Raw genomic sequence first — 141,981 nt, forward strand, 5'->3', positions numbered from 1 at the left:
AAGAAGCCTCTTTGAATGCCAAAGGTAAGCCACATTCCAGGGCCTCTACCCTTAAATTGAAACAAACCATGTTAACAAAAGAAATCTAAGCATGCTTTAAAACTTACTTATTCATCTATTGCATGTCTTGGATTTAACTGTGGGTTGATACAAACACCTCGATGCAGCTATTTGAGCTTGGTAGAAAACTAACTGATAGGATAAGATTAAAAATTAGCAAGCCATGACATGTGTGTCTACGTGTCTACAGTCTCACATGGTCTCAGTAGTAGCTATTTTAAAAGTCTGTTATTGTCCTGCAGCTACAAGAGAAAAATCTAAGTCATTGTTTACCTCAAAAAGGAGAAAAAAAACCTTGGAATAAACCTTAGACTCTGTATATTGTCAACAGTCCCCAGTAACAAAGCCTTACAATTCCAAACTACAGCTCTGCTGTTTTGTATTTCTTTCCTGTTTTGGGGGCAAAAAGCCAGAGAAATAAGGAAGGCAGATTCACAAACCACTGCTCTGTCTCCCAACTGGAGCACGTTAGTTGAGTATACACTAATATGCATGAGTCAGGAAAGAAGGCATGTGTCCACACTTCCAGGAGAGTTTGCAACTGAGTGACAACAGAAAACTCATTTGTCCTGTGTCCTAACTTCTCTCTGGATGAGGGCTCCTTTCAGTTTTCCATATGACCCTTGCAGAAGCTCTGTGAGAGCCTAGGAAACTGATCGCTTCTGCACCCACTAGAAGCAGCGTAGTCTTGTTTGCACAGTACTGGCAGGTAACCACAAAGGCCCAAATAAGCCACACACATCAAACCTTTATGATTTATCGGTGCTTCGGCAGATCCCTACCTGTTCATTGTACAAACTATCTTCTTCATGTATAGAGTTTAAGTAAGCTATTTATTTTTTACAATAGCGCCCTAACAAGGTCAGAATTCATTTGGGGCCATCTCGTGTGCTTACAGTCCTCCTCCTTTTAAGGGGCCTACTTCCCACTCCTTTTAAGAGCTTTTCTTTGCAGAAAAATCCCTTGCTATCTGAGATGCTAGTTACCAGATTGCCTGTTAGCTGCCTCCTGTACTATGCTCTTCAGGACCTTCTTTTTTGCAGGCTGAAGCTGCAAAACTTGGCAGAAAATTTCCCATTTGCCTCCAGGCCATCTAGGCAACCAAGACCCACACAGCAGCTGTTGTGAGGTGATGGGAGGAAGTCTCCTGGCCATCTGCCAGTTACTCATACCCAACCTTTGCTTACACATAGCAAAGGTTCCTTTCTTGCACTGGAAGATGTTTCCTATGGATGTCACCAAGGACAGAGAGCACCTTTTTACAGTCAGCAGAACTGAGCAAGTGTCAGATTGCCCACCCAGCACAGACTAGCCGCTTACTGCGTTCCCTAATGTTTGCTCCAAGAGGCAAAGACCTCACTGACTTCTACTTCATACTCCTATCTTAAAGAAGCTTGCCACACAGCAGCTCTTTTTCAACCCTCTGCTTTGCCAGCTTCCTCGGCCCCTCTCAAATGCAGCTGAACAACACTGATCTGATTTGAAACCACAGCCCGGAAACATCTGTTTGTATTCACATTTCTCACGCCTAATTTCCTTGCTTACCAACCCCATGCAGGTACAAGGTGGCAAGACTTCCTATCGTCAGAAGGAGAGGTATCTTGGTGGGCCTGTTTCTATTTAGATCTAATTTCATGGCCAATCTGATGATATAAACTGTAAAACAGACCCTTGACGTGTCCATTTAGAGGCAGGAGAGCCTGGCTTATGGACATACTGAGCACACTGGGTTACAGCCTTCAGTTTTTATTTATAACCTCCCTATCTGAAGTTCAACCAAATTAGAGGACCTTCCTCCTTGTCCTGGTTTCAGCTGAGATAGAGTTAATTTTCTTTATAGTGGCTGGTATGGGGCTATGTTTTGGATTTGTGCTGAAAACAGTGTTGATAATACAGAGATGTTTTAGTTGTTGCTGCACTAGTCAAGGACTTTTCAGCTTCCCATGCTCTGCCAGGTGCAGAAGAAGCTGGGAGGGGACACAGCCAGGATAGTTGATCCAAACTGACCAAAGGGCTATTCCATACCACATGATGTCATGCTCAGTATATAAAGCTGGGGAAGAAGAAGGAAGGGGGGGACATTTGGAGTGATGGCATTTGTCTTCCCAAGTAACCGTTACGCGTGATGGAGCCCTGCTTTCCTGGAGATGGCTGAACACCTGCCTGCCGATGGGAAGTGGTGAATGAATTCCTTGCTTTGCTTTGCTTGCGTGCGCAGCTTTTGCTTTGCCTATTAAACTGTTTTTATCTCAGCCCTCGAGTTTTCTCACTTTTGCTCTTCCGATTCTCTCCCCCATCCCACCAGGGGGGAGTGGGCGAGCGGCTGCGTGGTGCTTAGTTGCCGGCTGGGGCTAAACCACGACACTCCTGAAGGTCCTTCACTCCAGCCTAAATACCCCTGTCACCTTGAATCGTGTATATATGAGTATGCATTTTAGAATATTTTAGAATAAAATAGAAATAGTAATAGAAATAGTATAAGAGTTATTAGTAGTTAAGAAGGGATCACAGTTAGAATAGAAATTAGCATACTAGAGTGTGAGAATCATAGACAGAAACTAGCGTATGAGACTGCGAGAATTGTAGAACCTTCAAGGTAATAGATAATGCCTAAGTTAGATAAGAGGGTAGGACACTACATATTTTACTAACAAGCATATGTTTGTCCTAAAAGAATGCGAAGCTGTAACCCTTCAAAGACCAATAACGGGAACATCCTTTTACCGGGAGAGCCGTGAAGGGACACCGCAACAACCATGAAAACAACAGGAATAACAGTAACTAGGGGAAAGGTAAAGGCGGCGGGGGGAGATCACGACCACCAACCCAAACGAAAGGGGGACGAAAGGACTACCCCCACACACACTCCTTGTGAGCATGCGCAGTGAATTAAAATCATACTGTGACTTTAAATCGAAACAGAAAAAATACGGACCAATGGAAGAAGAGGATGATTAGTTAGTCTAATGATTATGTATTAGATAGGTGTGGTGTGTTAACTTTTATGTATAAATACTGAAAAAGAATTGCAATAGGTGTGCTCGATTTGTGGAAGTTTTCCACCTTGCACGCTGGGCAGAATAAAGCAATGTCTCCTCTCTAAACATACTCTGTGTGTTTCGGGAGTTATTTTACAGCGAGGCAACACCCAGAGGAAGATACTTGCCAGGAAGGCAGCTGGGAGATTGTAGGGCCCTCTTTGCTCCCTTGTCCTTTCCTGTCCATTGGCAGACAGGAAATGTGGATTGAAAGGTCTCTGCCTGCCTCTGCCACTCCTCCTAGCTAGACTGTGTCAGCCCCAAGGGCTCATCTGCAACTCCTGGTCTCTTTCAGACATGTAGGCCCTTTTTTCATCTTCCAGGCTCATATCTCCTGGGCATCATTTGTTGCTCAGTCTGTGTCTTGAGGGAAGAGCATCCTTTTCTAGCCCCAGCTCCAGAAGCACGCCCGCAGTGCAGGACCTATCACACCATTCAGGTGCTGGCGCTACAAGATGGTGACATGCAGCAGTCATTTACACAAGTGTTAGTCTACCCTATATCCATAATATATGCACATGATCTTCATCTGGTAGCTTTTTGAGGTTGCCTTAGCTAGCCACTTGATCCTCTTCTGCGAGATAGGTATCTAGAGGAAGCTGTAAGGACATCAATACCCATTTGCCATGTCATCAGGAAGATGAAACTGCCATAACCTCAGGAAGATCATGGACAGTTCACTACATGGTAACATCTATTAATGTCTTCTGTTTGCATTAAAATTATACAGCAGCTTTAGCTTTGCGTGTCCTGCATGCGCACAGAATCCATCACTGCCTCATATTGCTATTTCTTTTTATGAAAGGTAAATGAATCACTAAAAGGAGATTACAAATATTTGCTTCCAAAAAAGGAAGTACAGGCCATAAAAAACCAGCCCCACAAACACATCCAGATCTAACCTTTCTTTTGTATGGCTTGGCAGACTAGCTTTTAAAGCAGTAGGCATTGAAAGAAAATCCTGGAGCTCTTGATCTAATGGAACTGGCATCTGAAAGTGAGATCTGCAGGATCATGCCCTTTTTGAGTTTCTAAAATATTCCTGCTTGACATAAGAAACAGAAACAAACAAGAGGCCACACAACATGTAGTGAATTTGGAGGGGATGTTATTTTTCGGTCTCATGGCCTCCCTTCATAAGGCACTGTTATATAGTCCTTTTCTGTCGGGAAGAACTGGTAAAGTAGTTCTCCCTTAGCCTCCCCTTGCCTGTTCATACTCTTCAGTTGTGACAGAAAGATGATTCACAGGGCCATGTAGTGAACCAGATCAGGCTTAAAAATGCCTTTTTTGCCTGGAGTTTCGTTGCAGACAAATTGTTGTGTTAACTCAATTGAGAAGGTAGCCCAGAGATGTGACTCGGGGTGGAGAGGAAGACTTAAGTCACTACGATAACCAAAAGCAAAGTATGTAACCATGACCTAAGTAATGTTTCTCCCTTTTTCAGGCATTAAAATCTGTGCAGACTTCATCAACTGTCAAGTCACTGCCTTCTTTCCAGGTTCCACATACTTTATTTCACTTGATCCCAAACTACTGTTTATCAAGCCAGGTTTCACATAAAAACTTAGGGCATAGATCAAAGGAAATAGGGTGCGTCCAACACAGCAAGGAAGAGGAGAGCCAGATCAATAAAGTTCTCCTTACGGAAGCAGAAAACTCAGATTATTGGTTGCAGAGCCAGGGCATTCTAGTAGGAACCCTTCTTCAAGACATCTGTGGAAAGAAAGAGCAAGAAGCAGCAAAGTCCCTGATTAATTTTTAGGAAGCTGTCTAAGGACTATGAGATCTTAGGGGATGAGTTGCAACATCTTTTTGTCATTGACATAGGCATTTCCAGTTGCATTCAGATTTGGGATGCTGTGAGGACTGCACATCTGAGAAGTGTATGGAAATGGCATAAAAATAGATCCTTTTAACCTTCCATAGTATGCTCAAGCCTTGGTGCATGGAGATTATACCTGGACTAGAAACTGTGCCCACAACTAGTACAGTAGATCCCAATTCAACCTGCAGTCCAAGAAGGCTCTACAGCACATGATGGAATTAAATACAAAGCAGAGGTGGGCTGCTTTGCTTGCTTACCACCAGTCCTCTGCTCTGTTTCAGCTGTTCCCACATTGGAAGCCTGTTAACACTAACCTGAACTGCAAGGGAAAACATATTCTCTTGCTGTGTGGTCATCTGTAGAAACAAAAGAGAAAGGGTGGTGAGCTGCAGAACTGCATGGTAGTGTAATGTCAAGCTTCTTTCTCTTTAACACAACCATCCCACTACCTTAATTTTTTACTCTTCAGACTGTGAATGCAGGAACAGAAAAATGTCTACAGTGGATCAGACCAATGGTCTGTCTCCTCAACATGTCTCCCATACAGTTGTAAAAGACCCTCTTATGCATTGTGATACCTTCTAATGCAAGGACATTTTTGTAAATAGAGAACCTTTCAGTAGTGTGTTCTGATAGCCTTGCTTTTTTACTGATAATTAGTATTTTCATGTCAGATAACAATTTTTAAATTGTATGTACTAAGCACAAAAATTCTTGTACAGGATGGAATATCAAAGAGAGAGCATATTAGGGGACAATATTTAGCTCTGTAAAGGCTGGATTAAGAAGTTTCCTCCTCTTCTTGACATGGTGTGGGAACAAGAATGGAATTCAGTATACAACATGTAGGCCTGCGGTGCTGCTTTCTAAATCTCCAGTGGTAGGTATTCCATTTTGTTCTCAAATTATTTTAAAAAAATAATTCTTAATGTTCCATCTGCTGTTTTGGCTCATACTGAGCACGGAATAATCAGAGAGACTCAAAGTGACTCCAAGATCTCTCTTCTGTGTGCTGATAGTTCATTTAGAGCTTTAAAGGGTAAGAAATTATTTTCCTATTATCCTCTGAGACATGGCAGCACCCAATGGATAGTAGGATTATTACACTATACATGCAAAGCACAGAACTAAAGCCTGCCTTCTGGTGGATCAGGGTGGCAGTATGTAACACTGATTTTAAATAAATGCCTAAGTATTTTCAAGAGAGCTAAGGAGCTGGAGGAGACATGGTAAATTGACAGGGAAACTTTCTTTCCACACAGAGGTAGCTTGAAGCTAGAGGAAGTCAAAAAACACAAGTCATTTTGAACACACACACCCCACAACGTAATCGTAGTGCCAGGCAGTCTCCTCTCAAGAACAGAAAAGCAAGGGATTCTGCTACTTGAATGTGGAAGTTTTGTACAGAGGAAACCTAAGCTTGGAGTTGCAGAAGGAAGTGCACTGGAATAAGGGAGATAAGGGAACAAGGGGCATGGAGAGAACTGTGTCTGAGTGGGGGGTATAATAGTTACTCTTTGCCTATGTCAGTGAAATCTCACCTGGCTTATAGTAGTCGTAGACATGCACTGTTGCCGCTTTCAGGTTCTGCACTTCAACTTCTTGTTCCACTGAGATGTTAAGCTTCAGAGAAGTCCCACCCAGCTGGAGAGAAGAATAGAAGTGAGCAGAAATCCATTGGCCATCTCAAAGTCACCTACGTACCAACTTTATTCCCTCTGCATCAGATATTTCCTTCTCTATCTTTCTAGGTTCTTCCACCCTCTTCTTCTTTTGGCAAAATTTTAGCCTGCTTGACCAGCCTAGAGATTTGTATTTCTGACCTCTGCGAGTCCCAATGCGAAGTACTGCAGTTGCTACTATTTGAATGAGCAGCTCCCTGTGGTCTTCCTCTTACCTCTTCCAAGTAGATTGTGACTTTGTCTGGTTTTATCTCTGTCTTTTTCACCAGGGGTATCTCCTCCAGCTGTATAGGAAGACAAGAGATGAGCTTGGTTAGCATCAGCTCATTGGCCTTCCCTGTTGTCTCACACCAAGTTTGGTATTTGTCAGTGAACCACTGCTGACTAAAGCACTTAGCCTAGTCAGGAGAAGGCCTGCATTCCCCAGCTATAATGGCATTGAGATTGTTGGGAGTGCACAAAGCCTTAGAAAAGAATTTTTCAGATTTGGAACAAGTGTCCTTGAGCCACGTTCCTACTTTCAGCACTTGTAGCGAAGGGAAAGATGGTTAGTAGAAGGCTATGATGGATCTTCCTGGCTATCTCCTGGACCACTGGAGCATGTCATTGAACAACTATGGGATTCAACACTGCTTTATGGAGTATCCCTACAAATAGCACTGGCAACAGTGAAGGGTCTCAGTGCACCCCAGATGATTCTAACTAGGTGCTTTTCAGCTCCTCTCTAACCTCTTACTGCATATGTGATCCTCACTAGTGAACATGAAAAACTGCACAACCAGTTCTGCAAGTGGGAAGTTGCCTTGTGAAATAGCCCACTACATCTGCACTTGCTTAGTTTAGTTAATTTGTAGCAAGATGAGTAGCTACCATTCTCCAGCAGTGCTTAGATGTTTGGATATTTCTGGCTGAGCTACATCTGGAAAACAGATTTTCATATCTTCAGGGAAGGCCAGAGGAAAAAGTCTCACCGCTTTCACAGAGCTCTTCACAGGAATGAACCCTGACAGCACCTCCACCTCCACCAGAGCCATGTTACTGATCTCACGGTCCCCTATGTAACTGAAAAAAGTCAGGAGAGAAGCACATTAGATGTGGAAGGCATCACAGCATTTCTAGGAGATACTAATGAACACTTCCAAACTCTGGCCTGCTCTACAGTGATGTGAAAGCTCAGCAGCATGTCAAACTGATGGGAGAAAAAGACAAAAAATCGCCCCCATCTACATGATCAATATGGAGCAGATTGTGCAGCAAATGTGTTATGGTTAATCTTCATGCTGCCCTCTCCAACAGGTGGAAGTGATCTTTGATGTTACAGGTTGAGACCAGCAATGTTGGCATTGTTCTCTATCAGGACAGTAGGGCATGGAGAATATGGACCAAGACACTCATCCTAGCCAGATACAGGTGAGTGAAATATGGATAGGGACTGGAGTTTCTGCTGTCTGGTTCCTGCAGAGGTTCACGCTGGAGGAGAATGCACCTCAGGGCTGGTTCAGCCCAGGCTGCCAAGTGTCCCCCAAGGGGGAGCTCTGGCTTTTGGGAACGCTGCCATCTCAGCTGCTAGTGCTCTGCAGGCTGCTGAGCTGCTCCACACTGACTGAGATAGTTGCTGTGGCTCTGCAAGCCATTGCCAGTGCATTCCCATGCTTCTCCAGGCCTTAATTCTCAGTTCACAATCTCTTTGGGATCTATGAGAAGAAGAGAGTCTTCCCTTGTGTCTTTGTCTCCACAGACAGGAGGTTTTTATGGGGTTCTGGTCATACTAATGGGGCTCCCACTTCTTTCCACCGAAGAAAGAGCCTCAAGGGATCTCATACCTGACAGACACATGGATGTCAAGCTGTTTCCTAACCCCATCACATTCTCTTGGTACTGTTTGCACATCCAGGACAAAGACCTCTTCTGTTTTTGCTGGTGGGGTGTTATAGTACAAAGTGGTCTGGTGGGGGAGAAAACATCTCTGTGAAGTGCCCCAGAGCTTCCATGTATGAGCTAAAGGACTACCTGTGCCTCCAGCTTTTAACAAATTGGTAACCAGTGTCTAACACAGTTGGCCCCAGCTGTGCTTTCTGTTCAGATATGTGCTGTTTAGCACATAGCGTCAGATACATCTGCCAAATGTAGCCCTCAGCATGGAGGCTCAGCTATCTGTGATCCAAGGCCTCATTCAGTACAACATTGTCTCAGTCTTACTGAAAAAAAAAATATTGTTAAGGTGTGAGAAAGTACATTAGCTAAAATCCTGCCCACAAGGAGAAAGAAGTGTAACTGTTAACTGTTGACAAGGTAACAGTTAGTAGTTCTAGGTCTCAAGAGGAAAAATGCTGACAAAACAAGTATAAAACCCTTAAGAAAAAAGAAAGAGCAAAGAATCAGAAGAGGATAATTCAGCATGAGGGATGATCACGCTCCTCCAAAGAGCAGCATAGGCCAATCTTCCTGCACCTGCCTGGTGACCGACTGCCTGGCCAGCAGGTACTCATCAGATTTCTTATGCTTATTGACCATATTCAAGTGTAGCCAAGCAGTATGAGTCCTGGTTACCTCCTACATGCATTAACAATAAATAATTGTTGTGTTCTCTTGTCTATACACTGCTTGCAGATTCTCTGTGAGCATCATAAGAGATGGCTGAACAGAAGTGACCCAGTGAGGGAGGTTTTCACAAGGAGTGACTTGAGTTCTTTGCTGCATGAATGGCTCATAAGCAGACCACTATCAAAGCTGCCAGAAAAATAAGATGTATTGTCCTGATGGACCAGTTGTGTTGGTGTACTGGGATAAGAAGACCTTGGTCCTAAATCACTCCTCATCTCTGCATGTGATAACAACCCAAAGAATATTACGTCAACAGATACACAGTGCTCAGCTCCTGAAGCAGTGAGATCAGCAACATATGTTCGATCTAGAAGCAGGTACTGTTCTATATCTCATCACTCCTGACTTCAGATCTACTGATCTCTTAACAATGTCTGTAGCATGGGACAGCAAAGCTGAGACATTTCTGAGAAGAAGACACCATAGATGTTTGCAATAAAACCCTGTCAACAGAGTATACCTGAGCTCCTTTAAGCTTGACATGATTCTGCCTAGAAAGCCAAATCCTACTCAGAATTTGAGGCTATAGTTCCTGCTTAGAGCCAAACCTCACTTGAACAGTCAGTGGCAAAACCTGACAGCTCTGTTCCTTATATATATTCACCTGTACATAAATGCAGCCACTTCCAGTCACCTGCACTGTGTACATCCCTGGGACTGCAAGGAGAGATGCTGATGCAGGACCAACTTGTTGTTCCTGTGCACATGGAACTCCAATGGAGAAGCCTCCTTGCCTTTCACTATCACCTTTACACCTCTGATCTCCTGAGGAATCAGGGCTGCATACTGAGTGAGGGCCTGCAGGCTAACAACTGTGTCCTGAAGGTAGAGAAAGAGTCACTTTGCTGTGGAGCCATGTAGTATAAGATCCAGCACACTAGGTCAGGCACTGCAGGGAGAACCACACTCATGGCCCTGATTCACACTCTGACACAAGTGGGGTTTATGCCACTAAGTGCATAGGTAGGGTCTATGCCACAGGCAGCAGGATTACTTCTGTAACCTGGAAAGGGTGGCTTCTGAGCCCTGGGGTTAGCAGTCCCAGGCCCTGGGTAATCCCAATTACACCACACAGAAAAAGAGTTTCCCCATGGCATTCCCCTTCCCAAGCAGGGCTCATGTGTGCCTGTCTGCAAAGGATGGATCTAGAGTGACATGCACGAGAGATGTGCACATCACTCCAGGCACAGTAGCTCTCTCCTTCCTCCATGACTTTCCCTGGCTTGTTACCTGTGTAGAAGCAAATCCACCAGAGGCATTTCTTTGTCCACTGAGCCAGTGCACAAGCTTGCTTACTGAGGCTTCATTGAGTGCCAAGTCTGGTCTGGAGATCTGAGCCAGGAGGATGTAGGCTACTGTCTCAATCACAGAAGAAGAAGATCCTTCACTACTGGAATGTGATGTCAGGAGCTCTGCTGACAGGGGGAGAAACACGTGGAAGAGAAGAACAGTAGGTCTCTATGAACATCAGCTTCTCCTGCCCTGGTACCTTTTGAGGACTGGCATTTTCCTGCACACCATCAGAAATGCATATGCCTTTCTGGGGCACCTCAGAGTGCAGAAGCCAATCCCTCCTTGTTGTTTTTGTACTCTGAAGGGCCAGCCATCTGTGATAGGCTCCATTTCTTCCTTTGAAAGCACAGAGAGATCCAGGCCCCAAATCCTCAACCAGTTCCTCTAGGAAACAGTTCCCCTAGAAACTGATTGACTTTGAACAGAGGCTTTTTGTTTAAAATACAGTCCTAGTTTTAATCGTCTCTGTGTATATTCAAAGCTATGTCCTCAAGCTACAGCATTTTTGCTGTTTCTGCATTTACCTAGGATAGCCTAAGAGGGCTCCCTGTGCTGAAAAGTTCTAGGACTCATTTCCAGTCAGTTGTATCTATTGTACAGGAACTGGTCACTCTTTGAGGGAGAACTGCCCTGACCAACAGCTGAATAGACATGGTGAAGCAAGTTTCCTCTGTAAGATCTCTTGTACTATGTATGAATTGCTGAAGAATGATGGGAGCACCACAACTCAAGTGAGTACTTCGACCACACAAATTAAGTATGGATCACCTCTGATGCTTTTGATCAGAAATTGTTTCCTGGGTCTGAGAAAACTAGAGACTTTCACAGCTTCAATAAATTACCATTTTCTGTCACAAAAGCCAATCTGAGAATAGCTAAATTTCCCAAACCACTGCAATTAAATCCTACAGATATCAGGCCTTAAACACAGTCGTTATCTCTAGAACCCAAAATCTTCTGAACAGCAGCAACATACCAGTTTCCTTCTCTAGCGTATCCAGGAGCTGCTCTCTCATCTCCATGTCCTTGCTCAGTGTGAAGACATAAGCCATCAAGGCCTTGACATAAAGGCTTGTCTTATCAAGTGTTACATTCTTGAGGCAATGTAAGGCATTATTCAGCATGATGTCCTGAAAAAGGATACCAAACCCAGTGAATTTCCTCTGACCACTTTTTGTTGTGAAAATCTATCCCCAACCCTCAAGCATCGCAGCTACATCCTTGATGTATTTCAGTGCTAGCATCTCTCTCAGGGCTGTGGAATGTGAAGTAGAGTGGACAAAGCATCATTTACTGTGGCTTGAAAACAAAGATGTGACTGGACATATCACTGGGATGGGGGATTGTTAATACACTGGAGAATCCAGCTGTAGGAAGTGTCTGGTAATACACTGGCTCAGAACTGTCAGACCTGCATGCTGTGGGTCTCGGCTCCTGAGGGGGTATGATGTTGTTTTCAGAACTGTACCAGTAATGCTGGAATATCAGCCCATCGTGGCTAGAACAGTCTACACTTGGCTTGAAGATCACTGTTTTTATTTCAGGTCTGATGGCGGGGGGTTGCATGCCTGAAAGGTGGTCTTTTTTTTCTGCTTTAGCTATATTGGTCAGTTTAATGAAAACTGTTGCCTCTCCCTGCAAGCCCTGAGCCATTTTCAGATACAACTGTTTCCCCTGAGATCAGTTGGGAATGGCAGATGCTCTGCTTTGCTGCAAATCAGGCCATTTATATTAAGAACTCCTTACCAATTTAAAAGTTTCCTAGTGAGCTTATTGTGTACAAAGGTGGGACATGACAGAACCTTTCAGCAATTCAAGCTGGGTACTCCCTGAAACCACAGACCTGGGGAGGAATGAAGGGTGGAGCATGCTCCCAAGCCCTGCAAGAGTTCTGATATGACTTACATTCTTCTCCAGATGGAGCTCCACCACTGCAACAGTGATATAGGCTGTTAATGAGATTGTATCATCCACACCACCCTGCAAGTCACACAGACAAACATCAGAAAGGGACAAAACCAGCCATTTCTTGCCTGTCATTGTATAGCCTGTGGGTGGCATATCTGAGAGAGTACAGTAACACGCCTCTGGGCATTCTTGGACATGTGGGGACTGAAGGAAAGCACTCCAGGATTGCTTACTGAATATCATGAATGTCTGGTGTTGAGGGCAGCCTCAGAGCCATATTGTGCATACAGCCTAGGCATGCCTTCTCATAGAAGGGCATGAAGCAAACTGTTAAGGTATTTATTTTATTAAACATGTTACAACTGGACACTTGAACAAAGCTTTTATGATGCAGGATTTGCATATAAGAAGCAATGGAAGTTTACATAAAGTTCAGCTGACTGTGAGAAGCTACAGGTTAATATGGGTAAACAGGCTCACAGGAGCCTCTTTTCCCATCAGAGGACATTCATTCTTGGGGAAGTTCTGCTTGCATCCTCAGACATGAGACAAGACTGCATCTAAAATGAGGGGGGAAATTTGGGCTGAGATGCTGAGAAGCATCGTTCACACTGAATAGCAGAAAGTTTGAAGTGTAAGGCTGGGCGGGGGGGGAGGGCGGGGAGGGTGCAAAACCTATTCCAAAAAGTTCTGTTCAAATAGAAAGCCCAAGCTGAGAAATTAATGAAAGTCAGACAAGGATGAACAGTTTACATGTACACTCTGCTTTTATTTTGTACTGCATCCGAATTTTAAGAAAAAAAGTGTAACCCTTTGCTTTGCTAAAATAGCAGCCTGTTTTCTTTCATAAACCTGCCTTGTATTTAACATGTGTGACTTTGCAATCTGACCACATTGAATTATTCTTACCTTTACAAAGACAATGAACCCAAGTATTGCCATACTGCATGCACACTGTTCGGTACCTGAACACCAAAAGTTTAGTGCATTTCCAGCTACACTGCAGGGATCATTTTGGGAATGGCAGGCTCCAGGAGAAGTCTTACTTTTTGGGCAGTGGAGGGACAACTGTGTCTTCAGATAATCCCATATTAGAGCACATAGTCAGGCCTATCTGGAGAGTACCGTGCATCGTAAGGCATGAGAAGAGGGGAAATTCATCCAGGGTATTCTAGACAAGCACTAAAATATAAAAATATTTCTCCCTGTTCCCTTGAAGTGCCTTGGCACAATTAGCCATGGTGCCTTTTGGCTAGAGTAAAAATGAAGAAAGCCTAGCAGAGATTAAAACCTCACATAGAGGAAATGCCTGCTGTTTTAGGCCACACTTTTTCATTCTGCTCTGGGAAGCTGCCTTGGCTGTGCTAGGCCATGAGGACATTGCTTTGTGCTACTGGGCACAGTAGAAGAGCCTGGGGAAGCAACCCTGCGCCCTGCATGGTGTTACTCCTGCTCCCACTCCCATGTCTGCCAGCCATACCTTCAAGTCATTGTTGAAGAGCTTCCCCACACTCTGGAAGCAGCCACTGGGCAGCTGGTGCTTCTGCAGCCCGAGCAGAGCGTTGTGCACATGATCTTTATTGATGTAAATGTGAGAGCTGGCTTGTCCAAAGGAGCTGGCTGCAAAAGCTGTCAGCCTGTGGGCAGAGCACAAAGGAATCCCATGCCATAGCCAGGAGCTGAACCAGCAAGGACAATAGGTTTGGGATGATGGTACCAACTCTGGTCACTCACCATGTGTTGCCCTGGTTGTCAGCTTTCCCAAAGGCGCTGTAGGAGCCATCATCACATTTGTAGAGCAGCTGACGTTGGTAACCTATGAAGACAGGTGCCAGGACACAGCTCTCAGTGTGAGGGCCTGTAGCATCTCAAACTGTATCCTTGCTGTGGGAAGAAGGCTTCGCAGAAAGAGACTTCACCAGGTCCTACAGTCAGAGACATTGAGGCAAACCTACCACCCCACAATTCCCTGTGCCTCCCACAGCACGAGCATGACAAGAAGCAGTTGCACGGCATCATCATTGCGCCATGCGGCTGCTCTGCGTTACTAGAGCTGCTATGTGCAAGTGCTGTGGGTATCTGCCCTGCTGGTTTGCAGAATGGTGACATGCTCACCCACCTCATGTCTCCCCGTGCCCCAGGGAACCCTCCCAGGCACCTTGCTGTTAATAAAAAGAGCTGTAGGAGTGAGGAGAAAGACTTTTCCTAGAGGGGACCAATATGAAACCCTGGTTTTTGTTCAGCACTTCTGCTAGCCCTGTTGGGACTCAAGAAAGCACTTTTTATGGGACGTACAGAAAGCGGCAAGGCCATGCCTTTAAGCTCTGAGGGCAGAACGCTGTCTGCATCTCTTTGCTTTTCCTCCACACAGGCTCGCTGTTTACCCTTCACCTCGTGCCTCTGCTGCTGCCGTTCTCTTGGGTATGACCCCCTCTCCCAGATATCTGCCTTAACTCGCGGTACAGGAGAGAAAGGAGGAAGGAGAGGGAGTAAAATCCTATCCATGGGAGGCTGCTGAGCTTGCAGCGTAGCACGATAAGGAGACTGACAGGCTGGAATGTGAGGCACATTGCAAAATGAGACACAGATACTGGCACTATATTTAATTCAGATTATGTTGGACAGAGCTGACATGCCCCCACAATACGTGTCCTGAAACACGGAGAAACAGTAAGCTACCAAACTCCTATCTATCCCCAAAGACCACTCTTTATTCCAATTAATAGCAGCAGATGACCTATTTCCACAAGGGACTTAGGTCTGCCTTGGACTGATAAGGGAACAAACCACAGGCATCACGTAATGATGGAGATCATTAATTACCCACACACTTCTCAGAAAAGCAGGCTTAGTACCTCAATAGCAGGCAGAGACAGAAGTCCTGCTTCTTCGGAAACATGCTTTTCTTTCCATGAGGCATTTCCCTTATTCCCTGTGATATCTTCCTTTGCAATGGCTCTGGCAGTGCTCACACTCCTGCCCTGCACCTCCCCACCAGACCAGTGCCCCACACTCTTGATTTATAGCACCTTCATTTTTCAGCAGAAGAAAGAAGGACAATGTTTACCTGTTCTCAGGAATTTCAGTGCTTTATCTTCAATTTCTGCGTCCAGTTGTTTAGTCTTATTCAAGTACTGGAGTATGAAGATGTTTGGTGCAAACTGAACCATATTCTGTTCACCACAGCCAAAGGGCATCTCTAGCGGCCGATCTAAATTTTGAAGTGCTGAGCCCATGATGTCCCCTTAAGTTTGAGGAGGAGGGGCAGGAGAAAGGAAGAGCACAGGCATTCAGCAATATGAAATGAAGGGACTGCTGCCTTCTCTAAACTCTGCTGGGATCCTGGAAAAGAGCCAGCCCCTCACTAAACGGAGATGATTAAGATTTCTGCTGACCTCTCCTAGATTAGGCCAGCATAGAAAGGGAAGACGTCATGGTTCTGGGAGGAGGGAGGGAACGTGAAGATGAGGGGATCTGAAGAAAGTTGAAGAGAGCTGTCATTCCTGAGAGGGTATCAAGGAGGGAAAAGAATTATAGAGGCAAACTAGGTGGAAATCTGCAGGCATGGTTTTTGTTCACTTAGGTGGATGGCAGTGACAGACATGAGAGGAGATAACCCTCCAGTTGGGGATCATCCAGGATCATTCCTTATGAGAGGAATAAATATTGAAAAAGATTACTTGATCCACATTTCTGAGGTCAACACCACACCCCTTACAGTTTATCTCATGAGGAACTGGGTCGATGCATTGTTAAGGCCGAAGCATTGTGCAAACTCTTCCCACTGGGGACCCAAGAGCAGGGAAAGCCTTTCTCACCAATCACAGAGAAAGTGGCTTGGCCAGACTCCTCCAGCACTTCTGCCGGCAGCGTCAGGGAGAACTCTTCAGAGACGGTATTATCTGAGGAAGGCAGAACCCAGAAATTTATCCCGTGGAAGAAGTATCACACACAAGTGTAACATCCCAAGGAGACCCAGGTGAGGCTCAGTGTGACGTTGAGTCACAGCAGCCAAGACTTGCAAACAAATGCCTCAATACAGGAAACTTTGCCAGGTAGGAGACAGACATGGACAAACTATAGTGGTTGGTCTCCCAGGCAGGGATGGTGACTCCAGCGCTTGCTCTCTAACCAATTTCCCCCACCTCTGGGTATTTGCAGTAGCCCTGTCCCTTCCATCCTGCTCTCATGATCAAGAGCAGTCAGGGATTTTTTTGTCCCATACCTGCAGCACAGAGAAGGGCTTTTTGAGTATTCTCGTGTAGGACACCTCCCGGCTGCAGACGGAGAAAGAGAAGTTCAGACAGGGAAGGCAGGAAAGGAAGTCACCATGCCTCAGCAGGCCTGTCTGCTTCCAAGAAGCAGCTAAACTTCCTCTTAGCATCTTGCTAACTGCCTCAGGGGACAACCCACTGTTCCCAGGTGTTCTCCACCCTGAGGTCTGACTAACCTTCACAATCAGAGGTTTTATCACTGTGTCTCTCTCCCCTTGCAAAGGTGTCATAGCAATCCTGTTAGCACACAGATCGTGTGAATCTTCTGCCACACTGCTCACAGTGACATTCAATTTGCCTGCAAGGAGCACAGGGGCACATCACTGAGCACTTGCAGCAGACAGCTGTATGTATGAGCATCGGGACCAGACATGCAGAGGCAGGCAAATTCACCCCTCCTCCCACTAGCTGCCAGACATCCCTCTGCTCAACCTCACCCAGCTTGGTGGCTGTCACGTTCCACTCAAAGGTTTTTGCTTCGTTGGCACAGAGGCAGCTGGTGAACCAGCAGTCTGGACAGGCATCCACCTTTAGTTCTGGGGTCTCTGTGAGAGTGGCGCGCACCTGAGTGTGGTGGGGTGTACAAGCACACATTGGCATAGTGTTAGTACCAGGCACTGCGCAAAGGAGCGCCATGGGTCATGAAGTGCAAGGCTGTGCTTTGTGGCCCAGATGCTGGTATCTAGGGCTCCTGAGAAGCTCGTAGCTTGCCTTTGGGCTCAAGTTTTTGCTCCAACAGAGGTGTGTAATTGAGGCAATACTCACCTGGATACAGTCCTTGAGGTAGTTGAAGACAGTGGCTTTTAGGCTGAAAGTCTCTCCTTGGATCACAGAGTATGGCACTGACAGATCTATGAAGAAAGGCTGGAAGACCCTAAGAATGGTCAGAGGAAAGAACCCAAAGCCAGTATCGGCAACACAGAAGGTGTTGGCATTCCATTCTGTGATGGTGTCAGGTACAGCAGCTTGGACAGATGCTTGCCCATCATCCCTACAGCAGGAAGAGAGAGAGGAGAACTTGCTCAGAAACAATCAGAAGTCTCCAGGGATCTCTCTGGGGAAGGCAGGTAGAAGCTGTTACCAACCCGACAGAGACCAAATCCCAAATCCAGGTCTCTGGGAAAAGTGTCCGTGGTTTTGGCTTCCTCCTGTTATCAGAGCAAGGTGCAGAATCACTATGGCCAACATGATTTTCTGCAGAAAAGCAAGTGATACCTCAGAAAACAGCATATGTAGCTCCAGGTGAAATTAGTTCTTCATTCACAGGCAATCTAACACAAACTGTAAATGCTTTGTGACACAGCACAAGAGTGGACAGGGTTGGCTTTTCAGTGAGAATCTGACACAGTGTCTGTATCTTTGAGGAACACAGCTTTAGGGAGAAAGAGTTGGATGGAGTTTAGCCTGAGGCTCAGTCTGACAGATCCAGTAGGTTTGGTCTGGATCCAGGGGGAGACAGCATGCTCAAATGGAGTTGCACTCTTTTAAATAATCTGTGAAAGTGCTAGTGGAGAGCATACTATTCTGTGAAGAGCACAGAACACAGGGAGAGCCAATAAAGCACAGATATTTGAGCTTTTATCTGTGATTTGTAAATCAGGTCCATTGAACTGGACACAAGCTTCGTTCCTCTCATACACAAACGAGAAACACAGTAGGATGGAAGCCAGCCGTCTCAGCTGCAGGCTGGCCAGAACTGGGAGAAGAGAGCCCCTTCAGTCAAGGAGATGGACATGTCTGTTCCTTACCAACAGCATTGTCTTTTCCAGGATACATCTTTTTCTCAAAGCCTGGTTGCATACAGGAAACTGGTTTCTTGATTTTAGTATTGGTTAATATTTTCATGTGCAATTTCTGGGAAAACATTGGAGAGAGTAAATCAATGATAAATAAAAGGGAACAAGGGATGTTGAAAATATCTCTTGATAGCAGGTATCATAAGGGGGCTGGTGGTAGCTGAAACATTTTAAAATGCTGCTTGTATACATACATATGCATAGACTTACAGGCTCAGACTCTGGCCAATGCAGGAGGAACGGAAGCCAGCTTCTGAGGAATACTGGGGCCAATTATTACTTCTCATAAAAGTAAATTTCAACTTCATATGCCTAACCCTAACAATGAGCCAAAGTCAAACACCATATATGCCATGAAAAACTTAAGAGAAAAAAAATTCCAAGCTTTAAATCTCTGCACAATTTTAGAATGGAAAGATCTGACTGGCGGTTCACACAAAACCGTTCTTACCACAAGTTAGTAGCAGTCCTGGCTTAGAAAACTGATGGGGAACTCGGCCACAACTTAGTATGGATTCTGCTTTTGCTTGAATGAGGCTCAGACTCTCAGGGCCTGTGCTTCACAAGGTGGAAATATTGGATGGAATGCACCCTCATGTGCATGGACTGAGAAGGAGACATCATCACACCAAAAGAACGCATTTGATCCTGTGAGCAATTCTTGCTCTGATTTAAGGGTCTGTAAGTCACTGAGAACTCTTCTACTTTCCTGAAGTGCCAAAACCCTTCATGGAGAGTATGGGTCCTCACCCTTTCTGTGGAGGCTGTACATGCCTGTGGACTTAGTCATATGTTACAGGACAGTCATCTGTTACAGGGTCACTAACAATTGAGATATAGTGGGATCTCCTTTAGCATCCAACATAATCTAGGAGTAAGCATCTAGAAGACAGCGGCAGACCACGCCTTTGGGGGGAATCAGGGTCTGTATTTGTAAGGTAGAGTTCTGCCACCCTGAGAAGCCCATGCAACTCAGACTCCATTTGGGGGTGTTTTCAGTGTGTTGTTACACTCTTCTCCTATTTTGAGGTGCTTTTACTTGCACATATTTCTTTAAATAGCTTTCTGTCAGAAGCAGCACTGCTTGGGTTTCAGTTAGCAGATATGTTGTTAATATTTTTCTGGCTATTGTGCTTGTTACTGCATTAGTTTATTTTGTCTTGGCAGTTAGCTATAAAGACAAATTGTGAAGGACTTCTTTTTATTAAAACTGCTTTGAGGAGAAGTAACAAGAGACTCAGTGAAACACAGACTAAAGGAGTTTGCAAATAAAATAATAGCCAAACAGCAATTGGTCAAAATATGGTGAGGTGCTCAGTTCTTACTGGGATATGCTTGCCACTCCCCCTTTGTAGATATGGTAGCCTAAACTAAGTTTATTCATTTTTACACTGTCTTTCTCTGATCAAGTGGTTTGCACTATGCTTACTCATAAGTTTCATTTTTCCTCATAGTCCCCAAATGAGTGTGGCTATACAGACGAACGAGGCATGGATGACTTGTAGCAATGAAAATCAGGGCAGCTGAAGTTTGCTAAGAGTAAATTCTTGTAGGCATTCAGGATGGCATACTGGCAATCACTGGCTCAGGAAAAGTTTGGTACAAGTGTAGAGACTCACCTTAAACAGATTAAAGACATCAGCATCACTTTGGTACCATGGAGCTCCCATCCGAGTCTTTTTGTGGAGAGTGGACTGCTGGGGCAGACAAGGGTATGCCTCAAAGTCTTCCAAGTGATAAGGGAACCCTCAGCCTCCAATTGTAAAGCTGTCGTCAAAGACCTTATCATACAGCTGCAATGGAAAAACAGAGGTCTTCATAAGGAACTGGCCAACAAGCATAAGTATGGGTCAAATATTTGGATTGTAGCTCTCTATTATACTTCGCAAAGCTTTGCAGTTGAGGAAGCTGGCACTGGCCCAGCTTATACTAAAGGACATGAAGCCCAAGGAGTGGATGTAGGCAAGTAGCTTTTAGTCTGCAGACTTTCACCTCTGACAGTTCAAGCCTTTTAACTCTAGGGTGCAAGATTAGGATAAAATGCATGATTCAGAGCATTTGCCTTTGAGCATAAGGCATTGGCACATCTGACTTACATATTTAATGATTACTACTTTATGTACCTGTTAATAGATTATGCAAGTGCTCTGCCCTAGAACAGCATTCCTGTAAAATGAAACACCAGATCACACCGTGCGTCCTATCTACAGGTGCAGCAAGTCTCCCTGGATTTGGTGAAGCTTCTTTGTGATAGGTTGGCCTGCTATAACTTAACTTACAACTTTGCATGAGGCATATACATGTGTATTATCTCTGATATACATTGTGGAATTATGTTAGGATTTTCAATTCTTGCAGTATTTTTGTTCTAAGTCTTAAATTCATTCCTCTGAAACACACGACTGCTTCAAGGTAAGTTCCTTCAACCCTTCTAGATTCTCAGAATGCACCTGGGTGCCAACAAAATCCTGACGACTTTTCACCAGCCACTGTGTGCACTGGGTGCTGTCCCCTAGCTACTGTTTTCTAAAGAACTGCTCAGGTGCTCAGCCTGATCTGTCATATGGTTATAATTCAGGAATGTCTGGGGCAGAGGGATAGGAGGACCCTACTGGGGCAAAATTCTATTTCAAAGGTTTAGCCTCACTGCCTGGTGGAAGATGGAAGAGCAGAGAGACAGGTGGATGTGAGGAAAGCTGCTAAGCACTCTCCCTCCAAGCGGAAAGCACCAGCATCTCTTTGAAGCTGCTCTCCCTGCCTACCCCTGCAGTGCCATGCAGCATCCACCACTGTCCAGGCAGAGGCCCACAGTGCAGGGCTGATGCATGAGGAACACGATCACCACATAACTGCTCAGAAGAGGCCAAGGAGAGGGAATGCCAGGGCAGCCACCTAACACTGCAACCATGTCCTGGAACGGACTATAGGCTTCCTCCCACTAATGCATGGAGACAGAAGGCAGGTAGACACTAGGGGGTTGGTCACCGCAGGCTGCACTCACTGTGTTTGCTGTTAGGGTATTGTTCTCCTTCAGGAGGACGCTCTTGTCAACAGCTTGGACAGAGCACAAAGACCCTGGAGCAGCCTTGAGGTCCAGACTGACTTTTGATCCCGGGACTTCCTCCTTTTGTGAGAAGTCTAGTGCCACCTGCAGAAGAAGACAGGGTCGGGGGCTTAGCGTTGGAGAGTGGGACCCTGTGATGCTGAGACAGGCCCTCCTGGAAACCCATTGGGAAGGTTACAGGGGCTGCAGTGCGTACAGCCCAGCCAGAATTCCACTACCACCACATGTCCACCACCCTCTGATCCAGAGCTACCACAGGGAGCTAAATAGGCAGCCTTCTCTTCTGTGTTAGGGAGAACATGGGGGACTGTGTGTTCTCAAGTCAGTCGTGGGGAATGGGGGGACAAAGCAGAGTTCAAGGGTGCCTGGTTTACTCCTTGGGAAAGGCTTGCCAGTCGGTGTTGGGAAGGGCAGGACTAGGAATTCAGGGAAGAATGAGGCTACCTGTTTTGTTTCCCGGCCAAAAATACTGGGCACCTGGTTTGGCATGTATCCATCTTACAGCACTTTTCTGAGAATAAAACATGACCAGGAACCACAGCAGGCCAGAGCACATCAATGATGCTATCACACTCCTTGTGTTTCTACTCACCTTGTGTCTAAAGCACTTTTCTACTTGAAACTCTTCCACATCTGCCACCACCTCTCCATCCAAGAAGACTGCATACAGTAGAAGCTTGATGTCAGGCAGGAAGTCATTGCCAATAGTCTGAGTCAATGAGAAGGAGCCCTGCAGATCTGCACAAGATAGCAGCAAGGAAGAGAGGGAAAGCATTCAACTGAATCAGCTCATTGGGGTAGGACACACAATAAGAATCAAAAGAGGGAATTTAATAATTTCTACCTGCAGATAAGAACATCCCACACAGACACTGTCACAGATTAACAATAAACCCAGGATACTGGCCACTTCTTTGGCTCAAGTTTGGCAAAAATATTCCTCTTCCCTACTGCATCTTAGATAAACAGGCAAGGTACACAAATTTTATATCTTCTCCAAAGGTACAAGCTAGCAGCAAAGTCAGAAGGTTGGATATTAGATCAATTAGACAAGGCAGGAGAAGGACAGTTGCCTAGAAGGACACTGAACTGATATGAGAGGAGATTGTGTTGGTCTAATGAAGTGGACAACCACTAAGAACTCCATTCAATAGCTCCCACCTGTGGATAAGAATAACACCTGCACAGATTGTCCCTGGAGAGCGGTCACAGTCTTCTGGGGTGTGTTATGAGGCACTTCATGCGTTTCTACTCACTGTCATGCTGGATAATTGGCACCTGCTTCTCTCCACTGAAAAGGATCTTGCCTTTTGCTATCACCTGCAGAGCAAAGAGAAGAGACATTCAAGGGCCTGAATTCTGGCAGCATGAGGAGAGTGGGAAAAGAACAAGAGAAGAACGTCTGACACATGTTGTCACAGAAGCTCCTCTGGCAGGACATGACCTGAAGAGTTGTGCAGCAGAGATGGTGATAGCATAGCTGGGAAGGGACTTGAGAGGTGTTGGTTAGGCAATGAGAAGACATGGCCGCTTGCAAAGCCAGAGGTACGTCTGAAGCCAAGTGCAGCTGCTCTTAAGCCCCAGAGAACTCTGATCTTCACATTACTAGGGTACAATACTTTTCGACTGTATGAATGAGCCCAGTTCAGTAATCAAGATACTCATAACCTCTCAGCTAGGCTGTAGTCACACTCTTGCTTTGGACTCACTTTCTTGAAAGTGGACTTAATCAAAACATGGTTACATACCTCTGGAGTGCAATAAGGCCCTGTGCAATTTCAAGCCTTTTCCTGTAAATATATAGGCCAGGGGAGGTCAGCTGCCCCAGACATTGCCTCTTCGTTCACAGACAGATTGCCCCAGACACGGATGGAAGTCTGGGACATACCTGCTGGGCAGAAACCAGGCTAGCCCTCCACTGCCACCCATATGAACATAATAGAAACTAGGGTGAATGGCAGGCTTCTATCACCCAAGCTTAGATCAAGGCACTCCTACCAAAGCAAAGAAGCTGGGGGCTAGGAGCAGGTCCAGGAACTGGAAAACAGGAGGAGGTTTGGGCAGAACAGAACTCACAAACTGACTTATACTGGCCTGGGAGTAGCTTACCCTTTCCTGTGAGTACCTATGTGCTGTGTGAAAAGGGTAAAATGCCAGTAAGCATAATCTTGCCCTGAGATTCAGCTGTCTTCTGTGCACACCAAGTAGTAGAAATCAATGTGGTCTGCTTCAGAGCTGAGTTTATTCTGGTCAAGGATATAATCCACTTGCACTTCCTGCTCTTGATCACAGGGCATCGGATCATTCCTGGCCTTGATCTCAAGGAAGCTGTTGCTCTCAGAGTACAAAGGTTTCAGCCAGTGGAAGCTATCCTCGATTCCTGTATGACTTTCAGAAGAATCTTGCTCATCATCATTTCCAAGGTTGTAGGTACCCTTCAGAGCATAAAAACATGAGTTGGCAATCAGTATCAAGTGATACAAGGGAGCTTGTACACCTGCTGAAAACACTAAGTTATTACCTGAGCTGATGGCAGACCACACACCTGTATGCTTAAAATATTATTTTGTTTAGATGTCATTTTAAAGTCTCTTATGGGACTTTCTCTTATGACGTTTTAGCAAAAATCTAAGCCTAGTAGATTTGCCCACAATCGCATTTTTCCTCCTTTATCTTTCCATGGGGACACACCCCACACCAGACTTTAACCCCAGCACAGCACCCCTGTTTTCAGTTTGTGTTTCTGGTCAGATGCCCTGAAGCACAAGAGGCACCAAAACAGCTTTTGTATGGTGAAGCTCTACTTCTCTGCAGATAACTTCAGGCTCTGTGGATGACAGCTGTGGGCCTAGGAACAAGAACTAGAGCCTGTCCCCAGGCTCCCTTGAGGACAGAAACCTACCTTCTAGATTACAGAACCTCTGATCACCAATCCTGCCCAACCAAAATTAGGGAACCTCACCCTGGATAGATTGGGGTCTTGGGGAAAAACGTCTGGAACAATAGTTCCAATCTCTGAGAAATGGATGGCAATAGGAGATGGTACTGCTTGGGCATGAATCCCACATCAGCTGCAAGAAAGCAGGTAGTGGGAAGATGGGTGTCCTGCCAGGTTGGTAAAAACAAGCTCCAGGTGTAGGATCAGAAGTTGTGAGGAGAAGAAGCCAAGTGCTTCAAGGTCTGATATTGAAAGGGAGGTCAAGAGCAGCAGCTACCTGCCAAGCTGAGCCTGGACAAGCTATGTGCTGCTGCAGAGCAAGGGCAGCCACTAGAAGTGGAGTTCAACAGAGACAGGTGTCAACTGCCAGTTCTGCTGAGCCACCTCTAACATGTCCCAGAGTGGAGAAAGGGGAGATTTCCTCCAAGGAAGTATTCAGATTAACAGATTTTTTTAGTGGAGTCTAAGGAAGGTGGGGGGGGATACAAAAGATTAGGATCATGCTCCAGCTCAGGACAGCAGAGCACCTTTGGTGACCATTTGGCTGAACTGTTGCAGCACAGCCTCCAGTTTCCCTGAGGAGATGGCACTGGAGAGTAATTAAAGGTGCTTCTACAGATACAGTCAAATGAGATCAGGAGCCAGAGGACTGTGCTCCAAAACTTCAGATTTCTTCCACTTTCTATCCCTTTCCTCAGTCTACCTTCACTTTATCCCCCTTTATCTGTGGCTTATGCTCACCTTCAGAGAAACCAGCATGCTGTTCCAGCTGGTGGTATCCAGTGAGAAGTGGACTTCCCCATTCTGATCTGTGAGGAATGACAGGTGTGTCTCCTCATCATTGACGTCCACTGTTAGGTAGACTGTTTGATTTCTGAGGGGGGACTTGTAGCTGTGGCAGAACATCTGCAGAGAAGGGGAGGAAGTTAATACCCCGCTGCACCCCACTCTGAGGCACTGCCAGTGCTTAATATTAATTGTTTTATCATTTGGCTTCCTCAGCCCTTCTAGCTTTCAGACAGGTTGGAAGGATCCAAATAAAAGTGCAATAAATACACAAAACCAACAATGTGCAGCTGTTCAGGACTAGAAATAAATAGTAGTGCAACCAAATGAGACACCTATATTGGGGGAAAAGAGGTGATTTCCTCAAATCCTGAGCTTTTCCTTGGACAGTGCTGCAGGATCCTTGATGATCAGTAACAGCCTTGTCTCCAGCAACTTAACTCTTGCTGTTCCTTGCCCTCCTTCATGCTGGGGTTAGTACTGGCCCAAGTGAAAATGTTCCTAGCCCCAGTGGGACAGCAGTCCTAGCAGCACCCAGGGGACTTGAGTCAGAAATGACTGCCAGTCAATTGATATACAAGGCTTTAGTGATTTCTCCCAAGTTGACATTAGCATTTGGACCACTGTCCAAAGGGAATGTTATTTCCCCACCAATGCCACCCCCATCCCATATGCTTTTTATCACACAGAGTAGTTTCAGGAGCTACTCCTGGGGAAGCCTCCAGAGACTGCAGCTGGCTCCAAAATTCCTGTCCAGGGAATATACTAGGTTAGGATGGGGAGAAGAAATTGCTTCTATAGGAGGCTTCACTCATAGCTGCTGGGTACCAGCAGAGCAGCACTTACTTTCCTGGAGATTGTTGCTTTCTGCCTACAGAAGCATCATTAGACCTATGTTGTATTCTCAGCAGAGAAAGGATCCATGGGTGTTACCTTCCCTGTGTACGGTAGTCCACGTTTGTAGAATGCATGGAGGTTGATAAACTCTATAGACTTCATTCTCGTTGCAACAGGAATTCCAGCCATTTCCATACTCTCTGCTCCTGGGTAGAGAGATGAGAAATCTGTTAAACTCTAGCGGTGCTCTTAGAGAAGCAGAAGACAAGAAGATGCTTCAACATTATCTACAACCTCTAAGTTTAGGAGAGAAAATACATTCTTCTAGGGTATGATTCCCTCAATCTTTCTGGGAATCTGCTTCATGACATAATGCATCATATCATATAAGTACTTTCTCTTTATTGAAAATTAAGAGAAACTAGGTGACTGTTTAGTTGTAGACAACTACACTGTAGATGCCTAAAAGTGGCCTGAAGGACCCCACCCACAGTGTGACAGTTCAAACAACGGACACATCCAGTTGCCAGTGCGCGGTTCACATTAACACTGATACTGAAAACCTTATAATCCTTATAATCAATATTGTGTCAGACTACAAGGGAGCAGAATGGGATTCCTAATAGCAAGAGTGTCCATAAGCAGCCCTGCCTGAGACTTAGGAAAAGAGAGGACAAGAGACTGTGGGTAGGTACTACCTGTCAGGATGGTGCACTACAATTAGCAAGGACTGCGAGGGTTTGTTGCAGATTTTCCATGGCTAACCAGGGCTTTGCAACTGCCTGAGGAACACCTCGGTGTCCAGGCAATCACTAAAAAGTTATCTATGTGCTAGTGGAGATGAAGGGTGGAGAGGATTGGGTAATCTGGTAATAACAGATGGAATAGGTACTACAACAGAGAGCATCATAATGCCAGAAAACTTGGGAACCCTCAAGTTACCTTTTCAAAAGCAATTCAACAGCCACAGAAAGGCCAAAACCAAAAATTTCAAAGAAAGAAAGGATCAGAAGTTGGCTGCAAGGAAGGAAGCACTTCACATATCATCCACTACCTGTTCCATCTTCCACCATTTCTCCTATCACAATTAGGTAGCTGTCAGTTTCATTTAATTCCAGAGTCTCTGTCTTCACTGTAAAAGTAGTGCAGCCGTTCTTGTTTGTCTGGAGAAAGGGAGATATGAACAGAGAGAAAGAGCATGGTGTGGAGGAAAAGGAGCTGTTTCATAGATGCTGGGCAATCCTAAAGAAGTATTTCCAAATACTTGTGGAACAGATGGAAGCTCAAAAACCTATAACTGCAGAAATCCATCATGGTTACCTTAGCCAGGGAAGAAAATCAACATGCTTGGATTAAACAGTCGCCAAAAGAAGTGGCAGAAAAAAGTGCTTCAGGCAAATCACATAAGGGTTAATTATGTCACAGACAAACTCAGGAGACTGGATTAAGCCCAGATCCTGCAGCTGAAAGAGCATGGGTGTCTTTGCCTGAGCTAAAGATAACCTCCTCCTTGAAACTATATGGCCCTGAAGAATAAAGCGAGACACTGTGGCTTTCCAGTCACAACCATCTCTGTGGCGTGGCCATGTTAAACAAGGGCATCCAGCCAGTTACAGATTGCAAGAGCTTTGCCAAGCATTAAGGCAGAGTCTGCCAGAGAGGGGAAGTGGACAAAGTGTTTCTAGTCGTGCCTGTGAAGTTCTCCAGAGAACCTTGCAGAGCCTCTTACAGGCTATGTGAGAGGGAGCTGGCATTCAGCTGGTGTTTTGCACAGCTAAGACTGTACAGCTTTCCAGATGGAGATATTTTGCTACTGGGTGCATTTTAAAAGATGCAGACATCCAGCTGGATTTTTATATTCTGGCTTGTTGCTGGCTATTCTGACATTTAGAAATATTTTCTTGTGACTTTCAGGCTGAAAGAGCTGCATCTGAAAGCCATGGGAAAAACCAAGTGTGGAGCTTCTGATGCTCTGATAGCCTGTTTATTGGTGGGAGCGGTGACAGGGCTGAACAGACCAGTGGTCTGATTCCATATAATAGGATATAGACCCTTGGGAAAGGCCCCAGCCATCATTACTTACACAGAGCTTACACCTTCTCCTGAAACAGAGTCAGATATGGGCAGCTAGAGCAGTAATTCAAGCAATAGAGTCACAGGAAGAGGAATGAAGGGTCTGATCAGGTCTAGCAAGTGGGAAGACACTGGACTAAACTGGTTGGTGCACATCAGAGGTGCATTGAGGCAGGTTACGAGGACAGACACACATTTCCAGCAGGTTATACTTTGCATTCTCCCATTTTTTCACCTACCTAGCTGTTTTGCTTCCTCATCTCAGCAGAACTTGATAAATCGCCTTCGAAGAACTGAGATAATGTTCTGAAAGTAATATCTATTTTCCCTTGAACAGGCTTCCCATAGGTGTACCTGTGTCAAAGGGGAGAAACGTTCACCTGAAGACTGGCTGCTTCAGCAGAAATATTGATCCAGGCCACCCCCCACCCTCATCGGGAGGAAGTGGAGCCTGGGAGAGCTTTTTACCTTGTTTGCTCAGGAACTTCAGCTCATCCCTTAAAATCAGTTTGCATTCCTCTCACCCACTATATCCAGCATCCTCAGTGTCCTTCAGCCTCACAGTAAATGACCAGGTGCAAGAAGGAGCCTGTTCCAGAGAGTGATCTGGCTCCTCCAACCACAGAGTAATGCAAGAACATGATACTGGAACGCCACTTCTTGGCTATGGGCAATCTAGAGGTGATTGTGGAGCCGAAAGCCAGAGATCACAATGGTGTCATGTACTCACTTGCCATAGACCTTCAGCTGAAATTCCTCATCCACCGTAGTGATAAATGGAGGGTGCTCAATCTTTATTTCAAATTTTTTCAGCACTGCATGGAAGTGAGGAACATATGAATGGAGGTAAAAAAGCAATACTGAGTATGGGCACTGTGTAAGTTCTGTTACAGCTGCAATCCAGATGGGGGGAAAGACAGTAATGTCCCCAGTTATTCACCACTATGCTGCAATAGGTGTTACTCCCTTCAGCCACACCACCCTCTATTTGCTACTACAATTTCACATGGAACTGCTTTCTACTCCAGCTCAGTCAAGCATAAACATTTTAAACGGCTTTTTAAAGGGTTTTGTCTTTACCTACATCACTGCAACTGAATGGGTCTAAGGCATGATGCCACTTCCTATCATGGCAGCTGACTGGAGTGGACAGTAAACTTAGCTTAGAAGAGGGTGACAATGAGTAGCAGAAAGCGCTCATCACAGGGCCCAGCCGCAGCTAGAACAAGGTGTCGGACCACAGCCTCTCCCTTCTACCTATGCAGCTGCAGAACCTCCAGCCCAACATGAGATGTGCGCACAGACCCATCTGTCCCTGTCCCCAGTCTGCTGTTCTCCCAGGGCAAAAGGTCTGATGAACATGGCCACATCGTCCTGCTCTTTTCTCCAGCTACCCACACTGCTTTTCCGTCACCTCTGTTGTCCAAGTCTCACCATATTCATCAACACTGAAGGTTTTTTGAGCCATGCCTTGTTGCACTGAGATGGTATACTTCCCAAGGGGTGCTTCAGAGGCCAGGGGGAAGGACAAATCCACAATGCCATGTCTTGACTTTACATTCAGCCACTCAGCAATACGGTTATATTCAGGATCCTATTTGGGAAAGGACATGCAGAGCCACCAAGTCACACTGGGAGCATGGGTACCTGGCAGGTCCAGCCATACTCAGGCACAAGAAGACACTGTGAGGGCTTACCCTTGCCCCAGTAGAGAGGATGCCAGATCACCAGGAGAGATTCCTTCTTCTCCCTCCAGTATCCTTTTACTGAACTTTTGAATTGCAAAGGCTGCCAAGAACAGTAAAGCTACAGGGAAGTGGTAAGACCATAACACCATGGGAAGGAGAAGCAGCTGTGCTGCATCTACTGAGCACTTAGCCTTGTGCTTTGTGCTCTATGCAGACAAGGTGTTGGGCAAAGGTTCGTCACTGCCCTGCCTCTAGCTCAGCTATGTGCATCACAGAGGTGCTGGTTTGAATGAAGAACCCAGGCTGACCAGGTAGAAAAGACTTCAGCTGAACCTGAACCATAACCATAACCTTATGTGGTTACATTTGTGGCACAACTCTGTCCAGGAGTGAAAGGGCACAGTAGAAGAGACAAACATCTCCCTTTGGTCAGTTCTTTATCCCTTACCTGCAGCCATATCTGGGAATAATGTAAAAACAAGAGAAACACAAGCTCAGTTTTGTACAGAGCAAAACAGCATCCATGTGAACCAGTATTAATAACACCGCCTGACGTGGGCCTCTGACCAGAAAGTTCTGCCCCGTCCAGACCCCACACTAGGCCTCCTCCTCCCTCTGTGCTAGCCTACACTGCAGTCTTTCTCCAAGGGACCAGTGGATGAGTGGTTTCCCTTCAAAGATCATTTATTCTTACAGTTTAACAGGCATGAAGGGAGATGTCTCTTTCATGAGCCTCTCAATGTGTCTCATGCTGAGGCTCCTACTTCTAGAAAAGCACAAGGTGAAACTCACCTCATTTTTAATGACCTTAAGGTCCTAATTGAGGTTCACAATTCGAAATTTCACTGGAGATATAAAGAAAAGCATAATAAAGCATTCTGGCTGCAACATGTCCTTGCACAAATGTGCTTCTCTTCTGTGCTCCAGTATTCATCTCTCTCTGTTTACCTCAGAGGTAGTCAGGTCTTTCCCCAAACAGCCATCCCCAGCATCTCCCACCCCAGAGGACTTTGGGAGGTTTATATGCAGCTGTGGGCTGTAGAAACTCACTGCCTTTACCTGGAAAGATTACAATGATGTGTTAAACAGTGGGGTTGGTCTGTCTGCAGTCTGTTCATATTGTGAAGACTGTGGAGTAACTCTGTATTTCTACACTTGGAACTGTCACTCTAGGCTTTACTCAAATATAATCAACAGTCTTCAAAAAACAAGAGATTGTCCAGTGTCCTGGAGAGTTCTGTCTTTCCTTTTAGGTCTCACTAGAGATACTTCACCAAAACAACACCCAGGGGCAGCAGGCTGGGCATTTGGTGCAACACATCTTGGAGGGGAACATCCTGACTCATACTGTTCCTGGAAACATCTGATAATAGAGATCTGCTTTCTTCCATCTCCAACAAGTTTAGCTTGCTAAAATTGGTGAAATCTTCCCCCAAGATGTGGCTGCTACCTTGACCCTTCCCTCCCCATTTCCATATGCCACCTTCTTGCCTTACCTGTTTCTCCAAGTTTGTATAAGCCCTTGTCTGTCTCTACCAGAATTACATTCTTCTGGGGCTTGACCAGAACCTTCTTGCGACCCTCAAAGAGCACATTGTCCCCACTGTGGATCAGGACATGCAGAAAAACCACCTTCTCTGGCTGTCAGGTTGAAAAAAACGAACTGCCTGAGACTACAAGTAGGAGAAACAGAGGCACCTGTTCTACCAAAATCTCCAACTTCCCTCTCCTCCCTTCCCCTCCTTTGATTTAGCTCTCTCCTTTTCCCTAGCCAGTCTTCTCTGTGCTGCACAGCTTCCTCATTCTCTTTTCTCTGCCTTTCTCCTTGTCATGTTTGCCTCTTTCCACATTTCTTTCTCCCCTTTACTTTCCCACCCTGCATCTCCAACATTAATATGGCTCAGACACAGGAGAGGCTGAAGCCCTCTAGTTTGTAAGAGGAGAGACAGCCAAGAGAGGTGTCTTACATGTGACGTGGAATCATCTCTTTTCCTGGGAATGAACTCTGGCACCTAGGTTGATTGATACAAGGAAATGGAAAACAAATTCGTCAGAGACTTTGCATCTTATCCCAGATGTGAGACATCATCTCACTGTTAAAAAGTCCCCGAACTTCAGAGTCCAAATTCCACTGTAAGATTCTGTCTCTAACCCGCTTGTCATTACAGGGAGAAGAAGCAGTCACTGCCTTCTCTTGTTCATGAACCTAAAAGTGAACCAACTGACATGTCATTCTCCCACTTCACATAAATGTGAGATTTTTGTGAAACCAAGAAAAACATAGGGAAGTCAGATCTGGAGCTGACCAAGACAGTAACAGGAGATGAGATACTGATCAGGCAAAAACAGGACATCTCAGTATCAGAAAGACTGAGCTCACCAGGAGAAAGGTTCTTTTTGCTAATGGCAGACTTCCTTGGCTTTCCAGAGCCAGGACTCGCTCTCTCCTAAGGGCTGACACCAAACACTTAGTTAATCATTGTCTTGTCGATGCAAGAACCAGAAGTGACTACCGCCCCTCCCTGAGTTCTGCTGAATCTGCAGAACAATCAGGGCATATGCACAGTGACTTAGTACAGTGCTGAGGAAGACGGGCAGTTTGTAGAGCCTCAGCACCAGGCACATCTCCACAGCTCTCCAGAAACGTAACTGAAGGTCCTGCAGTCGTGCCTCAGCCTCAGTGTGTCTAGTTAGGCTAACGAGCAGCAAAGCTGCAATGACAGGAACTCAAACCACCCAAGAAATATCCAGACTGCCTAGGTGAAATTCAGTTCATTGTGGATTCAGCGCCACCACCACCGATCACAGCTAAATTAAAGCAAGCTCAGTGTCGATGCAGGCTGCAACTACACCTTGCAGTATAGATGCAGCTTTAGAGCAGAACAGTCCTCTTGGAGCTGGAGTGACAGGCTTCTGAGGAAGTGAGGATGAAAAGAATGTATTCCCTATGCATTGACTTGCACTGTGATATCCAAGCATTTTTAGGGACTAAACACTGAGTAAAATGAAAGTCAATGTTTTCCAACAGGCTTTAAGTAGGATGAAATGGGCTGATACAGATCAAAAGAACGGGTTTTTACCTACACAGGAAAGATTCCCTACTTTGCTAGGCTCCAGGACACTGCTGTATTTTGCCTGGCACTGGTAGGGAAATACAGTTAACCTGCTTGCAACTTATGGCAAGGCAAAGGACAGTGTGCCCAGAGAAGTGCTGGCCTCCTGTCTGAAGTGAAAGTGAGAGCATCCACTGCCAAACCAGCAGCCAGAGCTACACTCACCTGGAAGGTGACACACTGAAAAGTGCCTGGCTTCTCCACATCCTGTTCCACCAGTGTGTGATTCTGGGTTGTCACCTCCAAGGTGACAGCCAGGTGGACAGCCTCAGTCAGGGAGCAGAGGTGAATGCAGAGCTTCTCCTCTTGGGAATGGTGAATGACAGCAGGGAGCACCACCATATTGTGACTAGAAGAGAGCAGGAGATGTTCAAAGACAATTCAGAGGCTGAGGTGGACAGGCCAGAATCCATCTCTGCTGCTTTCATGAAGAGGTAGAGCAGGGGTCAGAAATGTCTGGAGGCCTGCAGTGAAGGAACTATAGTGCAGCTCCCTTTCTATACCAGAAAGAAGCAACATGTCCAGTGTGGAACCAGAGGGCTCCTGGTATCTGTCTGTCACCATCTTGCCACCAGTCAGGACACAGCTGCCCAGTGCACAATACTCCAATTGCAAGTACCCAGAGCAAGGCTGTGTGAGGAATGAAGCCCGAGACTCAGTGGCTGAGGCATAAGGCTTCAGTCCTCACACCAAATTTCACCCCCACCAGCACAGGATGAACAGAGGCAAAACCTGTGGCTTCTGTAGCTTTGTAGTGTGTGCAGTGCAGTGCAGTGCCTGCACAAGCAAACACTAGGGGCTTTACCTGCAGTGGTGCTCGACACCCAGCAGTCCAACAGGACTCAGTAGGAGCTGCTTCTGCTCAGCCTCCCTGAGAACAAGGGCCCCACCATTCAGGTCTGTGATGCTAAACAGTGCAGCACCTCAGCACCACCCTTCAATGACAGTCCCTTCCACCAAGCACCCCGAAATCAAAAGGAGATATTCTCACGGTTCCAGGCTTGCTGCAGCTGTGACTGGGAATAGGGTCAGGGCTAAGAGGAGCACTGGTGCTCCCATTGCTTGGGCTGGGACAGACAGCTGACAAGATCCACACAGGAGGAGAGAACTGCCTGTAGTGATGGGCTGGAGCAATCCTAAATACCCCCGTCAGACGCTCCTAAGTCCAAAGAGTTGGGGAGTTGATATATGGAGATAGCATCTCTTCCAGGCTAATGCATTAGCTAATATTTACTTGCTTCCACCAACCACACAGTAAAGTACACACAGCACAGTTCTCCCCCCACATCTACACTCAGATGGTATTCCAGGCCATGGGGTGCCAGAGCACTGGGGGGCAGATATGGGGTGGGTCCACAGGGGTGGGGTGGGTCCTCTAACCCAGGCTGATGGGGACTTAAGAGAAACACTCATCTCAGCTGTGGCTGGTCTGGAATGTGGCTGTAACACACGATGAGAGCCAAAGCTGCACACCAGCTACTGTCCTCAGCTTGTAAAAGGCATCCTTAGTATTCTCTCTGTGCATGATTAGTGGTCTTCCTCTCATCCAGTATTTAATCAGAGCTTGCAGTAAAAACCTTTCAATTCACCTCCACTCCCTGCATCACTACCTCTGTCCACCCATCCATCCCAGCTATGTCGATCCTCCTGGGTACAGAGTCTTCTCCAGGGCTGCTCCTGCCACCCACTGCCAACTCCCCTCATAGCTTCACTGTAAGGCCTTTCCAAATAAAGCAAGACATTTTAAGTACCCACATATTTTAGCAAATCTCTACTTTACATCCCCCCGAGCCAGATGTCCAGTTTTCTGCCAGCTTCCTCCAGCCATGAGGTAGTTCTACACTGACACCACCACCCATCTCCTCCAGACTCTTGTCAGGCACTGCAACCTTGTATTTCCCTTTCATGAGTGGCAGCAGTGAAGTGAACAGGGCTTTGACGTATTTGCCCTCTCATTATAACCTCATTTGAAGGTGGATGTCCTCATCCCGCCCTGGCCCCAGCTGTGTTTTTGCAGGGCATAACCAAGGGTACACAATACAGAGTGAATTTGCCATCCACCCACTCTTTGCTCCCAGCTGAAGCAATCCCCTGTATTTACTTTGGCACAGTCCCCTTATGTGTGCTTAGCATCCACTCTCTTAGTGCACAGTCCGATGTAACCAGAACACACTAGCCTTTAACCTAGCACTGACATTCAGATAATCTTCAGGTTTAAAGCACTGTATGTCACTGATCTGGGAGCATATTTGATTCTCTGAAATCAACAGGGTTTTGAGTTCGAGCCTAAACTAGCAGGACAAAAAACAATCAGAGTTCTGTCTGATTTCAGAAACACTCCCCATGGCTCTGCATCTCTGAATGGTCATCAAGTTGGCTGCCTCTGAAGTTAAATGGGAACAGATAGGCAACAAAATGATAATAACATGCTAAAGTTCTTCCCTCCTTCCAGGGAGGAGTGGGGGCACTGGCAGAGCTGTGTGTGGAGCCCTGGTCTGGTCTGGCTGGAGGCTGCAGGGCAGCAGTGAAATTTCAGTAGGAAGTAAATAATACATAAAAAAGAAGTTCTACAGAAGAAGAACCCTGAAACAAAATCCACTGACATCATGAAGAATGAATTTGCCCCAGGATGAAATCCCAGTAAAGACACCTTTATAAAAATTGGGTCCCTGTACCAAATATAGTAACTGAGCACTCCTGCTGCCATCAGGTGTACTGCATAAGAAGGCACAGCAAGACATCTCCCAGAGAAATATCAACAAGCCTTGCAAAGCCTCGAGGCAAGTGCCTTCGGTGTGTAGGTAATAAACACTGTCTCCACCCCTTCCACCCGCCCACATCCCAGCCCCAGCCATGCGCAGCATGATTTCCATCTTCTTGGTTTTGAAGCCAAGAGAGAGACGGGCACCCTGTCAGGGCAGGAGCTGCATAGTCCTTCAGCTCTGGATGAGGGGTAGAGGGAAGAAGGAAAGCAGCAGAAGCAGGGGTGAAGGGGGGACAGAGGAGAGGCTCACCTTTCCGTGGAGGGATACGACCCGCAATCAGCTATGTGGAGCATCGCTTTCCTGTGGGGCAGCATCCTTCTCCTGCCTAGCACGGCCGGAACACCTGCAATGCTGTAAGAACCTCAGCTGCTTCGCATACATGCTCTGGCTGATGGGGAATCTTGGGGGGGGTGGCGGTGTGACAGAAACAGGACAGAAGTCGTAAGACCAGGAGTGTTTTTCCAGAGAGGCATAGTTTCTCATATTCCCAAGGTTTCACTTGGTTCCCATGTGCCGTCCCCCTGACACTCCCCCTACTACTTGGCTCTCCCTTTAGTGCCTTTGATGTAGACCATGTATTTGTGCAAGGACTCAGGCAGAGTGTGCAGCTTTGCCACTCTGCATGTGTTTAATTCTGACCTGCCAATATCTCACGTCTCCTACTGTGCTCCAGAACATATTTCCTTTTGGGCTATGCTTTTCTCCCCAGAGTCATAGGTCACCATTTAAATCTTTAGCAGACAAAGCTGGGTGCTTTTACAAATCAGGCAAACATGAGCCCAAGGTATCTAATAGGGATGCTCTTTGTAAAGCAATGTGTTCATTCTGGATTAGCTGGCCATCTGCTCCCTCAGACTTTCTGAGAAACCTCTGGCAAGGACAATTCCCAGCACTGCTTCTCTTAATATACTTTATCAGGAACGCAACTCCTGTTCCAGCAGACACCACTATGATATACTGGCTTGTGAACTTGCTCTTGCCTTTTGAAGGCCTTTGCTTTTGCAGCCATGGCGTAAGTGTAACCAGAAACAGGGCTATGCTCCAACAGTAGATGTTACAGTGGGAAATATATCACTGGGTCGTACCTGGGTTCCCTCCTGCCGTGTGTGGTGTGGCATGCACAAGTCTAGTTTTAAAAATCTTTTCCAGCAGGAGTACAGCCTCTTCCTCTAGGACATATTCCATAGGCTGACACAGCTCGCCCTCAAATGATGCTTTACCACTACCTGTTTTCCACTGTTACCTTCAGCATGAAGCTTTGCTTTATGGAAATACTTCAATAGGCTGTCTGCTGTCCTGCCTATATGCCAGTGTGTTTTGTAGACTCATGAGAAAGTAATCCAGCTTGGCTCTTGGGATCCTTGAATGACAGCCTCAGAGATGCTGTCTCACACTTTTATAGCTCAGAAGGCAAGGGATGAATTGGCAAAGGTTTGTAAGAAAATTTTCCAGAGGAAAGGGTCATTAGGAGCAAGGGACATATGGGAGATTCAAGCAGTGAGTCTTTAGTGCTCATCCCATCCTTTAGCCCAGTGGCAGGGGGGAGGTGCCATGAGTCAGCTTAAGTAGGAAAATAAAAATGCCGTTGGCATCTTTTATCAGATCCCCTACTATTAGCAGCAGACAAGCTGCTCAAGGCAGCTTGACAGTGCTCAAGTGTGAAAGCACTCAAGGCTTCTGGTCAGCAGGACTTTGACTCCCTCTTGCCAGGGTGCTGAGCTCCAGCTAAGAACTGCCAGCAGGTCGTGTCCCTGCCTCCTGCTGTTCTGATCTTTCCAAGCCCTGCCCTCCTGCTGCTGCAAAACATGCAGCTGGCTGAACCTGTCCAGAGGCAGTAAGCAGGAGGCGTCAGTGATAAGAGTTTTCAAACCTGCTTGAATGTTGGCTTTTCTTTGGTCCTAGTTGCTGCAGTGCAGTGTAAGATGAAAAAAACCCAATATGAACAGCTTCTTGGTGTTATTCATGGGCACAGCTATGAGAGTAGCCACAGAGATGTGAGATCTGGCATAAGAGAGCAAGGAGGACAGGAGTGTCAGGAGCTGAAGAGAAGGTGCTCATAAGAATGTGTCTGGGACATGAAGTCAGGACACTGGGTCTCATGTGCTTGGCATTGGTTCTGAGCCCAAGAGTAGCTGATAGGACAGAAAGCAGGTAACCAGCCAAGCAAACTGATGGTGATACATAGTATGGTTCAGTGAAAACACTGAAGTCTCAGGAAACCTGCAATGTAGCCAAGCTCTGCTGATGATCCCTTGGGTGACGTGGGGAGGTCTCTTCACCTTATTTTTACTTTCATTTTTGGAAGCAGAGACTTTATCTTTTTACATGTGCATGCAGCATGTAGGGCAGACTCAGTGTTAACGGCTGCAGTACCAATAGATGAGAAGAATGGTGTGATCTTGTCCTACTGGCATCGTGGCAGTGGAATGAAGGGACCAGAAGTCTTATTAGGAAGTACCCAAATCCTATGGTCAAAACCTGTCCTCTTAGAAAATCAGTTTCACCTGACTTTTTTTTCCCTTTTTTAATAGAAATTATGCTGTGGCAATACCATCTCAGCTCTACTACCCCTTCTCAGAGACAGTGTGCCTCCAACTCAGCAGAAAGCAAGCAGTCCCAATCCATGTGACAGTAACCTTGCAAAGCAGAGCTGGGAATGAGACTCTGATCACTCAGTCCATCTCTCAGCTCACCTTCTTCCATTGCACAAGCTTCCAGGTGAGGAATATATTTTCCAGGGTTATCAGTAGGGTGGATAGTACATGAGTTCTGCTCTTGCTGTGCAGGAAGGCAAAGAATTGTGTCTTCCCAGGGGGACATCTTAATCAGGCACTGAATCTTCTGCTTCAGCCTGTATAGGTCTGCCAGTGTCCTTCCTGCTGTGTAGCCCCACTGATATTTTACTCTTCTAGAAAATATTCTGAAAAGTACTGTGAGGTCTTTCAGGGCAAGAAGAACTGGAGCAATATAAAAGCAGTATCATAATCGTTATTCCAAAAGCCTGGGGATCCATGAATGGGATCCACCCCGAGTGATGGTTACAACTATGCCTGCAGGTCCCTCCTCCTGTTGGAAATCCCGACGAAGTGGCTTTTATTGGGATAAGAGTCCTGGAAGCAAACTCAGAGTATCAGAAGAAACAGAAAGTCCTAATCAAGCATGCAGACAAGAAGACTTTTATTCAGACAGACAAACCTGTGTACAAACCTGGACAGATTGGTATGGAAAGAATGCCATGTCTTGCGAGAGAACGACCAGTCCTCAGGCCACAAACTATGGAGTAGCCTCTAGAGCTTGGAGAGGGGCCTGCTCTGCAAGGGAGATGGGTTACAGGCTTTATCTCCCTTCTAGGCTGTTCCTGCTTTTAGGGACTTGGGGATACCTCTCTCCTACGTCAGCAGAGCTTGTGTTTTCCCTAGTACTCGCCATAGTCAGACAGAATGCCAGTGTGAACAGGGCTTGTGTGTTTTGGCTGATGCGTGAGGAAAGGTTCAGGTGCCATGGTGTTACACTCGTGATTGCTCTGGTCAAAGCCACAGTAGCCTGTCTGTGCCCTGAATCCCTCTCTCTCCCACAGACTCCCTCAGATGAGGATCACGGTCCTGCAGGCCCCATCACTGCCCTAGCGCAGTTCAGATCACCACAGGGTACAGCTCTTTGCCCCATGCCTCTCCAGCCTTTCCACTGGCATGGCCTTCACTGCAGGCAAGACTGAGTGCCCCACTGCAGGGCCAATGCCCAGAAAAATGCTGTTTCTCACCAGCACAGCCAGCCTTCCCAGAAACCCCACACCACCTCTCCTATCACTTTTTTTCTAGCAGGCTGCCAGCTCGTAGCAGGGCTTTGAGCATAGGCCCAGGAGTGGATGGCTCTAGCTGCTGCCCACACCCTCCCAGTGAAGCACATGGGCACGTCTCTCTTAGCCATCTATTATTATTAACAGACTGGATTTCATTTCAGCCAGTCCTGTTTTTCTTTTGCTCTACAGTCAAGTTGCGAATTGTAACCTTGGATCAGAACTTCATTGCCAGTAATGAAACGGTAAGTCAAGAGGGGAGAAACCCTAATAAGTCTGAAAATGCTGTGGGCTGCCTCCATGACTTCTGGATCAGTGCTTGGCCCAGCTAGGTGATCCATCTATGGACAACTAGTCTCAGTGTTGCTTTTGGTGCTTACAAACAGCGTTGGGCACCATCTTCAATGCAGGAGCTGCTCATGATGTTGGGTCACAGGCAGTCCCTGGGCATTGCTTAGGGAAGATTCATGGATAGTTGGGGGATAAAAAATGCCAGGGAGGTGGATGGTAACTTACGTGAAAGCATCCCACCAGTAACTGTTATCTCCTCCCCACAGCACCGCCTGGTGGAACTGAAGGTAAAGGACCTACTTTATTGAAAGTGGTGATCTCTTCTCACCTTGGGGAAGACACAGGTTTGGAGATGATGGTGGGGAAATATGGATGCAGAAAGCCAGTTACCTCAGAATGAATGGGAACAGTCCTCGATTTCTTGCCCTTCCTTCCTTTAGTATTCACACAAGTTTGGCAGTGCAGTGTCATGATACCCATCACACAGGGGTCCCTGCAGTAAATGATGGGTGCCACTGAAAACCAGTCCAGCAAACTTTTCTAGAGTGATCGCAGGACTTTTGGTCCCTCTAGCCTGTGAACTGAAGATTTGTGAAAATCCTGAAGTTTCTTTAGAGACACTTTTATATTTAACATACAGAGAATAAAAGTTTGACCACCTAGTGTTGCGGCTACACAGCTAGAGAAACTTCCTAAAGCAGCTTTCAGGATATTGTTCTTAAAATCTGTTAGTTTAGTTTCAATATTATAGGTAAAATGTGGACAGCAATCACCTGAGCTGAGGAAAGATACCTGGAAGCAGTGGGGAGTTTGTAATAACCCATGCAGAGAGGTCACAGTTCCAACTAGCAATTGGCAGTAGCTAATGCACATTTGCATGCCATAATCACCAAGCAATCAATACATAAACACATGGTTTCTGAGACACCTGTGCAATGCTTTATGCCAGTTTATACAAATGCAGTTCTCTGATCCAGTTTCACCCTTTCAAACAACAGTTCCCACTTGTTCCATATGTTTATAAAGCACCCATCAACTCATCACTCATCAACTCATCAAGTCCTTCCTGGCTGGACAGTGTGACCATAGCCAGAGTTCTGCATCTTGCCCTCCCAAGAACCAGCAGTGGGAGAACATTGTTCGGCATGGACTGACTGTGACAGTCAACAAAGCCTCCAGATGCCCTTGCATCCCAGGTCTTTACATCCTCCTTTCTATACTGGGCCTCATGGTCCCCTGCACAAAGTCCTGGACTCATTTCCCCAGACTTTCCTGGGGATTCAGGACATCAGACTCCCCAGTAATCACTCCCAAGAAGCTCATGCCTTAGGCAGCATGTGTCGTCAGGATTGACCCTCTCCACAGTGATCTGGGGGCTATGCCAGCTCAGATCACCACAGGGGTGTCTAAGAGGCACCACCTCTATCTCTCAGTGAGACAGGCAGGCAGTAAATCACAGTTTTGCAGCAGTCAGTGAGATGGTAGTGCCACCAGAGAGCAATAATATCATAGATTGACTTTGTCAATGAGACAGGGAGAAAAGCCCTATCCTCTTCCAGCTCAGACTCACCTGAGCACTGTAGCTGTGTCATAGACCTGGGCTCTCAGGACAAGAGGATATGTGCTCAGACCATGCTGTGGTAGCTTGGACATCCTGCATAAGAGTCTCTTTTTGCACTGGGGAGTAACTACTCTTTACTACTGCCTATGCAGGACCCCAAAGGGAACCGAATTGCACAGTGGCTGAATGTTACACCTGTGGGAGGCATTGTGGATCTTTCCTTCCCTCTGGCTGCAGAAGCACTGGTTGGAGAGTACACCATCAAAGTGCCTGACCGCACACATACCTTCAGGGTAGAGGAGTATGGTAAGAGTCTCAAGGAGCTGACAGCAGCAGAGAAAGATATATTGCCTCCAGCTCCTCTCTCTCACACAGAGCTGAACGGGCCACGCAGCTGTGAACAGCTGTGCTAGCTGTGCTAGCACCTGACATGTCCAACTGCCTGCCAGTAGGTGTAATCACTGACTTTCACTTGGGCCCGCTGGCTTTCTCCTCCCCCATGTCCTGAGGATGCACTGTCCTCATGCACTGAGGATGCACTGAGGCACTGTCCCACAGCTGTGCTCTAGGGAGGAGACTAAGACTGTCTACCCCCACCACACTCTCCTGGCTCAGCTGCTGGTGCATTGCTACCAGGCCCTGTGCTGGCAGTCAGGGAATGAAAGGAGAGATTTATTTTCTGTGAATGACCATTTGGGGAGGACTGGAACAAATGAGCTCTCTCTATACTCACTGAATTATATTTCTCTTGCTTTCACACAGTGCTGCCCAAGTTCAGTGTCTCCATCCAGATGCCTCAGGTGGTCACCATCTTGGAGGAGAACTTCCGTCTCCACGTCTGTGGCATGTGAGCTGACTTATCATGGCAGAATGTGCATTCTTACTGGTTTAGAAACTGCGCAGTTATCAATAACTGAGCTCAAAATGGTCTCTGCCAACCCTACCCACCCCCAAAGTCTAGTACCCTGGCATCCTTTCTAAGGAATTCTCCTGGACTCTCACCTTTCTCCATATTCTCTCTCCCTACTTCTTTCTCTGTGAGTTTGAAGGTGTGGCAGTGGATCCCTTCAGTGGGGCATGTGCCCTACAATATAGTACCTCTGCTGCATTGACTAGTGCCAGTGTGGAAGGAATAATGACTCAACTTGTGGCCAGCACAATGTCCCCTAGCACTGCCTGGTGGGACTAGTGTTGACTTGGAGAGAACTCACCCACCACTGCCTTCTGTCTCAATTTGATGAAGTAATTTTAACTTCTTGGCCTCTACTGAGCTCACTAACCATGAAGATACTGCGGGCTGCTGGGTTGTATAGCTGCAAACCGCAGGCTAAAGCTGATATTATCCACCCTTGAGCCAGTGTTTCTGTATGAGTGTAAGTCCTCTCTTCTATGTTTGCCAGGTACACATATGGGAAACCAGTCCAAGGTAGTGTGAAGGCTGTGGTGTGCCGTAATCGGAAGTCTTCTAAAGCCAAGCGCAGTATTTGTAAGGATTACACTGGTGAGGTGAGCACATGGGACATCCACTCCTTTTGCAAAAGAGAGGAACAGGGGCAAAGAGAGGGAAGAATACTAAAGGAAGGAGTGAGACAGACATCAGCTATTGAAGCAGCATGCTCTTTGCTCAGGAATGAATGACTGATATGTCCTTAACTCCCCAGTGTAGCAATCTTAGCCCCTCTCAGTGATTTCTCTGACTGTACTTAGATGCACTCAAAGGAAGAAGCATCTGTAGGCAAGCTATTGCAGATTTGCCTACAAAACAGATACTGCAACAGGGCAATAAAAAATACAAACACTGTCCACATCGATTCACTTCCACTGGATGCTTTTTAGCACCACCTTTTAATCCGGTGTAAATACCTATGTGCTGTTTCCCAGAAACAGCTGTTTTGGAGACACAGACATTACCTCTTGCATCTAGGCAAGCAATTGCAGTTCAGCACAGACTTTACTCGTTCATCTCTAGGGTTGAATGAATGTATCTATATTTGTTTACATATTTTTAAGTAACCCAGCACATATCTTAAAGATAAAGCCTGCCCTAGCAGAAGAAATCATGTTGTCAGGGAGAAATGACAGCTCACGTTTGCTACTGGCACATGAGTGCCTGTGTAAAGATGAGACACGTGTGAAACAGCATCTCCTCTTAGTGACTGCTCCACAGAAAAGAAATAAGTTTCATGCCAGTATGGGAGTTGATCCTTTAACTCGAGTGTTAAAGAACTAAAGTAACTAAAGTGTTGGACTTCTGGGCCTTGGGTTTGATCTGCACTGCAGAAGGGATTAGTGCATTTCTAATCCCAGTGGTTTGATCTGCACTGCAGAAGGGATTAGTGCACCTCTCTTACATAATTGGTTAACAGATACAATTTCACATCCCCAGACAAACAAGGATGGCTGCTTTGCCACTGAGGTGAATATTAAGATCTACCACCAGAAGCGTGGTGACAAGTATGATTTCAACCTGGAAGCTGTGGCTTTTCTGAAAGAAAGTGGAACAGGTAGCAAAAACTGATTCTACACTTTGTGGGAAATCTTTTACTTTACACTCATACAACATGCTTGTCTTTGGGTTTTCACCTGTAAGACTCTTTATGGATCCTTGTGTCTTCCCATCAAACCACTGGAGCTTTCTGCACTGGCTCCCATGGGCTCAAGTGTTCAGAGGGTTGTGTCTTCCCTGGGAGCACCATGGCAGCATGGATGTTCTCATGTACCATACCACCCGGGTCTGACTCACAAAGGACGTGTGAGTTCTCCCAGTTGCAGGATGGGCTTTGCCAGTATGCTTGGTCCTTCACAAGCTGTTGTGACCAGTCCAGCTCTGACAGTCACCTTGGTTTGGCAGAGATGGGCAAGAGCTGCTTTTTCTCATCTTCTAGTCACAGTAGAAATGTGCACAGATGTGGGCCAGATCAGGCTCTTAAACCATACTTTAGGAAAAATCCATTGGAATGAGGGGATACTCAGAGCAACCAGCGTAACCAAGGCTCTGCCTGTGTATTGTTAATAGCTCCTTGTCAGATTTATCTCCACATCCCAGATAGGGAGATGAGGCTACTTGTCCAGAGCTACTGTTAAATATTCCATCTTGTAAGGTTTCCTCTCTTACAAAATTTTACAAACCCTTCCTTACAAGAAAATGTTTTGCAGCCCCTTGCTGAAAGCAGTGACACACGTTCACTCAGCAAACAACTGCAGTAGTTCAGATGGGCACCACATGACAAGACAGCAGACTGTAAACAAACGTGGTGAAGGCAAGGAAAAATGTTGCCTTCTAGTGACTCTGCTATGAGAATGGGAGGAGAATGGAAGTGGACAATTATGAGTAGGGCCATCTTAAACAAAGTCAGAAAGAGCATTTGAGAACTGTCTGGCGGAGACCTCCTGGTAGACTGCTGTCATTCTAATAGGTCAGAATGTAGGAGGCACTATTGCTGAGTCTGTGTGTTGAATGACTCCTGAAGTTACATGGAGAAACTACAATCCCCTATGAGTAACAGTCCATTCCTTACCTCAGTCCATCCAATCTTGCTGCCTTTGCTCAGATGCATGATACTCACCTGCATGCACCTCCTGTCTTTCCTAGGGGTGGAGTTCAACACCACTGAAAACTGCAAGGTCACTTTTGATATCACAACTCTCCAATTCTGGGGGACAAGCTACTACTATCAGCAAGGAGCTCCCTACTATGGAAATGTAAGTGAACAGGGCAGAAACATGGAAAGCCCAGCAGCTGGGCCTAAGGACATAGCAGGCACAGAAGTACCGAGGGGTCCCCTTGCTCTGAGCTGCCCAAAGCTGCTAGCACAGTCCTCTCTTCCAGCCCCTCCTTTGACATCTCTATCAAGAGGTAATCCAAAGGTGTGACCACAGGATAGGCACATGGCTTTGCCAGATGAGATGGCAGCTGCATAAATGGGGAGGGCTTGGAGGAGTTCACACTGAGAGTCCCTTTGCAGAGACGGGAACTGGGACTTCTACTGGGAGGTAGATTTCCAGTCCTGAGGCCTCCAATTCTCTGACTGCTCTCTGCATCATTACAGCTGGAACTCAAAAGTGCCAATGGGACACGCCTGAAGAACAAGGAGGTGATTCTTACAGTGTCCTACGGTAGCAGAAAGCAGACCAAGACCTACTTCACGGATGACACTGGGATGGCCTCTTTCACCTTAGAGACATCAGCATGGGACAACAGCAGTAAAGTTCTACTAGAGGTTAAGCCCAATAATTACACTGGATTTGGCTAGCACTAGGCAATGCATCCCTCAGACCTGTAGTCTATGTCATTGTCTCGGTATAGCCAGGGAGATGGAGGCATGGAGCAGTGAAATGACAGATCTACGGCAAGAGGAATAGCCCATAGCAGAGCCAGTGTTCTGGCCCCTGGTGCCACACACAGTCCCTGAGCAGTCAGGAGACATGATGAGAGACAGGGCAGTGGACAGAGGACCCATGAAGTTGTGACTGAGGTCTACCTACATAGCACCTCTGTCTGACGTGGAAAGGCCTTTGTGGGGCTGGGCAGGGACAGAGAGCAAAGGAAGAACTCCCACATAGTATGGAACAGGAAGATAGGAAAGGAGCTATGGAAGAAGCATCTGAAAATACATGTGGAGAAGAAAACGTCAGTGACCAGTTTGCGTTATATTTCCTCATAGCATAAGAGTTAGGAGAAACCTGGGATATAAGAGGCAGAAAACTTAGGAGAGAAAGAAGGAAGGCTAGTAAGGAACCACCTGCTGCAAGCCAATCTGGAGCAGAGCAGGTAACCAGGATGTAAGGAGCTAAATAGGGATGCCACCGACAGGCAATTGACAGAGAAAAGTTTGCATCTGCTTTCCCATGAACAAGGAAGGCTCTCTTGTCTGGTTGTAGGGGTAGGTTTCTAATACCTATCCTATCTAAACTTCAAGGTCAAGGCACCTTGAGGCAAGCCCTGTCTCTTTGTCAGTGTCAGATACAGTATCTTAGATGATGGATCTTGACCTTGCTGGAAGTCCACAAGATGTTAATATCATAGTCTCAGTGCAGATAGGTCATAGGTCAAAGATGAGCAAGGCTAGTGATCTTCAGTTATCCCCTGCCACCTCTACCCTACAGATCAGGGAAAGTGCTAAAAGAAATACAACGTGCGAGTGGAATAACACTGAACAGTGAAATACATTATCAGGGCAGATCCATGCTGCTACTTTCCCCACACGTACCAGACCGAAGCAAAGGGTTCAGTGGTTTGATCCAGGGACTAATAAGCCACTCTATACAGTCTAAAGATCTGGCTTGCTCCTGGGGTAGCAGCAGCATTGCAGAAGTTCATGCTCTAGCCCAAGCCCTAGCAATATGCAGCTTCCTGCCTCCTGTTTAGGCGCTAGTTATCCCAGAGTGTAGTGGAGCGGGCAATGCCAAGTTCCACAGAAACTTGGCATTGTTTCTGTGGCATTGAGCTTGGCTTAGGTGGAAATAGACACCTTACCCTGGGAGAGTTCAAAGCCCACTGTCCAGTCAGCCTTGGTTTTGGCGTGGGGAGAGCTGTAAGAAATCTTCAGACACCGAGCCACCTTTTCTGTGCCACAGGCAAAGACCCAGCCGGAGAACTTAAGTGGTCAAAATGTGAGGGTGTCTTATGGCACTGCATCCCTCACACTGAAGGCCTTCTACTCTTCCAGCCGCAGCTCTGTGAGGATCCAGCCAGTGCAGGCAATGCTGCCCTGCAGGGACGTGCAGCAGGTCACTGTGCACTATCGCATCCTAGCCACAGAGCTGGGGGACGGGGCTGCCAGAGCAGACTTCTACCACCTGGTGAGTGCAGGGCAGTGCCGGCAATGAGGTCAGCTTTGCAATGGGTCTGTGTCAGCACCGGGCCCTTTGCTGGCCTACAGACATGGAGCAGAGGCACTATCAACCCTTTGCTCTGTTCATTACCCTTTAGGTTTTGGCCAGAGGATCCCTTGTGCATCATGGCCAAACAACAGTACTTCTTGATCCACCATTAGGTAAGAGCATCTAAATACCAGGAACAGATTAAGGACCCAACAGGAAAGCCCTTCCAGCCTAAATGGGGAAGGAGAGAAAAGAGATCTGAGACCAACAGGAAACAACAGAGCTGGCACAAAAAATCAAGAGGAAACTGCAAATATGCTATCTCTCTTCTGTCTTTTAATTTTCCTGATTTTTTTTTTCTGATCTAATGATGAAAATGTCATAGTTTATCTGCCAAGCACAAATTATCAGAGACCTCCAAGAAAACTCACAGAATCTTTTTGCTGGACGCAAGTGGAAAGTCATTTGTCTTCCAAGTGCACACTGATGCCAAGATCCCTCATGATGTAAGGTCACTGCTACAAAAAGGCACAAACCTACATCCTGGTCTAGCTGTGGCCTCCCCAGAAGCAAGGCAGAATAGTTTTTATCCAAGTAACTGTACAGAAGTATTACAGAGGATGAGCATGTTGCTGCTGTAATCCTTGGAGACAGACTTCCTTGCCTCTTCCTATACTTTTTCTATTTCTCCTTCTTCCTTCAGGTCAGTATAGTGGGGCTTTCAATGTCACTCTGCCCATTGACCTCATTTCACCCATGGCTACCCTCTTCGTTTACACTGCCTTCCCTGAGGGACAAGTGGCAGCTGACACCTTCAGTCTGAAAGTCTCCAAGTGCTTCAGGAACCACGTAAGTAGTGCACAAAACATAAGGGGGCAGGTAGGCTGGAGGGTAGCTAATTAACCACAAATCAGCAATAGATGTCCAGCAGAATCCAGTAGCCACAGTCTCCCCTTTTTCCTTCCTCTGTCAATGTCTTCAGTCCCTCTTCTGCTGTTTCAGGTGAAGCTTGGCTTCTCAGACACAGTGGCTCTCCCAGGATCAGCTGTCCATCTTCATCTGCAGGCTGCACCAGGCTCCCTATGTAGCATCCGTGCTGTAGACCAGAGCGTCCTTCTCCTGAGGCCAGAGGCTGAGCTATCCAGGGATAGTGTGAGTCACTTTAGGGCTAAGTCTTGCTAATATTGGAGAGATGCCTTTTGAGTATCTGGTTGCAGGCACTGGTTTATAAGGCACAGTGGATATATCAACAAGTACTTGAATGGGGACAGGACATGGCTTAATGAGAAAAAATGAAGGCCAACATCAAACACCAGTCAAAATTTCCAGTCTCTACAGAGGGATCTAATAGAATAACCCACTGTCATCCTGAAGTACAGCCCAAAGTCACACCCTTGTTAAACTTAGAGTGCTTTGCCACAGTGGCAACCAGATGGCAAGAGATTTCCACCTCCTGAACCAATTCATGACAGTGCTCTGAAAAAAAGAGTTATGTTATAAAAAATGCCCAATGTGTGATAGGCTTCATGTCTTTGTTCCAGCTCACATGAACCAGACAGTCCTTCCATTCACAGACTGGACTGTAACTGGTGCCTTGGCAGTGGAAAGGTCCCATTTCTCCTCTAGGCCTGGGATGCATTTGGTCTAAGGACCCTTGAATTGCCTCTTGGCACTGTCTTGGTGGATCCAGGATGTGCCTTCAGTCAGACAAGAAGCTATCTAATGACTCTTACAGGGAAGGCGTCCTCACTGTATGCATTGAGCTCACACGTACAATCTATGAGCTAGAAGCAGCCACAGCTATGCAGCCATACCCCAGAGGGGTTCATGTTCATCTCTGGTGCTATGCATCTAAAACTTGTGGAGGCTCTCCACAAAGCTCAAAAACCTTTGGGGCTGGGCTTTTGTGGCACGCAGGATCTGAGCTCTGCCTCTGCAGTCACAGAAAACGTCTGGATAGAAATAAAAAACTACCTACCTCCCACACTTACCTGTACTGTTTTCATTCTTTGTCTACAGGTGTACAATATGTTCAGCTATTCTCAGGAGCACCCCAGCACCCTCACAGACTCTTATAGTGACTACTGTACTATCCACAAGAGCCCAGGAATTACTGGTTCCCCTCAGACCACCCTTACACCAGGAACAATGTCACCATTCATGTACGACAGATACTCCTATGCAGTGTCCCAACCAGATGTTTATGAACTTCTGAAGGTAAATCTAATTTCCAGAAAACTTGAAATATCAGAGCTGAGCCCTTTTGTATTCCAGATCAGCACTGGGTAGCTTCACAAATTGTCTTTTCTATAAATGCTGGCAACTTCAGATTCTGAATTTGCCAAGCTTCTGAACTAAGAGATCTCTGACACTCCATGCTCTCAGCTTGATAAATTCCCATCAATCAGGCAGATCCCTAGAACCCAGCTCCCTGTTTGTCCCAACCTTGAGACTCTCAGACTTCGTAGGGGTTGGAAGGAGAGGGAAGTGTCAGCATGAGTCAGAGAAAATTGAAGGTTGGAAAAGCAAAGCACCTGAGAGAAAAGGGGGACTGGGGAAAGGAGGGATATAATAGTAGAAATGAATAGCAGATGAAAGATGACAACAAGTCTGTATTAGGGTGGGCAGCAAACTGTGGTGCCAAAATAATGACTTTGTGTGTGGGCATGCACATGCGAGTGGTCACCCCCACAATCCTGAATGGAGAGAGCCTCCTTTGGCGTGAGGGGCCAGGACTGGGCTTTGGGAGCAGAGAAATCTCTGCATTCTCTCCCTATATAAATTCACAGGTCAGTCTGAGGTGCAACAACACAGGGTAGCTGATATGCTGGGAGATGGGGGCAGAGACAGACCCTCAGACACACCACCCCCTCCACTGAAATCTACCTTCTTTTCTTCCCCTTCTTTCCTCCAGAATTCAGGTCTAACATTTTTAACCAGCCTTAAAATCAAGTCTCCAATTGAGTGCCGCACCCCGACCACTTTCTACTACGACTACATGTGTACATCTCGATTTATCCTGTTTCTTTGGAAATCACGGGTAACATACAGGCTGCACAAGGGCAGCTGAACATGCAGTGTGCTGAGGAACTGGGGATGGCTTCCAGAGATGAGTGGGAGGTTGCAGAGGAGATGTGCACCACAGGAAGAGGGGAAGGGTCCTGATGTGTGTGTGTGTCCAGTGCACTGGAGGGGCAGAGGGGTGGCTGCATAGGAAGAACCTGCTTGTAAGCTTCTGCTGGCAGGAAGGAAGATAATATGGTCCAGGGGGGAAATGAGGCAGCTGTCTCAGGAAGGAACATCTGTTTGTAAGACTAGGAAAGGTCTTGCTGGAAACCAGAGAATGAGCCAAGGTTGGCACTGGACAGTATCTAGGCCTTTCTGCAGGGGCTGAGAGAAAAAGTGTGAGCAGGTAGAGTTCCTCATGGGGGAGCACACACATACTGGAATCCACATGATTTCCTAGGTTGTCTCATGGAAGATAATAGTGAAGTAGGTTGAGGGTATCTTGGAGAGGACAAGGGGGATCAGAGTGGGAGTGGGAGGGACGGAGACCTGAGCTTTTCCGAGCTGAACTCTATCCTGATTTCACAGTTGCTCTGCCTTTGAATGAATGCTTGTATTCCCAATAGCTTACGGCGAGCTGGCAGACTCGGACACCTTGGACCCAGAAACAGATGCTGCTGTTGAACGTGCTGAGTCAGAGCACGTTGAGCTGGGTAGCGAGGCAGGGCCAGTACGTACCTGGTTTCCAGAGACATTCATCTGGACTCTGGTTCCCATCAAGTGAGTAATCATGGGCTGTGGCCCGACATGGATCCAGACCTCCTACCAGCCACAGCAGAGAGGGAATGGCCAGGAGCAGAGCCAGGGCATTATTGCCTCCTGTGCCCACAAAGAAAAGGGAGGTGTGAAGAAGTGGATAAGGACAATGGAGGTTTGGTTCAGTTCCTGGCTCTGCTTGAGATTTTCCAAATGATCCTGGGGAACTTAAAATCACAGACTCCTATAGGATGGAAGAGGCCTCCAAAAGTCTGTAGTTCAACATCCTACGCAAGGCAGGTCCAGTTAGATCAGGTTGTAGTCAAGTTATCTGTATTTCCAAGGATGGAGATTCCACAAACTATGTGGGCACCTGTTCCAGTGTTTGACCATCCTCATGGTATTTTTTTTTCTTATCTCAAGTCAGAGTTTCCCATGTTCCAACTTGTGTCTGTTACCTTTCATCCTATCAATATGCACGTCAGAAGAGACTGGTTCCATTGTCTCTACACCTTCCCAATAGGTAGCTTTAGAAAGCTGAAAGACCTCCTCCTAGCCTTTCCCTCTTAAGTTTGAAAACCCCAGTTCTTTCAGCCATTCCTTATACATCAAATGTCCCATCAAATGTCTCTTACCATCTTGGTAGTCCTCCACTGGATGCATTCAAGTATGTCAGTATCTTTCTTATGGAAAGCAAAAATGGGACACAGTACTCCAGATGTGGTCCCACAATGGAGGAATACAGGGGAAAAATAACTTTTCTCAACCCAGTGGCTGCAGTCTTCTTAATACAGTCCAGAAGTAGATGGCCTTCATTGCTGTAAGGGCACATGAGATGTCTCATGCTCAACTTGTTATCCACCAGGACGCCACCTCTTTTTCTGCAAAGTTGCTTACTAGCCAGTCACTGCCTAGCCTGTACTGTTGCATGGTATTATTCCATCCCAGATACAGAAGCTACCAATTTTCAAGCCCATTTTTCCGGCTTGTCAAGGTTCCTCTTAATAGCAACCTTTCCCTCCAGCATATCAGGAACCCCGCCCCAACAAGGTATGGTCTGCTAATACCTAGCAAGATTAGTCTGCTAATCTTGCTGCAGGTGTCCCCTCTCCTATTATCCAGGTCATTAATAAAGCCATTAAGCAGTATTGGCCCAAGTATCAGTCCCTGAGGGATGCCACAGGTAAACAGCCACCAGCTGGACTTTGTGTCACCAATAACCATCCTTTGTCCCCAATGGTCCAGCGAATTTTCTGCTCACCTTATCATCCACTTGTCCAGTCCACACTAATGTGGCTACAAGGATACTATGGGAGATTGTGTCAAAGGCCTTGCTAAAGTCAAGATATGCAGCAGCCACTGTTCTCCCCTTATTCACACATCTCAGCTTTCTTAATTCTCCCACATGCCAATGTTTTCCATCTGTAAAATAGGATCTCTATCTCTCCATCTCATTTGGCTGGATTATGCCCATTTCAGGGCAGGGACAGTCTTCCATTTTGTGTATGCAGATCTGTAAGTGACACATAATGATGACTGCCGAGCTGCAGTTGGGAGTCTGGGTGGTAGCGTGGTGGAAGTGTCACACAGTATTCCCTGGCACAGGCTGGGTGTATAACGTGGACCCCCTGGGAGCCCTGTGTGCCCACAAAAAACATGAATTTGAGGTGCAACACTGTCCAGAGGCAAATTTTGGTTTGCTTTTGCCTCTCAGTTATTCCTTGCCCACCTATTTGCTACCCTTCCCATACCTCTGTCCTACTTCCTAGGACCCCACACACCTTTACATGCACTTCCAGTTCACAGTCCTTCTGCATTTGCCTTCCCAAGAGACATCTTTACAGGGATGGGGACAACCCCTTCCACTCTGTTTTCTCCTCAGTGATTCAGGGGCTGCTGAGCTAGCTGTCACAGTACCTGACAGTATCACAGACTGGAGAGCCATGACCTTCTGCACCTCAGAGAGCCATGGGTTGGGAATCTCAGAGACCACCAGCCTGCAGAGCTTCAAGCCCTTCTTCGTGGAACCCACTTTGCCCTACTCTGTCTTCCGGGGAGAGTCATTTCCCCTGAAAGTCAAAGTCTTCAGCTACCTGAAGCAGTGCATGGTGGTGAGTGGCTCCCTCCAGGATGGTTTTTCAGCAGGGGGATGTGTGGTAACAGTACTTCACTGATAGAGACCCAGACAAGGAGCTGCCACCTCAGGCACTGGGCAAAAGACACCAAAGAAGCTCTTCACAAAGCTGCATGCAGAGCCATCTCTGTCCAGCTTATCCCTCCCCATAAGCTCAACCCTACTGGACTGCGATGTCCATGGCTGTTGGTGTCCCACAGATATTGCAATAGGGCCATCATCATACTCACTCTGGGCTTCTGGGCTTGACTGACATTTGGATCAAGATGCTGAAAGGAAAAACACAGCAGCAGCTCTGTAACCCGAACTCCCTTTTGTTTCACCTCTAGCTCCAGCTTAGCCTAATGGACTCCAGGGATTTTGAATTTGTGCATGCAAATGTCAGGTTCACTATTTGTCTGTGTCCTGATTCAGCAAAAACATTTTTCTGGGATGTGAAGGCTACAAAATTAGGTAAGGAGACAAGGGAGGGGCACGAGTGGGAGGCACCGGTAGAGCTGCTTGAGGAAACCAGAGCTGGGCTGGAAGGCAGAGTGGCCTATTATGCAAAGCATGAGTGAGCAGCCTTAGGCTGAGCAAACTAAAACGTAGGCATGGATGTGCCAACTGGCCTCTGATGTTTTGTTCTTTAGGGAAGGTGAATTTCACTGTCACTGCTGAGGTGATGGAGCAGGAAGATGTTTGCACTGAGAGTACAGCTGTTGTGCCAGAGTCTGGAGGGAAGGACACAGTGGTTAAACATCTGCTGGTGAAGGTCAGAGTATGCTTCAGGGTCCTGGTGAGGTCGGAACTGGGTCAGGCTCAAAACGGCCCAGTGGGTGGCTCTGGGAAGGGAGAGTCAGCTGGGCAGGCAGGCACGTTTCTCAGGGAGGCTGGTCAAGGAGTGATTCTAAAGGTAGGTTGGAGCGGGGCATGAGCTGAGCACCTCCACTCAATGGGACAGCGACGTCAGAACTGCTTGCTAGCAGGGCAATGGGGACAAAAGCCATGTAGCAGCTTAGAAACCTGCTTCCCAGTGAAACTTCACTGTCGGCATGCGTGTCCCTGCTGTCTGTGTGAGGCCCTTTGCATGGTCCATGAGGATGGAAAAGGTGCTTGCAGGAAAGTGGGGTGCTGCACAGCTGCTGTCTCATTTTACTGCTCTCCCTTCTGAGCTGACCAGGCTTTTCCCCACCAGGCAGAGGGGCTGTTGGAGGAAAAGACCCACACCTCACTCCTGTGCCCTAAAGGTAGGTGCAGGTACCCCAGAGACAGGGACTGTCTTACCACGGGGGCTGTACACACGCACAGAGTAAGGAGACCAAACAGAAGCAGTGTGGTGTGTGAACAACGCCAGGACTATCTGGAGGTGCATGGGGAGGGGAAAGTCAGGGATTTTGGAGCTTTTATGGGGAGGCAAAGCCATTCATCTCTACCCAGTACTACAAGCCACTGCCTAACCACATCACAGTCAGTCATCCATGGGTGGCCTGATCTCTGTGTGAATGCTGATTTCACCAACCGATGAGGTGATCCCAGCCTTGTTTATACCGTCTCCTGGGGATGCTTATGGATCTGCCATCTCCCTCCTGCCTGTTGTTCTGTTGCTTTTGCCATTTGCAGGAACTTCAGCTTCAGAGACAATCACTTTCACTATGCCAGAGAACGTGGTCCTTGGGTCAGAGAGAGCCCACATCTCTTTCTTAGGTGAGATTTAGGGGGGTCTTGGAAAGTAAGATTTTTCCCTGCAGGAGTCTTTTCTTCTGGTGCCACCATGTCTGCTTTAGCAAACAGAGTAACAAGAGGGAATGGGTACAGTGAGGTATGATACTGGGCCCTTACGTCTTCCAGAGAAGCATCCCATCTCTCTTATACAAGTGACGCTGGGCCAGATGGATGTATAATTTCACCCAGCCAAGGGAAAGATAGACAAGTACCATATCACTGTTCCTACAAGGGTCTATAGACATTAAAGTCACCCTAGTGTGAGCAGAGGTGAACTGAGACCAGTCTTAGCAGGTTATCTGGAGAATCGGTGAGACCAGAAATTTTTTACATGCAAGAATATGTAAAGCTCCCAAAGCTGTGGTTCTGTCCTACAGGTGACATTTTGGGGACAGCACTGGACAACATAGATGGGCTTCTCCAGATGTCCAGTGGCTGTGGTGAGCAGAACATGGTTCATTTTGCCCCCAATGTCTTTATCACACGATACCTTCAAGAAACAGGACAACTGACTCCAGAAATCAAACAGAAGGCATTTGGCTATCTGGAAAGCGGTGAGTGGATTTCTGCTCATGTTGGGTTATTAAGCTGGTGATGTCCACTACAGCAGGTTGTGCAGTGGGGATCTCAGCAGAGTCTTGGTGCTGAACAGGATTTGTTCAGCATCACTTGCCTGACACCATGGGAATTGCAGCAGTTTAAATCAAGCTGCTGTGTCTCAGTTGAACAAGGGGTACACAGCACCCCTCTGAAAGCCTTTTGCTGAATTCCTGAGAGGCAATGCTCTCTATAATGATCAGCAGGATTGGTGGGGCAGGTTGTCACCTTGAGCACATGACAGACACATAGCATTTTCACTACCCTCAGCCTCTTCCCGCAGGATATCAGCGGCAACTCCTGTACAAGCACACAGATGGCTCATACAGTGCCTTTGGGGAAGGAAGTGAGCCAGGGAACACATGGTAAGCAGAAATATCCAGACACAGTTGAGGAACAACAGCTTGACCTGGTCAGGCTCAAGCTGGCTTGGATTTTGGTCTGGGGAAACTGAGGGAGTCTGGAAGTGTGGAGTTTTGACCAGAAACTGCTCCTGAGACTTTTTGGAAGGGAACCATGCCAGTGAGCTGACTTGAGGTACCCCCTGTTTCATTGATTGTGCTTGGGCACCCCAACTGAGGCTGATTCTGAAAACTTGGCTGCAAAGACACCTTCTTTCCAGGTTTTCCAGTGTGCTTTGTGCCCAAACAGGATTGGGAAAGGGGCTCAGTGAGCTCACTAAATATCAGGCCTCCTAGCTTTAAATCACACAAGTGCACCCTGTTGGAATTGGAAGAGCTCTGGGGGAAGCACTGAACTGTCAGTGAATTTTTTCTCTCTTGCTGCAAATGGATCTGAGCTCGAGCTTCAAGAGCATGTAACTCATGTGCATTGCTTCCAATTCTCCATCTGCACAGAGGCTCTGGCCTGCTAGTATTTCTCCAGGGATGAGATGGTGGAAGACACAGGCTCCTGTCTCCTGCTGGAGATGGGCATCAGTGACTGGTTCAATTCAATTTTCTTCTCCCTTCCTTGGCTCTAGGCTTACTGCCCTTGTCCTCAAGACCTTCAGCCAAGCCCGGGACTTCATCCACATAGATGAGCAGAATATAGAGGATGCTGCCAGTGCCCTGATTAAAAGTCAGACTCCATCTGGCTGCTTCAAGAGTGTGGGGAAGCTCTTCAACAATGGTCTGATGGTATGACGTGTCCTGTCTGTTCATTAGGTACCTCAGAGCTCCTTCACTTTCTGGCCCAATTTGGGTGCCAAGAACAAATGAACCCTACTGCAGGAGGGAGGCTCTGATGTGCCCAAGGTCACCCTTGGGTGACACTCAGGGTTGTGCTTAGTCGTGGTGACACTTTTTCGAGTTATGAATGATGCAGGTTTGCATGCCCATAGGAACTGAACCAGTGCCCTGCCCTAGCCTCATCTCAAAAGCTAACACATGCCTCAAAAAAAAAAAAAAAAAGTTTTTCAAGCTCTGTGTTATTCCCTTGGTAAACTGCTTTAGTTTCCTTTCCCATTATTGAGCTACCGTTTCATCCTTCAGTCTGAGTTCCCCCCTGTACAGATAAAGTCAGAAATGGAGTGAACAGAGATTGATGGCAGCCGCTCATGTGAGATTCATCTTGCCAGGCATGTGCCCTATACACTCAGAAACACAGCACTTGTGCATGCACAGACGCACACAGAGTACCACCAAAGTGGAGCCAGCAGCAGTTTGGTGGGCAGGACCTCAGATAATTAATCCTCTAAGTGAAGAGAATGGGAACTTTCACTTGCCCTTGCAAAAGATACCTTTTCTTTTGCTCCTCCATACCCTTGCCACTGTCCTGGCCCTCCAGTGAGGTGCCACCTTGCAGTGGGGTTGTGGGAACACCACTTTCCCCTAGCACTGAAATCTGCTACTGAAAATCTTTTGCAGGGTAGGGGAAAGGGGAATGTGTTCAGCAGAGGGAGGGAATCAGCTACCCAGAGGAGCTTGGGGCACGGTGGCTGAGAAGTGCTCTGGTAAGCAGGACCTGCAAGAGTGGATACCAGCCCTGGCACTTCCTTAGCAGAAGGAATAGGACAGGCACTGTTGTCTGTGCTGGCTTTCACTTGGGGAGCAGAAGGCACTGGGAAACTCCTCCTTCTCCCTTCTGACGGCAGCCCTCCTCTTCTCTGTTTTGTGGTGACTGCAGGGTGGAGTGGAGGAAGGACTGGGGCTCAGCTCTGCGATCATCACAGCTCTCATACACTCAGGGATGCCACAGTCCGTGAGTATCGGCAGCAGGGATGGGCTGTGCGTGCAGCCTCTCGGCAGGCAGTGCACTGGTGCTCTGCCTTTGTGCACACAGGGGTACATTACCAGTTTTCTCCCCATGTGTCCTGTCCCTGTTTCCACCCTCCTCTGCACATGTCAAGGCTTCATTCCCTCCCCATACACCCTGCCAGCAGCCGGTGTGCTTTCAATTGTATCCTAGGACCCAGTTGTGTGGAAAGCTCTGAAATGTATAAAGGACCTGGTTAATGCTGATACTGGCAGTTCCAACCTCTACGGCCTGGCACTAGCTGCAAACGCCTTTGCAGTAGCAGGTGATAAGGCCTTCAGGCAGAAAATCCTCAAAAGATTGGATAAGGCTGCCATAATATCAGGTACTAAAGACTGTGGGGCAGGAGAGAGGGCCATTGGCAGAATTGTGTGGAGATCCCAGGGCTGAACGACCAAGGGAATGGAGGGCAGGAGTGGGGGGCACTGGCAGAGCTCTGTGGGGAGCCCAAGGCTTGGATAGCCTCTGTTTGCCAAGCTGTCAGAGGCTACATCCATACTGTGAGACAGACTTTCTCGGTGGATGATCTCACAGTCCTGGTCTCCCAGTTATCCAAACCAGGGGAGTTTCATGGATGTTGTAGAGCTCCTTCCCAGCCTGCAGGCCTAGGTTTTTACTGAGAAAAGCAGGGTGTGGGGGGCAAATAGGGAGATATACACCCATAGCTTGTCCCAGTCTATATGTTCACTCAGTACCTAGGCACAGGGGTTGAGTAGGACTCCAAGGTCATTAGATACAGCTACACACTCCATAAGTGTTCCCACTCCACCTCTAGATGACCAAATATTCTGGAGTCAACAGTCCAAACAGGAAGAAGACTCCCTACATTGGTATCGGGCTCCATCTGTTGATGTGGAATTGACATCTACTATCCTCATGGCTCACCTTTCAAAGTCAAGTTTGTCTTCAGATGAAATCAGAAAGGCATCCCAGATTGTGTCCTGGCTCACCAAGCAGCAAAACCCTTATGGAGGCTTTGCTTCAACCCAGGTAATACCCTTGAGCCATCATCAGCAGAGAACCTGCGGTCAGCTATGGTTTGTGAGAGCAATGGGTTCTAGCACAGCCCATAGTAAAAAAGAAAAAAGAAAAAGAAAAAAAAAAAAGTATGGATTTACAGCTCCTGGGAGTTGGGAAAAGGTGAGTATTTGTACGCCTTTGAGCTAATCCCATGCTAAAAGTCCAAGGGGAAAGCTCAACCCTTATTGTGCTGTAGCTGCAGTATGAGGGAGGGAAAGGCTCAGGACTGGGCATGCACAAGAAGCAGGGATCCTATTTTGCCCAATGTGTGTCTCTTTCCTCAGGATACGGTGGTTGCTCTGGAAGCCCTAGCCCTGTATGCAACCAAGACCTTCAGCAAGGATGGCCCTGATCTTCAGGCTTCTCTCTCCTCTGAGGGTTTCAACCAAAACATCCGAGTAGACAACACCAATCGCCTCCTGCTGCAGACAGTGGAGCTGCCAGCCATTCCTCAAGATTATACTGTGCGTGTGCAGGGCCACGGGTGCCTCTTCCTGCAGGTAAGCCCAGCCAGGGAGAAAAGGTCTGTCTGGGCAAAAGCCTTGAAAGCCAGGGCACCTCTCACCTTGCTACTTAGCCAACACTGAAAACAGACTGCTGCAGTAACTTGCAAGAATCTGGTCTTCAAGGCTGGTAGGAGTAGCTGGAATCCAACAGGAAGGGAATAGAAATTCCTCAAATGAAATCTGGATCATCTCCACCCAGTCAGAGCTGTAACTCTCCTCCAAGAAGTCCAGTGAACACCACCAGGAAGAGCGCACTAGCAGAACCTCTGCTTCTGCCACATAGTTTTCTCTTACACCGGTGCAAGACAGCAAACAGCAGCCAAAAGCTAGACAAGGATATTCTCCAGCAAAAACCCCTGTTATTCTCTACCAACTAGCTGCTTTTTGTCCTGGCAGGCCATTCTGCGGTACCACATCCCTCCACCGAGGAGCGACATCACCTTTGCCGTATCTGTGCAGACAGAGTGCACCGCACCCAATGCCACCCAGTTCCCTCTCACCATTCATGCTCGGTAGGAGACACTCAGTTGCCCTTTGCATCCCCTGTGCTAAGAGGCTTCTGGCGCCACATCAGTCTCTTGATGGCCAGGATTCCCCTTCACTTATGGGGTCCAAGTGCTAAGATGTCCCCATTAATTTAACTATGCTCTCCTCAGCTGGGTGAAAGATACAAGGCCCCAGAGGGATGGCTGAGGCTGTAGTCCTATCTCGTTATCATGCCAGTCACCACAAGTTCTCCCAAGGTCTGTGGGTCTCACCCCCTTCTAGGATTAGGTCTCGAAACACTAGTGATGTGAAGGTCCTGTGGGACTGACTGCTGACACTTATTCCTAAGTCTTCCCTCCTCTGCTCCTGGTTGACTGTCACACCACTCTCCTCTGCTGTACCCCTGCCTGACTTGGGACAGAACTGCAAAGAGAGCAGGCAGAGGATGTGATATTGCCTTCCATGCCTAGAGAAGGTAACTCCAGAAGCCTTCCAAGGAATTTATTCTCCTTGGCTCAGCACAATTAAAAGAGAGATCAGGGGAAGTACAAAGATTTATTATAGTACAGGAACAGGTATGCTTACGGGAGAAACACTGGAAGGAAAGGCAGATTCCTCCACCTGAGTACCAAAGCTGGGCTGGAGTATCTGGAGATCATGGCTCAGAAAGTAACATTAGTGCTGTCCCCTGGGTTCCTGCTGCAGCTACACAGGGAACCGTGTGTCCACCAACATGGTCCTGATCCAAGTGGAGCTGCTGTCTGGATACAGCCCCGTGGCAGGTTCACTGGAAGAGGTGAGACGGCAAATTTGTGTCCAGCTGGGATGGGAACAGTGATGGATACCATCATGCAGGATTGTATGCAGAACTGTGATCATTCCTGTGGGCAAACATGGTTCTTTTCTTCCCAAGAAATCTTTATACCCAAAGTCTCTTCCAGGCAGCACCTTGCCTTCCCCTACCCCAAGGGCTTCCTTGGCCATATGAACATTTTGCCCCTGCTCTCACAGGGACAAATATCCCTGAATATTTCTGCTTTCTGTTAGAGTCTTTCTGACATTTTTTCCCCTATTTTCAGCTAAAGAAAATGCCTTTAGTGAAGAAAGTTGAAAGCGAAGCTGACCGAGTCATTCTCTACCTGGAGGAAGTGAGTGGAATTTAGGCTAACGTCATAATTAAAAGGACTATGGACTGGCAGATAGCTTTCAGCTTACTTTTGTATCTTGGTTCCATTAGTATTTTAAGTATCCAGAGCTGTTGTTCCTGCATACCAGCCACATTTGCTGACCTGAAGAAGTATGTTGTGTCAGCCTGCAGTAGTTCAGCTGTAGAGCCTGTACACAGGGCCACTTAACTTGAGTGAAATGAGGCTAACTCTGATGTTAAGCCTACATCTGTTGGCACTGTTCAGAGACTGTTGAGAGTCCATATACAGTGTCTGATCAGGATTGGGAGTAGTAGTAGGATCCATCTAGTAAATTCAAGCAAGCCTGAATTCTTAGAAAGCTCTTAAGCCGCCTGAATGTAGTAGGGAGCATCCAAGATTGCTCATGGAGTTTGCCAAAATCACTCAAAATTAAACCAGATGGTTGTGTGAGCAGCAGTGCTCGCTCCACAGCCTCATTAATCAACAGATTAACAACCACTCCAGCCTTTCTCTAGCTACATGCATACCTAAACAGCACCAGAAACAAGACCCAGCATGAATTTAAAAACTTCAGAATTTCCAAAGAGCATCATCGTCTGTGATTCTTCATCCCCAGTTGTCAATAAGCTGAGCTAAGCTAGCCTCATAGTAAGTGAGTTATTGTCATGTGGATGCATTAGACTTGCAGAGATGCTGCTTTCGTTACATCTACAGCACATAGCAGAAAGGCAGCACAGAGAAAGATTTCAGCGCAGGCTGCCAGGTAGCACAAGGTGGAACCTAATCAACAGCAGGTCATGTAACTACTACCATCCAGCAGATGTTTATCCACACCTTGTATTTGTCTGCTTAATGATGAGGGTTGTGTGAGACTGGAGAATAAGAGCTGATGTAATGGGACTGTGTATAAGAAAGTAGCCACTGAGGCAAGGTGCATGAAGGACCTCTGAGCAGAGCTGGATGGGAATGTGGGATTGGTTGGAAACACTAGTGCTACATTTAGATACGTAATGCACATTGACTCTGTGGGTTTGATGTCTCTCATGAGATAAGTTAAATTTGGTGACCAAAAATGGGAGATGGCCACAGAATGTGAAGTAAAAGATATTTCTGAGATGGACTGGAAAGCAGAACAGATCTGTCACAGCGGTGAGGTCTCCATGGAGCCTGAGTGAGAGCAGGTGGAAGGGATTGTCTTACAGGACTTTAGTGCTGGTTGTAATCCTTGCATCTCTTGCTTTTAGCTGACTAGACAACCTCACACCTACACTTTGCTGGTGCAGCAGGACATGCAAGTGAAGGATCGTAAGCCAGCTAATATCAAGGTCTACGATTACTACATGCCAGGTGAGCTCAGATGCTGTACTGCAGAAACCACTCAAATGTACCACTGGAAAGAAATTTTCTGAAGTTGTCTAGTCTAAGACAATACCACCCCTGGCATGTTTATCTAACTGCCCCTTAGAAGCTCTCTAGTGATGGACTTACCCTCTTGAGTTTCAAAATGGTAGATCCTTCTTTCTCTGGTCCCAGAACTTGCAAGCTTGACATGGGCATGTAGATCCACTTAGGGTCTAACTCTCCCAACAAGAGGGGAGCAAGGAGCTCAGAGTCGTGCTTTCGTACACTCACGTTGTGGGAGGCAGCAAAGGCAAAGGAACCATAGTGAGGGGATGGTTTAGAAGACTGAGCCCCCCCCTTAGAAGAATGACACTGAAAACAACTTGTCCTCTGTTCTCTGGGGTCCCTACTGGGAGGAAAAGCTAGAAATGTGTCAGGGATTGCTATTGCTTCAGAAAGTGAGGAATCCATAACTGTAATGGAGCTGTTTGGGACTTACGGCTTCAAAAGATCGCAAGCCCCATGACTTGGGTGAATCTGGACTAGCTGCACACAGAGTCTTTGACACATACCAGTGGTTCCATGTGTCACAGAGGAGGGGAGTCATGGCCTGTAAGCTGAGGGAATGCCTATCCTAGAAACAGAGGCACAATGCTGGGTTACTTTAGTGAATTTTTGGCAAGTGTATCTCACCAGCACTTTTTTTCTCATCTTCCAGAAGAAACTACAGTGATGAGCTACAGCGCCCCGTGCGAGTGAGGTGAGGGCCCAACACCTCTTTTGTCATCACAGGCATGGTCCTGAAGAGTATGGAGAGGGAGGGAGATTCAGGGAAGGGCCCTTGGTCAAGAAACTTGCCAGACTGCAGGTTCAGGGAAGGAAGTGATTAGCAATGCTAAGTAAGGGTGAGTTCCTGTATCCCAGTGGTTAAACCGAGGGAAAGGGAGAACTGAAGTGGAAGGTTTGAGGTGCCCAGCTCATGACAGAGTTGGAGTTATGTTACAGAAGACAAGGGCTGCCTGTCCCAAGTCCTATCACCAATCCTGGCATTTTGCATCAACTACTTTCCTCAAGTCAACACAGTTCCTTTTCCTGGCACTTTCCCTGCAGTTTCACAGCACTCCAGCCTTGTGCACGCAACACACCATGTTCACCTTTACTGCAGGGCCTGACTCCTTTTCAGTGCCAGTCCTTTCACAGTCTCAGGCTGGCTTCTGATGCATGCTAGGGAATGGGCACCTGCCCGTCCTCTTTCCAGGCTGGGCAAAGGCAAAGCTTAAACTTGACCAGTGCCTGCTCCTGTTCTAAACTTTGCTTGCATGTGCATGCTTCCCTGCCCACAGCCCACGAGATGGAGAAAAACACCTGCTTCATGAATCACCTGTGGGAGGCATACAGCCCTGCCCTGGGATGCCTGCCACAAGCCCCACACTCTTAGTGGAGATTCTGCCATAGGCTTTGTATGGGTAGAGTCAGAGAGAGCTCTGTCCTTGATGGCTTGGCAGTCCTGTTTGGTCACGAGGTGCAAAAAACCCCCTGAGTTCCCAATGGTTAGTTTTAATACTTTAGGAACACAGATTTTTTTGTCCTTTGTTGTCTTCACAGGAACAGGGACAGACCCATCCTCTGCAGTCTCTGTCCCTCAGTCCTTTGCCACCCCTGCCAACAGCCACCACATGGAGATGAGAAGCAATTGAAACTCCTGCTGAGCAGTTAGTTTCTGAAAGGCTCAGACAGTGTCTGGCATCTTATTAAAAGTCAGGAGACTAGAACTGTCTGATTGAGTGATTATTCAGGTTTACTGTTTTTCTCCCAAACCAGGAAAATTGCATTTAAGAGCACCTGGGAAAAATAATTTCTTCACCTCTGCTCTGTGTGTGCATGTACATGTACACATACACATGCAAAACTATGCCCCTCCAGTAGTGGACTTTCACAGGAGGAGGTAGAGCATGCATCAAGGTAGAGTTGGTACCTGGGCGAGGTGACCATCACACAAGCTGGAGCTGAAGGCAAGGGAGAGCTGGAATACATTCAACAGTTCCTTTGGCCAACAGTTGCATTTAGAGACCTTTATCAAGAGCAATTGGCAAGGCTGTACTGCTGAGGGGATGTGAGGGGCTAGAGTCTCAATGCACTGCATTACTATCTGGAGGCTGCTTCAAAGAAGAGCTGATGGCACAGGAGCTTGCAGGAAGGGCACAGGAGATACAGCTGTCACAGCATGTTCAGTTGCATCTTGTACTCCAAAGCTGCCTGAGTCCTACTGCAGGAAGTATTAGGAGAAACCATGGGAAGCATGAGGAGAGAGCAATAGAGGAGCTAGAAGGTTTGTCCATTGGCAATGGCAGAAATGGTATCTTCATGGGCATCATCATCAACAACTGGCACAATGGTGGCAAGGTCAGGGGTCATGCTTACTTTAATTCTTCTTCCCAGGTGTGTACTAGATATGTGACACCCCCCCACACCCCGGCCCAGGCCCTCACAGTACAGGCACAACTGCTGGACTGTTGTGATCCCTCAGTCCATCCACTCAGGCACAGGACCACATGGGCTCAACTTTAATGTGGGCTGTGTCCCAGCTGGGGAACTTCCTTCAATTCAGTGCCCAACCTGAAATATTGGGCAAAAGCAGGAGTCATGGTGTGGCAGTTCCTCTCCTTTCCTTTATCACAAATTTGGGAGCTCCTCCACCCCTTTCTGAGGAACCATGTGCGATTGTGGGGACAGAAGGTAAGACAAACAAGGAGGGCATGATCCAGTCCCTCCATGGCTATCATCAGGCTGTGGAAGGTGCCTTGTCTTGGCCAGTAGTGAGGGTGGCTCTGTAGGCAGATCCCTAGGCAGCACTCTCTCTGTGGGATGGTGTCAGGATACAGCATGTACCGTGTCAAGATTCTGTCTTATCCTTCCAGAAGGGATTTCTCCAGACCTGTCCTGGCTTCAGGCTACTACTAACAAGCCATCCCCCTTCTGGCAGCTGCATATGTCACCCCACAAGACAAAATATTACATCTTCCTAGCTTCAGCTTGCTCCTTTGGCTCCCTGAATCCCCCTTTCCTACCCTGCAATTAAAATAGTGGGGGGTGGAGGGAATGGAGCCATGTCCAGATCTGAGGGCCCTTGTTAGCACAGGCTGCTATAGCTCTGCATTTGCACTCCACGTGATGCTCAGCCCTTCCTTCCTCATTCTCATTTTGAGATACGCTGTCCCTGTCTCCGCCTTCCACCAGAGCCTTCCAGCTGCCTCCCTGGCTGCAAAAGAGCCCCCATCCTAGCTCCACACACCTAGCCACAGGCAACACCTCTTTCTAGCTGGATATATGCTCTCCACTGATTACCATCCTCCTTCCCATCTTTGATTGCTTACATTCCCTCTCTCCCACCCAAGACCCATCATTTCCTGATGCCACTGTTTGTACCACACAGGGACTTGCTGCCTACCTCAACTACAGACAGCACTGTAGTCAGCCAAGGCTCGTTCCTCTGCAAAAGGAAATGAGGAAGTCAATTACACACACATGCATGCACACAGAGAAGAGTGCACATCTTTTCCTAGCCAGAGAACTAGGAACCCAGCTCCCAAGCCCAGAGTAGGAGGGAATCTGCAACCCACCTGGCTGGTAGTAATCATAGATTTTGATGCTGGCTGGTTTCAGGTTCTTCATCTGAATTACTTGTTCCAGTTGCAGAATAAAACTCTGAGATTCATCGTTCAGCTTGTGGAGGTGGAAAGAAATTAGCAAGAAAGGGGAGAAAGAAGTCATTGCATCTTCATCTTCCCTTGCTTGAATGTTTTCCTGCACTAAATCTCTCTAATCCATTAAAGATTCTGGATTTTAGAAATGGAGTATGTGTGAGGAATAGCAAATGCTAACCCAATTACAATGAAATTGGGCAAGCTTCCTCTGCTCACAGTTCTACCAGTACTCTTTCCTCATGCCTAGCCCAGCCTTGGGCTTCTCACACAGCTCCTTGTCCTCTGGCCTCTTGCTCTTGCTGTGCCAAACCAAATGCTTTTGTTCCCACTTACCTTCTCCAGATAAATGTAGACCACATCAGCTTTCACTTCTATTTTCTTAACGATGGTTCTGCACTCCAGCTGGGATAGGAAACAATAACACAAGGAAATTTGTGAGCACTTTCCTTAGGGCTTCCTGTCCTGAGGGACCCACTGTTGTATTGAAGGGATGGTGCGGAGCTGGACTCTGTGTGGAACTGTGTCTTTCTCACACATAAGGGTTTTAGTGGTTGTATCTTTGGTATTCCCTCCTGGACATCCCTTCTGAGCACCTCGGGGATGAATTATGCTGTCCCTGCTCAGTTAGAGCAATCTCCCACTCCAGGGGCAAAAGGCTGTGTGAATAGTACATAGGACTGATGCATTGGTCAGCAAACAGGTGCAGGCACCAGTAAAGATTCTTGTTATCTCATCTCACTGACTGCTAGACTGCTCTTAAAGACCTGCCTGGGGGCTGTGCAAATATTTAATCTTTCAGTTTTATGGCTTAATTGGAAAAAAATTATATTTTTGGCTAGAACTATAGTCTCTCTAAGAAATCTTGTCTTAGAATTTCTGGCAAACAAATCCTGGTGTTTAGCACACCCAGCAGCACATTTTGTTCCTGGCCCAAGGCAGAATAGTGTCAGTGGGAGAAGCTGAACCACCTCTAATCTCCTGTAGCCAACCCTTGCGGGCCCTGTACAGAAATGAGGTTTTGGTTCAATTACAACAGCAAAGGGCCCCTGCTAATTTAGTTACCTCATGGCCTGAAATGAAGAGTTCCCAATAGGAGCAAGCAGGTGGGACCCATTCACCACAGCTGCTTTTTTTTTTATTCCAAAGTCCTTACCAACATCCTGGACCTGGGAGCCAGGATGAATCCAGACAGCAGGGAGACCTCCACAATCACCATGTTGGATGTGACTCTGCTCCCGATGTAGCTGAAGAAGGAGAAACAGTCAGAGGGTCTGACTCTGTGAGAATAGTGCCCTCCCAACCCCCCTTCCCTCCACCACCATACCCTGTGTGCAGGACCCTGAGCCAGGTAGCCCATCTGGGACTGGGGGCACAGTAGCCACTGCTCCCTCTCGCAGGAGGCAGCCAGCACCTTCCTTCCCCACCCCTTCCACCTACCAAATTCACCCTCTGTCCTGTCCGCCCCAAGTGCTGGGTCCCTCCATTGCAGCCCTGAGGCTTTCCCAGCTGCTGTCCCCAAGCACAGTAGGTCTTGCTGGAGGAGGAAACAACCCTTGGGGTCACCTGGCAAGGATGCGGATGGTGAGGACACGTGCATCGGCCTGGCTACAGTTGGTCAGCTCTGTGTTGACACGCAGAGTGAAGGTTACAGCAGCCCGTGGGGGAGGCTCGTGGTACCTCAGCACTGTCTGCAGGGCGAGGACCAGGAGGGGAAAAGACAGGCCAGGCATGATCTCATGCAGGGAGAAGAGGCAGACTCCTCCACCTCTCCTCTCTCCCACGCTCGTCCCACCACCTCACCTGAGCAAAGACGCAGCTGCTGCCGTGGACCTGCACTAGGAACTGCCCCGGGACCTCTGTCAGTGCTGCCTGCTGCACCAGCAGCCGCTTCTGGTGGTTGACTTGGAAAGCCTTCCCAAAGCCCCTCTGGGACTTCACCCTCACAAGTGCCTGGCCTGATGTGCTGAACGTCCTTGCTGCGTATTTTGCTAAGGCTTGCAAGGCAACAACTGTGTCCTAGAGAGGGAGAGACAGTCACCCCTCTGAAAGCATCAGCTCTAGTGAAGCCGACTTGGAGCAGGAAGACCTCGAGAGGACTCGCCCTGCCAACCTCAGGTGCAAAAGTATATTAATCCACAGGGAGCTACTTGTTACCTGGGTGGAGGCAAAGCCCCCGTAGGCATTCTGCTGCCGGGTCAGCCACGCCACAATACCAGCTGCAGTTGTCATGTCACCTGCATGCACCCGTGGCTTAGAGAGGTATGCCAGGAGCACGTAGGCTGTCAACTCTATGTCCACTGACTGAGTACCAGGCCAGAAGTCTGTGGAAGCTGGAGAGCTTGGCTTGGGGCTCCAGTGGATTTGTCCTCCTGCAGAAGGAAAAGGAGCATGCAGGCTGTCTGGACAGGACATAATTGGGGGTTCACAGGAAACAAAACCCAGAGTGCTTTCAGGGTTCCTTCAGCTCATTCCTTGTACTCAGGCCAGGGTCGCTTTCTTCAGTTTATTCTCCAGGGCTTCATCCGGTCTTAGCTCAAGCTCACAGATTCCTACCTCCTTCCTCAAGAGGACCTTGAAATCCTCCAGGCTGAGGAAACTCTTTCTGATAAGTCACCCTCACAGCTTGTGAAATAACTTATTGTATTTTCAGTCACACAGTGCAGTTACTGCACAAATACAAGGAATATGTACAAATATATATGTCATTTTTAACTGCCCTAGCTGGGCACACATTAATCCAGATCCCAGTAGGTGAACGAGAAGCATCACCCCAACAGCAGTCAGCACCTGATTTGATGGCCTGTTCCTCCAGTTTGTACAGCAGCTCCTGGGTTGTCTCATAGTCCCCAGCCAGGGCAAAGGCATAGGCTAGCACAGCTTCTGTGTAGATGTTGGTGATGTTGTGAACTGCCTGCTGCAGACAGCGGAGGGTAGTCTGCATGAGCTTGCCCTGCATTGGGAGAAGAGACACATGCCAAACTCTGACAGAAGCAAAACAGGGGGCAGGGGAGCTCATTCCAGGGAGCCGGACTATGTCTTCCTGATTTAGCTCCAGAGGAACCCATCAAATTACACACTCTTTTGAGAAAACAGGCAGTGCAGCCCCAGTGTGCACTGGGAGCCATAGCCACCAAACACTATGGCACCATGCCAGTTTTACAGCACTGCCTCTTTTGAGGAATGACTTCACAGTTTGGCCAAACATTGGCTCTCCCCCAGCAGCTCCCTACCTGTTCCTGGCCTGGAGAATGCCAGCATTATGAGCTGACGTATCCGCACAGCGGTGCCCAGGCGTGGGAGCGTACAGGAGAGCAGGAGGGAGCGGGAGCGTGCTCACCTTCAGAGGCTGACCCAGCTCCAGCAGTGCTGCAGCGACATACGCCCCCAGGGAGATTTCATCATCCATGCTGCCCTGTGAAGGGAATGCACCTTTCACTCTCTAAGTGGTGTTTGCAGGGTGCAGGCAGTGACTCCCCAGAAGGAAAAGCATTCCTTTCATGTTCCCCACCCCATACTCTGCTCTCCTTGAGGCTGGTTGCATGGGTTGCAGGAATGATTTTCCAGGATCCTTTGGGATCCCACAATCTTTTGCTGTCACAACATCTGTTCAGCCATTCCCCAGCTGTGCTGCCTGGCTTGGCCCTCATTTACCTTTAAAGAGGAGTGAAGGAGGCTCCCTTTGGTGGCAAAGCAGCCACTGGGGAGCTGGTTTTGCTCTAGCCAGTGTAGGGCATCCTGGACATTCTTGTCATCTACATAGATGTATTTTCTGGCTTGGCCGAAACTCTTGACTACAAAAGCTGTCAGCCTAGGAAGAGGATGAGTTGTGAGAGAAAAAGAAACACAAAAAAGGCAAAGAGAAAGTCAAAGGCCTCCTGGTGCTTGTCCCTGAAGTTAACACTGACATAGTGGGGTGCCAAAAAAGAGTTAATTTCGTACAGAAAGGCAAGCTAAAAGTGGATATGGTCCACAGGACCCAAGTGACTCCTCTCCCTCAGCCTGGCTCCACAAGTGTACTCCTCATATACTACTGCTTTACCCAGTCATTTCACAGGTGAAAAACCTCTTACCCCTTCTACTTTTACCCAATACACTTCATCTCCCCCAAATACCTAGAGACAATCTCGAATTCCCCATTTTCTTCCTCCCTTCCTTTCTCCATTTCTCCCAGCCCAGACACCACAGGGTCAAGCTGGGCCAATGCAGCTCTTTCAAACTCTCCCAAGCAATGCCCTCCCTGGGGAAATGATTTTTTATTGCTCCTCCCTGATCTACCTCCAGTCAGTATGTACCTATCTTGGCTGCTGGGACACCACCAGCAGAACCTGGTGTTGTCTGTGGGGCAACAGCAGGGCCATAGAGGCAAAAAAGGACCTCCCACCACCTGGGACCACATCTTTGTTGTTCCACTTTCCCAGAAACTCTGCTGCCCTGCCTCACTGCTTTTTCAAGTGGCTCAAGTTCCTCAGTCTGTCTCCCTGCCAGAGACCTCCTGGGGTCTCCATCCAAAAGAAGGAACACCCATCCTATCAGCTTTCCCAGGCACATTAGCTGCTCTGGCTTAGACAGGAAAAATCAGGAGTGAGGGATATTTGCAATGCTTACCAAGTGTTCCCTTCCACATCCTGCTGCCCAAAGACACTGTAGGACCCATCTCTGTGCCTATAAAGAAGCTGCATCTGGTACCCTGGGGAGATGGGAACACTGATTAATACAGCACAGTAACACAGAGGGGCCAACATTGACAGAGTGAGTGCAAGGGCAAGAGCTATTGGTAGGCTGGACGCAGGGGAAGGCAGAGGAGCAAGGTGGGTCTGTTGTACTTGCCATTGCGCAGGACTCTTGTTGCCCTCTCCTTGATCTCAGGGGTCAGCTGCCTCGTCTTCTCCAGGTACTGCAGCACATAGACAATGGGGGCAAACAGCACCATGTTCTGCTCCCCACAGCCGTGGGGCATCTGCACCAGACGGTCCAGGTTCTGCAGTGCTGTCCCCATGAGGTCACCTACGCAAGGTTGTAAGAAACAAAGCAAGCGTAAGTATGATTTGAGGTGCTTCTCAGCCAGGCAGTGGATAATAGTGTTTTATCTCAGCACAGGAGGAAAACACTGGGGAGAGGAGGAAAGAGGAGTAAACAACAGAGGGCAGGATGGAGAGTGGTGACTGTTTTGCCTCTTCCCAGTCTGGCATCATCATGCAGGGTGACCACACTATGGAGTCCCTGAGGAACTTTCCCTTATCAGCTTTTGCAGTCTGAAGTACTATTTGTAAAAGGCTATGAGCAGAGCTGCAGTTGCTCAGTGTGTGTCATACAGACAGACAAATACAAAAGCACTTAGGGAAAGGTTGAGATGTTTCTGGTCTTTAGCCAGGCCTGTTCTACCTGGCCATATGTCAAGCATCAAAATGTCAGTAAGCCAGCAGGGGTGCTAGTCAGATGGTGTGAAGGTGTCCATATGTCCTCCAGCCAGCCAGAAAAGCCTTGTATTCAGTTTCCTCCGTTGCGGCTCTGTTGCATAATACCTATGGCTAATTATGCCAGGCCTGGCTTCATACCAATTCTGGCATGGGGGCAAATGAGCCCAGTGCAAATAAGTGTATTGAATGGTGGGTATGTCTGGTCCCAGTAGCCTCTCCAAAGTGTTCTTTTGCAACTTAGTAATGCTGAGAATGACTTCTTCTCTCCAAGAGCTTCTGTTGTAGCAGCAAAACTTAACAGGGAGACAAGATGATTATGAGCTTTGCTGATTGTAGCTACACAGAACTAGCCAAGGTCCCAAAGTCTCAGTAAAAATAATGGCCTAGAGTCTCTGCTCCAAAGTCCTAGCTAGAAAAATAAGGATTATTCTCCTCTGCAGATTACTTTTCCCATGAAAGCCTAAGCACTAATCCAAAAATCTGAAAGCCTGGTGTTGGCAAATCTTGCAGAAAATAGAAATGCAGCATCCTCTCTTTTGAGCAGTTTCATGTCAAATGCATCCCCTGACACCATCACCAAGTTAAGCCTTGTCACATCTGTAACAGCAGTCAGTGAGCCCACAATAGAAATCACTTACCTGAGATGGAAATGGAAGCGCTGGCAGATCCCTTTACTATGTTGTCAGGGAGGCGAAGGGACACAGGTTCTTCGGCCATGTTTCCTGATAACGACAGGATAAAGCTGTAGCATGAAAAATCAAGCCAAATGGATCTAACCAGAGGACAAGACTGGCATAGATAAATGGGACACTGCCTACATCTCGCTCACACAGACTGCTCCCTACAGTCTGTCCCAGTCATGACACCAAGCTCTATCGCCTGGAAACTTCAGATTAGAAGAGAGATGAGAGCTGCTGCCCAGGCTGAGGGTTCACCAAGCTTCACAACTCAATTCACTACATTTCACAAGCTTCACAAGAATCACAGTTGGTCGTCACTCAGCAGGGGCACATCCTGGAGAGACTTGCAATGCTGCAGGGACAGGGTGGAACGGTTGGCTCTCACTGGTGACTCTCAAGGCTCTCACTGGTGACTCTCAAGCCCCAGGAACGCCCAGAGGCTGCAGTGTGGGAAGGAGACTACAGAGCAGGATTTTGCCACATATACTCAGTAGCAAATTCAGTAGGACGGCACATGTGGAAGTAATATTTCTTGTTCTTTCCTGTCTAATAGGAAGTTAAATTTCCTATGTGAAAAATCATTTGAAAACATTATTTCATCAGACCTCCCACACTTTAGTCCTACTCTCAGGTCTCATTATTTCAGGCTGCAGGACCCACTCAGGCTGTCCACATACCTCCTCTCGGGCACAGAAGGGAGCTGTAAGACTTCTCCACTAAAACACCTTCTGGCTGCCAGGGCAGGAACATGAACATGGGACAGGAGAAACAAGATTACACACAAAATTCACAAACAGCAGTAAAATTTCAGAGCAAGTTCAGGTCTGGATTCAGTGGTTAGTCCCCAGCCTGTCAGGGACTCCATCCTCCTCAACTTTGGCAGGTCTGCACTGAAGTTGCCTGCTTCACTGCTCAAGAGAGCAAGAGCAAGCCTGAGGGACGGGGCTCTCTGGTCAGTGAGCATATACAAAAGCTCATGTACAATGGGTGATTGAGCAGGGAAAGGTACAGGGAGAAACACAGGCATGGTGTATGAATGCAGCTCAAGAAAGAGTACCGCAAGAAGGGAATAGGCTGGGCTAGGTCCTGGGGGGGGACAAAGCAAACTGAGCCACAGCCTTGGTAGGCTAATGCTGGCCAAAAAATGAGGAGAGAAAACCATTTAGCCCAGCTCAGCCTCCCTTCCCCCAGGGGCAGGGATATTCAGAGAGAGAAGCAAGCTTGCTTTCATACTGACCCGGACCAGCAAGTGTTTGACGAGCGTATGCCTCCGCCTCATGGTAGCTGGCAAGGGCTTCCTGCCCCCACAGCGTGGTGTGGTGTCCAGTACCTCTATCCTCAGTGTGATATTCAGAATCCCTAGCAAATAAATTGAACAGAGCCTGTTTCTTATACCTGTGGCCAAATGGAGTCAACTTGCTTTAAATGATAGTGGTCTGAGATGCTTCGGGTGGCTGGTCTTCATAGCCTCAGCAGTTTGGCTGGTAAAGATGAGTCAGCCAGTACTGATGGCTTGTTCAGACACCCGAAGCATGAGGGAACTAGGTAATGCCTCACCAACAGTGACTTCATTGCACTACATATGACTGTAACAACAGAAGGTGCAGCAGCCTCTTGGACCCCAGTGTCCCCTTTCCATTGCATATGAAGCACAGCAATACAAGGTTCCCCCACCCACATTCATGCAGCCCCTTCTTCCCCAGTTGGTCCCACAGCCATCTCTTCAAGAGTTCTCCATGCCACCCATTCAGTTCCTGCCCTCTCTGATGAGCCTGTCTAAGAAGAGAGAAAGCAAGCAGACACAATGGATCACACGCTTGAACCACTAAGAACAAACTTCAGGATCCAGAGGAGGCAAGGCTCTGCCAGCTACCTCCCACTCCCTCTTCACTTCAGTTTTAGGGTTCCCCATCACCGCTCCCATTTTTGCTGCCATACCCAGCTGGACTGCTGTCACATTCCACGTGAAGGTCTTGGACTCCTCTGCACACAGACACTCCTTGTCCCTGCAGGTCCGGCATGGCTCCACCTGGAAGTCTGAGGATTTAGCCAGGGCCACATGGATCTGAGGGAATGACAGATGCAGGCGAGTGACTGGGCAACTCAGGAGAGATGGCTTGGCACAATGCGCTCTAAAACTGGAGGGCATGGTAGGTCTGTCCCACACAGTGTCACCTGTGGCACAGGCACACACCTGTATGCACTGCTGTAGGTAGCTGAAGACAGTAGCTTTCAGCACAAAGGTCTCTCCTCGGATGACAGAATATGGCAGCGTCACATCCATGAAGAAGGGCTGGAATGTTCTGAGGCTCGTGGCCGGGGCAAGGCCAAATCCCCTCCCAGCCAAGCAGAATGTCTTAACTTTCCACTCTGCGGCAGCAGCAGGTGCTGCAACTGGGACACTCCTGCTGCCGTTGGAGCTGAGAGGAAGAGAGCACTTGCATGAAGAAATTCATCCCACTCCACTGCAATGGGGAGGGCTCATGGCCCTGGATGAGGGAGGCTATGCAGGTCCTCATGCTCAGATCAACCTCTGATATATTGATACAACCAATGACTTCTACTCCAGTGGCTCACAGCAAGGCATCTCTCAGCAATTTCTTCCCTAAAGCCATAAACCCTGCTTCAATGCCATGAGTAATGGCTTCATACCCTTCTCCTGAGCAAGACACTGCCCGAGCATTCCAGCTCTGTACACTCAGTCAACAGCATGATGTCAGTCAACAGCATGATGTTCTGGAAAGCAGCAGCACCATATCCTCCTGAGTGCTGATTAATCAGTCTTAATCTAAGGCAACAAGGGCTACAAATTTAGCTGGTTGAGTGTTGACAAGTTAGTAGAGTGTACCCCAATGTGTGAAGAGAAGATACTTGGTGGTTTGGTCTTGAAGTGTATTGCCCTTCTCTAAACCTGTGTAGACTTCAGTTCTGCACCTCAAAATCTACTAGTCCTTCAGTTTGACTCACTACAAATGCAGGAAAGAGCCACAAAATTCACATGCAGACCTCTCTTTACACCTATGGCTGGACTTTTGCACAAATGCAAGTCAGCCAAGACTCAATAACAAAAGGCTCATCCTTCTGTCCATTTGTAAATCTGGCATCACTTACCCAACAGAGAACAGATTCCAGATCCAAGTTTCAGGGAAATAGTGGTGAAGTCTTCCATGGGATGTAAATTGGGGTTGTTCTTTAGTGATTCTTTGGTCTTCTGTAGAAGGCCCCCCTGAAAGAAAGAATAAGGAGTCCCACCAGAGTGCGAGAGGTGAACCATGCCTATGATAGACATCCTAGCACTGGGGCAAGAGGCAAAGCAAGCAGTAAGAGACACGTGGGAAGAGTCTGACAGAGGAAAACACAAGGGTATGGGGTGATTTGGTAGGAGAGGGAAAATAGGACGGGAAAAGAGAGAGGTAACAGGAGAATCAGCTTGCAGTGAGCTGGCTGCAAGTTTTCCAAGGCTTGGTTAGACAAAGCCCCTTGCTGACCTGACCCAGAGTTGGTGCTAAGGAGACTAGGGACCTTCAGAGAGCCATTTTAACCAACACTTCTGTAATTCTGTGAATCACAGTACTGTTTGCTTTTCTGCAGAAAACTCACAGCCCTCTGCAAGCAATGTTTTAAATATCAGCAGGCGTGTGAGCCAGCTTAGTATGATTATCTAGTACAAACTGAGACATAGAGGAAGGAAGTGACTGTCCCTGCAGCTGCAGGTGGAGACAGAAGCCAGGTCTCAGCACAACCTGTGGGGTAGTCACTGGGAAACAGCTCCTGGCCCATGCTCGTGTTTGTCTGCGCCAGGAAAGGGAATGCCATCCTTTAATGTCAGGGAACATCCAGGTAGTGACATGCTTCAGAGCCCTTTTTATAGGGACGGGGTCATTCCTGCCGAGGCTGGTGGACCGGGCAGCTAGGCTGTGGCAGCAGCACCCATTACTCCTCAGAGAGCCAATATCCACCACCAGCAAACCCGAGATCAGAGGGCTCTTCCATCTGGGTGACCTCATGTCGCAGGTAGGCTGAAAGTGCAGCTCACCCATGGTCAGCTTCCTATCCACCCGATGAAAGCACTGAGACGGCTTCTTGATTACAAGGTTTGAGAAGATTTTCAGCCCCATGTTCTGTTAGGAAGAGGAGGGCAGGGGAGGCAGAAAAGCATCTGTGAGTGGGGAAGAGCAGCCACTGTTATTCAAAATGACTCTGAAAACCATTGGGGCCAGGACAGCCTGGTGCCTGGGCAGCCCAGAGTAGCACTGGGCCAAGCAGACACAGTACTGAGGGAGGCATGGCACAGCCTCCCCAGTCCCTTCTTTCTCAGGAGGTCACTAAACCACCACCTCTCTTCTGGGGGACACTGGGATGTCTTGCTCCTCTCAACGCATTTCCAGTAGCAAGGGCACAGAGGAGAGGTGTCAGTGTCCTGCCCCGTGCCCTCATGCACGCTGGAGGGAATAGCTGGATGAAATCTGCCCCCTGAAGTCATACAGAGGTGTGACGGGGAGCACACCCCCCATTCAGCCCCTGGGGCTGTGACATGGGCCTGTCCACAAACACAAGAGGTGTCCCTGTGCTGTGAAAGAGCCTCCTAGGATGTGCCTCTATTGCTAAATAAAAGAGGATAGGGTCTGATCCCCAGGTCCAAGGCCAAATGGCACTGCCTGTCTTGTGTCCACGCTGCTTAAGGTTAGCCCTTTCTAGAGGAGATCTGCCTTAAAGATACCAAGAGATCTGCCTGGGAACAGCCCAAAACAGTGCCAGAGAGCAGGCTAACAACTAAGCCATGTCAACGATCTGTGGTCTAATGCTTGGGATCACTCCCCATCTCTCTTTTCTCTAATACTGTAGACAAACAGGACACAGCCCAGGACCTCATTCCCAAGCCCAAAAAGCTGGGTTTTGCTGGTCCAGGATCTCATCATCTTGCTTTCTGTATCTGTGGAGGGGAACACAGGTGTTCATACTCATAATGGGATTGTATGTCTCTTAAGAGAGCACAGCTAGGTCAGGACAGACAGCAGGGGCTGTCTGGAGAAGGCAAGGCCTTCTCAGACTGCTTGGGGAGAAAGATATCTCAGGTGCTCATAATTTCAACAGCTCTGCGAAAAGTCATGAGGTGATTACCCGGAAGAGGTTAAAGATGTCAGGCTGAAAGGAATGCTGTGTCTTCCCTCGTAGCAGAGATGACGTGGACTGGGGCTGAACACAGTGATCTGAATGCTCTTCTACTTGGGCAGGGTATCCATGTCGGTAGGCAGCAGGGAACAAACCATAGACCTAGGGAAACTCACAGGCAGGGAAGAATGGGGCAAGGAGCAGATACCTCCAGATGTTCACTCCACCGTCCCCTATACATATCTGTTCCTGCCCATCTCCCTAGGCAGGCCCTGCTTTCTCCTCCGCACAAACACCTCCTCATCCATTAGCCTCCAGCTCCCCTTGCCACAGCCCCTGCCTGCCTCCCCCAGCCCATCTGTCACTCCTGTTTTTTTGGCTGGTTGCACAGACGCTCACCATTTGTCTGGTCAGCTCGCTCTCTGGTCTCACGAAGAACATGTTTTCATCCACTGCCTGTACTGCACACAGGGAGCCAGGGGCTGCCTGCAGTCGGAGCTGCACTGTTGACCCTGGGTGGGCTTCTTTAGCTTGGAACTCTACCTTGACCTTGAGCAACACACCAGGAAAGGAAATATGAAAAAGAGAGAAAGAAGGGTGAGGAGGCTGACAGACAGGCAACACAGACAGAAAGAGGGAGACCAGCTGGAGTCTTCCCTGCTCAGCCACTGCTATGAACAGAAGTCACTGTTGAAGCTTTCCTGGTCCCTGGGCACTGTGCTGCAGACATCCCCTTCCTCTTTTCTCCCCAGTTCTCTCTTTGAAGGATCTGAGGGTCTCCTTCCCTCAGGCCTGCTGAGTCCTGCCTGTCAGCTCTCCCCCAGCTGCAGGAGTGAGTCTTACCTGGTTTTCAAAGCACAAGGCAACATCAAAACGGATGCTGTCAGCTGTTACCCCTCCACTGGGGAAAATGGTGTACACCACTAAGGAAGGTGATGGGGTGAAGTCAGCAGTGAAGGTCAAAGGGATGGAGAAGGAGCCCTTCAACACTGAGGAAGGAAAGGCAAAACGTTTTCAACACAGCCCCACCGAGATCTCCTTCTGCCCTCCTTCTTTCTTCTGCTTTATAATCCCACAATGTCAAACCAATTCCTGCTGTTGCTCTGTCTGCCCTCTCCCTCCATTCTCTGACCCCATGTGCTCCATCTTCCCACAGGTCCTCCCAGTCTATCTTCCCATCATTGTTTCCCTCGTTCTGTCTTTTCGGCCTCTTCCAGCTGACACAATTGCTTCTGCAGCCTCTCTCTGTCCTGTTCGCTGACTGCCCAGGACCTATAAATTCAGGGAATCTGGGAGAAACTCTGGCAACTCTCCCTGTCCAACCTAGAAACCCACCAGGCGCAACTGTTTCCCGTTGTCCGGCTGCCACAGACTTACTGTTCAGCTTCCCGACCTGGACACTCCTTTGGCCCCTGACAACAATTCCAGCCTTCCCAGTGACCTGCGAGAGGAGGGACAAGCGATGAGCAGGCTGCTGTTTGCCACCAGAGCGCAGTCACACTCACCCATGTGTATCTTGCTCTCCTAAGCAACCTCAGAAATAAACTATGGGTCCAATCCAACCCCACATCTCGGGTCCAGCAGATTTGCAGACATCACAGTGTTGGAGGAGAAGCCTTAACACATGAGATTCTGGTCTGGCAGACAGGACAATGGATGGGTAGTAGGTTCACTGGAGATAAGGCATTTCCCCTCTAGTAGGCAGGTCTCCAGACCAGACCAAAAGCCATTTCCACTGAGCAGCTGTTTGATAACCAGAGTGAAAAAGTGATTCTCCCATCCAGTTTTAAAGGGAGAAGAGTTTGACAGCAGACTCTGCACAAGACAATTCCCGCTGCAGCCTTGGCAGAGGCTAAGGGGACAATGGGCTGCAAAGGCAGAAGCCTCCTCCCATCCATGGAGGTGACTGGGGCCCCAATACCAGGATCACACTGTGGCCAGGCTGAGCTCTACTGGGTGTAGTGTTCACCCCGTTCTCCAAGAACAAGTTTTTCCTGTCATCCCTCCATGGATGATCTAAATTACTCCCTCAACATTTCATTGGGGTCTGGTCCCATCAGGGCAGCCTTTCCCCCAGGTTCTCCACTACCCTTACTCACATAATATGCAAAACCTATACGGCTGGTGTCTTCTCCCAGGTCATCCCGACTGAGCGTGAAGGTCACCTGGACATTCTGCTTCAGCCCACAAGGCAGTGTTTCTGTGAGTGGGTGTATGTCCAGGAAGCTCTTGGTTGTGACATGGAAGGGCTGGAGGTGATGGTAAGCATTTGTGTAACTGAAGTCTGTTTTTCGAGGTGTGTGCGTGAGATCCTCCAGTGTGAACCTTCCCTGAGAGGGGACACAGAAATCAAGAGTTTCATGCTTCAGTGCTTTGTTAGGATGTCGTCAGCTTGGTTTGGAAAAGGCTGTTGTTTAGTGCCTTCCTGCTGGCTCTGCACAGGCAGAGCTGTGTGGGGAGCTGGCAGGGGGGCTCCAGGGCAGGAGTGGGGAGCACTAGCACAGCTCAAGGATTCTCACTTTCCTGTGTGCAGAGGTGGGATTTACCTCCAAAGAGACTGATGAGCTGTTCCAGGCAGTTGTGTCCAGGTTGAATGATGCTATTCCACTGCCATCTGTGATGTATGTTTTGATAAGCCGACGCCTCATGAACTTTATCACGAGATAAACTTTTCTGTTTTTCATACCATTTCCATAGTGATCCTGAAGCTTAATCTGATGACAACAGGGTGAGGCAGAAAAGCCAAAGTCAGATATTTCTTCCAGTGTCATACCCAAAACCTTCCTCCCTCTGACAAACATAGAGCCTCCTGTGTAGGTGGCCTTAACTTCAGTGTGGCCCCAGGAAGACAGGAGACCTATAAAACTCCCTCATCTCTAAAGCTAAGCTGAGAGTGATTAAAACATAACCGCTCCAAAAGGTGTATGTGGCTATAGCATGAGGGGCTCATCTCCTAGCCAACAGCTGAGACATCCTTGCATCCCAGCATCCCTGCTGAGACATCACTCATCACTCTCAGCAGAAGCTGGAGGTTTAAACACATCAGGGAATCTGAAATGCAGAAACTGGAGCCGCACTGTCAAGTAATGTGACACACTGCAAGGTAAAGTACTCTGAGGAATAGAAAATGGTTTGGGTCAGCAAAATTTACTAGACATTAAATTCCTTGGCAAATGATGGGGAGGGAAGAAGCAAGGGAAAAAAATCACCTTCCCCCTGTAGGGTACTCCAGGGATGTAATATGCATTTGGTGTCTCAAACACTGCCCTTGCAGCTGTCCTGGAGATGAGGATTTGGCTGGAGGCATTGATCTGCACCCCTGTTGGAACGCAGAGTGCAAGGGAAGCAGGATCAGTATCAGAGGTGACTACCGCACCCTAGTTTAATCTCACTTTGTTATTCCCAGCCTCTCTAAGCAAAGTGTCTCAAAATTCCTTCCCGACACCAGCACCCTTCAAGGTTTGGAGGCTGTTCCTGTGGCAGCTCCTTCTTTAGTTAAGATGTCTCCAAGCCCTTTTGTGGCCTCACAGACCACACTCCCAGCCACACCTCATCTGCCTGCTGCTGGCAGAGTAGCTCTCCATGGGCACAGCAAGTTCCTCAGGCAGGACTGCTCTCCGTGTCCCGTGATGGTCCCAGTACCAGTTGGAGGAGAGGGGGAAGTGTGCCCACACTGACCCTCACACCCCCAGAATGGTCCCTCTCACCCATGCACCTACTCTGCTGAGCCCCTGGGTACCTGTGCCCATCTCCAGGAGAGAGGCTTCTGCATAGAGTTTGCTATCTTCCTCGCTGGGAGCCAGGTTGAAGACTGATGTGCTTACAGAAGGGGTGAAGCATCCCTTGCTCATGGTCTGCAATAGGAAGTTGTAGATATTATTTGGGGCTGGGGAGAAGGGAAGAAGTCAGAAGTACAAGGTATTAGTCATTCTGTCATAACTGTTGACTGCAACAAGTAATAATGCAGACTCATATATAGATAGATATGGTTCACATTTAAAATTCTGTATTTTCTATTTTATATGCATGAATATGTGCAATTCATATTGTAGAAATATAAAACAAAACACACATCACAGTTTTGTCAAAGTTACAATGTTGGCAACTTTCCAGCTTTCGCAGAAAACTGAAGACTGCACTAACTGGATCACAGAGCAAATACATGAGTATTTTAATAGATCTAGCTAGAAGAACTGCAGAATCAAACAAAAATTCAAAGTAACAAATCATTTCCAGAGCTGGAAGATTACAACTACCGTAACAAGTCATAACGACAAATCATAAAGCATGAAAAGTTTTCAACCATATATGTACAAGGGAAGAGCCCAGCTATGAAATACTTTGTTAGGAATGGAAAGATGTAATAAGGAAAATACAAAAATATGTACTATATAAATATATAAAAAGAGAAAATAAAGTATAAAAGCCACTGTGTGATCTGGCTATGGAATTAACCATGTCTCAACCATACGTTAGTGTCCTTGTGCAGCTCCAGGACAGGTTCACCTTAACACGGTAATTTTGCACCTGAGTAAGCTCTATTAATTGCTGTTTCTTACACTGCATGAATTTCTGCCAAGTTATGCTTCTTTCCAGAAAAGAACAGAACTCTAAAGAAGAACTTCTGGGGGTAAAGGCTTCTCAGTTGCTCTGAGCACCAATAATTGCATTAATTGAATAAAAACAATTACTTATTAGTCTACATATACATTACAGAGGTTGGCAAACCTTCCCTACATAGCAGTTCATTCTGTTCACTCAGCTGTTGACGCTTGGTCCTGTGTGGTGCTCCTTCACTACCCGTCTATCTTCCAGGATTTTACTCACCGGACCACTGTATTCCCTACAGATGTCCTTGCTGGTATTTTGAGGATGCCTCCTTGCCTTCTGGCACAAAGTCACCCACATGATCCCTTGCACTGCTTTCCCGTAGCTGTACCTGTAGGCAGAACAAAAGAGGAGCTGCCGAGCAGAGGTACTGTGTATTTTGCTGAGCACATTGCTCCACACAGGTGGCCTTCCTGATGAAGGTCATAATGCAGCTGGTAAGCTGGCAGGCATAAATGAAAATATAGCACGTTGTGTACTTGGGGAGTGGAACAGCACAATCCTGCGTCCAACAGAGGCAGAAACAAAGCAGAGATGGGAAAGGACCCACGCTCTCCAAAGCTCTCCCACTTCTGGGTGCTTGCTGTCCTGGAACTGCAGGCAGACACTGAGAGCTGACCTGAGCTGATGTGTCCACGCAGCACGGAGCAACACCCAATGGAGATATTAGCTCAGGTGTGAAAGCAGCAGAAACCTGTGTCTATGCAGACAGCAACAGCAAGTGCATGGTATGGCAGTAATAGAGCTACAGAGTGACCTCAAACCTGCCTCACTATGGGCTTATCTCATGATCTGGACTCGTTTCCATCATCAGACCTGCTCTGCTGTTTTTTGCAAGGTACAGCAGAAGTGTGCCCTTGTCAGTGCAGACATTTCCCCTGCCTGCCTTGCTGCATTTCCCTGCTTTGACTCCTCTCTGGCTTTCCCTTTGGAGCAATGCTCCTGACAGTATCAGTAACAGGAAGACATCTGTGACCCATCCTGGGGATGCAGAGTGCTGTACTGTTTTCTAGTAGAGCTTCATATGGTCTAATTTTAAATGTCCCAATTAGTGAGAAATTATGTCAGACCAGCAGCAAAGAGACAACAAAAGTCTCCGGACAATCCAGCCCCAAATACAAATGAGCTCACCCCCTTTTATCTGTCTACAAAGTGCTTTGCAGATCATTCTCCTTCCTCCTTTGTGCTTATACCATCTGAGGTCATGCCTTCCTTCACACCCTCATCTGCTCAGTTTTTTGCTAATGACTATATAACTAGAGAAACCTATCTGCTCCTTATAAACTCAGCAGCGTGTAAGTAAGAAGGAACAGCATAACCTTCTAAAGAAACACACACACAGCTTCCAGAGCAGGGTATCACTTGCCTAGACAAGTCTCCCTATAGCTGGATGGTCTCTCCCAAGTGTGGCTCGTGTACCTCATCCCCAAGGAAGAAGCCATCACTTTGACTCTTGCACTATTTGGGATTCTTTGAAAGGAACAACTGTGTTTGGCCCTTCTTGAGCCACTTCTCTTTGACGGATTCAAGAGATAGGAGACATACGGAAGGAAAGACACAGTTTTGATGAGCTCTTTCCCCTGAACATCCTCCTTACCTGCCACACGCACGCAGTGGGAAAGTTTTATCTGAAGCATAAATCTGAGCTGGTCCCTCGAAGAAAACATCAAACTTTTGCAACACTGGAACAAAAACCACAGAGTTACTCCCTCAAAGGCAACAGACTACCTAGACATGGGATCACAAAAGGGAAGAGTGTGTTCATATCAGGCTGGAGTCCCATGAAGGAACATGTTCATGAGGTAAAAGCAAGGACTAATTAAAAACAGGGAAACCAAAGAAAGAATCCCCTTTTTCCCCCAACATACGAACAGTCTCGCAGAGGCCTTTAGTGTATTTTCACTCTGTGCCAGCCTAGTTCTTAGCAGATACCTTCTCCAGGAATCTCAAGCACAGTCTCCCTTGTGTTCATTTCTGATATTGCCCAGGCTATACGCTATAGATTTGTGTTTAATCCTAGCTCTCAGATGGTAAATCTTAGTTTATAGTATTTGGCTATATATTGTTATACAGACAGAAACAAGCATCTTTTTCCATCCCATTCTTTGTTCTCCATACTCCATCTTACCGTGTTCCTCCACCTTAAAGGTACTGGACACTTTTGGTTTCACCACACTGATGGTGTAAGTCCCCAGAGAGAGTTCGGCAGCTAACTGGAAAGAGAGATCTGCAATGCCCTGTTTTGGTCTCACATCCAGCCACTGGCCAATACGGTTTTGGTTTGGGTCCTGCAGTCCGAGGGAAGTAAAGAAGAGGCAGTCATCAGCAACACCTGCTATTCTCTACCCAGCCCACTGGATTCAAAGGCATTTCAGAGATTTCAGAGGCTTTCACAGGTTCCTGCTGTTTTTTCCCCAGATGGTGCTGAAGTGACCTGAGTGCTGGAACATCAACAGAGGTGAACCCAACCCACCCAGGGTTACTCTACTCTGTACTGCCACTGAAAAGGAAGGTATGAAAGGTCCTGACACTTAGACTCTCCAATCTTCTGTAAAGATGAACTGTAAGAGTTAGCTAAAGCCTGGCTGGCATTCCTGAATGTAGAAATGGATGGAAGCTGAACCCTTTGGATCCTCAATGCTTGTTAACAAGAGGGATGTGGATATAGTATGCATGTGCATGTGTATACACAGACCCTAAGAAAAGTAACATGACTCAGTAAGACTAGGTATTATCCATACTGAAGTACCTTTCCTCATAACACCTGAGGAGTCTGAAACACCCACCTGGACTTCCACCACGGAGTACTGCAAAGCAAACAGACAGCAATGTCAGAAACTGGCATGACATAGCAACCTGCATATAAACTTATCTTACCCACCTTGTCCGTGTGCTGTGACAACACCACCAGTCCCAAACATTACAATACAAGGAGCTTGATCCTACCAACACCAGGAGAATGGCTTTGAAATAGTAAGGAAAATATGTAACACAAAAATCTGTGCTATTCTTTGGATTTGCTTTTTGATCCCTTAATTTTCAAGATGCACTTTAATAGATATCCTACAGCTGTGAAAACTAGAATTTACTATTAAAAAAAAGGAGAAAAGTAGGCTCACAAATACCATCATCCCAAGTTCACAAATATTAAAAGGTGCCAGTTTTTTAACATAAAGCCCAAGAATTAGCAAAACTGCATCACCTATAGGAATAATGCACCCCACATTTTCCTGTAAAATCCCTGGCCTAGGAGGCAAGGCTTCAAGACACGAATTACTGCTGACTGCAGCTGACAGTAACAGGGAGGGACAAAGAAGGACATACTTCAGCCCTTCTAAGCCTATTAATTCTCTGTTTGTTCTTATATCACTGCAGCTATCAGTCAGGAGGCAGCAGTGGTGAAGGACATGTGATTTGGGAGCATGAGGCATAAGGAGGCAGGAGCACGGGCTTGGGAGAGTAACCAGTCTGTAAACAGAAGGCCACATGTAATTCACATTATTCATCATTCTAAGCTTTCATGCAAGTTATCATAGGCAGCTCTGTTTTCACTTAAACAAAAAAACTGTGAAGGTTAACTATTTTCGTAATTTGAATCTAATGTCAATGCTAAAACTAAACATGCTGGTGAACGGCACCCATGTTATCTCCAACTCATCTAATTATTATAGCTTTAATGCTGCAGTACATTCAAGCCTCATAATAGCTTTGGTTAAGCATGACCTTTTTTGAATTTTCATCACAGCGTTATTAACAGTTATAACGCTGATTTACTTACACTCACACATAGACGTCAAACATTTATGGTCAAATATCTTCATGAACCAACTGTAGGCGTGGAAGCAAGTGTATTGTTTACTCTATGATCTAACTAATATAAGACATATGACTTCTCTGTTGGGAGGAGAAAGGAGTGCATGATCCTAGGCCCTCACCAATAACTCAAAAAAGAGGAAATGAAGCCAGCAATAAAGGAGCTGGAAGGATCTCTCCCTTTATTTCAGTCTAGAGGGATTTGATCCAACTCTGCTCACGTGTGCCCTTCAGTATTTATCTGTCATGGCATGAATTCCTGTTGGCTCTCCTTAAATTGCTTGAGGACAGAGGAGTGTGAAATAGCTATAGCTGCTGGCTGCAGGTATAATTGCTTACCGTAGAAAGATGCTAGTCTTGCAGTTTCCTGGCTAGCACATATGCAAGTCTCTGGCAACTTCTCACTCCCTTGACATGAGGAGAATGAGCTGCTGCCAGCAGCAAGTCAGTATAATTTGGTTATACTGTTTTGTCTCTTTTCTTTTTTTATGATCACTTCATGTGTATCCTTTTCCATATCAATTAATTTTTCTTAAAATTTTGCTGATGTGTCACAGCTTGCTTCAGACCCTCCTGCCTCCCTAAGGTGCAACACACTCCACAAAGCGCTGAACTTTCCAGAGCTGCGGGGGGGGAGCTTTGGGTCTGGCAGGGTCTATACACAACTTGTCTGGTAATTGTGCCCATGGCCAGCAGCCCACAGATGTCCCCAGAAGCCCTGCCTGTTTTTTTGGCGCGGGGGGCAGAGGCACAGGTGCACGCAGCTCCTGGGCTGCCCTGTACTAACTCAGCTAGCAGGGATCGCTGGCACACTCCCCAAATACCATCAGCAGCGCCAAGCCTCCCACCAGCCAGCAGCCGTCCTGTGAGAGCAACAGCACAGCTGTTGGCAAACGGGCACTGCTGTTCCAGTTTAGTTTAGTAGAGGGTTGGTGTTGGCCGCCCTGGGTGCTGCAGACATTGGGACTGTCTCAGCCTCCACGGCATGGGGCTTGCAGAGGAGGCAGAACTGACAGAGGAAGCCTGGAGACTTCCTCGCCTCCACTTAGATGGGCTTTACCTTGCTGTTAACGGGAGCAAAATCTTCGGTCAATGTCACAATCCGGAATTTCACTGAAGGAAGAAAATGGAGAAGAGCACATTATAGAGATAAAGCGTGTTCGGGAACGGACTTGCCCTGCACTTGCCTCACCCCAAAATCACAGCTGCCCACACAGCCCTACCAGCAGCCCCACGCCTGCCCTGCAGCCCCCCTTTACCCCTTGCTCAGCCCTGCTCACCGACTCTTCCCCCAAAACGTGTAGCAGCAGCACAGCAGCACAGCAGCCAGCCTCACAATTTAGGGTCTTTCCCACGGGCTACGCCCAGAGTTACCTTTATGTTTCCTTGTCTGCAGTGTGAGCAGACGCGTCCTACCTGGCCCTGGCCGAGAAGACCATGTTCAGGTCTGTTCCCTCTTCCAAGCCAGCTCTGCTCCTAAAGCATGTGAAACAGACCCTTCCAGTCCCCTCCCGCCCCTAAAATGTGGTGCATGGATACATCACTCCAGAAGGCAGCAGATAGCTTCCCCCTCAATCCTCACGGAGGCTGCAGGGCACAAAGTGCTCGGTACGCCACTCATGGGAAACTGGGAACAAAGTCCAGGCAGGTCAAGGCAGGGGAACTGTCAGGGTGCTCCATGCACTGCTCACCTGTCTGTCCTGGGTTATAGATGGGTTTATCCATCTGGATGAAGGTCCCTGTGCCAGCCCTGTGGATCAGGACTTGCTTCTCTTCATTTGCACTGAAGTAGTGGCCATTGGAGATGTGCAGGTGGACAGTGCCCACCTCCTGGCTGCCTGCAGGTTGGGGGACCTAGGACATAACAGAGGAGCCACCAGGTTAGCAGGCAGTAGGAGTTGACAAGATGGCATCAGAGTAGTGCTCTTCTCCTTGCTCCTGCTGCACTGTGAGGCCAGCCTCTTCTCCATCTTACTTTGAAGGCCAGCACAGGGTGTCCCCTCAGTGGCTGAGGGCTGTGTCTATGGAAGCACAGGGGACAACACCTTTGCACTTGGACAAGAGGAAAGGGGAGCCTGTTCTGGCACAGAAATTGTGTCTGCCCCTTCACAGGGCCACCTGTAGAGCCTGCATGGAGCAAGATGGAGAAGACTTAACCCAAGGGAAGAAAAGGTCTACGTTGATGAGAAATCTGTTTCCTAGAGTGTGCAGGTCATGGAGGCTGAAATCCACTCTTATTCATCAGTGCAAACCAAGAAAATAAGGTTCATGAGTTTGGCAGATCAGAAAGACCTGTGCTGAGCTTGTGTGCATGCCCTCCTATGTCTTTCCTAGTCCTCTGGCACATTTTCCAGCCCTTAAAGGGAAGCTTGGAGGGAAGCAGACATGATGGGAGGCTGTCTGAGATGAAAAGTCTGGCTATTCCTGCATCACGATTCACAAATGACACCCTGTGACAGTGCTTCCTTCTCAGAGCAGAGAATGAGCTGTACAGCTGCCATTTGGGTGCTTCTAAGCACCTCCGTCCTCCTCAGTCCTTTGGTGCCTGGCCAGGCAAGCCTTCCTTCAGTGTGCCACCAGGGTGGATTGTGAGATACCTAGCAGGAACGGTATCATGCAGACAGACAAAGGCAGGGAGCAAAGACACCAGGCTCCCACTAAACACTCCCCCTGACTGTGCATTCACTTCTTTCCATGCCCTCTCTCCTCCCATCATCTTCATTCTCTATTTCTCTGGTGAGAGGAGTCACGAGCCAAAAGAGCATGCTGGGAGCTGCCAGCTAGAGGTCCCTGCCGAGAATGATCCTGACCTGAAATTTGGAGCACTCGAAGATCCAGTTGTTCCGGACGACCTTGCGGTAGAGGCTGAGGTTGCCAGATGGATGCACAAGAGTTAAGGCCACACGAATAGGCTTCTCCACCCCACGGAGGTCCAAGCACACCCTCTGAGAAGAGGGGTAGGGCAGTGCAGCTGGAACGATGATCAAGTACCTCCTGCGGTGGGGAAACAAGACATCACATTCTGGGAGTAGTCTCACCCACTCTTGGCACTCATACTCTATAGTGTGAGGAAGCAGGAGGGTTTGCCACCGCTCTGAGGGCGGGAGGTGCTGCTCTGATGGAGTGAGAGGGACAGATTAACAATGAGAGTGTGAACCTCTCACAGGGGTGATGGAAGGTATATAGTTAATTTCAGATAAATACAAGAGAAATGCTTTCAGGTGACCTCAGGTCACACTGGTGGGTACATGGTTTTGGAGGATGCTGCAGTAGTACAGAGAAACATATACAGTAGAGACCATCTCTACTTCTGCAAAGGGAACCATTCTTAGGTGTTCCCAGTACACATGGAAAATGCAACACTCCAGCCCCTCAACAGAAAAAGATTCGCCCTTCTTGCTTTGAGACGGCTCCTCAACTACCTTGGCAGCAGATTGGTTCCTGTTTAATCATCCCCAGCCCTGCAGCCCTTTTCATTTGCCCTTCACTTTATCCTACACCTTTCCCTTCAGCCTGCCTCAGACTGCAGTCCCTCATTCTTCTTGTTCCCACCGCGAGTCCTCACCTAGTTCTTGTACTGCAGCGATATCCATGAGAGAGGTTCCCACCTTCAGGAGGATCCTGTGTTCATAACAAGTCTTGTGGCATGCTGCATACCACCCCATGTCTATACCTTCCAGGAGATGACTTACCACCCCATGTCTATCCCTTCCAGGAGATGACTTCCCATGCTCTCTCCCTGCTATCCTGGCCCCTCCCTCTGTATCACAACTATCTATCACTAGATTTTCAAATGGCACTTACGGTTGTGCCACTATTCCCAGGGTGTAGAGCAGGCAGCTCAGGAGGAAGGGAGTCCACATTTTCATGGGAGACCCCCAGAGAGGTGGATTCCTCTGGAGGGCTGGTCAGGAGAGAAGGTAGGGTGCAGCTTCTCTCCTTCCAAAGTCTCCAGGCCACCTGCTGTTGTTGCCGTTCTCCTAAGAAGCAGACAAGGAGCCCCAAGTTTCTTTCTTCTGCCTCATTCCTGTGTTTATAGTGCTGCAGGCACAGGGTTGTACCCTTCAGGATGTTCCCCAGCCAATCCAAGTCTTTTTGGACTCCAGCCTCTCTGCTCTCCTACTCCCCTGTGGATGGACCAGCATCATTCAGACAAATTTGCTTTTTATTTTGCTAAGCAACAGCCTGTTTCCTGTTCACTGCGCTGACCCTGCTCCCTATGCCAGCTGCAGCCCCAGTCCCATTGTTTTGCCTCCAGCTGGATTGTCCCACGACCCCTTGGCATGTGCACTCAGCTGGAGCTCACGGTGAGCTCTTGTGGTCATACTGTCCCCAAGCTTTTGGAGTCTGTAGCTCCTGAGGCAGGTCTCAGTCTTGAACTGGAGACGAGGCTTTGTACAAAATAAGCATATATGCATAGTGCTCTGCCCCTTCGCAGAATGCTGCCTTACCCAGGAGGAGTGCAGAGAGAGCAGGCAGAGCTGGAGTCCTCACCTACAGGTATTTCAGTTTGAAGAGGAAATCTAACAGCTGCTGTTCACTCCAGCTGTATCACACAGTCCTCAGTGGTCCAGTTCAGGGCCAACTTACACACACACTCACCGGTGGAAATGAGGGTTGGACACTGGTAAGACAGGTCAAAAACTGCACAGCTTGAGTCCTACGGGGTTTTCTCTATCTACCAAGAGGCTGTGGCTCTGGCCCTAGGTGATGGGAACACACGCTATCTAGTTTGGGAGCTTCTTTCTGCATGCTAATTTTATACCTGTTAGTCTAGTGATTATACTGAACTTTTCTCTGAGTATCTTATCATAATTGAAAAGAAAATCTGGTTCTTGAAACTACTTATTCTTAAAATAAGGAAGTTCTTCTATTTTAGTGTAATGGCCATTTCATATCAAAATGCACCACTAATTTATCCTCCAGTACCAAAATGAGCTCTTAAATACCTAGGGCCTAGTAATATTTTCCTTTTCTTTAGGAAAGACTGATGCATAACAAGGAAACTAGGGTTTGGGACTTTTTTTTTTTACCCCCCCACACACATAGTGGGCAGATACAAGTCCTTTCTCTCCTTTTTCTCCACACCACCACTCCCAACCCCCCGGGCTTTGTTTAGCTCAGAGCTGCTGGTGCCAACGGCTGAGAAAAAGGTGTAAGTGCACCTGGATAAACAAGTGAACAGGAACCGGAGCAAGAACGTGAATCACTCTCCGACACTAAGCTGCCCTTCATTTCTTTCTGTGGGTCTCAAAAAGTACAGGCAGTGCCTGCTGAACAATCCCAGCTGACATTTATTTGCTCACAGTAGATCCACAGCAGGTCCAGGGGACAGCCAGATCCCGCATAATAGCACAGGGGCTCACAATGGCAAAGGTATTGAAAGGCCTGGCTCCTACTGACTCCAGCAGCTGTTTTGTGAGAGCAGACACACAAACACCTCTGAAGTTCTGGACTTAGCACTGATTGGAAACTTACATCCTGAGCAATCAACCCAATGCAACCCCCAGACAATGAAGCAAAATGAAATAAATGTTGGAGCAGCAAAAACAAAGTCTCGGGCTTGGTGCGCATGATTCATCTGACTCAGTCCCATCTCCATCTCCCATTACTGGCATGGTCACCAGCAGCTGGTGGCCAGGAGGCACTCAGGAAGCAAGCACCTCTTAGCAGTGCTCTTCACCCACTGGAACTTGTGGCAGGGCACATGGTACCTGGCTGCTGTCTTGTGCTGAGATCCTTCCCCACCCCACAGACCCATTGGTCACTTGGCCCAGAGACAGGCAAGAGGCACACAAGGACTTGAGGCTGCATTTGTGTCCCTGGAGGCAGGCAGTCCTCAGTGCTCAAGCAGCGGAGCTGATCACAAGCTAGATGGAAGCACGCACACCACCAAGACTCCAGGTTGAATCACTGCAAGCCCTCAATTTTGTGAAGGATAAACAAATGAGTGGAATGTCTGACACCTCCTGCTCTAAGCACAGAGGGGGAAGTTTAGGCCAAAGAGAAATCAATGTGTTTTGTACAAAAGTGTTTTTTTCCCTGTCTTTAATTTCTCCTGGAAGACAGCCACCTCCCTCCGACTGCTCTCTAGTAGCCAGACACCACAAGTACTACAGTTTAAGTCCAAGAAAGAACATTTTGAAGGACCCAGAAGAGATGTTAAGAAGGTGGGCATAGAAATTGCAACGGATACTGAGGTCAAAAATGTCACTACATGCAATTTTTACACAGAGTGTGTGTACGCATATGCATATGAGGGGGTTTTTTGTGTGCAAACTCCTCCTGCAATAATAGGCTCATGCATGAGCTACCCCTCCTGGGGTCAGTAGGGAGTAGGTAGAATACACGTGTGTGTATGACCCCTACAGCAGTTGCTTTCCCAATAAACCTCTATTCCAGGGACTTTTATCAGACCTGTTGCCTGTGCTTTGCTAAGCACTGCAAAACAGATGATAAGAACATGGTGGCATCAGCAGCGGTAAGTGGGGCCCCTTCCTCTCTGCAAGAGCCCAAGCTCTAGCCAATGGTGCTCTCTAAGTACCAATACCAGGTGCAGGCCTGACTAGCTCCAGTTCTGCTTTTTGATACCAGCAAGGACAGACATTGCCAGAGGTAAAGGCAAGGAGGAGAGGATACATTTGCAAAGACAGCTGCAGTATCTGCAAAGTTGTTGTTAAAAAGTTTCAGAGAAAGTAGTATTCTGGCAAAAATCCTGTTCTGCAGAGTTGGGCTCTGCATTGTTCATGGACTGCTGAGGAAATTGAATAACGAGAAGGAAAAAGCACCTATTCAAAGGTGCAGAAGGACGTAGAAAGTGACATCTGGAATGAAGCCAACCTCAGTGCAGCCACTTCTGGCACTGCACAGGGCACTGGTAACACCTAACTGCTGTGCTGAGTTTATGCATTCATTCTGGTCCTGTTAACCTGCACGTGAAGCACAGAGCAGACTTTCAGCAGCCTGCCTTGCTGGCAGATCTCTGCGTTATGGAGAGTGTTTGCTCTTAACAAAAACAATGCTTGTGTCTTTGCCTCACAGAGGGGACTTGCTGAGACTTCATGGTTACTCTGGAACTTCAAAGTTGAAATTTAAACTTTCCAGATCCCTCCCTTTAAACCACCACAAACCTCAGCCTTGCTGCAGGGTCTGGTCTGGAGAACTTTCCGGCTGTAGCCAAATTCAGACCCTCAGCCCCCACTCCCCTCCCAGACCTTCCACTCCTACGCCTGACTTTGCACTTCGCTCTCACAGCCAGCTCTAGCAAGGGTTTGTGAAGACCTACCTGTCTATACAGGGACATAGCACTGCCAAGCTTGAGGATCCCAGACCACAAGCTGGAGTTCCTTAAATCATGAGGTTTGATTTTAAAAAGCAGCGATAGATATTGAATTTTCACATACGCTTTGGTTGTTGAATTGCCCTTGCATCTCCTTGTCATGTGACAAAGACCCTGTTCACTCCCCAAAAGCTCATTAGGGGGGAGGGTTCAACCCTGGGGCACCATCCCTGCCCGACAACTCATATTTGAATTGTCCTGTGCAAGATCCAGCTTCACAGGAGGTGCAGAAACTAAAATTACTCTCCTGCCTCTTTCTACGCTAGGACAGAAGCTAATCTGTCAGATACACAGCAGGGTAGATTTACTTTACATCTGTGTAAAGTGCAGAATCAGCCAAGGCCTTATTGCTCAGCTACATCTGTGTGCAGTAGACGATGCTCAGTGGGATGCGTCTCCATACAGGGCTAGGAGTCCTCACCCCACACTGAGGGCTGCTCGATGCTGCTGGAGTGGAATCCAGTGCTGGAAGAAATTAATGCCAGGTGCACGGTTCAGCTACACTCTCTCTATGAGAGTTTGCTTCTGCTCTCTACTCCAATGTAATCCTCTGTCACAGAGTCCAAACACACACCACAGTACCCAGATTTGTGATTTATATTTTATTTTTCATTCTTTTTACAAGCAAGAAAATCTCTGGATTAAAACAATCAGAATTAATCAGACACCCCAAAGAATTCACCAGGAAATGGCTATCAGGATGAGCAGGATAGTTTGGGCTCAGTTTAGTCCTGAAATCCAACTTGAGATTTGCCCCAGCCCACTGAGATGTGACTTTCCAGGTGACGCATGCCCCATCGTACCAGAAGCAATAATGCAGCAGCCCTGCTGTCCAAGGGCATCTCGTACTAGGGGTTCCCTGTGGGCTGAAGCAGTGGACAGTAAGGGAGCAGACCAAGTCCTTGGAGAAATGAGAGCAGGAAGAGGGAGTAACCCAGAGAGCAAATAATATGACCCAAATTATGAACTCTGGGATGCTAACAGCTATGGAGCCCAGGCTCTCACTGAGGACTCTAAAGGAAAGTGTTTCTCTGGTTTGATCTAGTGCCCTTGTTTTATCTCAGACCCTCCCCAGGAAGAGGTGGAACTCTCCATACCCAAACAGTGTAAGCTGAAACTAGTACCATGAATTCTGCTTGGAAGTTCTTTTGGAACAGTGCAAACCATCTATGAGCACTGTCACTCAGCTGGCAGGTAGTCCCATGCACCATACCAGCCCAGACAGCCCTGCAGAGAGTCCCAGAAAATGCACATGACTAGTCCTTAACAGCATGGCCACATGTTAAACACTTCATGTCCTGCCTACAGGGGAATCCAGCAAAGCCTACATTACAAAGTCCAGAAAACAGAGGGCAGAGACTAAAGTCCCTGGAGGCTTAGGGAATTACAGATATAGCCCTAGATGAAGGGAACATGCTGAATCAGGGCTCCTCTGGGACAGAGAGAGGTGGCTGGGTTGCAGAGGAAACATCACAAGACTGCTAGGTCTGTACAGGGGCTGAGGAAGGGACTCACACCTACCTCAGACGCAGAAGACATTATAATCAGCCAGGGCCTGCTCCTCTGCAACAGGACAGGAGACACCTAAGTTATCCTTGCACAGAGCCAACTGCTAACACCCAGACAGCCCTTGCACCCCATGGTTCCACACTCACCTGGATGGTAGTAGTCATAGACCCTGACATGGGCTGGCTTCAGATTGGTCACCCCAATCTCCCGCTCCAGATGCAGGACATATGTCTCAGACTTATGGCTCAGCTGGGGAAGAAGAGCAAATGACAGTTCACTTACAAGCTGTTCTTTTTATTCCTCACCTAAATTTGATCCTAGTGATACGCAATAACAACTCTGTGGAGTCAAAGGCAGGACTTCAAGATGAATCTTGAATATCCTGCTCTGCTAGTGCAGCCCTGGATTCCCCACACAACTCTGCCACTGTCCTCCACTCCTGCAGCTTCTCTAGTAGCACATACATACCTTGTCCAAGTAGATGGCAACACCTCCTTGTGTTTTCTCAGTTCTTCTCACAGGGTGCCAATGCTGCAGCTAGGACAGGAGAGCAGAGGAAGCAATTTAGTTGTGTCTTTTGAAAAGCAGGTGTGAGACATCCCAGTAAGGTTTATCTAAGCTTGAGTTGGCAGGTTCTCATTCACTCACTTCCAAACTCACTTTGGGCTCTTAGCCCTTCAGGCCGATCTCCCTGCAGGGCCACCCAGCTCCTGCAAACCCAAGGACAGGAACCTAGGCTACTTAGCTGTCAAGTTTATGCTGAGCAAATTGGGCCAGAAGGATCACCATTCTCAAGGCACAAAGAGAGAGCCGACAGTACGTGTTCACGTTTGTTGTGTGGCAGAGGGGAAGGGACAGTGAAATTGCTCAAGAGAGAGACAGGCAACACCTTCCTAATGCAACCTCCCCCTCTCCTTGGGCATGGATGGTCCCACTGACACCACATCACCATCCTGATTCCAGGCTTCTTACAGACATCCCGGATCCTGGAGCCAGGACGAATCCAGACAGTAGGGACACCTCCACGATCACCATGTTAGAAGTGGATCTCTTCCCACTGTACCTGGGCGAGAAGATCAAAAAGAGAGTCTCTCCCAGCTTCCGCTTCCCTCCACCACCATACCCTGTGTGCAGGACTCTGAGCCAGGCAGCCCAGCCAGGACCAGGGCCAAGGCAGTCACTGCTCCCTCTCACAGGGGCCAGGTGATGGCTGCACTGCTCTGAGCATCCCCAGTCTGAGGTGACCACTTGCACTCCTCTCCCTAGCAAGAACCAAAGCCCTCGGAAACATTTCCCCTTCCCTGGAGACACTTGTATCTTTCCTTCTCCATCTTCCATCTGGACTTTCTGCTGAAACTGCCTGGTGCCTCCATTGCAGCCAAGAAGCACCCCTCAGCTCTCCAGCCATGCCTGGCTTTCCTTCCCAAGTGGAGCCATGTCTTTAGAGTCACCTGACATTGACATAGACAGTAACAGAGTGTGTATCATCCTCGGTGCAATTGACTGGCTCGGTTTTCACTCGCAAGGCAAAGGATGTGGAGACCTGTGGGGAGGGCGTGTTGTACCTCAGCACCATCTGCAGGGAGAGACAAAAAGACAGAATAAGACATGGATGATTAGTTCAATATCATCTGTCATACCTTTTTTTCACTGACTACTCTAATCCTCAAGATATGGACCCCAGACAGTGACTGGATAAACCATACACAGAGAGCACACTCATCCCAGTACCCAAAATAAAGGTCACTCAGATTCGAAACCTTTCATGATCCTTCCAGCTGGGGCTCCTTCTCCTCACCCTTCCCCTTGAGACTGTGCAAGTCAGGCACACAGCAGTGGGACCCCTATACAACATTTCCATCGTCCAATACCTTGAGAGCCATGGAACCATCACTGTCCTCACATTTGGACATGTTCTGTCTCTGAGTCTCCTACAGCACACAGGTTTATTGCACTGGCAACAGGCTGGGATTAAAGCCCAGTTAATGCACATTTCCTGGCATAGAGCTGCAACGGAGACTTTTTTGATAAGATGATGAGCAAAGGGTTGTCACAGCAGGGTCTGTGGGAACCTACCCGGGTAAAGACACAACAGCTGCCGTGGGCCTGCACCGAGAACTTTCCTGGGACTTCTGTCAGTGCTGCCTCCTGCACCAACAGCCGGTTCTGGTAGGAGACTTGGAACTTCCTCCCAAAGCCTCTCTGGGACCTCACCCTCACTTCTGCAACCCCTTTCGTGCTGTACGTCAGCGCTGCATACTTAGCCAAGGCCTGCAAGGCAACTACTGTGTCCTGAAAAGGAAGAAACAATTACATTTGCAACTCTGAGACCCAAAGACACTTGAACTCGCTGTCCTGAGGACCATACACAAGGCTCCTCTCCTCAAAGTGTTCACACTTGCATAAATTGTGCATAGATTGTGCAGAGGTTCTTTCTCAAGCAACATCCCCTTCCCTGGCCATGAGTTACCTGTGTTGAGGCAAACCCTCCATAGGCATTCTGCTGCCTGGTGAGCCAGGCCACGATACCAGAGGCTGTGGTGAGATCAGACCCTGTGACATTTGGCTTGGAGAGCAGGGCCAGGAGAACATAGGCTGTCAATTCCACATTCACAGACAGTGGCTGTGACCAAGGGCTGGTGCTGGGTCTGGGCCTGGACGAGGTCTGACTCCAGTGGATCTGCCCACCTGGGAAAGGAAGGGAGTAGATAACACTGAGGCATGTCAGGAAAGAAATCCTGAGGCCTAGGAGGCACAGTGGCTTGTGTCTGCAAAGACCATCGAGTAAATACCTCTTGGCTGGGTCATCACATCACTGGATGAACTGCAATCCCATGTATTTTGCAATACCCAACACTCCATATTACACACCAAGGTGATATAAAAAAACTAATATGCCAATAACCTGCATACACAGAACCTCCCAGACTTCCAACTTTTCCATTGTCCTGTTTGCCAGGTCCACTAACTACCTGATACTAGCTAGCTACCCACTAGCCAGTCCTGAGGGTCACGGACTAACAAGAAGTGGGGCAGCTTGCCACCTTGCTTCCCTCTCTGGTGCTTTGCAGTCCTGCATGAGAAAGCCCACTTCTCTCAGAGCCCAAAATCCACTTTGGGTATCAGAAAGGATGAGAGGTTTGAAGGAGATCAGCACCCACACCAGTGTTGCCAGCACATACCTTGAGTTTGCAGGCTGGCTGTCTAAAATCTCTCTTTGGCGAAGGACCTAAAGGGTAAGGCTATATGGTCCTTCCAGGTTGCATGTAACCAGGGCTCAGAAAGGTCACTTATTCCTTCTCTGATGTTCACCTGGCACTGAGGTTCCCATACCTGCTCTGATTGCCTTTCGATCAAGCATATCAAGTAGCTCTTGCGTGCGTTGAGAGTCCTTAGCCAGGGCGAAGGTGTAGGCCAGCAGCGCCTGGGTGTAAGCACTGGCAGCTTTGGGAAGGGAAGGAGCGATGCAGCCCAGAGCCTTGCGCACCACTGTACTCTACAGAGAAGAGTTACATGGGTGTTGGTCACGCACAAACACACGAGGCAGGCAAACACTGAGGTACACAAGAAGAAGGATGCATTAGCATATGCCGGCACAGAAAGCACCCCATACATTCCCCCAGGTGTCTCTATGCTCGAGCCTGCGTTCCTCTTTGTATCAGTGCAGCACCAGTAAGCAGTGTCTCCAGCCCTTGGTGTAAGGTGCTTGACAGGTCCCTCCTGAGCTGGTCATGGGTTTCAGCAGTGCTCTCTCAGTGAAATGAACACATTACTGCTGGAATAACACCACCATGTCTTACTTTCCAAGTCCAAACACAACAAGAGCAACAATGCACAATTGCAAATGTGTATACCCAGCCTGTTGACCAAGATTACTGTGTTCAATTCACCTCTACAGTGCCTCACAAGGTCACTGGGATTTCCAGTTTCCCCTGGAACACCAGTACTGCTGTTGGCAGGAGGCAGCAAACCCACTGGTCTCAGCAGCATTGTATTCCAGCATTCAGCTACACTATTCCAAACAGGAGCCAAAGACTCACAGTGGTTGCCTGTCCCATATGTGTGCATCTACAGCACTTCATGGTTTCCCCTCTTCCAGTGGCCTCTTGGTTAAGTACAGTAAGGATCACAAAAGGGCTACATTTAAGATTTATTCTGACATATGACATGCTCCTCACCTCTTTCCCTTCTAGGAAAGAGAAAAGGTAATGTCTGTGTTATCTTTGTGCCCTCCAGATGGTGGAGTAGTATTGCTGGATGCAGCCACCAATTCTCAGAAATGCTCATAGTATCTACTCACGGAGTACCAAAAGTTCCCAGAATCCAACCAATGCTTTTTGTTTGCTCTCTCTTGTTAAAGCCCAGCAGAAGCAGTAAGCTAAGCTCCCATCATTTCAAAAGCCCTACTTTTCTATTTGCCCGTAAATATAACAACTGCAAGCAGCACAGTAACCTTTGTATTCTGTAACTGAATAGACCTAAGGAGGAATTACACCACATTCGTGAATTTGTTCAGAGGCTCCTTTATTATTCCTTTTCCTTCTTAAAGGTCTCACTTTCCCAGACAGTTAAAATGGAGGTAACAGCACTAGTGTTTGTACAACTATCAAACTTCAAGTGAAAACACTTGATGTACCACCTGTGAAGTGCTGACTTATCATACATCTTAATACCTTGTCTAGGAACAGTCTGGCATGTATTATAACCCATCTGGCTCTGGTGTCTTCTGGTGAAACTAACACAAGAACTGAGAGCACCACTCTGTTGGAAGTGTTTTCACACTTACCGTTGTCATCCTGGTGTTGACAATAGCAGTCCTAAGTGCATACTGTACAGAAGCATTTAGCTTCCCTGGGAGCAGCCACGTGCCAGCTAATAAACTGCTCCTCTACAATATGCCATTTGTTTCTGCAGTCAACGTAAACAATCTGTTTTGTTCCAAGAGATCAATTTCCAGCACAGAGTGGGGGTACAGGGTTGTTTGTATCTGCCTAGATTTTTTTGTCATACACACCATGCTTTAATACCAGTTCATTCAGGACAGTGTAAAATATCTCCAACCTTTTCCCTACATTTTAACCCTTAACGACTTTTATGAGCCTTCTAGGTATGCTTGTAAGGGAAAGTAGGATCTGTTCTGAACATCTTGAGTGCATTAGCCCTTGCAGGACATCCTCAAACTCCTTCTCAGACTTTTGACCTCTAGTAATTGTGTATTCATTGTAAAAGCATTTATAACCCACTCAAGGACACTCTTTTCCTGGGTGCTATGGCAAGATTTGTGTTTCCCACTTCATCTACCCACAGACATACTCAGCAAATTCCTTCACTGGGGCTAGGATAACTACTGTGAGACTTGTATTTTTACTTATTTGTTGATATTTTGAGTGTCTTCCATTGTCACAACCATTTTTTTTAAAAACAATGGTTTATGCATGTATGTCCAATTGAATAACTGTCTGGTTACTTTCACATCAACAAATCTGCTTCTGCAACAAAGCATTCCTCACTCCATGGACAATCCTTTCTGAGCTAATAATACCATTGTCATCTTCTCTCGAGTATGAGGAATTCCATGAGGTCTCCTACCTTGTGGTAGCCTTGACTTTCTATCACCACTATCAGAGCAGTAAGTCACCCTCTGTGGATTCATTCAGGACAGAGTGGCTTCCACTAGTTCATCATGCAAATTGTTTTGAGGTCCTGTGTGTCTCCCTTTCAGGATTTTACTCATGGATTTGGAGCAGTCTGGTCTCCTCAGTAACTCTTTGCTTTCCTTCCCAAATGACAAAACTGGTTCTTAAGACCTATAACAAACTATTCCAAGGAATGAGCAAGGAATGAGCAGCCAAAGCCTGGGCAGTATAGTGGGCATAGTATCTAGCCATGAACTCCAATGGCTCCCTGTAGTCTAACCTCACCTTCTCCCCTGCTAGCAATGTCCTCCTCAAGGGATAGTTGAGGCTTTTTCCTGAGAAGTGGTAAGTTCTTCCTCTCCCACCCTATTACTTTGCCCACAAGCCTCTCCAAGATGCTCTGTTGCCTGCCTCAGTGACACCACTAAGCTCTTTAGGATTCAGATCTTACGGCAAGAGCATGGCAAAGAATCCCAATATTTACCTCTGGCGTCTCTCCTGCCTCCAAGTATGCAGCAGTTATGTAGGCAGCCAAGGGGACTTCCCCATCCACACCTCCCTACAAAAAGCATAAACATCCAAAAAGCTGGGAAAGTTAATACACAAAGACCTGAAGCTTTTCAGTAAAGGTCCCACCTATCCCTGGCTTGCTCCCATGCAAGAAAGCAGAACAATACAGGAAGGTGAACTAAGCAATTACCAGTACACTTGGCAAGAACTGCTTTGAGTTGTCCTTCAAGGTGCTGTGGCTCCTACCTTCATGGCTGTGTGGAAAAGTTGGCCCACATTTCTGAAGCAACCATTGGGAAGCTGGTGGAACTCCAGCCAGGTGAGAGCGGCTTGGATGGTCCTGTTGTCCAGGAAAATGTATGGCTTGGCTTGGACAAAGCATTTAACCACAAATGCAGTCAGCCTGGTTGGGGAGAGAACAGAAAAAAAGGCATGAGAGGGGGAAGAGAGAAGCAGAACGAGATGGAGAGAATGAGAGAGAGGCAAGAATGAGTGGAAAGAAAGAATCTAAGCAGAAGCTGAGGAAAAAGAAAAAAAAGTTGGAGTTTGAAAATGGTGGGTCTCTCCTCACCTATTGTTCTGCTACTCCTTATTTGCTGGTCCAAGAACGGTTGCATACCCCTGGGATGCCCTAGCCCACAAAGCATCTGGAACACTTTGGGTCCAATAGGATGGAAAGGATTCAATGCTGAAAGCAGAAAGCTGCCCACCTCCAGGCTGTCAGATAGCAGGGAGAGAGCCCAGGGCTTACCAAGTATTACCATACTCATCCTTGGTACCAAATTCACTGTAGGAACCATCAGGGTGTTGATACTGCAACTGTATGTGGTACCCTGGGAAGCAGGATAGGACGTTAGTGCTCAGAATGGTATTTGCAGTGAGATCACTGGGCAGGGAATGGGGTGGTGTTAACATTGTAATTGGTTGAGTGCTCTGGGGGGAAGGGGAGTAGGCAACCATGGGTAGGTTGGACACAGGGGAAGGCAGAATAGCAAGGTGGGTCTGTTGTACTTGCCATTGCGCAGGAAACCTGTTGCCCTCTCCTTGATCTCAGGGGTCAGCTGCCTCGTCTTCTCCAGGTACTGCAGCACATAGACAATGGGGGCAAACAGCACCATGTTCTGCTCCCCACAGCCGTGGGGCATCTGCACCAGGTGGTCCAGGTTCTGCAGTGCCGTCCCCATGAGGTCACCTGGAACAGAGCATGTGCACCCTGACCACCTCCTAGGCAGGAGGTTTGGTGAGTCACCTCCTCCTACATGTGACCCGTTCCCAGCAGTGCACCAGGCAAGATAGCCCCAGCACAGCAGTGTGGGGGCACTTCTGTCCAGCCAGCCTATCAGTTCCACTGTGCCCTCCATATGGGCTGTATACATTCCCATCCTGGCAGGGGAAGCCCGTAAACAGAACACCCTCTCCTGTGCTGAGTGTTCTAGGTTATCTGGAACCAGGAAACACAGCCACACACGTGGGAGGAACAAGGCAGTGGAGCCTTGGAAACCTCAGAAAGGGTGTGGGGGGTTCTGGGTTTGGGCTTTCCTAGGGCTAAACTCAGAGATATGGGATTTGGAAAGGTATTATCATAGCTGAATTCCTTACCGGTGACCGAGACGGTGGCTCTAACTGAACCTTCAACCACATTTAGAGGCAACATCAGAGACACAGACTCCTGTGCTGGATTCCCTGACACCAGCAGGGTAAGGTGTGTGGGGAGAACAAAAAGAAAGAGATTCTGATGAAAACAGCCTTCAAAATCCCCAGAGACTGCTTGAGATTGTTCTGTGTTAACAGCCCATTTTCCTGTCACAGAGATTGCAGATCACCTCAAAGACCCTCTCCCATTTTACCCTCAACTCCCTCCATCAACCTCATTGTGACTGCGCTATCCTAACAGCCTCCCTTCTAAAGAGGTTGAGAGGATCTTCTCCTGGAAACCCTCTGTGGTCAAAGCCACCTTCCTGCTTTTCTTTACCTAAGTTACTCCATCTCGTTTCAGACTTCAGTTGCAGGTATGTCTTCTCAATGCACCTTGTGCTCTCAAAAATCTGCTAATGGCCCCATCATACACCATAACATTCAAAACAGGAGCACCAATCCCAAGTCATGTCCTCCAGCCTCGCCATGTTCAGCAGTCTGGTTTTATTACCACAGGTGAAAAAGGCCTCAGGTTATCACATTAGTATCAGGAATATTGATGCTAAAAGATTGGACCTCCCCACCTCCTTACCCAGGGGAAGCTCTAGCTGGCACCACAATTAGAGTATGCTTCTGTAGCTTGGTCATGTTGACAGAGAAAATATTTCAACAAGCGGAAAGATGCAGGAGATGGTTAGGCAGGAAGCAGGGGATAAGCAGGGTGAAAGAATAAAACAATCTCTCTACCTTTTTTGGGACACAGGATGGAGCTGTGAGCCTTTTCTACCAACACTCCCTCTGGCTGTTGGAGCACATAAAAGTAGCATTATAATGAGGACACAGGAGAGAAACAGGATTACAAATGGATTAGAAATAGATATGGACAAAATCCTAGTTCAGGGTGGAGAGTCATCTGGAATAACATTACTATCACATAAAACTGTAAATTATTGTAAATCATTTTCATTTCAGATAAGAAAACAGCACACATTTTCATAATATCATAACTTCTGAATGTCTGTGAAACTGATGCTGTAAGATTCAGCAGAGAGTGCAAGAGCGAGGACTTAAAAGAGTGTACATATTTAAAGTTTTCCATGGTATGAAGTGGAGGATACCACTCTTCCCACATCCATCAACCCTCATGGTTGGGCCCAGCTCAGGCCCCGAGATTCTAATTACACACCTTTAATAGCAAGGGGTAACTCCCAAAATTAACCTGCACAAAATCTGGGAATCGCACAAGGCCCACTTTTAGGTCTAGGTAACAGAAGAGCTTGTCTGACCCGGACTAGAAGGAATTTGGTGATCATGTCTTTCTGTCCTTGGTTTGGGACAAATGGTATCTCTTTGCCACAGAGCTCTTCGGTGGCCACAGCCTCTGTGCTGAGGGTGACGTTCATGAGCCCTGAAAATAACACACATTTAGGTGCATAAAACATCTTCTGAGGAAGCACCTCCAATTAATACAATAGAAGTCACCTGTTGACAACAAAAAATTGCATCAGAGCCCTATATGATTCTGTACCTCCTAGCACAGACTTGCAAGTAATCATGACCTTAGGATGAATGCAAACAAGTACTCTCTGGTTAACAGGGCAAACAACTCCTCACTCCATGTCAGCTCTTAAAAAACATCCCCACCTTGGTCCCATCCCTTCCCAATTCCATCACCCCACCTTCCTGTTCTTCTTACCCAGTTGCTCAGCTGTGACACTCCACTGAAAGGTCTTAGCTTCATTGGCACATAAGCAGCTGCTGTAGACACAGCCTTTGCATGGCTTCAGCTGGAAGTGTGCAAACTCCTCCAGGGTCACTTGGATCTGAAGGGACAGCAGGGATGGCAGGTGGTAACAAAATAAACACCACAGGCCATAGATTTCAGTCATCTCCTACCTACCCATACCCTGCTTTTCTTGCAGAGCCTATCAGGCCTCACCTACCTTCATGCATCGCTGCAGGTAGTTGGAGACTGTGGCCTTCAAGTTGAAGGTCTCACCCTGGATCACAGAAGATGGCAGTGTGAGCTCCACAAGAAAGGGCTTGAAAACAAGCAGACTGGAGGTCGGAGCAAGTCCAAAGCCATTACGTCCTGTGCAGAACATCCCTGCTTTCCATTCTGTGATGGTGTTAGGCACAGTGACAGTGACATTCTTGTTCCCACTGGGACTGAGGAGAAGTAGACAGCAACAGAAGCATTTAACTGAATCCTGCTGTACACAGCACCAGGTGACCCAGTCTGTGCCATTCCCTCCAGTGCCCCCCATCCCCTAACCTCCATCTAACCCCTAACCTCTGCTGAACTTGTAGCCCTTGTAGCAGGGTTACAAGTAGGTCCTTGTAGAAGTAGGGATCCCTGCCTCAGATGTTTATATCAACAGAACATTTTTGACAATAGGTTACATGGCTGCAAGATGCCACCAATCGCACTCAGTGCTTTTCTCAGACAGTGCTTGCCCTTTGCACATCTAAAAGTGCTTTACAGATGTCAGCAGTTTTATTCTTCTTGGCCTAGGGATGGAGAACCAGACATGAGAAGAGCCACAAGACTGGCTCAACATCAGTAGAACTTAGCAGAAGAGACAGATCCAGCCATTCACCTTCCTGTGAGACACTGACAGCTTGAAGTCCAACATGAAGACAGGGCAGAGACTTAGCTTGTGCCCACGTCACAACTTCTGAAAGCAGCAGACTCTTCTGTGGCTGCTGCCACAGCACACATAAAAACAGCCCTAGCTAAAGCTAATGATATTATTTGACTCCAATAACTGGAGACATTCACTTTTGCCAGGCATGTACAGGAAGGCAACACGTACAACATAGAGACCTTTGGTTGCTCAGATCAGGCTGGTGGATAAATCACATAGGAGATATCTGCTGCTAGGGACTGAAAAGACGGATGTAGCTGAAAGGACAGCGGAGGTGGGAGAAGGCAGATACGGGGGCATCTGGCCTGAGCAGACCCCAGTCTCCAGACACCAGACAAGAAATTCTTCAAGTCAGAAATGAAAAATCTCCAAAAACTCCTTCAGCAGACCCTGTGTACTCACTGAGCCTCTCTCATAGGACACAACTCCCAGTCCTGTGAAGGACTTTTGGGGAGATCAGCTTCCCCTGCATCCCAGGATACATCCTGTAAGCACAGTTTGGGAAATGCCAGCCCACAGGGCTACCACAAGCCCTGGCAGTAAACCAAACTGCTTTGCTGCACCACACCTGCTTTCCTATCTTCCCATGCCAGCCACCTCCCATGGATGGACAATACTTTTGTATGATCATCTAGTACTGGAAAATGCATTTGATGCAGACATCAGCTCTGATGAGAAACAGCCTGACAGGTATGAGCCCCATGACATATGTCCTTAGACATCTTCCTCGGCAGCTTATGATCTAAACCTAGTTGTATCTGCTGCCATTCCCGGTCACACTAAGCCACCCAGACTAGACCCCCACTGCTCAGTTTACTCACCCCACAGAATACAAATCCCATATCCAGGTTTTGGGGAAATGCTTGTATACTTTCTCTTCAGCTGAAGAAACAGGTGAAAACATAGCAGGCTGATAGGTAGATGGTGTCAGATGCTCTGCTGGAAACAGCAAAGACCCAGTCACCACAGGGTCCTTAGGCCCTGGTTTAGAGCAGAGAGGCTCCAGCCCAGCTGAGGCTGCAGGGCATCCAGTCCGCTCTTGGGAAGCACAGCACTGGAACAGAAGGTGCTATCCAAAATTTTAAAATCTTGCCTCATTTCAAACAACAGAGGTGCTGTGAGCCTTACTTGCATTTGTAGGCACTGAGGGAAGGGCAACAATTCCCTCACCTCAGAGATAAGACTTGGGATCCAGACAGATCACTAACATTTCAGAGCCAGAAGCCGTGAGCCCCAGACAGCCACACACTAGCAGAACAGGTTTAGAGCCCAGGGAACACTCCCGCACCTCCATTTGCAATTACAGCAAGTACAGCCTCTTAGCTCAAACCCAGGATTGCTTTCACCTGAAAGACTGAGCATCCCATGTAAGAAGAAACAGTTGGCAAATGCTTACTGTTATATGCTTTATGGGGCTGGGCAAACATCAACATGGGCCTGGAAGTAAACATTTCTGTTTTCTGCAGCATAGTTGTCGATGGAGTGGTTGGACACACTCTGGGTTTCCTGATATTGGTGTTGGACATAATTTTCAACCCCATGTCCTGTAGGAAAAAAAAAGAACTGATGCACCAGATGCACTTGTCTTCTCATCTCTGCTCTCTACCCCTGTGCCTTCTTGTCCCCTCACACAGTAGGGACTTGGCTGTCCTCTGGCTTGGCAAAGTATGCTCTTGCTTCATTTTAAGAGGGAATTATTCAGATCCTCAGCGATGGGCAAACAAGGTCTTCCGAGCTAATTCATCTGGCCTGAGTCAGCCAAATTTATTCTTTTTCAAACACATGGTCATTTAGGTACTATGCTTTCTCAGCCTGCAGAGTGCAATTGCTCATGCTATGGAGATTAAACATACTGTGTTAAATCCAATTAAAGTAAACAATCATCCTTGGCATCCTGAATCACACAACCAAGGTGCAGGAACTACACAACAATTTATTCTTGGTCAACAATTTCAAGTCACTTATTCAAATAACAAGTGAGTTACAAGGGCCTAAACTGCACCCGTTCCCTGTACTGTCTCTAACGGCATTCCTAGGATATTGGTAAAGTCAGGGGGCCACACTTCCCTCAATTAATGAATTATCCCAACCCACCAAATCAACCATTTTTACCCTGAATGCTGTAAACACATCAGGCTCATCAGAATTTGGGAACCCACATGAATGATCATCTTCAGACACTTGGCGAGGATACCTGGAGTTATAAACAGATGGGAACAGCCCATAGATCTGGGAAAGCAAGAAAAAGCAAAAAAAAATCAGCACAAATAAAACCTGGCATTTCCTTCCTGTCATACATCCAAGGCCTGTTTGAATTGCTCCTGGCTACTGTGCCTGAATGCATGCCAGAAAGCCCAGGCTCACTGCCACTCTTCCCTGGCTCTCTTCTGATAGAGCCAGCACAACCCGCTGAACTGAACATGAGACAGAACAACAGAAGCTCATTTACCACTGGTGCACTCAGTGATGTTCAACCTCTTTCTTAGCACATGCCCCCTAATCCTTACCCGTGCCACACTGAGCACTGCTGATCCTTCTGGGCAGTGCTTTGAGTTCCTTGGGAGATAAGCTCTGCACAGATGCAATGGCCTGTGTGTCTGTCTCCTTCCCTCTTCATGTCAGTACAAGGGAAGGGAAGAAGTTGGAGCAGGCTCACTCACCAAGGAGCTGCTGAGCTCTTCTCCTGGCTCCAGCAAAAGGACGCTCTGATCCACAGCCCAGACAGCACACGTAGACCCAGGAGCTGCCAGCAGGTGGAGATCAACCTCTGAATCAGGAAGGGTCTCGGGCATTGAGAAGCCCAGCTCCACCTGGATGGGAAGAATGCAGGCAATATGAGTGACACTTCTGCTGCTGGCCACCTTACCACTTCCTGAGCAGGGAAGGGACCTACGTGAAGAGAGTTTCCAAGGACTTGCCTTGGATGTAAACCCGAGTACTCTCCCAAGGACCCCCAGAAGGTATTTAAAAAAAACATCACGCTGAGGTTCTAACAGGAAAGATGGCAGAGGGGGAGCCATCAGTGTGCGCAGCTCACAGTACTGGAGACATTCCTGTGTCAGAACACAGCGCTTTCTTTACCCAGCAAACCAGGCAGCTATGATCACATACCTCACACAGCTGTCTTTCTGCTCCTTTTGGACCCCCAGATCAAAAATAAGCCTAGTCCTTATCTCCAGGCTCTTTGTGGGGCTGGTCTCAGTTTCCTGAAGCACTTCCTGTTCTTGCTTGAATCTGACTGTCCACGGCAGATAAACAGCCGTGGAGCAGGGGTAATGCCAGTCCTCAGAAGTTCATCTTTGGAGTGCCAGACACAGCCAAGAAAGCAGACTCCCATGGATGTCACAGTGACCACAAGCGCTCAGCCCCTTCTGGATGGCCAGGAAAATCCACTTCTTCCATTGGGCACTTTCAGCTGTCTTCCCAATGCCACATACTAACAAGTCTAAGTGTCTGCTGCAGCAGCAGAGCAGCCTTGAGTTCTCGTGGGAATCACACTAATAAACTATGCTGGGCTGTGATCCTACTGGGTTGCAGTCGCTATACAAGCCTACTGGAGATAGACAGAGCAACTCTCTGCCTTTCCCAAACATTGCAGCAGCCCCCACAATGCTCAGCACGTACTTGCTCCATATATCAGAGCACACTTCACCATTCACAGACACACGTCACGTGTCATGTTCATGTGACAGCATCCCACACAGTATCAGCCACACAAAGCTACACATATTATGTATTCCTCAGTCTCTTCTTTCATTGCAGCAGACACATACACTCTCACACTGGCCTCAGACACAAATCCTACCTTATTTCTGAAACACATGGAGACACTGAAGACGGCAGAATCAGCAATGATTTTTCCATTAGGGAAGATAACATAAACAACAAGTCTTGGAGCTGGGGCATAGATCAAGCTGAAGGTAAGAGGGATGGAGAAGAAGCCTTTCAGCACTAGATGGAGGAGAGAAGAAAGAAGAGAAAGTAGATTTGGTAGTGAAAATGGACTCTGATCAGCTTTTGCCATTCTGCATGTGCCTGTTTAATTCCTTTCCTCAAGTCTTTCAGGACCAAGGAGATTTCTGGAGACCACTGAAACAATCAGCACATCTCTGGATCTGGTATTCAAGACCAGAAAAAGACTCTTCCTGGTTCTGTTCATTGCCTCAAGGAGATGAAACAGCTCTTTGGAGTTCAAGCTTAGCTCCACAAAGAGTGAGAGTCTGGTATCTTTCAAAGCCTCCCATCACCAAACATCTCCCATCCCATCACCAACAAAGAGGTGACCTTTGTCCCAAAGCACCTATAATTTAGGTTTTAAAAAAACAAGCTAGAGAAGAAGACAACAGTGAGTCAACACCCATCAAAATAATAAGCTGTGGCATCCTAACTACTCAAATATTATTTTTAGACACAATTGCAAATTAAAGCAGGAGAGTTTTGATAGAGGGTAAGGCTACAGTTTCATGCTGCTTGCAGGGGCTGCAAAAGGAGACTTCTTTGAAAATGAATAAAACAAAAGATGAGCCTACGGTCTGGGAAATGCTGAGTATTGTTCTCTCGGTACCAAGCAGGAGGGTAAAGGAAACATGAAAGCTGGAAAGGCATGCTGCTCTGATGCAACAGAGAAGTGGTGAGCCAGCTCTAAATTGCAAAGAGGCTTATGCCACATATCCAAAAAAGACAGGATTCCACAGACCACTGAGTGCTTGCTAGACATGAAACAGGGGAGTGCACTTACTTCTTGGCAGCCCAACCCAAACAGTCTTCTGACCTGCATGGACTATCCCTCTTTTCCCTGTGACCTAGGGAAAGGGAAGGGAATGCCAGTTACATAGACTTTGAGACCTCTGTGCAGATCAAAGTAACCCTGAAATTGGAGATTAAATGGGAGTCGGGGGAGGGTTATGAGCTTTACTCGCTCTCAGGTAGCGGGGAGAGCTTAGGGGATCAAGAGATTTGGGGGAGGACAGGTAAGGCCAATACCTGCCCTGCACCTGTGCAGAACCCAAAAGAAAGGTGCTGCCTTGCTATTACTGCAGCCCCAGGATCGAAACCAGGATCCAGCCCCATGATGGCTGGATCAGCTACCTGTCCTGGGCTGAGCCAAATCTATCAAATGCCAGGCTTGAATCTGTAGGAGATGCTGATCTTGTGCCTTGAGCCATCACCCATTAACACCTCCCCAGAAACTCACAAAGTAGGAGAAAATGACACGCTTGGGCCCGTGTTCCAGGTCCTCCTGGTAAATTCTGAAGTCCACCTGGACAGCCTGCTTTTTACCACAGGGCATCGTTTCTGGCACACGGACAATAGAGAGAAAACTCCTGCTGGTGCTGTAGAATGGACGTATGAAATGAGAGGCTCGCTGGTAACTCAAATCAACTGTTCCAGGCTCTTTATCCAAATCTTGATGCAGGACACTTGCCTGGTGAGAAAAAACAAACCCACAGTTAATTTCTCTAGTTAAGCAGGTCAGCTGCAAATCACCCTAGCTGCAGCTTAAGCAGCTCAGATTGGGTCCGAGCAACACCATCGCACAGGTCTCTGTGTGGAGAGTTCATGAGGAAAGCAACTGGGATCTGGAGTATCTCAGAGGGAGCCAAGATCCAGAACATGCTGAGGTGTTTCAGGTTTGAATTACTGTCTACAAGAAGGAACAGGGGAGATGTGTGTGCGGCAGTAAATAGCTCTGAGATGCATGTGTACCCCTGCCAGCAAGACAGACCCTTCCTCACTTACCTCCAGGGAGGCCGAGGTGCTGTTCCAAGCAGTCGTGTTCAGGCTAAATGAAGCTGTCCCAGAGTCACCAGTGATGTACTTCTGCTTAAATTGCTGCTCACCGCAGCTTACTACGAGGAGGACTTTTTTGTGCTTCAGTGCCTTGCCTTGGTAGTCGATGACTTTAATCTGAGAACATCATGGTGAGCAAGAGAAGTGCAGAAGAGTCTAATCAGTGGACAGAATCTCCTCCTTCTCCAAGTCAGGAGCAGCATTTCCAAAGACAGCAAGGTCACCCTTCCAGTCACTAACAATATTATCAACACTGCTACTGGTCACCTCCTATTATCACTTGCACTACTGTGTTCATTCCGCCCCCTGCTCCCTACCCCTTCACAGAAGGCGGCCTCCCAGCTGCTGAAATTCCAAATGTTTGGGTTTGCACCCCACATATGGATTCCCATAGCTGCTACTACTCAAGGCTTATTTGGCAAACGGCAGTCTTGGGTGTTTTTCTCCTTTTGACAATTCAAGAGCTTTGCCTCTGGGAGTCATTCATGCCCTCCCAAGCCACTGGCTGGAGGTGAGGTCAGACAAGAAGCTAGGTAACAGTTGCTGTGAAGGCATTACTCATGCTCTCCCCTCCAAAAGACTGTAACTGGGAATTACCTTCCCCCTGTACATCTCTCCAGTGTGGTAGTAAGAATTCACATCATCAAACACGGCCATCCCAGCAACCTTGGAGATGAGTAATTTGTGGGAAGCATTGACGTGTATCTCTGAATGAAAGCAGCGAGACAGAAACATAAGGCAGGGAGCAAGGAAGCCAAGCACCCCTCAGCAATTTCCCTGCAGAGTGACCCACTGGTAATATGATGCACATATTCACCTGCATATACATTTCATACCAGGCAGATGATCTGCCCAGGGCACTGGGTATCTAGTCTTCCTCCCACTTACTTACTTCTAGCTCTTAGAGAGGTTCCTAAGCTTCACCGCCTGAGACCGCAGGCACCCAGAGTGAGTGTGTCATGCCATCAGGAACTGGTGGCTCTGTCTGTAGCTGTGAGGTTAGATGGCAGCCCCCAATGGGCTCAGAAAGCTCAGAGCCCTTGCTAGCCTGAAAGTTTCCAGTGTTCTTGGTAAGATTAGTGCATCTTCACATGCCTCTTCCCAGCCACCAGAGACATTTCCAGAGTTACCTGTGCCATCCTCCACCAGCGAGGCCTCTGCAACTATGCTGTCCTGATAGTACCGAAAGTCTCGACTGAAGGAGGACAGACTCACATTTGTGAAGAAGCAACCCGTCTTGTCTGTCTGAAAGTACAGAGAGAAGAAACAAAGTCTAAGCAAAGTCTAAGCAACATTAGAAGTTACGCAAATGGCACAGAAACAGCAGCGCAAAATCCCTGCTGTCAGGGAGCTTGCCTTTTGACCTAGCAGTCCAGGATGTGGAGCAGACACATGATGCACACCCAGTCATAGTCACCAGGCACAGTTTTTAAGAGGTAGCACCAGTAGACCACTGGCCAAGCAGCCAAAACCATGGGGCAATATCACTATTATTTCAGCTAAAGCCTCCAGCAGCCTTGCCTTACCCTGGCGCTCAGCACAAATGTCTCTGAATACAGCTCAGCTCCTGCTAAGCATCTCACCTGGTTGTTGAATTCCTGACAGAGATCAGGTTTTGAAGCACTGGGCAGGAATGGGGCTATCTTCTGACAAAGGCTCACATGAACCATCCCCTGGACACCTTTCCCATAGGTGTATCTGTTTGGGGGAGCAGGGAAAGGAAGAGACAGTCACACACACTGAAAGAACACAGGGCTTGCTTTGCATAGTCCCAGAGACCACTTATTCATGGATATTCACAATATAGCACAAGAGTGGCAGCCATATAGGAGGCCCAGGAGCCCTGACGCAGTAAGCAGGGTCAGGCTAGGGCACTGCAGTGATGGGAGATCAAGGGCTCTGTGATATAATTAGTGCCAAACGAATCTATTCTGGGAAACCAGAGTGTTGTAGGTGCTGACTCAGAGCTCTGCACTTTACATCAGCATCACCTGCAATAACCCCAGGATATGCTGAAGGCATCCATCATCTTATGAGCAGAAGCATGGGTGATTAAGAAAGTGCCTTTCATTAAGAAAGCACCTTTACACGAGGCTGTTAACACTAGCATTGTCCTTGGACCATACCTGAGGCAATTCATTTTTTCCTCTCTCTGGTTTCCACCAGAGCATAATCTGGAAAAGCTTCCCTTCATTTCCCATGGGTTTGTTCTGCAGGGAGAACACCACCAAACATCTGCCATGTTCTGCCCCACAAATGGCTGCTTGTCAAAGGGTAGGTTGTTCCCCCAGGTTTTGTGCATAAAGACTTGTGGAGTGTTTTTAGAAAAGGGGCATTAGAGTACCAGAAGGACAGTTACAGGAATGTTTTGTGTTCCATCAGGGTGCAAACAGCTGCCATGGAAGATTCTGGCCTCCTGTAACTGAAGTGCAGTAAATTTCCCTGAGCTCCTCGTGGTTACTTAGCCATCTTGTGCTCATCAGGCCAGAAATTAACACAGGGCCATCCCTCCAACCAGAATCCTCACCTGCCACATACCCATAGCGGGAAGGTTTTATCTAGTGCATAAATCTGATTTGGCGCCTCAAAGATCACTTCAAATTTTGGCAGCACTGGAAGGAAAAAACAGAGAACTGTAGGAAACACTGGCCAGGGACAGCCTTTCCAGAGAATCAACATGAAGATAGGCTATGGCGGTATAAGAGCCAGGAAATGGAGAAGGAAGGTGGTGAGAAGGGGAAAGGGAAGATTTCCATTGCTTCTTTAATGGATTTGTGTGTAGTCCCTGGTTGATTGCTCCTTCCCAAACTAAAACACAAACCTGTCCATGTCCCTGCACTTCTGCCAGCTATTTGCACTGAGAGAAGACTAGCCTCCCAACACAGTTCACTAGGGGATGAAAGAGAAGTGGGATGGCACTGGACTTCATACTCTCTGGAAAAGCCCATCCTAAGTTACCTTGTTTTGTCTGATGCAGAGATCTGCAGGAATCAGCTGTGTCAAAGGGCTGGGGCCATGCACAACGTTCCTCCCACACACTGACCCAAGGTCCCAAAGTGGTCTCTCTCCTGAGCCTCAGCTCAGACTCTTTTCTATGACAGATGCTATTACTTTTCCCACTTGCTCCCAGGACGGTTATCATGGAATAAACACCCAGCTTCCTGGACCAAGAGTGCAAGGTCCTCTCTGCAGCTCAGACATATCCCGCACATGCTCATACCATACTCCTCAACGGAGAAGCTGCCGTATGCTTTCGCATTGGTTACGTTGATGACATATGTCCCCAGCAGAGGCTCATCACTTAACTGGAAAGACAGGTCTGCAATGCCGTCTTGGGGGACCACATTCAGCCACTGCTCTATCCGGTTGTTCTTAGGGTCCTACACCCACCAGAAAGCAAGAAACAGTTGTTCCAGTATCTCACTGATCCACACCCCATAGAAATCAAGCTTCAGGATTTCAGTGCTGCAGGCTACCAGGTTCTATAGCTAAGGAATGAGGTTTGGTATAGGCTAGTCAAGAAATTTTGAAGACAATATAATGCTCAGATTCTGCTCCCAGCATCTGAGTCTCCTTCTACACTTATCTAAATTCTGATCTTAAGGAAAGATCCTTCACAGTTCTAACTTTTTTCATAAAGGTCCAAGTTGATCTGTCTATACTCTTGCAAGTTAGAACAACTAAGATTTCTACTGAAGTAACTGGGAGCATAACCTCAAGTGCATAAAAAAAGAAGCTGTAAGGAGTATGTTAGTTCAAGAAAACTTGAAGTTCTACTATTCCACTCAGAGGTCTGTAAAATCTACCAGGAACTGAATATGAATAGCCCAGTGAAATGGCTGCCATCAACATTACTGTAACACTAGATTTCAGCATCACTCACCTGGAGAAACAGGGAAATCTGGGGGGGGGGAAAAAGGCAAAAACATTAGAAGACAGAAACACATGCCAGAAACACACGCAAGGTACTTCAGATACAGAGCCCTCTCTGAAGGATATGCAACTAGCAATTTGGAAATTTAGAGCACTGACAATATAAAATAAAACAAACATCACCAAAAAGGAGAAATACCGGGTGGGTCCATTACAGTAAGGTCTGAAAAAAGGGAAAGGAAAAGCCAATCTGGAGGTCACCCAGCACTTGCTAATGACTTCCTGGCAGAGTCCTCCATCTGGAAAACTCACTACCCAAACAGACCTAGCTCTGACTCAGCTGCAGTCTTAAGGGAGTTACAGAGGTATAGGATCACATAGTTTGGAAAGAACCTCTAGAGATCATCTAGTCCCACACCCTGCTGAAGCATGTCTTCTTAGAGCAGATTGCTCATAGCCTTCTCCAGCTGAGTTCTGAATATCTCCAAGGATGAAAATGCCTTCTCTGGGCACCTGTTTCAATATCTGATCATCGTTGCAATGAAAAAGTTTGTCCTAATGTCTAATCAGAATTTCCCGTGTTCCAACTTGTAGGAGACAGATTAAGAGCACCTCTCCGCACCACATGTCCAGGAAAATCTGACTTGCAAACTACTCACTCCCCACATGGCACCATCGAATCAGGAATCAGCATGTCCCATGCTTGTGCTTGCATGACCATTTTACTAAGACGAGCAAGAGACATGTACACCTCTGCCATCTTCCTGAGTTACCAGCTTTTACCTGAGTTACTGTTCTCCTCTGGACACTCATCAAGCCTGGCCCAGGGATGAATGTGGAAAAGTTGGAGCTTTGGCAGATGAGCAGGGTAGAAAGGAAGTAGGATCCACACATGGAACAAGGCAGCCTTTTCCACAGCCTCGCAGGGCTGGCTTACCGAATTGTTGAGCGCAATGAATTCCTCATCCAGCGTCACAATGCGAAATTTCACTGAAGGCAAGGAAATCAGGGAATACATTTATCAGATCTCAGTCCTTCCCTACAGACTGCTGCTTTATCTGTTTCTCCGGCTCCTGTCTCCATTCTATACACATCTGTGATAACATCGGACACAGACATTCCCACATGTAAGATACCATAGACAATGACCTACTGCCTCCTGCAACTTCACAGTCACCACAAGCTGGACATTACAGCCACTGAAAACATCACATCAACAAGAGACATTGTCTCAAAGCCTTCTGCTAGGGCTGTCCATGGATGTCAGGCAATCACAGGCCTTCCATATGGTGCTACCAGCAGAAAGCCTAGGGCCCACGGTTGCTCCCATTTGCAGCTCTCACCTGTCTGCCCTGGTTGATAGATGGGCTTGTCTGTTTGGATGAAGGTGCCGCTGCTGGCCTTGCGGATCAGGACCTTTTTCTTCTCCTCAATACTGAACCCTTCACCTGTGATGATCAGTTTGACAGTGGCAATCTCCTCTGTGCCATCAGCTGGAGGTGCAACCTATACAGACAGACAGAGGAGAGCAGACAGCCCCCAGGTAATCTGGGGGCCCTGAGCAGGAATTGAGAGTAAAGTGGAAGAACTAACCAGTTCCCCTCCACCAGTCTGAGGACATCCCCTCCAATATCTGGATCCAGATCACATCCAGATCTCACTCAGTCCTACATGACAGCAGGAGGCCCTGCACGTCATGGAATCTGTCCTTTTTCCCACTGGTTAAGGACTTTTGCCTCTGGTGACAAGCAGGTGCCTGACAGCTCTGAGTCTTCAGACTTCGTCAGGAAGATGGGCAGTTGCCAGAAAGGTGGGAGATGGCAGCAGAGAATCAAAGGAGAGAGACTGAGCTGTAGCACAGCCTCAAATGCTAGGCCTTCAGAACTACCCAGCATTACAAGTAAGAAAGCCAGATTAGAAAAGACAACCAGAGGGTCTTCCTGACTCCAGCAGCCAAAGACCCCAGCAGCCTCAGCACAGAATATACTGTATAATAGAAGGGATAGTGTTTAGGCATATCTGCCGTATCCTAGATCTTTGCTGAATTCTCACCAATAATGAATCAGCTCTAAGATGCTGTTTAAAAGTAACAAGCGCATCCATTTCCATCCAACATTCTTCACAGTAGCTCCTAAGAGCTGAGCTGCTGCCTGACTTCAGGTCCTACAGAAACTGCAGTATGTCACGCAAACCACTGTTTCCCCAAGCTTTAGCTGTGGAGCTGCGCAAGTCCTTTAGAGAAGAGCTAAAGCTGCTTCATCTGGTCTGGGATGGAAGAGAAGGAAACAGGTGGGTTCTTCTTATGTATCCAGAAGCGTGGTAGATTTTAACAAATGTAACTTCAATTTAAAAATTAGATTCAGAAGGGGAATTCAGTGCTGACCAACAGATACTGTGCTGAACTACACATCCCTAGGCACCATCCACTCCCCTTCCTAGCAGGCTCACTCCAAGGCAAAGTAGACCCTGTCCACATCACCCCTGGTTAGGGAGTAACACAAGGGATTTACAGTTCCTGAAGGGAAAATCAGTGAGGGCATTTGCCTAGGGTGGCTCACCCAGAACTTAGTGCACATGAAAGTCTTCTCCTTCTGGATGCTTTCTTGCACTAAGAGCTCACGTCCTGCAGAGCGCTCCAGGAGCAAATTCACTTGAAGCTTTGCTTCATAACAGGTGATATGGAGGCATGCAACTTGGCTGGATGGGTAGCGGAGATCTGCAGGGATCACAACCAGGTAATGTCTGGGGCAGGGGAAAGAAGACATCAGAGGTGGCATCAGGTTGAGGGCTCAGAGATGCAGAAGAGCTTTCCTGCAGCGGCCCACTACTGCAGAATTCCTCAGCAGTGGGCCATGGCTGCAGTCAATATTCAAAAGCAACAGTGAACCCAGCGAAGCGATTGCTTCACTGATAACTTGAGAAATAGTTTCTGTTTGATTAGCTTACGTACAGCCCTATAATCTTTTTCGAACCCCTTACTCCAGTCATCTCCTGAACTCCCCAAAACCATCCCTTGCAGTCTTCAGAAGAAGTGGCCTCATAACCTTGCAGTGTAGACACCAGTGATTTAATCTGGCATGGCAACTGGAGAAGCAAATATCCCTAGGCCTAAGGTCTGACTTGGAAGCCCCCCAAGAAGGTGGCTTGGAATTTAACTCACAGGAGTAACTCTAATGCATGGGAAGCAAGGTAAATGACTCAGCTACCCTTTGGGGTGATCTGATAGAGCAGGGAGCATGAGAGCTGATGGCATTGAATGTGGTCCATCTACCTAGACTGATGCCTTCATGAAAGAGACCGAAACAGAAGTTCAGCATCACTCACAGTTGGTGAAAAGCAGCTGCCATGTGGAACAGAAGGCTCAGGAGGATGGCTAGCCTCATCTTGAGGGGTCTTGCTGCCCAATCTCCAATGGCCCTCTTCCTCTGAAATCACTGAGGCTGTTTTTAGGGAGGAAATTTCTTTCCAGCACAGCCTAAATGAAGAGGTGGGATGGGGGGAGGAGCTAGCCTCTCCCCACCTCTTCCTCTCTCCTGAGATTATATGCAGGCAGCAGTAAGGATGGGTGTACTGTGCCAAGTGCCCCTTAGCCAACAGCAGCCGCTTTGGCTGCCATCCACCAGTTCAGAACATCCCCTCCTGCAAGGCTGCCAGGGAGACATCTGACCAAATGGACTTTTCAAGGAAAAAAAAAAACAGCGAGAACTTTGCTAATCATTGACCCAGGCCAGGTCCTGATCACTTGTCACTTGTGTCCCTTTGTTTCAGCTGGAGATGGATTGCTGCTGTGCACTCAGCAGCAAGAGCTCACCCCAGCACACAGCAGGCAGTGCTGTCATTCGGGACAGAGGCTCAGTAGCTCTGGATCAGATTATGGGGATGTGGATCTCCTTAGGCTGTTTCACTTCAGAACGGGAGCAAATCCTTGCATGTGCATAAGGAAGCACTGCAGCAACACTACCACCAGCCAGCAACCACTAATGAGGTAATGACATCACCTTTTCCGTCCCTGCATACAATGAGAGAAATGGAAATATTGGCCAACAGAGGTCTCCGCCACCTCCCTGCAACACCCATTAGCAATGGCACCATCTGCAAGGAGGGGGCCTCAGGAACTGGTTCCAGTTCCTCATTGTTCATGTCTGGGTCTGAAAGGTCTAGGGTATAAGGATACAGCCTTTTGGTTCCATTTTTGAACCTGAGGGTCGGGTTAAAACTCAGAAATTAAACATGTGGGGCATTTTCTAGCACCTGTACAGAAGGGTAGACAATTGTGCTGTTTAACCAGCCTGGCCTCCAGAAAAGCGTGGTCACCATGTAAACTGCCTGTTGTGAGTGGTACACAGATTGCATTAACTCACAAACTACATCTGAGACTGGTGTGAGACAGCATTCGTTAGCCCAGGCTGAAATGTGCTGAGGACTGTCCTAATAACACAGACAGCTACAGTTCTGTGCCTGGAAATATTTCCCAGCACTGTTTAATAGTGCTGATGCAGCCTAAGCTTTCCATATCTGGGTCCCAACATGGTGTTACTCAAGCAGGCAGTTAGGATCTCTTTGTCTGGCAAAACCAGGTTCCAGGATGCCCAGAAATTTCCAGCTAACTTGGGATCCCTGTTCCCAAGGTTCTCCATACTCTTATTCCAGATGAGGTTGGGAAGGCTGATCTCCATTTTACCTCTATCAGTGGGCCACTCTAGAACAAGCATGCATCATGGGGGCTATACATTATGCACAGGAGCTGTTAGCGCTAGCATTGCCTTTGTCTCAAGTGAATATTTCACTGGCCATTCTGGCCAGAGGCCAGACATCCCTGGTGATTTCAGAAATCAGCTTTGAGTTGGTCTAAATCAGTGTTAGGCTCCTAGGCAAGGAAGACTGAACACTTTTTATTTTGATGGACACATTCTCCCCATTCTTGTCTCTTTGTGAAGGAAGGTCATGTTACTGAGAATGGCAGGAAAACTTACAATTTTTTGTCTAAAACCTGAGATTTTCCTACAAAAAGCACCAGCTAGATTTGTCATAAATCAATAAACTATAGCCAGAGAAGTCCAGCTGCTGGCAGACTTCTGACAGGAGCTGCACCCACCGGGGCCAGTGCCGGGGAGATCTCTCTGACCCTGTCCCACCGTGCTCCTCCTACCATGTTTGCCCAGGTGCGTTCTCTATTCCTTGCTTGGCTTCAGCAAACCTGGCTCTTGGTCACAAGAACATACATTTGAAGGATCTGCACTGAAGGCAGTGACTGACAGCTGCACCGGTGTCATAGACCTGAACAGTCTCTGAAATAGAGAAACCACAGCAAGGCTGTGCACAGTTTCTAGTTCTGCAGTTTCTTTCTCTAAATGGACTCAGAGAAGGCCTTTGTGATAGAAGTGCTGAGCCAAGAGACCCATGGGGAGTAAGGGATCTACCCCTCCTGAAAACACACTGTTCAGCTGGAGCAAAGGACACAGTACATACTGACAACGCAAAACCATATAGATACCTGTTCTCCACAGATAACTTGAATCAAAAATGAAAAGGAAGAAGAGGAGACTTAGTAAAGGTCACACCAATGATCATGGAAGACATCTTCCATAGTTCAGAATGAGGATCAGGAACAATGGCACCTTGGAAATCACTCCAATGTTTTAATATCTTTGAAGAAAACAAAAAGGTAATAGTATCAATGTTCTGTATAAGAAAAGTACTGGGGAAGCACTGATGTCTGCAGAGCACTTTGACAGGAGACTGTGCAGAGAGGAGGAAGTCATCAGTTTCTTTAAAACATCACATCTGTTAGAGAGCCTGCAGTGCAGAGTAATTCATCAAAGCAACTGAATCATTCTTCATTCTCCTCTAGACACTCATCACCAGCTTCACACAGGCCTAGGGCCTCCTCCATTGTTGCCTTCTTTCCTTTCCAATCACAAACTTCATGCTCCTAATCACTGACATTTCCAGCTCGCCTCCTACACACACATACACACACTATAACTATTGTGTAGCATCTTCAAAGACAATGGGATTTGATATCCTTGTGTTCTGGTAGTGAAGTATACTTCTGCATTAAGGATATTTCACAGTCCATGCAGGGTTCATAAAAATCTGTGAGGCCATGTTGTTTCTGCAACCTGACCAGCATCCGTAACATAATGGAATCCCTCAAAAGAATCTCTCCATAATGCCAAGATAGACTGCTGCACCCACTTTCTGCTGCCTTGACAGCAGAATTTGTCCACTCCACCAAAGCCAAGCGAGGAACTGAGAACACACCTGGACAAACACAGCAGAAGGAGCAGGAACTGACTGGGTCAGAAAGCTTGAAGGCAACATAGTGTAAACTGTTCTATGCCTCTCTCAGTGCTTGGCTCCTACACCGAGATCATTCAAAGAACTGCAAATCTTCTGAAACTTTTGCCCAGAAATCTAGTGCAAGCCTTTAGATTGTAGGTTTTGAATTTGTTAATTGGAATTGAGCTTTGGAGAATTATGGAACTACGCCCAAGGGAGTTTGGAAACCTTCACAAGAAGGCTCTCAAACCATGGGCGAGCCATGGATCTCTCTCCAAAGAACAGATGTGAACCCTGAAACCTGCAGCTTTGCATACTTTTCACAAAAGGGCACAAATAACTAGTGCAGCTTATTTCTAGCTAACACTCCAAAAATCCACACAACCCATTGAAAGAGCCTATTATCTTCTGAACCTTCCTGGACCAATTCCAAAGCTCTGTTTTTTGCTTCATCTCTCCTACTCACCCCACTGAACTGAGAAAGTCTCACCAGCACTCCAGGCATAGTGACTTCTCTGAATCACAACATCCTGACTTGTAAATTCAAATCTAGCCATCAAGTAGATAAGCACTCATGGCAGTTGAAAACTGTTGGTAAATTGGCTCAACCAAGACCACAAAGACTTCCAGATCTGAATGCTGTGGCTTAGGAATCATCTCTAGTGTTAACAAAGAATCAAAACCCAAGCCAGAACCCAGTGGTAAAGTTTGGGATCCCAGATAAAGCATGTTCCACCAGAATAATTGTGGTGAAGCTTCAACTACATGTAATATATTTGTGGACCCATTTGTCAGGTGTTATGCGAGATTCTTAGTTTTGGCAAAGCCACTTACTTCCTCAATTAAGTGGCAACTTCTCAATTAAGTGGCAACCCAAGGAGCTCCTTCTTGGTGGAAGGACTAAACAAAACTCATTTTGTATGGGAATAGTTCTAGTAAACTGACCTGAGACATTGCAGTAGCTTGGAAGAGCTTATCTTTGTGGAATACCTTGACCACTGCCAAACATGGGCAGGAGACTACACTCAAAGTCAGGATATTTCCTAAAAATCTTGTGACTGTGCCTTTTCCATTTAATGTAGGACTGAGCATACAACTGGAGATGAAGCATGCAGCAAGTGATAGAGACCTGCCCACAATTACTGAACACAGGCTCAGAAGTTTAAAATTTAAAGGCGTGTGGAAGAAGCATCAATGTAAAACCGATATTCAGTGTCAGACACAATTCACAATGCTGCTCTATCTGCACCAGCTATTTTGATGACACACGTAAACATATGCCGGGTACGCCCGGGTACAAAGGTGTGCCACCTTTCTGGAGGCTGCATGAAGAAAGGGACAGGGATGATTTCTTCCTTTTGAGGAAAGGTATCAGAGATTCTGCTTCTTCCTCTGGCAATCTCATCAGTCCCTTCTCTTGCTTCCCTCCCTTTCCTCTGCTGTCTTCTTTGGGCAGCCTCCCTTTGCCGAGCTGTAAAGGACAGGACACAGTAAGCAGATGGCCAGTTCACAGATGAGCAGAGCCATAGTCCCCGGGCACTTGGAGGGAAAGGACCTGCCACGCAGGGTAGTTCCCTTCCTGGACACTGGTGTGCTCAGTCAGGGGGACAGCCTCTATTTAACAAAGCTCTTTTCTCCTCTCTGAGCTTATTCTTCTCCCACACCACAGTTCTGCTGTGATTCTATCTCCTCATTTTACTGCACATAGAAAATATAGAAAATTTTAGAAAATTTACTGCACAAGGTGATAGAAAATTTACTGCACAATTTACTGCACATAGAAAATTTACTGCACAAGGTGAAAATATTTTCTCTCTACAGCAGAGACACCAGCTATTCCATCCAGTATCCAGACTCAAGCAGAGATGACGGTTTGAAGGAAGGTGTGATAGCTACCAAGGGGCCTATCTGCTAAATACCAGGAAGACTTCAGGGACACCAAAGGTAGTTCTAAAATTTCTGTCTCTGTACTGACTCTGAGGACATGTTACACCACATGGTGTTATGGGGCTGAGCTAGGTGGAGTACTCACCTAGCTGTTTAAATAGCTGTGGGGCACACTACAGCAATTAAGCATATTTGTATTCCACAGAAAGCAATGAGATTATTTACAACGTAACATACATTGTGCTGGCTATACATGCAGAAAGCTGGGCAACATCTGGATCTCATGCTGTGGTTCCACCAGCCAGGAATCCAGAAGGTAACGCATCAGTACCACAGCTGAACAAGGGATCTCCTGGTTCTTGTGTTTGCAGGCACTCTAGCCAGCAGCTGCTTGGACCCTATTGGTTCCAGACCACTTTTCTTCTCCTTCTAGAAGAGTCAGAAGAAGGAGGAAGAGATGGGAGGGATAAAAAAGTTCTAAAGAGTTCATCATGTGCCTTATGCTGAGCTTCCCCTTGCTGTGAAGCCATGGCTCACAGAGTTCCCATCCACGGCACAGGTGTGCCAGGGGAGGTTTAGACTGGATATTAGGAAAAATTTCTTCACCGAAAGGGTTGCCAAGCATTGGAACAGGCTGCCAAGGGAAGTGGTTGAGTCACCATCCCTGGAGGTATTTAAAAGACGTGGAGACGCGGCGCTTAGGGACATGGTTTAGTGGTGGACTTGGCAGTGTTAGGGTAATGGTTGGACTTGATGATCTTAAGGGTCTTTTCCAACCTAAATGGACTCTATGATTCTATAGGTCTTTCTTCTAAAGGGTTCCTGAACTTGCTTCTGAGGAGAAGCAAATACAGTCACTTCTCACACCCTGCTTGTCACATGGAACAGCAGGATTAGGGTGTTCAGAGAAATGCCCATCAAGAGGTACCCGACGTAGCTATTTATTATTCCCTCTCTTAGTATGTAAACATAAGCAAACACAGCCCCTTGCCAAAATTTACTTCTGCCACGGAGAGAGACTAGTGAGCAAGGGCAGGCCTCCTGGCTGCACATCCGTGGCTGTGGGGAAGAGCTGCCCCACATGTGCAGAGCAGCCATTGTCCTGCTGCTTCCCAGCCGTTTGGATGATCTTGTCACCTACAAAGATGTACTGCCTGGCTCTCAGGAAGCATTTGGTCACAGAAGCTGTTAGCCTAGGAGAGAGAGTCTGAGACAGAAGAACAGGCTACCAACAGTCGGGTCTACATACGTAGTGACAGAGAGTTCAGGAAGATTTCTTCTTTACTGTACTGAGGAGAGAAGAGCATTTGTTTACCAGAAGTTGCCTTTCACACAACCCTCTCAAAATCCAGTGAAAGATCCATTGCTATGTTTGAACAGAAGCTCCCCTGGTAGCCTGGATGGGAGAGAAATAAGAGTGAACATTTTTCCAGAAGCAACAACTACTTTCCCTCTGCCATAATCATATTGTAGTCCTGAAGAAGGAACCACCTGATAATGGAACAAGGTCACTCAGTACTGGGGGTAAAGAAATTGTGTAACAGATCTGATGAACCTGTCTGCAAGAATCCCACAGCTTTAATCTTCAGCTCTTCTGTGAGCTGTCCTGTCTTCTCCAGGTACTGCAGCACACAGATGACGGGGGCAAACAACACCATGTTCTGCACCCCACGGCCACTGGGCATCTGTCTGGGATGCAGAACCAGGCGGTCCAGGTTCTCCAGTGATGTCACCTGGGTATCAAAGATAAAGGACAAGGCAGGAGCAAAGCTCTAATATTCAGGCAAAAGGGGTTTGCTTCCTTAACATCACTACTTACCCCATGTCTCTGCCTGCTTTCCACCACAAATCCTCTCAGCATTTGCTCAACCACGTAAGTTACCTCCTTTACCACCTTCTGCAAGCCTCCACTTGGCTTCATCAATTTCTATGCATGTCATTCACCCCCTTCAGCACTTTCTCACACGTGCAAAAATGCAGCCATGTCGGTAACATCTTGGTTTAGTGACTCAAAATAGTTGGTGTAGGAGGAAATTACTGTTCAGCCCAGTCTTCAGCAAATAATTTCTACTTGTTTGATTTCATAACATGGATTTTGGTCAAAAATGTCACTTTTTACTCAAAACGAAATGTATTGTCTCCATTTTGGGCACTTTCAAGTGAAGTAACACAGCTGAAAAGGAGAACTATGCTGGATGTCTCTCACAAAAACAACTGAAAAAATGGGCAGGTCACTACCTTCAACTGGTAGTTAACCTAATCCTGGAACACCACTAAAGTGTTCATTTAACCCTGACTTGCAAGTTATTCCAGATTGAGCAAACCTACTTGTTCAGAAAGTAAACAAAAAGCATTTTTCAAATAATAAACACATAAACCACACAGACAGAATACACAAACACATTACTAGCAGGTTTATATAAATTATGTTCCCATTATGGAAAGACAACTCTTCCTCATGTACTAAGGGTTTTCCAGCACCAGCACCTGCTTACAGTAGATTTTCACTCCCCAGGCCCAAAATTCTGTCATGACTGAGGCCCTCCCTGCCTTTTCAGCTCACACCTGCCTTCTGGGCAGAAGCCTAAGTGGTGAGACTTCTCTACCAATATAGCTTACGGCTTGTGGAAAATACACAGGGAAACACATTAAGGGCAGTATAGCAACAAAAACTGTTCACATCTGCAAGACTTTGGGACTTTGCTTGAACAAAGACTTTATATCATAGATTAGGGGCCAGCATTCCTCCTCCACCCACTCTAGAGGAACCAGGGGAAGTCTTGCATTGGGAACATCCTGGCACCTCCTTATTGCCGTTCTCTAATGGTGGCCAGTGTACTGTGTCTTTCTCTCCTGCAGCTGCACACCACAAATGGACTCAGCCTGATTACAGAAATCTGTGAGAAAAAAGAGGGATGAACTATGCAGAGTTCAGAGGACTGGTGACTTCTGTGGAGGACAAGCTGGTAGTTTAAGGAAAACCCATGTTGGTGCTCTGAAGTGATCTTTGTATTTTCCTTGCATACGCAGCTTGACATCATTACCCAATATATAAAAATGGATTTAAAGGCTTGCCATGTTCTGGAATACTTAGTTACTGAAATGGAGTGCCAAACCCCAGGACTCCCACAGGATTAGACAGACCAATCATCTATCCAGCGTGGCACACTGGACAAGAGAGACTCCTGGCCTAGGTCAAAGAGCAAAGCAGAATCCTGGATTAGCTTGAGCTGTGGCCTGAAGAGCACAGCAACTCCCAGATGACCTTCTCTTATCTGTCTCCTCTGCTTTCTCACCCAGGTTGATGGCTCTAACGCCTCAGTAAAAAGTCTTGGTCTCCTCAGCACATGGGCAGGCAGTGCGGTCACAGCTCATGCATGACTCCAACTGGTACTCCTTGGTCGTGGCCAGCATAAGCTGTATCTGTCCCAGATACATAGGAAGACAGAGTTAGCAGCCACTAACAAGACAAGTGGAGGCTTAACAGCAGACATCACTACAGGACAAGGGAGAAAGTGGGTGACATTTTAATACACTATTTCTTTAATAGGAAATCTAGCAGATGCTGGAATAGCAGCAAGCTGTACATCCCATTCCGATCTGTTATGGATCTAAGTAGTGTCTTGATAAACGGACAGGGAAGTAAAGCCTGTGGACTTTTATCCCAGTTTCTGGAAAAAAGGCAGGGCTAAAGTATCACTGGATAATTTTTTTTAAACCAGTTCCACATTTACCATGTGTCTGGGGAGTGATTTATAAAAAGAAAGAGGAAAACCTGTGCTGAGTGTGAGAGACCTTACCTAAACACACTTTTTCAAGCAGTTGAACGTAGCAGCTTTCAGTGCAAATGACTCTCCCCGAACCATGGAATATGGTAAGGCCAGACACGCAAAGAAAGGTTTGAAGACCATCAGTCCCGCTCTGGGAGAGATCCCAAAGCCATCACTGCCCAAGACACAAAACATGTTGTCTTTCCATTATGGTATTAGGGATGGTGACTTGAACTTGCTTTTCTCCTGAGCCCCTGAAAAGAAACCAGATTCCAAGATAAAGGAAAGAGGATGCACATTTAAAAAAAAAAAAAAAAATCTGAGGATAAATATTAATACTAAGATTACCTCTAGCACTTCCATCTGTGCTTTTTCAAGCTTAACAATACTGGAAAGAAGACAGACCAGCCACATCACCCTCTAAGAAACTGAGGCACAGAAAGGGAAAGGACTTGTTCAGGGCTGCACAGTAACTCATAACCAGGGCCAAGGAGGCAACCCCGATGATCAATGCCAAGCAGATGTTTCCTCCAGAAATATTAACCTTTCACAGATGGGGGTGCTGGGTCCAAAGAAGCAGCCCCAAACCGCACCTAACAATTTAAGCTGGACTCAGTCAGTGGGGAACAGGTCCCAGATCCAGGTCTTGCGGGGAAAAACTGGTGGGGCGTGACTCACTTTATCTGTGGATTCTCTGGGGAGAGGGAAAGCCATGGGTACTCCTGGAAATGAACACAAGGAATACCCAGAGCCAGGGTTCACAAAGGCAGCTCAGCACTTAGAACAAACGCACAGAGTGGGAAAGAAGAGGGCATGACAGCCCAGCCCCTTTGTCTGAGGTAGACATTAGGAGGACTGCAGCTGTTAAGAGAGTGGAAAGAGACTTTATAAATAGGAACAGCCATTCCTCCCAAAGAAAATAAGGAGCTCCTCATGATTTAATATGCAGTCCACTGGCTTCTTTATCTTGCCATTTGGCAGAATTTTCAGTCCCATGTACTCTTTGCATTAGAGATTTAAAAACCAAAACAAATACAACATTAGAATAGGAATTCTACGCTTCCTTACAAGCTCTTTTCCTGGTATGTCACTACAGCCATTCCCTCAGTTTTCTTTGTCACCCTCCATCTCTTCTTTTCTTCCTACAGTCTTTCCTGAGGTCTTTATATACAACTCGAGGAAACTAGAGCGTAACAATGACTCCACAATGTGGCTGATTTTCCCATCTGTCATCATCAGTGCCAGGAGCAGAGGGCCCAAGAACCAGTCTGACTGGTTCAGCAGCACCTTCTATTAGCAGCATAGAGCAAGCTGGAAGGCACAACGCTAGTCCAAGTCTGATGCTAAAATGAGAGCTGAACTTTTAAAGATCTAGTTGAATCCTTGTTAGTGTTAGTTGTTTGCTTGTTTTTAACTTGGGGGGGGGGACACGGACCACAACACCAATTCCCAGATCTTTTTGCAACTGCAGGATTAAAAAAAAACCCAACCAACCAACCAAAAAAACAAACAAAAAAACCCCAAAACAGCATGCAAACTTACAGGCTCAAATTCAAACCTTGGGACCATTCCGCTATGTTCACTCGCATTATTCTCTACTCTGCTCTCATGAGACCCCACCTGGAGTACTGCATCCAGCTCTGGAGTCCTCAGCACAGGAAAGACATGGACCTGTTAGAGAGGGTCCAGAGGAGGGCCACAAAAATGATCAGAGGGCTGGAACACCTCTCCTATGAAGAAAGGCTGAGAGAGTTGTTCAGCTTGGAGAAGAGAAGGCTCTGGGGAGACCTTATTGCAGCCTTTCAATATATAAAGGGGGCTTATAAGAAAGATGGAGAAAGACTTTTTACCAGGGCCTGTAGTGACAGGACAAGGGGCAATGATTTAAAACTAAAAGAGGGTAGATTTAGATTAGATATAAGGAAGAAATTCTTTGCAATGAGGGTGGCGAGACACTGGAACAGGTTGCCCAGAGAAGCTCTGGATGCCCCAAGCCTGGAAGTGATCAAAGTCAGGTTGGACGGGGCTTTGAGCAATCTGATCTAGTGAAAGATGTCCCTGCCCATGGCAGGGGGGTTGGACTAGATGATCTTTAAAGATCCCTTCCAATCCAACCCATTCTGTCATTCTATGAAAAGCTTGTAGGAACCTACCTTTAGAAAGCTGAAGAAGTCACCTGGTTGATTAAACCATACGGAAAGATATCTTCTGTGTTTCAGGGGCAGAGGATCAATGACAGATATTGGAAATGACCTTAACCCTTGGTACAGAGCAGTCAATGTCCTCATTGACTTCATAGGGATAACCTCCATTTTGGGAGGAAAACATAGAATACACCTGCATAATCACACAAAAATGCCAAGAAAACTGAACAAAAGGCTCACACTGCAGACAAAACATGACAGATTGCTACCCAACCATCACCCCACAGATTTCTCTCTCCATTCTTAACCTTTTTAAATACCAGCAACCTACCATGTACTGCAACTCTCCAAAATCCAAATGGGTCATTCTTCAATCAAGATCATCCATTTTTAAAAGGTAGAATTTTAGTGTCATCTAATCACAGTTTAGCAGACTTGTCAAAGGTTTCAAAGTCTGTGGAATGCTGGAGTGTTTGCACCTTTTCCCTGAAAATAGTTTTTTAAACCACAAAATAAAGAGAGACCAGATCTCCTATCTCCCACTGACGAAGATCATGCTGTTTACGATCAGCAGCGATCTGTGCCGTACAGCAGCTACATGGCCAGCAAGTCAGTAGATGGGTACCAGTTAGTCAGAGAGCAAACAAATAGTTCTCAGCCAGCCAGAACAGGCATTGCTCCTGCCCTAGCCAGAAGTGCAGAAACACGGGAAAATTGGGTTATAAGGATTAGGAAGCTGGGAATATATAAACAGGGAAGGTTACAATGAAGGAGAAAGGTGTAAACAAATAGGTTACAAACCCCTAAGAAGTCAAGCTTCCTTAAGTTTTGCTGCTGATGTAACAGCTTGGCTTAAAAATAAGCTTTTTTAAAAGTCAGTTTAAAGTCATAACAGACATATGCTGAGTTCTGAATATCCTTTTAGAATACAGCCAAGTAATTAAAGTAAAAAATTAATAAAGCCCTACACGTTTCCTACAATGTTTTAAAGGTAGACTACTGAGCAAGTATAAGTCACTAGTGAATGTCCAGAAAACAGTTTACAAAGGTGTTCAGCCAGTTTTTGACAAGAGTAGTCTGTTCATGTCTCCACAGAAAATTTCCTTTTTTTCTGTTTATTCACCTGGTTCAAAGTAATGACTAGCTTATTCAAACTGAAAGAGCCTTTGGGGACTGCAAAAGCATGGAAATTGCTTTTTCCCTCTATATCTGCAAATAGGAAGTAGTTGTGAGGAGCTAAGCTCCGCGATTTCTGAAACACCAAGGAACACAGTGACGGGGGGGGGTGGGGGGAAGGAATCAATCAGTTAATTATTTTTTGAGAGATAAATCTTGCTTTTTTAAAATTGAATCCATGTAAATGTCAAATACGTTTAGCCAAGCTTACTTTCCGTGAATCCAAAACATCTAAGGTAGCTTTATTTTATGACAAATTTTAAGTGCTGAGGGATTTGTGCATTAATTGAATTCCAGCTTCCATGAAGCTATACTAGAATGAATTGAGAAACAAAACCTGATACTTATCTTATTATATTCTCATAATGAAAAACTGATAAAAGTGAAGACTCTAAAACATTAACCTGACAGAGTTGATTAAACATGCACAGCCATAACACACATTTCTGGATAGCAAAAATAGGTTTAAAAGGCAATGTAGACAATATTTGCTTAGTGTATACTGGTTATCAGCCCAAAAGAAGATGTAATAGTTTAAATAAAGGCTTCTTATTTGTTCATTTAAATGTATTTAAGTAAATAACTTATAGCATTTCAATTTGCATCAGTTGATCTCAGAAACATTGCAGTTCTGACCCCAGCTCTTTTCCCAGCACAGGGACCTGCTGCCCATTCATCAGCTCAGCTCCTTCTACAACTCAAAACAGTTTTTCTGTCTTTCCTCCCTATCCTGCTGCCTCACTGCCTGTTGCAGCAAGCCACTCAGGCTGCTGTTGCAGAGCTTATCCTCTGGTCCCAGGAGCAGCACACTGGTCCACAGCACGCAGCCAGCTGGGAGCTGCCCTCAGCTGGAGAATCACTGTTGCCCCTGGCAGATCTTGCTGTTGTGAAACCCCAGTGTGACCTACAGCAGCAGGCCCCAACAGGGAGAAAGTGGCCTGGGAGCACACAGGGACACAAAAATAAGGCATTGGAAAGAGAAACCAGTCAGAGGACAGGTAGTGGCCTGGCTGTAGTTCTTCCACTGCTTCAGCAGAGCTCTCTGTGCAATGCAAGCGAGATAGTGCCTGTTTCATTCTTTCGTCCCCTTTCTGCACCTCTCTTACTCCCCCAGTCTGCCCCAGTGTAAGCCTCACCCTGAAGTACAGGGAAACCTTGAATTCTGCTGTGAGCAACAAGGCCTCCGCCAGGGAACATGGTGTGAGCCACCCAGCGAGGGGCTGGGACCAGAGTGGGAGGAGGAGAGAGGGATGGAGAAAGAGACCTTCAGACCTAGGAAAAAAGAGGAGGAAGTGAGAGTCTAATCAACCAGATCTAACACTCTTCCCTCCTAGAGACAGAGTCCTTCCCCAGCCCACCGAGACATGCCTTCCTCAGTTACCCCTCTAATTTTGAGGTGTCCCTGCATTCAACAGGGCACAGCCTCCTTTGCTTTGGAAGCGACTTTCTGTACTTCCAACATCCTTCTTGAGGTCAATGAGTTTCCAACCATTCACAACAAGCCTGTCATTGCCATCACCTGGAAAAGAAGCACAGCACATGTTTAGCTGAAAACTCCCCTCTCTGAAACTCTTCGCCATCCCTTCATACTCTGCTAGGGCCAGGAAAGATATACTGAGACTAGACAGCAAGAAGTGAAGCAGCAGAGAAAGCACCTGGGATATTTAAAAAATAAGTTCAAAGGTCACAGCTAGTTACTATGCCTGGAAGAAAAGGGGAACCAACGGTGGGAAGGGGTGGAGGGATGCTGCAAAATAGAAGAACAGTTGACTATATCTAATGAACATCTCCACGGCTGTCTGGGCTAAGCACAGACCGCGGATGTTGCAATCAAGACCAGTTTTGCCATTACCCACAGCATCTGGATTTCAGCCACCACTGCCTCACTCCAACACACACAGGTCCTCCACCCACTATGACCACAGAGTGCTCACAAAGAAGAAGAGGTCCACAGGGTCAATACCGTAATCCACCCAGACCTCCTTCTCCTGGGCACAGGCCAGCACCCAATACAGGCCCCTGGCTTTGAGGTAACTCTTGGTGGTGCTGTACTATGGCTGCAGGCACAAATAGCTGCTCTGGTAGTATGGACCAATTGTCCCCAGCTCATACACAGGATCCTCATTTGCAAATTTCTCCTGAAAAGGAAATACAGACAGACATGCAGCTATTTAGACAGAGCTCCATGGTTTCAGGTGCAATGTGCATGCCTTCAGCCCTTTGCTGAGTAGCACCAGCGTGGCTCATGCATAACACAGCACCTCTGATGCTGCAGAGGTTGCCCTTCAGTTTAAGTGGCAGTCCTGTGCTGATGTGTACATAGGTCAGTTACTCCCAGAAAACCACAGAGCTCTACAAGACTCCAGTACAATACAGATCCCGGAGCAGTTAGACCACACTACCAAAGCATATAAAAATCTGACATTAAGAGTAAGATTCATCTTGGCCATCTTTAAGCATATTCATCTGAGCTAATTCTTTAAGTTCCCTTTACAATTAGTGGGGAGAGACACTCACAGAACATTTCTAGGGTGAGATGACCCAAGTCTGAAGATAACCCTCCAGATACAGTCAGATACATAGCATCCAGCGGTGGCTTATCTTTCACCATTAGCTCTGCAGTGAACACAAAGTGACTAGCCCAGATAAAAGCGTATAGATAGGCTTCTAAAATAGATTAGATCTCTCCTCCCTTAGCATCTAATATTAATTATATGTTACATGTTATAAATAATGTTATTATCAGCAACAGATAAATATCTGCAGCACATAGGTACAAATTGTTTTTATGCTGACACCAGTTGTCAGCTGCTTTCACCAAAGTAGAAATGGCTCCCGAGGAATTAATGCCTAGATGTCCCTTATTTATTTACATTTTTTTTTCAATTTCTTCCACAGCTTGTGCTATCAGCCATTTTCAGAGGCAGCATACTGCCATTGTTACAGACCAGCAAGATCTGAAAAGTCCTACACAGTCCTGCATTCAGCTACACAGGTTACTAGCATGCCGATATGAAAATGCAGCAGGGTGCATTATGGGACGTATGAAACAAAGATATCAACAAGTTCATGAGCACCCATTACTGGAATTCTTCAAATAAGCCATGTATTGCTAAACATTGGCAGCCTGAAAAATAGACTCTGGATTTACACATAGATATGGCTGGAATCCAACGAGACTAGCTTGCTTTTTCAACTACACAGAGCCAATTCTTGGCTGTTAAAACTTTAGCAGTACTTCTGCACATGCAGGTAACCAAATCACTTGGCTGGACTGAAGACATCCAAATCTGTGACTTGGGTATGAGTTTACTCATGGTCACACACACCACAAGACAGATGTCACTATGGAGCGGTAAGGATATACCTGTAGAAACGCACAGGCTTGTCTCAAATATCTTTGGAACTGCAGAGGTTATGAATAAAGCCACACTGCCAGGGACTTCCCTCCCCCGAACTTCTTCAGGGCATACAGAAAAGAAAACCGCACTAAGTCTATTTAGAATAGGAGACTCTTGAGATCCTCCTAAAAATAAAATGGGACCTACTAGATACAGCAAAGGGAATCTGCCTTCAAATGCTAACAGAAGACAGGAGCTCAGCTCCAGAGAAACCTCACTGTTATTCCAGGTAGCTGTACCCAGAGTGAACACAGCCACACCAGTGCTATGGGTTATGAGAGTTCATTTGGATTGTGTGCTCTCAAGTCTGCTTTAGTAAGGTTCTCATTTGATCCTTCAGTATCTTTTTATCTCAGTCTGTAGATCTGATCTGCAGAAAAAAAGCCTAAGAAAACTATGCGCAAGTTCAACAAAGAAAACCTCCTCTTAAGATGAGCCTGAGAGGGGACAACTATCCTCAGAGCTAGGCAATTTGTCTTTCTTGCCCACCTAGAAACTGGGACAAAGCTCCAAACAGGCAGAAAGCATCTCCAGTGAGACGGAGGCTTTAAGTCTAGTGCATTCTCTCATGTCCTTGTCCCTTGGTAGGACAAGAGAGAACTCTGGGTGACCCTCCACTCCAGTAGATTACTCCTTCATGATTCAAAAAAATCCTACTTTCCAGCAAACAGCTTGTCAGCCTGGATAGATCAGCCACTGCCCACTGCAGACACACACAAAACCTCTACTTCATCATCTAGTTTGGAGTAGGAATAATGGAAGACAAAGGCATCTCATAGTTACTCACTTTCAGCTCCACCAGTGAGTACTAGAAGAAAAAACAAAACAAACATTTCTCATTAGCTCCTTGAAACCTTTTTTTGTAATACAGTGATGGCATAAGGGCTCAGGACTGGTTACTGTAGAATCAAACCCTCATAGTCATGAGGATTCAGCTCACCATTCACAAACCTCAGGAGAATTAAAAACATCCAGTTAAGGACCATTATCCCCCAAATTTGCTGCCACTGTTGTTTACATTCCATCAGCCTGCAGAAGATACCCGACATCCACATCTGGAAGGTCAGCTCAAACTACTTTCTTTCATTTTGCTAGCAGGGACTCCATGGATTTTTGTGCAGATCTCAAACTATTTTCTAGGGACTCACTTGATTCCCTGGAGTGGTTCTTTGGGTCAAAAGGAAGGAGCTGAGCTGGAGTGCAGTAGCATAAGGTCAGGGGCTGGCAGTCCTTTGAAGTCATCCAGCTCCAGGTTAGAACAGGGTCTGAGCTGGGTTATCTCCAGGGGTAGGTCTACAGAAAGGATCTGAGGCTTTACCTGGGTTTGATTATGAATTCCTGCTGCTGCTCAGGAATGCTGGTTTTCTAGTTCCTAAAGAATAAAATGCTCAAGGGCAAGATCAAAAGCAGAGAGCTGCACCCCAAGGTAAGCCAAATTTAAGTCTCCTGTTTACATTTCCTCATACTATCCTCCCCACATTTTCTGCTTTACATTCCTCACCTCATCATTCAAAGAGACGAAAATGCTGTTCAGAGCGACAATCTGAGACTGTACTGCAATGGAAAAAAGCAAACAAAATGCTTGTGAGCATAACCTTCAGACACCCACCCCTTAGCCCACTCCACCCCTACCCAGCCCATACTCCAGAACTGGAGGTGTCCTTTCAGGGCATGCCCGTAGGCATCATGCTTCAGTTCTCAGAAGATCTGAGGGCATAACAGGGCCTTGAGGATATAGACTGAGAAGACATACACAAAAAGAATATGAGCCTAAGAAATGCTGAAGGAGGGAGGTGCATATAGTCCCTAAGACATGAACTTATGAACAGTATGAAAGAGATGAGAGACTGGATTTGTTTGCAGGAAGCAGTTGAAGTATCCTTTACTTCACATTATCTTTCAAAGCATAGTAATGATTCAACAAATTAGTAACAGTTTTGTCTTACAAAATGCGCAAAAGACATAGGGCCTTGCAAAATGATGTTAATCAAATATTTATTTCAGTAAGTATATTTTTCCACCTTCATGGGAAAGAATGTGGGTGTGTCATTTTCCAATAATTAAACTTAAGCCATGCCTTCAGTGTAGTTGGAGTGTTTATTACTGGAGAAGCTATTCTGAATAGGCCAGGCATTACTGAAGCACCAGTCAGTGTAAAAAACATACAAACAAACAAAAATCCCCCCCCCAGTGATATACCAACTACAAATACAAAAGCATAGTTTTCCGGATTTGATGAAACAAGGAAGATGTTTTTGAGGCAAAGATTAATATTTGAACAGCTTGGATACAACTAACAAGTGTAAGATTATGGTCTTCTGATAGATGACAGACAGTTGCCAGGCGAGTTTCCACCATTTCTGAACCAGGCAAGAATGCACCACGGCATTTGGAATCCAGGGCAACAAACGTGGTGAGTTCAGTAATGTTCTTGGCCAGTCTTTGCTGGACTTCATGTACAGATACCCAGGATGATGTTTCCTGGAGGCCACTTAAGACTGGTGCTTATAAACCTAACAAGTCTGCATCAGGGTAACTGTTGAGTAGGTTGGTACAATTGTTTTAGAAACAAGCCTGAAGTAACAGCAGAAGCGTGAACTGTGAATTAAGTGTGATTTCTTTACTAAAATCCAGGGCCAAGGTAATTATTACACCTGCTGGGCAACCCACATCAAAGACCATGTTGTTCTAGCGGGGATATACATTGATCTGCACACTGCAAGGAACATCCCCTCAACCCTCCCCGCAGCTTACCTGTATGCATACTTGGGCTTACCTTGTTGTCCTGGCATGTAAACAGGCTTGTCAGTTTGCACAGAAGTACTGCTCACAATGTTCTAGATAAAGACCAGTTACTGTGTCACTGCCCACAGAGAGGCAGATGGTCACAACTTCCTTGATGCCTTTTGCAGGTGGACGGACTTGGTAAGTACAGGAAAATACCCCAGGGTAACTCCCAAAAAATTCTTGTAGAATTGGGCATAGCACTTGAGCACACATGTAATCAGACTAGTGGCTAGTTTATGAAGGAAAGAAGGGGCTTACTGCTCTACTTACTGCTAACGAAGTTGCTCCACAGTTGACATGGAAGAGACTGACATTCTTACAACTGCATGTGATACTTACGGGATTTATGCAAATTTATATTGGTATCCATAGTACAAGGACATGGGAAGCATTAAGAAGCAGTTAACAGTAGAGCCCAGACCTGTACCCCATGTTGGAATGGGCTGAATAATATTTATTAACAAAATGAGAACCCCACTTTGGACTTCAGCAAATCAGAGTAACTAGAAGCAAGTGGATCTGACCATTTTCCAGACAGAATAAGGAAAGAATTCCCAGTCCCCAGATGCTTCCTTTAATGTCAAAATGATGAAACACTTGACTTCACAGATTCTTCCTGCTTGATAATGCTGGAAACCAGGCAGTCCAAGGGGTAAGGGGGACAGACGAACATAAACATAGGGACTTCTTAAGCATTAGTAATGGACACAAGAAATAAGATGCTGCCTTTCACCCTGTCAGCAAATGCCACAGTCCCCGACACTTCAGGGTGTGTTACTAACTGGGAGATCAGAGGATGAGATCAGCCTCTTTCACCAGTGTCTGGCACAGCACAGAGCTGTGTTCTGAACTTCTGCCAAGCACTGCTGTTACCCAGCCTTGTTTTGATGGGTGCTTTGCAATTGTACCTCATTTCTTTTCATACATGTAAGATTAGGTACTCACTTTCCATTACCGTAATCCACTACTTCTCATTTTCTAGAATTTGCATTAACAAATTCTTTGTGGGATAGAAGGAAGGGTCCCTGGGCATATTGTTGAGCCTATGTGCAGAAGGGAACTTTGGTTGCCACCTCAGAAAAAGGTCCTAAATGGGTGCCTCACTAGCCCTAACATGAATTCAGATTAACAATTCCATTTATCATAATATATCAGCAATATAGCTGTTAATATAACTCTTAATAATGTATTAATCCTTAACAGGAACAACCATGTAATAGACTGATCATCAAATCACACACAGAGTGCATGACTACATACATACATGCTGCCATTATCAAAACAAGCATCCCATAGCTCCAAGTCAGTCTTCTAGAATGGACATCAGATCCTGTAATTCTGCTCATTACAATGCTGATGACAAGACTTTACACAGGACTGCAAGCAGGCTTCTGATACTGCTTGTAATTGCTCTGCAGAACTGCTGCTCTTTCAAAAGGCGAGACGGCAGCCTGCTAGCATGCATGTTTGTGAAGAGCCTCTTTCATACAGGAATTCAGAGTCAGCACTAAAGCATCCCTACCCCTACCTGCAGGGAGCCTGCCACAAGGACTCTTCTACTGGCAGCCTGTTTGGGCAAGGAACACACGCTGCTCTGCGACACCTCAAGAACCTCCCCATGGAGCAAAGCCCCGATCGTAACACCCTGGCACAGAAAGCTGGTGTTTGCCTTCACTGCTGAAGGAGCTCCAGCCTCAACTTTGAGATCCCCACCAGGAAGGTGAAGCACTGGAACAGTCTTCTGATGGCCACCGAGCAGCATGCAGTTCTTGCCCTCAGTCTCCACCCTGGGGGTAAGCAGCAGAGCTCCTCCACAGTAGCAGAAAGCCCACGTGGACCTTTTCTGTAGCTTGGTCATGCTGGCAGCACCACCCCACAGGTCCTGGCAAGATAAGTGAAAACTGGGACAGAGAGGTTTAACAGCATTAATGCTTTAAAAAGAGAAGCATCTGTGTTTAAAAAGGAGAAGGAAGTTCAGAAATGAACTGAGTTCTTCACTAAGTGGTGGCCTGGCACCAACATAACTGCAGCAGCCCGTCAGAGCCTGGAGAACACCCACAGCTCTGCCTGTCCCTGCCCAGCTCCCCCAGGGCTCCCCCGACCTGCCCACAGCCCAGGACCCCATGTCAGCCCCCCAGGTCCACCAGCCCCTGCCCCAGCAATGCCACAGCAAGACCAGTCTCCAGCTCCCACAGCCCTGCCCTGCCTGGCCATGGGCCCTATTGACCCCATCCCACAGGCTTCTCACCCAAACCTTAGACCTGCCTCATCACTTCTCGGGTGCCAAAAGGACCCATCGAGGTTTGTGGACTCCAGCATTAGTATTTGGGAACACAGACGAAGTGGCCCAGGAAACTGCACAGACTGAGGCAACAAGTGCTTGGGGGCCTGCCCTACAGAGGTACACCCAGCACACAGTAAGAAGAACAGGCACTTGAAGTACCCCATCTCTCAAAGGGAAGATAGGGTTGTTGTTACCTCTGGGTTACCAAAAGGATGCTGTTACCTCTGAGTTTCAACCAGAAGAGGCCCTTAGCCGCTCCCCATGACGTCGGGGTTGTTTCTCTGTCATCCAGTAACAATGCTGCAGAAGCAAAGTCACCACAGAGGTACCACATCTGTGTCATCTTTCTGCCTGTGCCACCATCCTTCATCACCACTGTGTCTCTGAGCAGTGAGGACTGGAAAGAGACAGAGGCACTGGGGAGCCAGGTGAGAAGGCAAGAAGCATCCCCAAAGGGCATCTGTCTACACACCCTATGGTCCTTGGCCTTCTGTGACACTGCCATAGACATTGACTAGCTATCCCTTGAAGGGAAAAAACAGTGGCAAATGGAATGAGAGGAGAAGGCTTTCACTGTCTCTGTCCTCTATTTCTACCATATAAAGAACAGGAAAGAGGGTGAAATTGGAGGGAAAAATTGTGGCTACTCAACTAGTTTCATCAAAAGGTTCTCAGAGCACAACACTACTACTGGCTTTTCAAAACGCTTCCTACACCCCCTCCAAAAGTCATACTAAATTGCAAAAATGTCCAGCCTCTCCCTCCCTTAGTCTCTTTGGCTCCACTATCCATGGGAAAAACCTCACAATTGGTCTTTCTGGTTCCCTTATCACATTATAACCACCTCCCTATACCCACCAGGAACCTGTCCGATCTCCAGCCTCCTCACTGAAGGACAATGCATGATGACTCAAACCAAGCTGCTAGGCTCCTTCCCTGCCTCTTTCACATGGTATTCCCTATGCCTTTGCTACTCTTGTGCCATCAGATCCTTCGTCCAACGTCAATCCAAAGCTGTAAAGTAGTTAAGGTAGGAAAAATTCCTGAATCTTACCATGTACGTGTTCGCAGCAGACCAAGCTCTGTCTAAGACTCACCAGCCCAAACTCCGTCAAACAGCTTCCGTGCTGTTGCTACTATTCCCAGTGAGCCTGCTGTAGCAGAGAGAATCATGGCCATCAGGTTTGCTAGCTCATTTATGCAAGATTTAACAGAGACCCCAAAGGCCTAACCTAGGAAATATAGCCCCACGGTTACAAGACACACAGAGCAGAATGCCCTGGGATCTTTCCCAGATACTTTGATTTGAGGGAAATCAGATAGTCACAGGGAAATCAATTTGATCTAAACTTACAGCTGCAACTTTTCAAGTATGTCAGTTTGATCCTGGTGAAGTTAGGGGACAGTTTGCATTTTTGTTAGGAACTGGTATGTCCTGCATGGTACTGTGAGGCAGACTGAAATCTTTTCAGATGCTAATCACTTCAACAAAGACAGCAAGATAAAGGAGTAAGCAATATCTAGTTCAGCAGCTGGATGAAAAACTCTTTTAGCCAGAGGAAAGCAGTTACTGGAAAGAGGCAGTTCAAAGGGGAGACTGCAAAACAATTTGCAGCGAGTTGAGAGAGAACAATGGAAACAATTCTCCACTGCTCTGAGTGACCTTTTTCTGAAGATTATCTACAGATTTAAATTTTGAAGGATCTATTGCCTGCTGAGATTAAAAGAGTAGAAGTCAAATGCTGTTTTATTGATGCATGCAGGTTAATTCCTATGCTGCTGCTTCATCTGCATTGACAGTAGGTGTTACAGTAGCCTGGAAGCTCCAGGATTCCAACTAAAGTTGTTTGTGTCCCTTACTTTGCATGCCGAATGTACCCTTATGCCTATACCTATGATTTCCTTTATTTTTTTTTTAAGTCCTCTTGCATGTTTCCACAGCACTGTAACCACAACCTGCCACTGCTGCAGTTTTCCAGTCACAAACATTTGGAAATCTAGATGTTGTTGGAGTTAGTAAATAAGAATCTCCTCTTTCAACACACTTTACCCACAGCTAATGAACCAAGGAACATAATTTTCAGAAATAAGCTCTACTTCTATGTTTTGATCAGCACATACCAGGATGTTCTGCTTTCTCCTGCCTGTATGTATAGGGAGGGTGATTTCTGGGAATTATCTCAAGCATCATGGGAAGAGTTCAAGTAAGCTCCAAGCCCCACTGCAAGGCTGACAGACACCTGGAAGTTCCCACCAGCTGTTGTATGGGTACACTCACTTGAAGGAAGTAACACATGATTATGTCAATACCCTTATTCTGAAAGAATTATTTCCCCTCCCTGGGTGTTTGAAAACACATGCTGACCTGCAATCATCTGTTTGTCCTTTTTCTTGTAGACAAGCCTATGTGGAAAAAAGCTTGAGCTCACTTACTAATTTATGACATAACATGCTGTCCACACTGCAAATCTCATCCCAGGTGAAGAAGCAAGAGCTGCCTGTCTGCAATTCACAGGCAACACCTGCTGCTGAAGAGCTCTACAGTACAACAGGTCAGCTCTGCCAACCTTACTCCTCTAGGCAATAAATTACCATTTTCCTGCATGGGCTGCCAAAAACATGGAAAAAGTGGTTGCCCTGCTATGTTATGTCTCCATATAAGCTGCAGATTTCACTAAAAATGCACAGAGCCATCACATACACAAAATGGACCCAATGCAGCCCCCTGGCTTCTGGCCCTGATACACACTCAGGAGTTAAATAGCTGCAGTTCATAATGTGCACGGTTACTGCTGCTCTTAGCACATTTCTAAAGGACAGTAGTAATTCTTGTGAGGGCCCAGCATTCAGCTTAGCATGTTCCGCACCCTCCCTCCTCCCATCCCTTTCTATAGCATGCCCAGAAGTTTCTCCTTCCTCTCCTCTTTTGACCTAGAAATCCAAGGCTTCCCTTGCTGAGAGGATGTTTAGCTTCACCATAGAGAAAAGTTTAGCTAAAACCATAGTTCCATAGATATTAGTATCAGCTTGGGGCACTGCCAGATCACTTGTAATTAGGCATGTGATCCAGATAAAGTGGGAGCACACAGTTGCAATTCTATTGAACATACCTAGGTGTTTTCCTGGCCTGTGGGACTGCAGGTGATGCCTGATCAGGCATGAAGCCTGCTAGGAAAGTTTCCTCTATCAAAAAGAAAAGAAAAGCACCTTGAGCCTGCAGGACACATTTGTATGTGTTCCACTCTGTGCCACATGGCCACAAAGTTTATAATCTAATTATCCAGTACACAGGATTTACTGCTGTGTGGAATCAATCTAGTACCCAAGTGGAGCTTGGAAACTCCACTTCTAAACCAGCATCCCAAAATGGAAAAATCCCTTTTCCATGCTCAAGACAAGTGAGTTTCAGCCTCTCCCTGCTGGCTCTTAGAGGTCTGTGCATTCTGCTGTGGCGATTACTAAAGGTCACTAAAACACAGCCCTGCTGTTAGTGCACACGTACTTTTGCAATATAAAATTCTACATTCTTACTGGAAAACCTACAGGAAGACAACTTTTTTTTTTTTTTTAATAGCTTGCGAACAGCTATTAAAGAGACCTTCTCTTTGCTCATCAACTATTCCCACCTGATCCTCTCAGCCAAACACAAACTGATGCTCTGAAAATGGTGGTGGTCCCTCTTCACTGGCAGACTGTTCCATACTACTCCCCCAGTGTGCCTCCTGACGTCCTTGGCTCTGCTGTAAAACACTTGGAATGTCTGTCCAGCTTAAATGATCTCCTTTGTTTCAACTTGCATACATG

The 141,981-nt window shown here is 47.1% G+C and overlaps 4 protein-coding genes across 4 annotated transcripts; 1 reads left to right on the forward strand and 3 right to left on the reverse strand.

Moving 5' to 3' along the window:
- Positions 1 to 5,235: 5,235 nt before the first annotated feature.
- LOC140646176 (alpha-2-macroglobulin-like protein 1) lies at positions 5,236 to 34,041 on the reverse strand. Its single transcript, XM_072849745.1, is given in 37 exon segments — positions 5,236 to 5,282; positions 6,468 to 6,570; positions 6,824 to 6,892; positions 7,580 to 7,670; positions 8,432 to 8,553; positions 9,817 to 9,884; positions 9,887 to 10,031; positions 10,443 to 10,627; positions 11,482 to 11,635; positions 12,411 to 12,485; positions 13,894 to 14,050; positions 14,148 to 14,229; positions 15,481 to 15,657; positions 16,232 to 16,315; positions 16,639 to 16,690; positions 16,864 to 16,985; positions 17,125 to 17,251; positions 17,453 to 17,678; positions 17,773 to 17,881; positions 18,436 to 18,541; positions 20,103 to 20,276; positions 21,485 to 21,631; positions 22,140 to 22,285; positions 22,804 to 22,867; positions 23,749 to 23,982; positions 25,227 to 25,391; positions 26,205 to 26,314; positions 27,163 to 27,271; positions 28,421 to 28,535; positions 28,912 to 28,996; positions 29,616 to 29,775; positions 30,318 to 30,329; positions 30,662 to 30,714; positions 31,366 to 31,510; positions 31,837 to 31,881; positions 33,148 to 33,331; positions 33,974 to 34,041. Coding segments are annotated over 37 exon segments (4,317 nt in total).
- A 1,988-nt stretch (positions 34,042 to 36,029) lies between these two features.
- LOC140658974 (alpha-2-macroglobulin-like protein 1) lies at positions 36,030 to 62,931 on the forward strand. The gene is made up of 35 exons (XM_072878101.1): positions 36,030 to 36,100; positions 38,279 to 38,465; positions 38,804 to 38,966; positions 39,736 to 39,788; positions 40,101 to 40,121; positions 41,548 to 41,701; positions 42,158 to 42,242; positions 42,796 to 42,901; positions 43,782 to 43,899; positions 44,988 to 45,097; positions 45,445 to 45,615; positions 46,973 to 47,197; positions 47,328 to 47,391; positions 47,922 to 48,067; positions 48,221 to 48,370; positions 49,238 to 49,435; positions 50,133 to 50,220; positions 50,851 to 51,004; positions 52,863 to 53,091; positions 53,444 to 53,567; positions 53,747 to 53,868; positions 54,292 to 54,343; positions 54,717 to 54,800; positions 55,196 to 55,372; positions 55,699 to 55,780; positions 56,398 to 56,554; positions 57,543 to 57,617; positions 57,825 to 57,996; positions 58,447 to 58,661; positions 58,976 to 59,191; positions 59,594 to 59,709; positions 60,389 to 60,479; positions 60,763 to 60,831; positions 62,076 to 62,178; positions 62,891 to 62,931. The coding sequence occupies exons 1-35, from the start codon at positions 36,030 to 36,032 to the stop codon at positions 62,929 to 62,931; spliced, it is 4,389 nt and encodes a 1,462-aa protein (XP_072734202.1).
- A 2,690-nt stretch (positions 62,932 to 65,621) lies between these two features.
- LOC140658983 (alpha-2-macroglobulin-like protein 1) lies at positions 65,622 to 89,369 on the reverse strand. Its single transcript, XM_072878114.1, has 35 exons — positions 89,311 to 89,369; positions 88,317 to 88,500; positions 87,198 to 87,360; positions 86,567 to 86,619; positions 84,480 to 84,500; positions 83,822 to 83,981; positions 83,291 to 83,375; positions 81,913 to 82,024; positions 80,825 to 80,939; positions 80,295 to 80,404; positions 79,632 to 79,799; positions 79,185 to 79,415; positions 78,463 to 78,526; positions 77,929 to 78,074; positions 77,485 to 77,634; positions 77,095 to 77,247; positions 76,010 to 76,094; positions 75,085 to 75,199; positions 74,168 to 74,393; positions 73,912 to 74,038; positions 73,211 to 73,332; positions 72,651 to 72,705; positions 71,932 to 72,015; positions 70,704 to 70,880; positions 70,482 to 70,563; positions 69,528 to 69,684; positions 69,214 to 69,288; positions 68,664 to 68,826; positions 68,031 to 68,245; positions 67,677 to 67,892; positions 67,440 to 67,564; positions 67,030 to 67,120; positions 66,210 to 66,278; positions 65,793 to 65,895; positions 65,622 to 65,662 (listed from the first exon to the last, which is right to left on the reverse strand). Exons 1-35 carry the CDS (start codon positions 89,367 to 89,369, stop codon positions 65,622 to 65,624), a joined length of 4,302 nt encoding a protein of 1,433 aa, XP_072734215.1.
- Positions 89,370 to 93,491: 4,122 nt separating this feature from the next.
- Positions 93,492 to 117,829, reverse strand: LOC140646232 (alpha-2-macroglobulin-like protein 1). Its single transcript, XM_072849873.1, has 36 exons — positions 117,771 to 117,829; positions 117,005 to 117,188; positions 115,790 to 115,952; positions 115,384 to 115,436; positions 114,457 to 114,474; positions 113,794 to 113,953; positions 113,101 to 113,185; positions 112,157 to 112,271; positions 111,704 to 111,818; positions 111,171 to 111,280; positions 110,523 to 110,690; positions 109,978 to 110,208; positions 109,522 to 109,585; positions 108,589 to 108,734; positions 107,444 to 107,593; positions 106,896 to 107,012; positions 106,180 to 106,327; positions 105,605 to 105,722; positions 104,079 to 104,304; positions 103,832 to 103,958; positions 103,422 to 103,543; positions 102,883 to 102,937; positions 102,100 to 102,183; positions 101,516 to 101,692; positions 101,252 to 101,333; positions 100,747 to 100,903; positions 100,475 to 100,549; positions 97,688 to 97,850; positions 96,825 to 97,042; positions 96,431 to 96,646; positions 95,806 to 95,930; positions 95,327 to 95,417; positions 94,823 to 94,891; positions 94,501 to 94,603; positions 94,367 to 94,408; positions 93,492 to 93,711 (listed from the first exon to the last, which is right to left on the reverse strand). Exons 1-35 carry the CDS (start codon positions 117,827 to 117,829, stop codon positions 94,368 to 94,370), a joined length of 4,335 nt encoding a protein of 1,444 aa, XP_072705974.1. The 3' UTR covers positions 93,492 to 93,711; position 94,367.
- Positions 117,830 to 141,981: the final 24,152 nt, after the last annotated feature.

Source organism: Ciconia boyciana, chromosome 1 (assembly GCF_034638445.1).
Source record: "Ciconia boyciana chromosome 1, ASM3463844v1, whole genome shotgun sequence".
NCBI lineage: Eukaryota > Metazoa > Chordata > Aves > Ciconiiformes > Ciconiidae > Ciconia > Ciconia boyciana.

Bases quoted from the DNA above. Each gene is read 5' to 3' on its own strand.
- LOC140658974 (XM_072878101.1), top strand. From the start codon at position 36,030: ATGTGGAGCATCGCTTTCCTGTGGGGCAGCATCCTTCTCCTGCCTAGC. The intron at 43,900-44,987 runs GTAGCAAAAACT...TGTCTTTCCTAG, and splicing joins TCTGAAAGAAAGTGGAACAG to GGGTGGAGTTCAACACCACT. The intron at 48,371-49,237 runs GTGAGTCACTTT...CTTTGTCTACAG, and splicing joins CTGAGCTATCCAGGGATAGT to GTGTACAATATGTTCAGCTA.
- LOC140658983 (XM_072878114.1), bottom strand. From the start codon at position 89,369: ATGTGGACTCCCTTCCTCCTGAGCTGCCTGCTCTACACCCTGGGAATA. The intron at 79,416-79,631 runs GTAAATCCCACC...GTCCCCTCTCAG, and splicing joins GCTCATCAGTCTCTTTGGAG to GGAAGGTTCACACTGGAGGA. The intron at 67,565-67,676 runs GTGAGGTGGTGG...CTCGCCCTGCAG, and splicing joins GCAGCTGCGTCTTTGCTCAG to ACAGTGCTGAGGTACCACGA.
- LOC140646232 (XM_072849873.1), bottom strand. From the start codon at position 117,829: ATGAGGCTAGCCATCCTCCTGAGCCTTCTGTTCCACATGGCAGCTGCT. The intron at 103,959-104,078 runs GTAGGTGAGGCC...CTGTCCCTTCAG, and splicing joins ACCTGCAGCGATGCATGAAG to ATCCAAGTGACCCTGGAGGA. The intron at 96,647-96,824 runs GTAACTCATGGC...CTTCCTTTTCAG, and splicing joins GAGGGTTTGCCTCAACACAG to GACACAGTAGTTGCCTTGCA.